At 27.2% G+C, this 143361-nt stretch overlaps 20 protein-coding genes across 66 annotated transcripts in view; 6 read left to right on the top strand and 14 right to left on the bottom strand.

Moving 5' to 3' along the window:
* Positions 1-433, bottom strand: part of LOC127068382 (ATP synthase subunit C lysine N-methyltransferase) — a 1437-nt gene extending 1004 nt beyond the window's left edge. The window contains exons 1-2 of the mRNA XM_051004483.1: positions 169-433; positions 1-86 (exon numbers count right to left, since the gene is read on the bottom strand). The exon at positions 1-86 is cut by the window's left edge and continues 87 nt beyond it. Coding sequence (XP_050860440.1) covers positions 1-86; positions 169-253 — 171 coding nt within the window. The 5' untranslated portion in view covers positions 254-433. The remainder of the gene's footprint in view (positions 87-168) is intronic.
* On the top strand, positions 429-1323 carry LOC127068387 (splicing factor 3B subunit 5). 3 transcript variants are annotated; one of them, XM_051004490.1, is made up of 3 exons: positions 429-505; positions 700-984; positions 1176-1323. In XM_051004490.1, the coding sequence occupies exon 2, from the start codon at positions 725-727 to the stop codon at positions 980-982; it is 258 nt and encodes an 85-aa protein (XP_050860447.1). In that variant the 5' UTR covers positions 429-505; positions 700-724; the 3' UTR covers positions 983-984; positions 1176-1323. The 3 variants fall into 3 exon arrangements, with proteins under 3 accessions (XP_050860447.1, XP_050860446.1, XP_050860448.1); XM_051004491.1 differs by lacking the exon at positions 429-505 and adding an exon at positions 549-566; XM_051004489.1 differs by lacking the exon at positions 429-505 and having other exon boundaries at positions 512-984.
* Positions 1251-2915, top strand: LOC127068376 (cytoplasmic tRNA 2-thiolation protein 1). The gene is made up of 6 exons (XM_051004476.1): positions 1251-1399; positions 1481-1712; positions 1803-1921; positions 2024-2212; positions 2289-2493; positions 2588-2915. The coding sequence occupies exons 1-6, from the start codon at positions 1352-1354 to the stop codon at positions 2827-2829; spliced, it is 1035 nt and encodes a 344-aa protein (XP_050860433.1). The 5' UTR covers positions 1251-1351; the 3' UTR covers positions 2830-2915.
* Positions 2916-3030: 115 nt separating this feature from the next.
* Positions 3031-4897, bottom strand: LOC127068378 (calaxin). The gene is made up of 4 exons (XM_051004478.1): positions 4588-4897; positions 4142-4259; positions 3776-4029; positions 3031-3258 (listed from the first exon to the last, which is right to left on the bottom strand). The coding sequence occupies exons 1-4, from the start codon at positions 4875-4877 to the stop codon at positions 3036-3038; spliced, it is 885 nt and encodes a 294-aa protein (XP_050860435.1). The 5' UTR covers positions 4878-4897; the 3' UTR covers positions 3031-3035.
* A 2973-nt stretch (positions 4898-7870) lies between these two features.
* Positions 7871-11176, bottom strand: LOC127068384 (uncharacterized). The gene is made up of 6 exons (XM_051004485.1): positions 10994-11176; positions 9676-10751; positions 9547-9580; positions 8748-8893; positions 8221-8462; positions 7871-8149 (listed from the first exon to the last, which is right to left on the bottom strand). The coding sequence occupies exons 2-6, from the start codon at positions 9715-9717 to the stop codon at positions 8083-8085; spliced, it is 531 nt and encodes a 176-aa protein (XP_050860442.1). The 5' UTR covers positions 9718-10751; positions 10994-11176; the 3' UTR covers positions 7871-8082.
* Positions 11177-16892: 5716 nt separating this feature from the next.
* On the bottom strand, positions 16893-17729 carry LOC127068388 (protein suex-1-like). The gene is made up of 2 exons (XM_051004492.1): positions 17538-17729; positions 16893-17285 (listed from the first exon to the last, which is right to left on the bottom strand). Exons 1-2 carry the CDS (start codon positions 17620-17622, stop codon positions 17122-17124), a joined length of 249 nt encoding a protein of 82 aa, XP_050860449.1. The 5' UTR covers positions 17623-17729; the 3' UTR covers positions 16893-17121.
* A 5151-nt stretch (positions 17730-22880) lies between these two features.
* On the bottom strand, positions 22881-23745 carry LOC127068386 (zinc transporter SLC39A7-like). The gene is made up of 2 exons (XM_051004488.1): positions 23574-23745; positions 22881-23393 (listed from the first exon to the last, which is right to left on the bottom strand). The coding sequence occupies exons 1-2, from the start codon at positions 23656-23658 to the stop codon at positions 23203-23205; spliced, it is 276 nt and encodes a 91-aa protein (XP_050860445.1). The 5' UTR covers positions 23659-23745; the 3' UTR covers positions 22881-23202.
* Positions 23746-25298: 1553 nt separating this feature from the next.
* LOC127068377 (uncharacterized) lies at positions 25299-27773 on the bottom strand. Its single transcript, XM_051004477.1, has 4 exons — positions 27510-27773; positions 26653-27050; positions 26076-26479; positions 25299-25894 (listed from the first exon to the last, which is right to left on the bottom strand). Exons 1-4 carry the CDS (start codon positions 27598-27600, stop codon positions 25861-25863), a joined length of 927 nt encoding a protein of 308 aa, XP_050860434.1. The 5' UTR covers positions 27601-27773; the 3' UTR covers positions 25299-25860.
* A 10140-nt stretch (positions 27774-37913) lies between these two features.
* On the bottom strand, positions 37914-39885 carry LOC127068298 (uncharacterized). Its single transcript, XM_051004258.1, has 4 exons — positions 39679-39885; positions 39068-39222; positions 38490-38721; positions 37914-38088 (listed from the first exon to the last, which is right to left on the bottom strand). Exons 2-4 carry the CDS (start codon positions 39147-39149, stop codon positions 38037-38039), a joined length of 366 nt encoding a protein of 121 aa, XP_050860215.1. The 5' UTR covers positions 39150-39222; positions 39679-39885; the 3' UTR covers positions 37914-38036.
* A 6708-nt stretch (positions 39886-46593) lies between these two features.
* Positions 46594-52889, bottom strand: LOC127068645 (uncharacterized PE-PGRS family protein PE_PGRS10-like). Of its 19 annotated transcripts, none has more exons than XM_051005041.1 (7): positions 52670-52889; positions 52006-52323; positions 50933-51859; positions 49174-50367; positions 49054-49113; positions 48547-48993; positions 46594-48190 (listed from the first exon to the last, which is right to left on the bottom strand). In XM_051005041.1, exons 1-7 carry the CDS (start codon positions 52737-52739, stop codon positions 47964-47966), a joined length of 3243 nt encoding a protein of 1080 aa, XP_050860998.1. In that variant the 5' UTR covers positions 52740-52889; the 3' UTR covers positions 46594-47963. The 19 variants fall into 19 exon arrangements, with proteins under 19 accessions (XP_050860998.1, XP_050861001.1, XP_050860999.1 ...); XM_051005044.1 differs by having other exon boundaries at positions 48547-48933; XM_051005042.1 differs by having other exon boundaries at positions 49054-49143; positions 49204-50367.
* Positions 52890-63156: 10267 nt separating this feature from the next.
* On the bottom strand, positions 63157-76471 carry LOC127068631 (glutaminase kidney isoform, mitochondrial). Of its 8 annotated transcripts, none has more exons than XM_051004989.1 (12): positions 76168-76471; positions 73581-73681; positions 69906-69941; positions 69085-69184; positions 68825-68967; positions 67788-68161; positions 67290-67570; positions 66788-66964; positions 66547-66707; positions 65834-65974; positions 65615-65755; positions 63157-65481 (listed from the first exon to the last, which is right to left on the bottom strand). In XM_051004989.1, the coding sequence occupies exons 1-12, from the start codon at positions 76225-76227 to the stop codon at positions 65307-65309; spliced, it is 1890 nt and encodes a 629-aa protein (XP_050860946.1). In that variant the 5' UTR covers positions 76228-76471; the 3' UTR covers positions 63157-65306. The 8 variants fall into 8 exon arrangements, with proteins under 8 accessions (XP_050860946.1, XP_050860948.1, XP_050860949.1 ...); XM_051004991.1 differs by having other exon boundaries at positions 73581-73675; XM_051004992.1 differs by having other exon boundaries at positions 65834-65959; positions 76168-76469.
* Positions 76472-76611: 140 nt separating this feature from the next.
* Positions 76612-90544, top strand: LOC127068635 (uncharacterized). 5 transcript variants are annotated; one of them, XM_051005004.1, is made up of 5 exons: positions 76612-76807; positions 78527-78566; positions 88072-88317; positions 89119-89252; positions 90122-90544. In XM_051005004.1, exons 3-5 carry the CDS (start codon positions 88080-88082, stop codon positions 90425-90427), a joined length of 678 nt encoding a protein of 225 aa, XP_050860961.1. In that variant the 5' UTR covers positions 76612-76807; positions 78527-78566; positions 88072-88079; the 3' UTR covers positions 90428-90544. The 5 variants fall into 5 exon arrangements, with proteins under 5 accessions (XP_050860961.1, XP_050860959.1, XP_050860963.1 ...); XM_051005002.1 differs by having other exon boundaries at positions 76612-76878; XM_051005006.1 differs by lacking the exon at positions 78527-78566 and having other exon boundaries at positions 76612-76878.
* On the bottom strand, positions 77231-86858 carry LOC127068632 (sodium/potassium-transporting ATPase subunit beta-1-interacting protein). Of its 4 annotated transcripts, none has more exons than XM_051005001.1 (7): positions 86530-86857; positions 85301-85438; positions 85110-85190; positions 84851-85042; positions 84673-84733; positions 84291-84324; positions 80668-80692 (listed from the first exon to the last, which is right to left on the bottom strand). In XM_051005001.1, the coding sequence occupies exons 1-7, from the start codon at positions 86581-86583 to the stop codon at positions 80683-80685; spliced, it is 570 nt and encodes a 189-aa protein (XP_050860958.1). In that variant the 5' UTR covers positions 86584-86857; the 3' UTR covers positions 80668-80682. The 4 variants fall into 4 exon arrangements, with proteins under 4 accessions (XP_050860955.1, XP_050860958.1, XP_050860957.1 ...); XM_051005000.1 differs by lacking the exon at positions 84291-84324 and adding an exon at positions 83736-83793; XM_051004998.1 differs by lacking the exon at positions 84291-84324 and having other exon boundaries at positions 77231-80692; positions 86530-86672.
* A 300-nt stretch (positions 90545-90844) lies between the features above and the next one.
* On the bottom strand, positions 90845-99751 carry LOC127068297 (retinol dehydrogenase 10-B-like). Of its 2 annotated transcripts, XM_051004255.1 has the most exons (8): positions 99497-99751; positions 99013-99073; positions 93815-94011; positions 93099-93461; positions 92050-92164; positions 91708-91792; positions 91513-91623; positions 90846-91287 (listed from the first exon to the last, which is right to left on the bottom strand). In XM_051004255.1, the coding sequence occupies exons 2-8, from the start codon at positions 99020-99022 to the stop codon at positions 91236-91238; spliced, it is 933 nt and encodes a 310-aa protein (XP_050860212.1). In that variant the 5' UTR covers positions 99023-99073; positions 99497-99751; the 3' UTR covers positions 90846-91235. The 2 variants fall into 2 exon arrangements, with proteins under 2 accessions (XP_050860214.1, XP_050860212.1); XM_051004257.1 differs by lacking the exon at positions 99013-99073 and having other exon boundaries at positions 90845-91287.
* A 3236-nt stretch (positions 99752-102987) lies between these two features.
* Positions 102988-105288, bottom strand: LOC127068542 (short-chain dehydrogenase/reductase family 16C member 6-like). Its single transcript, XM_051004826.1, has 6 exons — positions 105230-105288; positions 104520-104910; positions 103980-104109; positions 103764-103881; positions 103170-103295; positions 102988-103084 (listed from the first exon to the last, which is right to left on the bottom strand). The coding sequence occupies exons 2-6, from the start codon at positions 104655-104657 to the stop codon at positions 102988-102990; spliced, it is 609 nt and encodes a 202-aa protein (XP_050860783.1). The 5' UTR covers positions 104658-104910; positions 105230-105288.
* Positions 105289-113175: 7887 nt separating this feature from the next.
* Positions 113176-116152, top strand: LOC127068303 (phospholipid-transporting ATPase ABCA3-like). Of its 2 annotated transcripts, XM_051004262.1 has the most exons (4): positions 113176-113239; positions 113333-113549; positions 113649-113910; positions 116065-116152. In XM_051004262.1, exons 1-3 carry the CDS (start codon positions 113208-113210, stop codon positions 113907-113909), a joined length of 510 nt encoding a protein of 169 aa, XP_050860219.1. In that variant the 5' UTR covers positions 113176-113207; the 3' UTR covers position 113910; positions 116065-116152. The 2 variants fall into 2 exon arrangements, with proteins under 2 accessions (XP_050860219.1, XP_050860221.1); XM_051004264.1 differs by lacking the exon at positions 116065-116152 and having other exon boundaries at positions 113649-113914.
* LOC127068302 (calponin homology domain-containing protein DDB_G0272472-like) lies at positions 113888-116854 on the bottom strand. The gene is made up of 4 exons (XM_051004261.1): positions 116621-116854; positions 115999-116456; positions 115532-115876; positions 113888-115282 (listed from the first exon to the last, which is right to left on the bottom strand). Exons 1-4 carry the CDS (start codon positions 116718-116720, stop codon positions 114053-114055), a joined length of 2133 nt encoding a protein of 710 aa, XP_050860218.1. The 5' UTR covers positions 116721-116854; the 3' UTR covers positions 113888-114052.
* A 411-nt stretch (positions 116855-117265) lies between these two features.
* Positions 117266-121841, top strand: LOC127068637 (kinesin-like protein costa). Its single transcript, XM_051005019.1, has 2 exons — positions 117266-117633; positions 117797-121841. The coding sequence occupies exon 2, from the start codon at positions 118043-118045 to the stop codon at positions 120587-120589; it is 2547 nt and encodes an 848-aa protein (XP_050860976.1). The 5' UTR covers positions 117266-117633; positions 117797-118042; the 3' UTR covers positions 120590-121841.
* An 889-nt stretch (positions 121842-122730) lies between these two features.
* On the bottom strand, positions 122731-137947 carry LOC127068636 (protein ECT2). 11 transcript variants are annotated; one of them, XR_007783066.1, is made up of 18 exons: positions 137010-137941; positions 135174-135384; positions 134890-135025; positions 134599-134808; positions 134360-134506; positions 132874-134121; positions 132197-132331; positions 131889-132138; positions 131378-131505; positions 130903-131299; positions 130362-130802; positions 130120-130274; positions 129902-129987; positions 129221-129313; positions 128111-128285; positions 126311-126429; positions 125248-125332; positions 122731-125104 (listed from the first exon to the last, which is right to left on the bottom strand). XR_007783066.1 is itself a non-coding variant. In XM_051005011.1 (17 exons), the coding sequence occupies exons 1-17, from the start codon at positions 137074-137076 to the stop codon at positions 125062-125064; spliced, it is 3987 nt and encodes a 1328-aa protein (XP_050860968.1). In that variant the 5' UTR covers positions 137077-137943; the 3' UTR covers positions 122731-125061. The 11 variants fall into 11 exon arrangements, 10 of the variants coding, with proteins under 10 accessions (XP_050860968.1, XP_050860967.1, XP_050860965.1 ...); XM_051005011.1 differs by lacking the exon at positions 125248-125332 and having other exon boundaries at positions 129275-129313; positions 137010-137943; XM_051005010.1 differs by having other exon boundaries at positions 122731-125332.
* Positions 137948-139083: 1136 nt separating this feature from the next.
* Positions 139084-142752, top strand: LOC127068296 (TBC1 domain family member 13). Its single transcript, XM_051004254.1, has 11 exons — positions 139084-139251; positions 139438-139724; positions 139827-139900; positions 140011-140136; positions 140214-140367; positions 140431-140587; positions 140812-141010; positions 141077-141278; positions 141546-141668; positions 141753-141810; positions 141990-142752. The coding sequence occupies exons 2-11, from the start codon at positions 139705-139707 to the stop codon at positions 142065-142067; spliced, it is 1191 nt and encodes a 396-aa protein (XP_050860211.1). The 5' UTR covers positions 139084-139251; positions 139438-139704; the 3' UTR covers positions 142068-142752.
* The last annotated feature ends 609 nt before the right edge of the window (positions 142753-143361 follow it).

Here is a 143361-nt window from a genome sequence, read left to right as displayed (position 1 = left end):
GGCTGGTACATAGGGTAAACAGATCTTACGAAATGCTGGACTAACGAAAGGTATACATACTATGCTAATAGCTGCTGCCAATCCTCCTAATGACAAAGCATTATTAAAAAGGCTGTTATCAAAGTGAAATAAGAAAGATGTATGTAAAATTAAACGTTAATTATATACCTGTTACTGCTATAAGACTAATTCCAAGTTTTGTTAACTTTGGTTTATTATCAATATTATTTGATGTTTCGGTAAAGTACTCCATTTAATATGAAATTATGTATAATATATACATATATAATAATTAATTAAAATATATTAATTATCATCTCATGTTAGTAAATAACATTACTTATTATTCTATGATTATATTATAGAGGTTATGTTTTTAACGAAGCATGCTACTTGCATGTGCCCTTGTTTCATACAGTCTATTCAAGACTGTTTTACCATATTATCTTAACGCGCCTGCGCAGTCGTATATCATAATTAGGTTAGAAAATTTGGTTGATCTAATGTTAGTATTTTTATAAGGATAATATTGAATTTACAATGTATAATAAGTTGGCAATATTGAAGTGAGAAATAATAGTAGTATATTTTTATATATACCTGGAATATAATTAAATAAATAAAATATAGAAACAACTAATTTTAAAGTTGTCTCAGGCAAAAATATAATTTATAGAATTTTGCTATAATCTTTTTAAGGAAATAGAGAAGTAAAATAGGAAGTATGGGTGAACGTTATAATATACATAGTCAGTTAGAACACTTACAATCTAAATATATTGGAACTGGACACGCTGATACAACAAAATTTGAGTGGCTTGTGAATCAACATCGGGATTCTTGTAGTTCGTATATGGGACATTACGATTTACTAAATTTCTTTGCAATCGCTGAAAACGAAACCAAGGCACGTGTGCGGTTTAATCTTATGGAAAAGATGCTACAACCTTGTGGTCCTCCTCCAGAGAAACCAGAGGATTAAGCGTAAGAAATAATTACTTTAATGTCTATGAGTAGAGAGGTTATTAAAAATAAATTCAATCTATGGAGTATCATTCTTAAATATTATTGACAAATTAATTGCATGTATTAAAGAAAATCCATGTTTCATATGTTTATGTTATTTCGATAATGAATTATACAATTCTTATTTCATTTATTCTTTTTTGTTTTAGGGTTTTGAAAATAAACTTATATTTAAGATTTATATAATACATTCTTAAGAAATGATACATATGTTAGACATTTAAGTTTCTAGATAAGTACTATTAGTTAAATATATATTGCTTATACATTTGATTATTTATAAAACCAATTTTATATATCAAGAAGTTAAATAACGCTGTTCAAAATGCCTGTTCAATGTACTAGAAATTGTGGTAAAGATGCTATTCTTAAAGTAAGTATATACTTTTCATCGTATATATTCTAAATATTATTATAAAATATTTACTAATTATTTTGGAATTTAATTTATCAGAGACCTAAAACTGGTGATGCATTGTGTAAAGAATGTTTTATCTATGCCTTTGAAACTGAAATACATTACACCATTGTAAAAGGAAAATTATTTAAACCTGGCAATAAAGTTGCTATAGGAGCATCAGGTGGAAAAGATTCAACGGTATTAGCATATGTGTTGAAAACTTTGAATGAACGTTATGATTATGGGCTTGACTTGTTTCTTTTATCCATTGATGAAGGAATTACTGGTAAATTAATGAAATATTATAAAACAAAGCAAGTAAGAATGATTTTTATTTATTTATTTATTTTTTTTTATTGATTTAATATATTTATAGGATACCGAGATGATAGTTTGGAAACAGTGGAAAAAAATAGAGATGATTATGGTATACCATTAAAAATATTATCGTACAAAGATATATATGGATGGACAATGGATGCTATAGTAGAACAAGTAAGGCATACGTTTATCATTTGTAATACATAAAGCATCATATATGAAGATATATTAATGTATCAATAAAATAAATATTTATTTGTTTAAAATCAATTGTAGATTGGCAGAAAAAATAATTGTACTTTCTGTGGCGTATTTCGAAGACAGGCATTAGATAGAGGAGGTGCTTTATTAGGTGTAGATTGTATTGCAACAGGTCACAATGCGGATGATATAGCTGAGACAGTTCTAATGAATATTTTACGTGGTGACATTGCTCGATTGCAAAGATGTACGGCTATAATAACGGTTAGATAATTTCAAATTTTTATAAACAAAATTAATACAAAATGCAGAATGATTTGAAATATCTTCCTTTTTATAGTCAGGAGCAGATGCTATTGTTAGATGCAAACCATTGAAATATGCTTATGAAAAAGAGATTGTTATGTATGCACATTTTCAAAAATTAATTTACTTTTCTACCGAATGCATATATGCTCCTAATGCTTATCGAGGATATGCTCGAACATTTCTAAAAGATTTGGAGAAAGTGAGACCATCGTCTATCATAGATATCATTCATTCTGGTATGTATATCTTGAAAATAATAATTTTATCGTAACAGTTAATATTTATTTTTTTAATATCTATAATATATAGATTATTAAATTCTAATCTTAGGTGAAAGAATGCAAGTAAAAAGCAATGTAAAAAATCCAGAACGAAGGCATTGTAATACTTGTGGATTTGTTTCGAGTCAGGAAATATGTAAAGCCTGTGTATTATTGGAAGGTTTGAATAGGGGACTTCCAAAATTGGGGATTGGTAAATCTAATAAAGTTAAACATATATTGAATACAAATATCAATGAAAATGCAAAAAGTAAAGTTGTCTCTTCAATCATAACTGTGACAGATTTTTAACATTAAAATTCGCATATATATTTTCGCATATATGTTTCTAATATATAAGAAAATCTTTCATTTGTAATAAAATGTAAGCTTTTAATTGTTTTCGTTACATGAACTTCTCCTTCCCCATTATGTTTTTTCATATTATATAATATTCAGAATGAAATTCTTTACCTTTTTGCAATATTTCAAATCTTGATGGAATTAAAATCAGTGATTCAATGTTGTAATGATTTGATAAAGGCTGTACAATTTTCTTCCGTGGGTAAACATTGTCCGAAAGCTTCGAGTAGCAATGGTTCTTTTATAATAGCTTTTTCATAATCTTCAAATGATATTTTCCCATCGTGATTGACATCGAGTTTTTTCAAAGCCAATTCTGATAAATCTCGTATACTCTCGTCCGGGTCTTCTTCTCCTGGTTGCTTTATTAAACAATTTCTTAAAAATGTAAGAATATCAATTAAAAAATTGAAAACATTAATAAAAATACGATACTTCATATAATTTCCATGCAGGAAAAAATATTAAAATGTATAGTCACATCTATCGATATTTTTGATTTTTATTATCAAAGAACTAGGAAAATTGTAGATGTATAATGTAAAAAATTCGTTTATTGATGAATTTAAGATTTTTACTAATTAGATTTAATTATTTATTCCCTATAATTATTTATATGAAAATATAAATATTGCGTCTAGAGAGAGGCAGTACTCTATACTCGATAGATAATATTATTGTATTGATATATGTATTGTTTGTCACCAAGGACTCGAAATTGATTTATCGGCAAAGTACGATGTATTGCCTATCATCAGGAGTTCGCAATCAATATTATCGATATAATAATATGTATTATTTATCTCGACAAGCAATTTATTATTTATAATATTACATCTAAAATTTTTATAGTTATTTGAAGATAATAAAAACTTTTTATTTGAAATAGACATACTTAAATAATTGAAAGATCTCATCTTTCGTAATAAAACCGTCATTGTTTAAATCGTAAACACGAAAGCAGAAATCGGTTTTATCCTGTAGATTGCCACGGAGGAAAACATCGAGACCCATGATCCACGATTCTAATCTAATAGCACCTTCATTTTCGCGATCCCAACAACAAAACAATCGTTCCACTAACGTATCCTCGGTTATAACTTTGAAAGTATTGTGAAGGAGATCGCGAAAAATAGATCTATCGATACCCTAAAGTAAAAATTTTTATTATTGATTATCGAATTATATTATAATAAATTATTCATAAAAAAGAAAAGAAAGAAAAAATTACATTTTCTTTAGATCATATTAATCGAATTACCTCGACATTGTGTATTGGCCTTGGCCTTCTGTAAATACCCATCGATGGATTCACTTGTTGCTGGACAGCTTGCGTTGTTAATTTTTTATAAAGTTTGCAGAGTCCATCTAATTCTATTCTGTAACACACACAGACGAGATTTGAAACATATTTTTTGTTTTCTTTCTCTTGTTTTTTTTTAATTTCTAAGTACTCAAAGTATACAAGAATCATTGAAAGTAAATGATTTTAGAAATGTTATTAGAAATGTAATATTTTTTTATTATATTATCTCTCTATTTCTATTATATTATCATATCTATTTCTAATTACGAATAATCATACTCTATGGCGAATCAAACGATCTATGTAGGAAATTGTTAAGATAGTAATGATAAAATAATAAAAAAGAAAAAAAAGAAGGAAAAAAATAAGAAAACAGAAAATTAATAATAATTTTGTTAGACCTGCTAAATTTAGTCTTCTTTTTGAGAGACTCGATAATCTTGACAATGTAAGCAGAATTCCTGGCGTTTCCGCTTTCCGGCATTTTTTTTTTACGCGGACGTCGTGGCTCTTGTTTCGTTGGCTTAACCGAGGGCGGTCTTTTTACGTTTACAGAAGCCTTCCAAGCACTCGTGAGGAACAAGGAAACGCTTTTCATGAGAGTCGTTGTAACACGCACGGCGTCTACCCCTCCGTTACGTTCGACGTCGGCGCCGACGCTGAGTTTCGATGTTTGTTCGTTTTCGTGCATCCTTGGGTTAATGCCTTTCGGTTTCTCGATCGACATATTTTCTTTTTTCAAAACAAGTTACATATATATAATATATGATACAATAATCTGTTGAAGTATTATTTTGATTATTTTTTTTTCCTTCGATATTAAATTATCATCATCATCGTTTAAATCAGCATTTTTTAAATTATTTCACAAATCCTAAATTTTTAACGAAACATCGTGGTTATTTTATAGGGTAGATTGATATTAATAATAAATAAATTATGCAGGTAAATGTAAAAGTTAAGAAAAACAATAAACGTTTATTCTCATGCTTTAATTATGTAAAACAAAATACATGAAAATAATAAAATATTATTAAATTTCATAATTTGTATTTTTATTTAAGAACATAATTTCGGCAAAAGCTAATCTAAATTATTAAAATGTATTAATAATTATTTTAATATAGAAAATGTATGTTCATAGATGTCCGAGCAAATATCCCGCGAATGATCGAAGTTACAAAAAAATTATGTATTTGATGATGATGAGAGAAATTTGCATGGCTCTGAGCCATCTACTATGTAAATTATTTTTTTTTCGATTTATAAAGATCAACGCAGTTCTTTGTAAATAGATATCTATAATTTATTTTTTTGCATATTTAGAAAAGTACTGGTCATTTACATCTACAGTTATGATTATTATATCTGATAAAAAATTGCTATTATGCGTCGTTTATGAAATAATTAACATTTTAAGTATTAAAGTAGTTTTTTTCATATCACAATAATAAAGTAGGTTTTTCATATCACAAATTGAAAAACAATCGTCGGATTACATAATATTTTAAAGTCGATTATCTCTTTAAGAGGGTCATTGAACTTCGATTCGTTCAAATACATGACTGTTTGATTAGTAAATAATTTATATTTATAGCATATAGTATGAATCGCAATACAGTAACAGAATCTGTTAGTCTTTAATCTCATAAATGATATTTTAACGATCTAGTAACACCTTTTTAGATATGATTTTAATTAATGTGATTTAAAATGATTATTACTATGTAAGATATGTAAAAAAATTTATAGATATTCACTAAAAAAAAAGCACTTTGTAGTTTGTTTAGAGCCATGGAAATTTCTCTTATTAAATTTTCTTTGTAATTTCAACAGGTTGTTAGATATTAGGACAACTATGAACGGAGACATACACACATATTATTTATTAATTTATATTATTAAGTAATTTATTAAGATATTAATAATATTCTATGAAATATATATTTTGTAAGAGTACCAGTTTCATATCTATAGAAGTTCTACACATAATAATAATTATTTTTATTTTTATTAGTATATAAATTTTAATATTTTTTAATTTCTATCCTATAAAACAAATTATTTTTAAAACATTTCACGACGCATGTATTCGTAAAACCCGATAGAAAATTTTCAGATTGATATCCAATCGATTGATCAATAAAACATAAAAGAAAATCGTATCAGACCACAGATATTCGATCTATAATAAATTTTTGAATTATTCAAACAATTAACTTTTTTTTTTTGCATCATTTACGTAAGACGTGTTCACTGAAAACTCAATTTTCATAAAAACTTGTACACTTTATTTAATGCTGAATAATTGAAGATAATATACATCTTTAATCGAGAATGCATGTTAGAAACTCATTATAAGAAATAGAATATTGAAACTTCAATTTCCAAACCATATAACAATCATGGCTACACACGCATTGTACAACTTAAAAAGTTTTGCGAAGTAAATGGTGTATCATTGTGGCAATGTTTGCATGATTTTCTTTCACATAATGATATCGTACCAGGTACAAGATAGATAGTTTTAATACTATATATAATGCGCGCGCGCATATTACACAATGTACGCGATATATATATGATTATATTATACATATATGATATATTATATATATAATTTATGATATATATAATATAATATAATTTATATATATATAATTTACATATAAATATATATAAAATTTATAATATTTATATATATATATTTATAATATATTTATGTTCATATATATTTATGATATGTTTGTATTCATTTAATTTTGTTCTTACATTTTGTAATATTTTAAATGAACCCTTTTGTGCATTAAATTTCGAAACACTATGTGGACCATCTTATGCATTAAATTTTATAATACTTTATATAATCCATCTTATGAATTAAATTTTCTAACACCTTTATGTGGCATTTAATAGATCATAAAAATCTGCATTTTATTTTACTTTGGAGGATTAGAATCTAAGAGCTAAAGTTGGAAATGAGAAATTCGAAGTAAGGAAAGAATTAGAACTTTCGGAATTGCGAAGGTCGATTAAATCGAGCCGAGATAATCATCGGTATATCTATTTCAGAGTTCTAATTTAACTTTCCAAACTTTTCACTTGTAATGGCTGATAGGTACTATGCGAAAAGTATTAAAACTTTAAACGATTTCAAATGTATCTATCTTGTTGTGAAATGAAAATTGTATAAAATAAAGTACACGTTATTTAAAATCATGACAAATATAAAAATCTTATATTTAATATTTAATAAATAAATTATAAAGACATATACGAATTCGCACGACGAATTCTTTAGAGAAAAGAAAAGGAATAGAAAAATTCGAACCGGTTGATCTAACAAGATCAGTTTTAACAAAAATTATAATACATTTGTTTGATACTTTTTGATAATTTTAATTTTATTAAATGAAAAATTTATTTATTTAATCATTATGATAAAAGAACTTACCGATTAAATGGAAGAAATCACTTGAAAGTGGACTCTAACAAAAATCACACGTCGTTGTTAGCAGCAACTATTTGTTTTATCGATCAAACGTGTTAAATAACGCCATTGAAAGTATTCTAGTATTCTTGTTAGTCTGTTACTAACGATAGTTCAAAGACCTTTTTTATCATCGATCATCTTGAGTCACTATAGCGTAAAGAGATTATATTTTTCAAAAAAATCAATTCAAATTCATTTGGAATAATATTTTTATTTGTTGTTTTATAATGATTTTTGTTTGTGTGTTTTATATAGTTAATTGCATTTTAAATGTTATAAAATGTAAAATTTAATCAATAGATATATGGTTAATATTATAAGATGATAGATCAATATATTGACAATATAAAAATGAGTTCAAATTTTTTTTTTTTAAATTTCGTATTAATATCTAAATATTCAGTCAATTTTTAGGAAGATAAAATGTATCGGATGATTCCGGTGATAATTTGACCATCGAATGATGATTCCTAAAATAATATATAAATTCAAAATAAGAAAATTTCTTGAAAATATTAATTTCATTTTAAATTCAACTAACCTGCACCATTCGTTCAAATATTTTCGAAATTGGCCAAGAGCGTTTTGTATCAACAGCAACATTTCATCGATTTGTTCGGCACAGGTTTTGATCATTTTAGCCCCTTCCTCGATATATAATTTATCGTTATTCCAAGTTTCTTTGTTGTCTTTTTGTTCCGTCAAAGTGGAATCAGAATTTTCACTTCTTTTCAAATATTTCTCAGATAATTGCCAGAAAGATTGATTTGAAGATCGCAACCACTATAATCGAAGAAAACAAAATATTATCAAATTTATTAATAATATTATATATACTCCAATATTTTATATTAACAACTATATAACATAAGATTTATTATAATGTAATATTAATTACATTAGTTAGTTGTTCTCAACTTATCTATTTTCTTTTTTTTTTCTTTTCTCTTCTAAGTCCTTATTTCTTTCGATTCGTTTTTTGATTAGTTCTTACACGATCTGAGTAAATTTTAACATCTCTGATTATTAAATTTTGACGAATGTGTATGAATTAAATTAGTTTCTTACCGTTGGATATATGAACGGTGAAGGTAACCAGAATACATTCGTCGTCGATTCGGCTTCATTCTTCCTATCGAATTGTTCCATTTTATCTGTTATTTCATCGTCAAACGATCGCTCGATTCTTTTCGGTTTGGCACTATCATTTTTAGCTGTTTTAACGATATATTTTTCTTTATCTTTAATGAATTAAATTGTATTTTTTGAAAAGCATCAAAGCCATTTCTATTTTTCTTTTTTAGGCATATGACATTATTTAAAAAAAATCAATTCGTTACAGCATAGGTGGGCAACTTTTTTTCCGTCCAAGGCTCTACGGTCTCCATCATCAATCAATTCGTTCCTCCACTACTTAACTAGCCAACACTCCATGTTTAAAATCGTGAAAGTTTTCTCTTTACACCTCACCTCGGTACATAGGGATAAATGAAATATAGATATTACATCTGTGGTTGTAAAGAAAAAACGACACATGTCACATGTTTTCACTTTCGAGATACGTATTCCCGTTAAAATTTTCTGATTCACCAATTCTTCTTATGCCCAACGTTTTCTTGTTTTTTTTTTTTTTTTCAGTGTATAGATATATATGATCAAATAAAATCGGTTATCCATAAAAAAAAAAAAAAGAATAACAGAACTCACGAGGCACGACGGTGTTAAATAGTAAGAATCGTTTTCTTTCACTTCACTGGAGAAGATATGTAGAAGCACGAGTTACCAGTTGCCCACCTAAGCGGTACAATTTAAATTCTCTATTTTTTTATGAATATTTAGATATAAAATTCTATAATTATGAACTTACGCATTTCATCGAGTATTATCGACCGACATTGTATCTGATAAGAGAACAATTAAATATGGAGTTATTCATAGTGAAATTATATTTGTAAGGATAAAAAATAATATAAGATTAACTTGATGAAAAACTTACGCCTGTTAGGATAGCAAAAAATAATATCAACTGATATTTCATGTTTTCCTTTCTTGCGTATTTGTTACTTTCTGTCTTTTTTTTTTTCTTGAAAGTTACATGCGACGAGGTAGAAGACTTTTGCGTTAATATTGCGATTTCCTATGGGGGAAGCTCTTTTATTCCACATTCCACGTAATATGTGTATGAAATAAGATCATACGGTGTCGCGTGTTTGTAGCAACATTAGTGACAATCGGAAATTGGAGAAATACAGAACAAAGACTGTTACTGATATCGTTTCATATTGGTCGAAGTTTTTTTTTTTCCATTGTCTTATGAGCATTAATAATTTTCTAACAAGAGTGACGTACTAATCGAAGAATTAATCAAAATGTATATTTTCATAGAGGAAAAATTAGAGCGATTTTAAGATCGCTTATAAATTTTAGATATGTATATTTTGTTATATAACCGATATATTGCATTACCTTTTCGTAATAATTATTGATTATTAGAATGTATCAGTGTAATCGATATTTCTTATAATTATGCAATTATGGTGCATATAAATATCTTATATATTTCACGTAAATGAAATAAACTGTATATTTCGTGTATGTCAGAGATATTACATTTTATTTTACTCATGATTATATAACAAGTTATTATTACAAACTAGCAAATAACAAACAATATCGCTTGTGTCATTTAGTGTAACATGGATTATAACAAATGAGTTGTAACTTTTTTTTTCTACAAATGAGTTATAACAATATTGATAAATATCTTGTTGTTTTATCTCAAAATAATATTTTGTATAACAAACTATAGTTATTATAATATCGGACGAGTTATTCTATATATTTTTGAAAAATCTGTCATCGCATTTTTTGTATAAACTGCATCTTTTTATATAAATGATCAGTTTATTTACCCACGCCCACCGCTATGTCCATTGCCATATCCACCACCACCACCATATTTATTGTCATATCCACCACCATTACCACCATATTTATTGCCATATCCACTATCACCTTTACGTCCATTTCCATAACGATCAGCAGCTCTATTCAATCTGTCTAATATGGGACCTGAAACAATTCAAACAACATTACTATAAATTATGTTATAATGCATGAGGAATAATCTTTAAAAGAAGGTTATCTAAATTCGTTGATTTTTATTTTATAATTATAATAAAAATAAAATATGTTATGAAAATATCTAAAAATATGAATAAAAAAGTTTAGAATAATATTTCTTTTTTTTTTTTCTTTTACGCAAACTTTTCTTCCAAACGAAGTTCGAAGCCAAGTCTAAATTAAGGATTTACCTCCGGTTAATTCTGGCTGGATCGAAGGATAAGCGAAAGTTGTTACTACGCAGAAAAGCAACAGAAATGTGAAGATCTTCCACATTTTTACGTTCTCTTTTTTCACAAGTTTTAAGAACAAGGGAAATTATTAATCGGCTGCTTGTTATGTTCTTTAAAAGCGACAAGTGCGAAATGATGTAGGAGATCAACTTCTCTGTCCTTATATATATCCTGTTAGAGGTCAATTTGATAAGGCAGTCCTCAAACGTCATAGAATGTTTCTAGTGAACAAAAAAAAACTACTTTTTTTATTTACATATATATCAACATCGTTTGGTATTATTTACATATACACCAACCGAGTATCAATCGATCGGATATGGTAAACATCAATAAATTTATTCTACTTCTTAGTTAATTATTCTTTCCTTGTTCCTCTTTCTATATTTCATCTATTATTTTCATTTCACGATTTTTCTTATTAATCAGATATTATTTATACTATAAGTAAATGATCTAAACAAATATCTTTTTTATTGTTAGATTAGTTTAGCTAAATCGAATAGTTTCATGGAATAAAAATCAGAGATTATCTACCAGCTTGTAAATTTATTATTTAAATTTCGTTTGTAATATATAAACAAGAATAATATTGAAGAACATACGATTGAATGCATTGTTTGTACAAAACAGATAAAAATGTATGTATCGGGAATATATCTAATGTAAAGAAATATTTTTCATTGGGTATCACTATGATATTTTATGTCTTTAGATCAGTGGAGATTTGTGAAAGAAAATTTTTCACAAAATTGACTTTGATCTTAGCTTCCAGCAGACTCCGAACGAAACACATGCTTCTTTTTATTTGTCCATCTTTTCTCATGCACAGACTCTTGCACGCAAAGTAATCTATACGTTAAATAAATAATCTAATAATAATTCGCTTTTTACTCTGGATTTGCCTTTGAAATGTAAATATATTGTAAATAATATCAATATAAGAAATAATGGAGCTTTATGATTTTTTCCCAAGATAACTATTGAGTTGAAACACAGAGTTCCATTGTTAAATTTGAACCTCATGATGGATTGAATATGTGGTTAATAAAAATTTTATCAATTCTGTGATTTTCTTTCCACAGATTTCTATCGATCCAAAGATACAGGATGATTTATTCAAGGTGTACATCCTATACATTGTAGTTCACATAAAGTGTTATAAGCTGTTTTATCGCTATTGTATCTATGTCCGTTTATAAATTTTTTTCTTCATAATAATAAATTGACAGAACCATTTAAATTTTAAACTACAATTTTAGATTTTCAAAATGGCATCGATTTTATTATTAATATTTTAATATTAAAGTTATAATTTAGTGGCGATTATCCCTAATATATAAAAACTAATTTGAATATAATAATAACCACGATATTCAGAAAATTTCTCTACTGAGATCTAAAAGTTGTTAGCAAAATTTCGATTATTTTAATATAATAACTTTTAGGACATTGCTAATATATATGTTTATTAAATAAAATAAAAATGCGTAACGATGTTAATGAAAAATAGAAGAAACATGATAAATCAGATACGAGAAAAAAGTGATCAATAATAAAATGTTTTGTTGATAAGAAAAATAAATAATTAATGTTTCGTATCAAAAAAATTTATCTTTTATTTATATTATATTATATTTATATTATTTATATTATATCATTTATATTAGGATGAAACATATTAAAAAAATATGTATATCATAAAACGTATTTAGGATTTATTACATGTCTAATAAGGGAAAACGATAGTAATAAACTTCAATATTATACTGCATTTTCACGGATCAGAAAATCACGAACGTGAATTACGCTCTCGTGGACTACGATTGTTGTAAACGTGCTATCATGAAGATTGCCTGTGACGTCAATGAGTACCTGACTCAGTTGTAACAAGATCAAATCGATTTGATTTTCATTCATGGTGAAAAAAAATGTAAAACAGGTTTTCCTCGTAGGGTGTGTTAAGATTGAATGATAATGATGTTTTTTGTCTTTAATTATTTGAATTAAAAATTCCATGTAAATAATTCATACTTGCAATCAAAAATACCTAAGCATGAAAAATATTAAAATGTGCGAAATAGTGATTGATATTTCAAGTTTACGTCTCGTGGGATATTAAGAAAAATTTAGTTTTATTCTTATTCTACTTTTAAGATATACAAGTATAAAATAAGATATATAAGTATTAAAATTCGATGGTTGGGATTAACAATTACAGATGATTATTACGTTACATGCGAATGAATATCACATTTTATACCGAATTTAAAAAATGCAATTTATTGTGAGTCTGAGTAATCAGGAGAACAAATTTCCTTAAGTTCTGTTATTCAAGTTCGGTGGATGTTGTAATGGTCGATATGTTTTGAACGTGACATTGTATTATTTTATTGTATTGTATCTTTTTAGAAAAGTGAAAACTTTACAATTTAATTATTTTGAACAATTTTCATTATTTTTTTCCTTGACAAGAATGTAAAATAATTATAGATATCATGCAAGATATTTTCCTTTCAAGTTTGAAAGATGATAGCAATGTGATACTATGAAATTATGTTCAAATGTGTACCGTCATTTTTTACATAAACATTACAATTAAGTCTTCAGGATAACGATCTTTTTTGTGTTCGGTTGATCGATCTTCTTGATTTATGACTTTTTCCTCCGAGAAAGACTTACGTCGTTTTTTACTAAAACAGAAAAACAACAATCATTATTACAACGTTCAATTATTATACTTCTTTCAATAGTTATCAGTTTTAAAAAGAGTATTTCAGAATTTTTAACTATTGTTACTATGTCTTATTAATGTATAATTATCTGAAAAATTATTTTTCTTAATTTATAAACATTATTATTATTATTATTATTAATTATCATTAATTAAGGATGCTCATCTATTTGGTAATCTGCTATATATCGTCGCTACTGAACTGGCAACACCATCTTTACTGGTGGAGTAATCGTTAGCAATGATGATTACCGCTCCAGGTGGGGATCCAGAGGATCCAACATGAGTGGATGTACTAGGGAAAAAATTGTTTAGGTGTGAGTAACCTTGACGACGACGATTACCTTTGAAAGATACGAAAGACAGAACAGGATTTTCTTCTTCACCGTCTACATCGTCCACTTCTTTGTCATCTTCTACCTGAATTGGGATCTTCTTCTTTTGCCAAGATTGCTTTTACTCGAATATTCGTCATTGCTTTAATAAATGGTACTATTGGTTCTTCAGTTGGTATAGGTATCTAGATTTCTAATTTTGAAATGTTCCTCTTTCATGGTTCCATCGTTTCATGTTAATTATTAAGACAACTATTGTGCTCGATTAGGAGAAGTATATTGAAAATTGAAATTTAGTTAATTTCAATTAATTAATTATGAAAATTTGAGGGGATTTTTTAATTGAATCTATGAAATAAGGAATTACAAATTTGTTTGTACCTGTTCATTAGCTTAATGAACATGTTCCTTTTGATTATGGCGTTGATACTCTGGTACATAACCATTCTTGATCTTCGTCATCTACCTGAGAATTTCACTCATAGTCTTCTTCCTCTTCACCATCAACCTTAAGTGGGAAATTTCTTTTTTACCAAGACTAACTTTTGATCGACTATTCACTGTTGCTTCGGTAGATGGTGCTATTGGTTCTTGAGATGATACAAGTGTCTCGATTTCTGATTTTCAAACGTTTACTTCCTGTTTCATGCATTCTTTAGATATTAATTAAGATGAGTACTTTGCTCGATTAGGGAAAGTATGTTGAAAATCAAAATTTAATCAATTTCAATGAATTAATTAATTATGAAAATTTGTGGGAACTTTTTAAATAATGTTATTAAACGAAGAATTAAAAATTTGTTCCTACGTTTTCATTAGCTTCATGAACATGTTCTTTTTGATTATGACGTTGATCTTGTGGTACATATCGATCCTCGTTTTATACCAGTATCTCTTGATTATTTTCAGGCAAAGCTTCCTTAGATTCTTGAGTGGTTTGTGCCTCGACAATGGACACTTTCTGTTCCTCGATAGATTCAGGATCATTTCTAAAATTAGGTCATTGCAAATCATCGAAGAAAGCTTCGCCATTTATAGCATTTCCTTGGTCATCCATATTGGAACAATGTACTGATCTGTAATATTCGGTGAAAATCATGGTTCTTTAGAGATAGGGTTCAATCGATATCCATCTCTCTTTTATAAATAATACTGGATTCATAGGCATTCGTTTGTTGATGCATAAATAAAATTTGTTTTTTTTTCTAGTTTTACCTTCATTGTAATGTAAATCAATCAAAGACTTTAAATATATGTAAAATCAAATTTTTACACATTTATCATTTAACTGGTTATTATAATTATTGACACATTTAATATATATCAGCCGTAAGTCTAAATTGTTATTTTCATTTATATTTTTTTAATTTTTAAACTTTCCTTTATTCCTTTGCTTTTCATCTTTTCTATGCATATTATTTAAAATGAAATCATTTCGAAAAAATCACTTCTTTATATCAAAGATGAATAACTTCTAGCTCCTGATCACACAATCCCTTTCTATTGTATTTATCATCGTTCCCTCACTACTTAATTAGCCAATATTCCATGTTTTACGCTTCACTATGGTACAGGATAGGGATAGATAGAATATAGATATTATATATATGATTGTACAGAAAGAAGAGCACAGATTACGTTTTTACTTTTGAGATACATATTGTCGTTTAAATGTTCAGATTCATCAATTCTTTTTATTTGTTTTATTCTTGTTTTCTTTTCATTGTATAAATATATATGAACATATAAAATCGATTATCCACAAAAAAAATGTAATTCCCGAGGTACGACGGTGTTAAATAGTGAGGATCGTTTTTTTTCACTTCGCTGGAGAAGATAAGTAAGAATACGAGTTATCAGTTGCCTACATACGCGGTACAATTTATATTCTGCATTCCTTTGTGAATATTTAGGAATAAAATTGTGTAGTTATGAATTTAAGCATTTCATCGAGTATTATCGACCGACATTGTATTTGATAAGAGAACAATTAAATATTGAATTATTCATAGTGAAATTATATTCGTAAGGATAAAAAGTAGTATAAGATTAATTTGATGAAAAACTTACGCTTGTTAGGATAGTAAAAAATAATATCAACTGATATTTCATGATTTCTTTTCTTGCGTATTTGTAACTTTCTGTCCTTTTTTTTTTCTTGAATGTTACATATGACGAAGTAGAAGACTTTTGCGTTAATATTGCGATTTCCCATAAGGGAAGCTTCTCTATTCTACATACACATGTAATGTACATGTGAAATAAGATTATATCTTGTTTCATGTTTTTAGCAACATTAATAATAATCAAAAATTTGAAGAATATAGAACAAATGCTGTTACTAATATCGTTTCATATTGTAAGACATTTTTCTTTGTTTTTAATTATTCTATAAGCGTTAACAATTTTTTAATACGAGTGACGTATAAATTGAAAAATTAATTAAAATACATACAAGATAGATTGAAATTCATAGAAGATAGATTAAAATAATTTTAAGATCAGTTATATGTTTTAATATGTATGTTTTATTGTATAATTCATATTTCCCACGCTATTTTTATTATAGTTATTAATCATTAAAACGTGTCACTACTATTGATATTTCTTATAATCTATTGATATTCTTATAAATATTTCTTATAAAATATTTTATATTTATATGAATATTTCACTTATACATAAATGAAATAAATTGTACATTTCGTATATGTCAAAGATATTACATTTTATTTTATTTATAATTATGAACAATAACACATATAGTTATTATTATAAACTAGTAGTTTTTTCAAATTTAAACGATATTAGCAGTTTAGTGTAAAATGAATTATAAAAATTCAGTTGTAATTTTTTTCTATAAATCAATTGTAACAGCGTTGTTAAATATCTTGTTGTTTTATTTAAAAATAATTTTCTATGCAACCAAATTTATATATTTGACAGGTTGCTCTACATATTTTAAACATATTTATAGTTGCAATTTTGTGTATGTTATATACGTTAACATTCGCAGCTTATTTACCATAACCACCATGATGTCCACCATAATGTCCACTTTGATTTCCGTTATAATGACCATGATGATAACCACCATTATATCCGTCTTCACTTTCTCGATGGTGTCCATGTCCATAAGTTTGAGGATCAGCAGTTCTGTCTGATCTTACTAAAATGACGTCTGGAACAATTTAAATAACGACAACCTACATTATTCTATCATGAAAAATAATATTTCAATTCTATCATGAATAATAATATTTCAAATATTAAAAGTATATTCAAATTTTTAGATTCATACATCAAGGTAATAATGAAAATAAAACTAAAAATATGTTATATATAATATAGGTTTTAAATGATATGTTTTTTTTACACAAAATTATTTTCTAAAGAAAGTTTTTAATTAAGATTACACTTCAAAAAGATCTACCTTCATTTGGTTTCGTCACGACCGCAGAGTAAGTCAAAGTTGTTGCTACGCAGAGAATCAAAGTAAATGCGAAAATCTTCAACATTTTTACGATCTATTGTTCCACAGATTTTAATAATAGGAAAACTTATTAATCGAATATTTATTTTGTTTCAACGTCTTCCTTAGAAACATCAAGTGCGAAATGATGTAGAAAATCATTTTCTTCAGCCTTATATATACTTTGTCAGAGGTCAGTTTGACGAGACAGTCGTAAAACGTCTCGAGATGCAGCAAGTTGACAAAAAGAGAATTGCTTTTTTATTAACATACCTACCAAGCGAGTATCTATTGATTCGTTGAATCTTCCGAGTCTCACTAACATCAAGGAATATGTTCCAATCATATTAATTATTCTCTTTCTTCTTCATTTTCCTTTTGTTTTTCTTTTTTAATTTATTGTTTTCACTTTGGAATTTTCCTGCACGATGAAATGTTATTTGTATCTTATTAATATCTTATTAAATAATCAAGAAATGTCATTTTATTAGATTGATTTAGTTAAATTCAATAATTCGATCCAATAGAAATCAGAGTAGATCGATCAATTTATAAATTTATTATTCAACTTTTATTTATAATATTTACGTAAGAAAAATATTCAAAAATGTATGATTGAACGTGATGCTTGTAGAAAATAGACAAAAATATGTATATTCGGAATATATTTGGTATAAAGAAACATTTTCCCTTGGTTATTACTGAGGTATCCTACATACTTAGGTTCATGGAAATCTGTTAAAGACTTTTTATAAAATTGACTTTGACTTAAAAGGGAAATCCAGCAGGTCGTGGATGAAACCAACATCTCGTTCCTTTCGCTCTCTTCTCTAATACACAAGTTTTGTATAATGGAACTAACGCGTTAGATAAACAGTCTAATAATAACTAACTCCTCATTCTGTATTAGTCTTTGAAATGTAAACATATTGTAAATAATGTCGATGCAAAAGATAATAGAATTTTATGTTTTTTTTCAAGGCAACTATCAAGTTGAGATTCAAGGTTCTATTGACATGTGATTTGATATGTGGGGTTGAATATCATGCGAACATAAAAAAATTTGATCAATTTAGCCATTAATTTTGTTTATAGATTTCTGACGTACTTAGTGATTTCTCCAAGGTATATATACTGTTTATAATGGTTTATATAAAGTATTATAAGATGTTTCCTCTTTACTATATCAATGTCCTTTAATAATCTTTTTTTATTCAGAGCAATAAATTGACTGAACCATATTTAAATTTGAAACTCTAATTTCAGAATTTCAAAATGGCATTGATAATGTTATTATTATTTTAACATAAAAATATAATTTAATAATGATTATCTCTGTAATCTGAACATAATGATAATCACGATTATCAGAAAATTTCTCTCCTAGGATTTCTCCAGAAGCTGTTTTCTAAATTTCAGATATATATTTTGATACATAACTTTGGAACATTTTGTAATCATCGTGTTAATATCTATATTTATTGAACAGAATGAAATTACGTAACATTACTAATGAACAATGGAAAAATAATTATAAATCTTGTACAATATGACGTTTTGCTGATAAAAAAAAATAGATAATTTATGCTTCGAAGCATTAAAAACACGTCGTATGTCATAGGATGCACTTAGAACTGAATCATATGTAATGTACTTATATATTTTTACTTATTCGATGAAATATTTTTCCTTATTTTATTTCTAAGATATACATACATTAAAATTCATTTGCCTAGATTAACAATTACGAACGATTATTATGTTAGTACGATTGAATATCACGTTTTTTGCCGAATTCTAAATGCAACTTATCGTGATTTTGGGTAGTTAGCAGAACGAATCATTTAGTTAAGTTTTACTATCCAATTTCCGTAGCTGTTGCAATGTCGGTATGTTTGAAAGTAACATTGTATTTTTTTGTTATATTGTATAAACATTTTTTTAGAAAAGTAAAAGCTTTATAATTTGATCATTTGGAATAGTTAACACTATTTTTTTCTTAACAAAGCATGTAACAAAAAATATATTTTTTATAGATATCACGTACGATATTTTCCTTTCAAGTTTAAAAAACCAATAGCAATGAAATATTATGGAATTATGTTCAAACGTATGCCATCATTTTTGTTCATAAACATAATTAAGTCTTCAGGATAACGATCTTTTTTGTGTTCGATTGATTGATCTCTTTAAAAAATTTATGACTTATTCCTCCGCAGGTAATCTACGTCGTTTTTTATTGAAACAGAAAAGCAACAATCGTTCAATTATTACATTTCTTTCAATCGTTATTAGTTTTAAAAAAAGCACCTTTCTTGTAATTTTTAATTATTATTATTACGTTTCACTAATGTATAATAATAATAATAATAATAATAATAATAATAATAATAATAATAATTATTATTATTATTATTATTATTGTTATTATTAATTTTTATTAAGATATTCATCCATTTTGTGATCTGTCATATGTCATCGTTACTAAAGTAGCAATATTACCATTACCAATGGTATAACTATTAGCAATGATAGTTATCAATACAGGATCTAGAGGATCCAGTACAAGAAGAGCTGAAGACCATTGACAAAAAATGGCTCAGGTGTAGGAAACATTTATGACGATGATTATGCTTGAAAGGTACGAAAGATACAACAGGATCCTTGATTTTCGTCATCTATGTTATACTCTTTCTCTTCACCATCAACCATAACTGGGAAATTTCTTTTTTACCAAGACTAGCTTTTGATCGATTATTAATTGTTGCTTCGGTAGATGGTACTATTGGTTCTTGAGATGATACAAGTGTTTCGATTACTGATTTGTAAACGTTTACTTTCTGTTTCATGCATTCTTTAGATATTAATTATTAAGATGAGTACTTTGCTCGATTAGGGAAAGTATGTTGAAAATCAAAATTTAATCAATTTCAATGAATTAATTAATTATGAAAATTTGTGGGAACTTTTTAAATAATATTATTAAACGAAGAATTAAAAATTTGTTCCTACGTTTTCATTAGCTTCATGAACATGTTCTTTTTGATTATGACGTTGATCTTGTGGTACATATCGATCCTCGTTTTATACCAGTATCTCTTGATCATTTTCAGGCAAAGCTTCCTTAGATTCTTGAGTGGTTTGTGCCTCGACAATGGACACTTTCTGTTCCTCGATAGGTTCAGGATCATTTCTAAAATTGGGTCATTCCAAGTCATTGAAGAAAGCTTCACCATTTACAGCATTTTCTTGACCATCCATATTGGAACAATGTACTGATCTGTAATATTCGGTGAAAATCATGGTTCTTTAGAGATAGGATTCAATCGACATCCATTTCTCTTTTATAATTAATACTGGATTCTCATAGGCGTCCGTTTGCCGATGCATAAATAAAATTTGTCTTTTTTTATCATTTTATCATTTTATAATGTAAATTGATCAAGGACTAGATAAATACAAAACGCAATTTTTATAGATTCATCATTTAATTCATTATTATTACTTACATATATCAACTCTAAGTCTAAATTATTAATATCTCTACTGTATTGTAGTACAGACAAATTAAACATAAGATAAATGGTTTTCTAAACATTTAACTTAAATTATGTTCATAATTATTTCTAAATTTACAAGGAAAAAACTATTTTGAAACTTGTTTTGAAATTGTTTTTTACAATGTCGGGAGTAATGAAAATATTGTAAAAATAATCGATTTAAATATAATATCCTATATATATTAATAATATCTGAACTAGTTTTTAAATTTTCTCGTATGTGTACTTTAAGTCAGTTTTTTATCATATGATATATGAACGGTGAAGGTAACCAGAATACATTCGTCGTCGATTCGTCTTCATTCTTTCTATCGAATTGTTCCATTTTATCTGTTATTTCATCGTCAAACGATCGCTCGATTCTTTTCGGTTTGGCGCTGTCATTTTTAGCTGTTTTAACGATATATTTTTTTTTATCTTTAATGAATTAAATTGTATTTTTTGAAAAGCATCAAAGCCATTTCTATTTTTCTTTTTTAGGCATATGACATTATTTAAAAAAAATCAATTCGTTACAGCATAGGTGGGCAACTTTTTTTCCGTCCAAGGCTCTACGGTCCCCATCATCAATCAATTCGTTCCTCCACTACTTAACTAGCCAACACTCCATGTTTAAAATCGTGAAAGTTTTCTCTTTACACCTCACCTCGGTACATAGGGATAAATGAAATATAGATATTACATCTGTGGTTGTAAAGAAAAAACGACACATGTCACATGTTTTCACTTTCGAGATACGTATTCTTGTTTAAATTTTCTGATTCACCAATTCTTCTTATTCCCAACGTTTTCTTGTTTTTTTTTTTTCAGTGTATAGATATATATGATCAAATAAAATCGGTTATCCATAAAAAAAAAAAAAAAAGAATAAGAGAACTCACGAGGCACGACGGTGTTAAATAGTAAGAATCGTTTTCTTTCACTTCACTGGAGAAGATATGTAGAAGCACGAGTTACCAGTTGCCCACCTAAGCGGTACAGTTTAAATTCTCTATTCCTTTATAGATATTTAGAAATAAAATTGGGTAATTATAAACTCACGCGTTACTATCAAGCGATATTGTATCTGAAAAAGAATAATCAAATATGGAATTATTAACTGAGAAATAAAATCTTAAGTATAAAAATAAGATACCTTGATGAAAAACTTCCGTTGTTAGGAGTGCAAAAATTAATATCAACTGATATTTCATACTATTATTTTTTGCGTATTTCTCACTTTCTCTCTTTTTTTGAAAATTACGTGCAATCTGATAGAAAACTTTTGCGTTAATACTGCGATTTCCTGCGAGGATCGTTTTCTTCCACACATCACTTAATGTATGTATAAAATAAGAATATACTTCGTTTTATATTTCCAGCAACATAAATAATCAAAAAGATAATCAAAAATTGGAGGAACACGAAATAAATGTTGTTACTGATATCGTTTCATAATGTAAGACATTTTTTTTTGTTTTTAATTATTTTCTAAGCATTAACAATTTTGTTACAAAAGTGACGTATAAGTCAAAGAATTAATTAAAATGCATATTTTCATAAACAATAGATTAAAATGATTTTAAGATCATATATATATTTTTAATATGTACGTTTTAATCTGTAATTCATATTTTATATTAAATTTTCATTATAATTATTAATTATTAAAACGTGTCACTATGATCGGTATTTCTAATTATCATGTAAATATAATGCATATATATATTTTATATATTTCACATAAATGAAATAAACCACATATTTCGTATATGCCACAAATATTATATTTTATTTTACTTATAATTATGAACAATATCAAGTATAGTTATTATTATAAATCAGCGATTATTTCAAATCCATACAATATTAGTTGCAGTTTAGTGTAAGATGAATTATTAAAATTGAATTGTAATTTTTTTTTTCTGTAAATTTATTGTAACAGTATTGTTAAATATCTTATTGTTTTACTTGAAAAGAATATTCTATGGAACAAAATTTATATATTCGACAAATTATTCCACATATTTTTAAAATATTTGTAGTTGCATTTTTGTGCATGAGTTATGTACTAAACGTTTACTAGCCTATTTACCATAACCACTACGATATCCACTATAATGTCCACTTTCATGTCCATGATGATGTCCATGATAATGATCATGATAATGACCATGATGATAATCACCATGAGGTCTGCTGTCATGATGGTGTCCATGTCCATGTTCATACGTAGAGTGAAAATCAGCAGCTCTATTCAATCTTATTAACATGACATCTGAAACAATTCATTAACATCAACATAAATTATTTTATGGTTAACAATAGTATTGTAAAGAATATATAGTAGAATTACTAATATATTATTAATAAAAATGTTAAAAATGATAATTTTTTTTTTACACAAAATTATTTTCTAAACAAAATCTTAAGATAAGTCTATACTTAGAAAGAATACCTTCATTTGGTTTTGTTAAGACCGTAGGATAAGTCAATGTTGTTGCTACGCAAAGAATCAAAATTGATCCGAAGATCTTCAACATTTTTATGATCTATTTTTCCACAAGTTCTAATAAAAGAAAAATTATTAATCGAATGTTTATATCGGTCCAACGTGTTCTTTGGGAAAGTCAAATGCGAAATGATATACGAAATCATCTTTTTCAGCCTTATATATATTCAGTTAGAGGTCAGTTTAACGAGATAGTCATATAATGCCACGGGATCCGTTAAGTTGACAAAAGGAGAACTGCTTTTTTATTGACGTACCTACCAAACGAGTATCTATCAATTCTTTGAATCTTTCAGTTCTCATTAGCATCAACGAATATATTCTAATTGTATTAATTATTCTCTTTCTTCTTTGTTTTCTTTTTGTTTTTTCTTTTTTTTTTTAATTTATTGTCTTCACTTTGAGATTTTCTCGCTCGATGAAATGACACTTGTCTTAATAAATAATCCAGAAATGTCATTTTGTTAGATTGGTTGAGTTAAATTGAATAGTTCGATCGAATAAAAATCAGAATAGATCGATCAATTTATAAATTTATTGTTCAAATTTGATGTGTAATATTTACATAAGAAAAATATTCGGGATTATATGATTGAACGTGACGCTTGTACAAAATAGACAAAAATGTATCAGAAATGAATTTGGTGTAAAAGAATGTTTTCCCTTGACTATCATTGGCATATCCTGATAAGTCAGTGGATATCTTTTAAAGAAGATTTTTCGCAAAATTGACCTTGACCTTGAAGGGGAATCCAGCAGGCAGCGGATGAAACACATGCCTCCTTTCTTTTCCTCCTCCTCCTCTTTTCTTTCGCTCCCTTCTCTAACATACAGGTCTCGCACAATCGTACTAACACGTTAGGTAAACAGTCTAATAATAACTGACTCCTCATTCTGTATTTGCCTTTGAAATGTAAACATATTGTAAATAATGTGAATATAAGAGATAATGGAATTTTATGATCTTTTTTGAAGACAACTATTAAGCTAAAACGCAAGGTTCCATTGATATGTTCCGACCATAAAAAGATTTGGTTAATTCTACGGCTAGTTTTTTTTTTTCATAGATCTTCATCGATCCAAAGATGTACAGGGTGATTCATCCAAGATGTATATTTTATATGATTCATATAAAGTGTTATAAAGTATTTTCTTGCCACTGTATTTATCTTCTATGTATCTATGTTCATAAAATTTGTTTAATCATAACAATAAATTGATTAAATTATCTAAATTTTAAATTACAGTTTCAGACTTTCCAAATAGCATCGATTTTTTAATTAACTTTTTATTCTTAAAATTTCACATAGCGTCTAACATATAAAAAGTAATCTAAACATAATAATAATCATTATCATCAGAAAATTTCTTTACTAGGGTCCAAAATCTGTTGGCAAAATTTCAAATATATAGTTTAATATAATAATTTGTAGAACATATTATATTGGAATGAAATAAGATAATATTATTAATATACAATGTAAGATTAATTTTGTACGAGGAAGTCATTTCTATTTCCGCATTCTATTAGCCGTATTTATAAATAATAAATAATTTATGTTTTGGCGCATTTAAAAAACGTGGTATGTCAAAAGTTCTACTTGAAAAAAATTAACCTTATAATAAAGGAAAACAAAATAAAGCTGTTCTGTGAAAGAAAAAAGAACGAAATTCGGTTTAACAAGATTTATTCGACGAAATATTTTTCCTTATTCTATTTCTAAGATATACACGCATTAAAATTCGTTTGCTTAGATTAACAATTACAGACGATTATTACGTTACATGCGAGCGAATATCACGTGTTTTGCCGAATTCCAAATGCAACTTGTCGTGGCTGGGTAGTCAGCAGAATGAATCATTTCGTTAAATTCTGCTACCTAGGTTCGGTGGATGCTGCAATGGTCGGTACGTTTTGAACGTAATATTGTATTTTCTTATTGTATTGTATGGACAATATTTTTTTTTTTTAAGCAAAGTGAAAATTTCACAATTTGATTATTTGGAACAGTTGTCATTATTTTTTTTTCTCTTGACAAAGCATGTAACAGAAAATATAAATATCATGTACGATATTTTTCTTTTAAGTTTAGAAAACCAATAGCAATAAGATACTGTGGAATTACGTTCAAAAGTATGTCGTCATTTTTCTTTCCTAAACATTACAATTAAGTCTCGAGGATAACGATCTTTTTTGTGCTGGGTTGATCGATCTTCTTGAAACATTTACGACTTATTCTTCCGCGGGTGATGTACGTCGTTTTTTACTGAAAACAGAAGAACAATAATTATTCGATTATTATATTTATTTCAATTGCTATTAGTCTTAAAAAGAGTATTTCATAATTTTTAGCTATTGTTACTAAGTCTTACTAATATATAATTATCACAAAAATTATTTTTTTTAATTTATATTATTATTAATTTTTATTATCTTAGAATGCTCACCCATTTGGTGATCCGCCATATGCCGTCGCTACAGAACTAGCAACACCACCTTTACCGGTAGAGTAACTATTAGCAATGGCGGTTACCGCTCCAGGTGGAGATCCAGAGGATCCAGCACGAGTGGATGCACCAGGGAAACTAAAGACCATTGGGAAAAAATTGTTCAGGTGTGGGTAACCTTGATGACGACGATTACCCTTGAAAGGTACGAATGGTACAACAGGATCCTCGTCTTCGTCATCTACGTCGTCCTCTTCATCGTCATCTTCCACTTGAACTGGGACTTTCTTTTTTTTGCCAAGACTAGCCTTTGGTCGATTATTCACCGTTGCTTCGGTAGAAGGTGCTATTGGTTCTTCTGCTGGTACAGGTGTTTCGATTTCTGGTTTCGAAACGTTTATTTCCTGTACCATGTATTCGTTTTATGTTAATTATTAAAATAACTACTTTGGTCGATTAGTGGAAATATGTTGAAAATCAAAATTTAATTAATTTCAATCGATTAATTAATTATGAATTTTTGAAGGGGATATTTTAATGAAACTTATTAAAAGAAGAATTTCAACTTTATTTCTACCTGTTCGTTAGCTTGAAGACCATGTTCCTCTTGATCATGACGTTGATCCTCTGGTATATATCGATCCTCGTTTTGTACCGGTATCTCTTGATCATGTTCAGGCAAAGCTTCCTCAGGTTCTGGAGCGGCTTGTGCCTCGGCACTGGATACTTCTGGTTCCTCGATAGGTTCAGGACCATTTTTAAAGTTTGGTGATTGCAAGCCACCAAAGAAAGCTTCTCCACTGACGGCATTTCCTTGGGCAAAGACACCACTTGCTTGGCCACCATTATTGGAACGACGTACTGGCCTATAATATCCGGTGAACATCATGGCTCTTTGGGGATAAGTTTGAATCGGCGTCCTTTTCTCTCTTACAAATAATACTGGGTTCCCATAAGCGTCCATCATAAGTGAAACTGAAAGGGTAAACCTCTATCTGAATCATGTCATTTCATTTGAAACTATATTACGTTTGAAATGAACCGTTCGTGATCAGTTATATGTAGGAAGCACGTACGATTTGAATCAAGCTATGCATACGGATTACTATATTTGCGTGCGTGTGTGAATGTGTGTGTGGCCCATATTTGAATGCTTGTTAATATTATCATTGGCAACCCAATCCGTTAGCTCTTATTGAGTAGTACATGCTTTTTTTTTAATTATATATGGACAGTTACTAATCCCAATAAAGCAATGGATGAGTCTGGAAGACTTGAATGAGATTTTAAACATCTTAATCTTTAATGATCAAGCGATAGAAGATCTAAACGAGCTTTTCGAAATTATTTCTAATGCCAGATTAGAAAAGAATTAATTACAATGTCTATAAATCATAGATTTAGATGATCAAAATCGAAGATATCTAGACTTACCAGGTTCAGCAGGTATAGCTCGAGATTCCACCAGAACCACCATTATCGATACGAACAAGATGCAAGAAAGTATCGTCGAGGAGGTAGTCATCTTGGACGATGAATTCCAAATTCTTGATTAGAATATGAGGTATAAGTAGATAACGTATTATGAGGCAACACTCTCTGTTTCTTCACTCGTTATCGAAGCACTAGCACCTACTCTAGTTGGTGTACCTGGTGCAGGAACCTTTAGCACGATGATGGCATTGTTAGCCGTTGCCGTACGCTTTTATACCATGCCTGTGGAATCGTTGTCCATGTGTGACGAACGGGACGGTCATATGGGATGGGTTGTCTACGTAGATACGGGGATGGTATCTTCTCTTAAGACTCCCCACCCCAGCCCTCTTCACCACCATTTTACTTACCATCCGTCGTTATTCGTCAGATGCTCCTGGTGTCCAGCCAACGCAGAGAGGAGAATCGCCGTAACGCACATCGTTCCTCGACGGTAATACGTGATCGTCCTTCGAGATGAGACGGCAGCTTAATCTGATGCATTAATTGGGATCCCCACCGATCGCAATCTGGTTTCGGGAGATCGTGCACCGATCGCGAATGACTGCCCTGTTCGATAGAGGAGTCCCGTTTTCTCATCTGCCAAAACTGATTTACCCCTTCCTGTCAAGTGTGATCTTTTTCTTTTTCTTTCTCTTTTTCTATTTATTGTTCTGCAAGCTTTATTTTTCTTTTTTTCTTTTTTTTTTGTAAAGTTACGGACATTCGTAAACGTATAAGTGAAATTTGGCCATTTATTTTTATGTTTATTTTTTTAATGGTTTTACCATCACTGTAATATAGATCGATATAAGACTGTAGATATGTGGAAAATGTAACTTTTTGAGCTCGTTATTACCGATATGTGTGACACATTAGTTTGTAGTCTAAATTATTAATATGGTTTCTTTAACAATTCCATGATACTATGAAATAATATCATATTGATATAATATTTTTTTTTTTTTTTTTTTTTATCATCAACATCTAACGACTGAAAACACTACTATGTAAGAAAAAGACTGTGACTATAAGGATTAAACTTCTTTCGATTTATTAAAAAATATTTATATTTATAAAGTGAAATTAAACACAAGATAAATGGTAAATCGAATCTTTTCCTTGAATATTTAACTTAGATCATTTTTATAATTATTTCTAACTATATGCAGAGAAGAAAGAAAATGTTTCTTGAAATGCTGAATGAACGATTGAATTATATTTTTATTTATCAATAATGAAAACAACGAATATATTGTAAAGATGATCGAGTTAAACACGACACCCAATGTATACATTAATAACTTCTGAATCGATTAAAAAAGAAAAGAAAGAAAAGAAAGAAACAACCATATTTTCTTTCTTTTCTTATCTTTTTTTCTTTCTCCTTTTTAGATTCTCAAAAGAAGAAACATGGTGAAGCTTTCTAATGAATTCAATCGAGGAACGGATCGAATGTGAATGGTTTATACTTCTTTTCACTTTTCCTTCAATCCCTTCGCGAGGGTGCGAGATGTTGACTCATGGATCGAGTCAAGATAAAAGGATCTAAAGACGGGCGACGAATAGAGGAGAACGAAAGGTTCATACATTTTCAATTGTTCTATAAATATACAGAATCCGAGAAACGAACCAATCCTATACCTTTCTTCTCCCTTCTGTTTTTTTTTTCTTTTTCGTTGACGTATTCGCAGTTTCACGAGAAATTACGTCTTCGGAATTTTTATCTTTATTAATACTTCTCCCTTTTCTAAAAGAAAAGAAAAATATTTCAAAAATGCTTCAAAAATACTTCAATACCTTTTTTCTTTGAAAAAGATCGTGAAATTTATATGTTTTGTATTAGGTGTATATGATCGTAGATGAGAAAAATAAATTTAAAATTTTGATATAATCAAGTATGGTTAATTTCTGACTTTGAGATATGTTTTTTTATAAATTTTCAAAAATGATATTGCAAAAATATGATGAATTAAAAATAAATAGTTTACTTCTTTCTGTTTTAATATTTATTTATTTTTGTGAAAACAAAGAAAAGAAAAAAGAAAACAAAGAAAGAAAAACTATTTCCACATTTTTTTTTACATCTACATTTATATATCTTGTATTAAATCAATAGAATCGTAGATGAGAAAAAAAAATTTAGAATTTTGATATAATCAATTATAGTTAATTTCTTGATGACTTTGAGATATGATTTTTTTTTAATTTTCATACAGAAATGTTTATTTTGTAATATTGTAAATATACGAGGAATTAAAAGTACATTTATTCGTTTTGTTGTAATATTCTTCTATTTTTATGTAATTTTAAAAGAAAAAAAAATTGTAAAAAAATACTTCAACATTTCTTTTTGAAATATAAATTTATATATTTTGAATCAGATCTATACAATCGTAGATGAAAAAAATAAATTGAGAGTTTTGCTATAATTAAGTATAATTAATTTGTTGGTAACTTTGAGGTATAATTCCTTTTTTTTAATTTTTATAGGAAAATATTTATTTGTTAATATTGCAAAAATATGACAAATTAAAAATAAATACATTAATTCATTCTATTCTAATAATCGTCTATTTTTATATAATTCTAAAAGAAAAGAAGAGAAAATACTTCAGTATCTGTTTTTTAAAATCCAAATTTATATGTCTTTGTATTAGGTCTATAAAATCGTAAATGAGAAAATAGATTTAGAATTTCGATATAATCAAATATAATTGATTTGTTGGTGATTTCAAGATACGATTTTTATTTTTAATTTTCATACGAAAGTATTTGTTTCGTAATATTACAAAAACATGACAAATTAAAAATACGTATAATTTATATATTCTATTATGATACTTGTTTATTCTTATGTAATTCTAATAATATCTAGAGCATAATATTGTTAATGTTAAAAAAAGGAATAAAAAACAATTATCGTTAATATAAAAAATATTTTTTAAAAAATCAAAAAATGCTTAATCCTTATAGTCACAGTCTTTTTCATACATAATAGTGTTTTCAGTTGTTAGATGTTGATGTTAAAAAAAAAAAAAGAAAAACAAAACAAAAAACAATTATTATCTATATGAGAAATACATTTCAATGAATTAAAAAAAAATTTATCCTTCCGATCATAGTTTTCTCATTACATTGTAATCCTTTTTTTTGTTTTTATTGAAAACATGAACATTTAGATATTATTTATCCGTAGGAAAGAAAGGAAGAAAAGAAAGGAAAAGAAGAAAAACAGGAAAAACAAAATGGAGAGAGATGACGTAGGGTTAGAAAGGGATGAGCAATCGTAGTTTCTCCTCGATAAAGTCGTAGCTGAAGAAGGGAAGAACGGAGAAGAAGGGACACTGACACGTCAAGGCGGATCTGCCTGGGTCCGTTTAGGATTCAGGACACGATGTCCACGGCCACCGCCATTGGACTCTTACGGACTTTTGATCGTCCTCAAGAATTATCGTCGCCTCTGACCAGTCATACTCCAGACGTTTGAGCGAGTATGACTGACATAATATTAATATTAAGAGGTCTCGGATCTCCGTAGGAAGTTACGTCAAACAAACGTCATTATTCCTACCCTGTAAGTGACGATAGTTTCTGATAAAGGAATCAGGCCGATTTGGTTCTTCAATTTTTTCCATTAAAATATAATATATAATATATAATATATAATATATAATATATAATATATAATATAATATGTCATATAATAATATATATAATATTACATATAAATAAATATATATATATATGTATATGTAAATATATACACTTATACACAGTGCAAACCGTAAAACTCGACGTAATCTATATTAATCGCTGATGATTTCATAATTGTTATACAAATGATCTTAAATAAATTTATTAAACTTTAATTCTTCTTATAAATTAATTTTACAAAAAAGGAAGAAAATATATATATAATACATATTATATTATATTATTATATATTATATATATATATATATTATATATATATATATATATATATATATATATATATATATATATACACAATGCAAATTGTGGAACTTAATACAAGCTATAAGTATTGCTGATGATTATAACTCGTTATGCAAACGATCATAAATAAATTTATTAAACTCTAATCCTTTTTATAAATTAATTTTACAAAATAAGAAGAAAGAACACTGTATTAATTTTTTTGTTTTATTTATTTTTATTTTTATTTTAATTTTTATTTTTTTCTGGGATCGATATTTTTTTTACAATAAGATTTTCACAAGAATTTTAAATAAAATTATTTTACTTTTTTTTTCTTTCTAATTTTTTTTTTGTTATTAATACTATAGTAGCAATATGTCTGAGTAGAATGATAAATAATTTGTATAATTCTTTTTTTAAATTCTACATAGGTCTTGCTCGATTTGTTGTACATTTCTGTAAAACTCGCTCCGATTTATGTACGGAGGTCATCGTACTCAGCGAATTTTGGGTTGCGTTGTATAGGAAGATCTTTTTTTTCAAGTTTCAAGACCGACCACGCGCACCCATCATGATCGGAATATTAATTGATGAGTAGAACAGTAGACCGAAGTGAGCTCGATCTCATTTGTATCAACAAAGAACGTAAAAGGAAGGTAGAAAACTGTGTCAAATTCGTTTTGGCTTATATATCAAATTATATCATAAATATATTTTTTTTAATTTTTAACGTTTCGGTAATTTTATATTTTTCATACAAAACACTTTTAGTTTAATATTTTGTTAACATTAAAAAAAAGGAAAAACACTTCTTTGTTTTTTCTCTGTCTCGTTTGATACGAAATTTTTTTTTCATTTTTTTTTTTTTATTTTTAATTCTAAAGATCTATTTTATTCTTCATCTTACAGATTGTAGATTCACAGTAAATCGATAATTATATCGCTAAGAAAGAATGTAAGACGAACCGGAAACAAGGCTTCTCGATGGACTCTTAAATTCGATCAACGATCGATTCGTATCGCTGATCTTATTTGCAATCGCTCGTAAACAACGTCTGTTAGCTCGACCAGGCAGCTTCGATGCTGCTCTTATGTTAATCGTTGATGCAACTTCCATAATAATGAAATCTCCTATCGATCTATTCTGAAATCTTTCTTTTCCTCGATTTCATTCGCTATTCCGAGATTTGAATTTTATATTTTTTATACTAGACTTTATTATTATTATTACGATTTATTATAAATTAATAAGATTTATTAGAAAGTTGATCAATGAACAGAGTTTGAGATACTTTTGTTCTTATTCTAAAAATGATTAGAAAGGGAATATAGATAAATGAATTAATATATAATTTATACGTTATATTAATTATTATTAATATAATGTATTAATATATAAAGTAATTATTATTGCTGCAATGTAATAATTAAATATGAATTATATATTAATACATAAATAATATATTTAATATAACACATAATTAACCTAACATATATTGTTATATATTAATATATAAATTATTATATTAATATATAATATAGTTAGTGAAAATTTTGTTAATAAAGAATAAAAAGTCGTTAGAAAACCTATTCTATGAAATAAATATTGTTATTTTTTGATTAATTATTAAGTCCAATTGAGAGCATGCCCATTTTCGAGTTAATATGTCGGACTAAAAAATAAAAGATGGAGAAGTGCAGATCTACGATATGAATATGCAATCCATCGGGATCGATATCCTGCGTTGACGAAGAAAGTAAGCCGCAATGGCAGGAAGTATCAAAATATTAAAATCAATCTTTTTTTGATCGGATAACGGTTATTATTATTAGAATAATGACGTCTCAGTGCGTATAAGTTCCGCTAAGAATTGTATTTGTTGGTTATTAAATATCTTAACAACTGATTCATTCATATTAGAAAAATGATAATATATAATTTCGCAATTTCAATTTTATTATTACATTTATAAATATTAGGAGTCATATTGATTATATATATGTGTGTGTGTGTGTATATATGTAGGTAAAAGGGATGATTTCTAATATTAATAAAACTTTGTAATACTTATCAGTAATGATTTTAATTTTCGATAGAAATCTATTTTAAACAAAGCAGGCTAGTAAAAAAAAGGAGAGTTGGAGAGTGAAACAATCTCTTTAATATTTGATCGACAATTTCAATCGTTGTTTTAATTTTTCATCGTACATATTCATATAAAATTTTTCAAAGAGAAATGAAAAAATTTTATTAATAAAAATTCGTCTTCTTTGTTTCGTATGGTGTCGACGAAATTTTGGGACGAAAAAGTTTCGATTGTGTAGAAAAGGCATAAATTAAGGATTTCTTAGGAATCGTCGAATATTTTCGGCAGCATGTTCTTTTTTTATTTGTCTTTTTTTTCTTGTCTTTTTTCTTTTTTCTGTCTTTCCTTTCTTTTCTTTTTTTTTCGTGAATATACATTGGTATCCGTCAATGGAATCTCATTTTCTTTTTCTCCCTACCGTATATAAGCTCTGAATTAAGATTAGCCAAAGTCGAATTACGCGACTCGTGCAACGTGCTCGCTCGACTCGTTCGTCGACTCGCCTGAGAAATTCCAAAGCTATGTGCCGATTAATATGCGTATCTCATAGTTACCTACGTTAGATGCTACACGAATATTTTCGGATAATTTTGATATGATAAAAATCGACTTATATATACATATATATATATACGTGTAAAATCAAGTTCTATTAAAAAAAAAAAGAAAAAGAAAATTGAAATCGAACTTAATTTCTTAAAATCAACAATAATTGATTATATCGATTCGTTAGAGATAGACGACATTTCTTTGAATAAAATTATGGACTATTATTTGGAAATTATTTGTAAATAAATTACCAAAAAGTAAATTAAAAGAAAAAGAAATTGAATTTAAAATATAATAACACAATGAAATTAAATGATATAATAACACAAATATATATAGATCGTATCGATAATAGAAACTGTCCATCGAGGAATAATAAAAAGAAAAACATTATAAACTTATAATAATTTATTATAACTAAAATAAATAATACAATAAAACAAATACATATATATATATATATGTATATATATGTATATATATATCGTGTAGATAATAGAAAGTGCATGTTTGCACATAATAAAAAGAGAAAAGAAATATAAACACAATAACTTATTATAACAAAATTAAATAATATAATAAAACAAATATAAATGGATCATATCGATAATAGAAACTATATGTTTGCAAATAATAAAAATAAAAAAAAATATAAACACAATAATTTATTATAATAAAATAAAATAATATAATAAAACAAATATATATATATATATATATATATATATATATATATATATATATATATGGATCATATCGATAATAGAAACTGTAAGACTACGTCGATGAACGAATCTACATGTTCGTGCCTCCGTGTAAGATAGAAAAAAAAATAGAAAAAAGAAATTAGAAGAAGAAGAAAGAAGAAAGAAAGAAAAAAAGAAAAGAGGAAAATGAATGAAAGTGATCGTTAAACAAAATGAGTAGCGGGCACGTGAGAGCGTGGAACGCTTTCGAAGGAACGTATCCTGCTGATCAGCAGTCAGGAGATCGAGTTGGGGTCCTCCGCATGGGATTTAGCGTCCAGGTTTTCCAGGGAAGACATAAAATAGTCGCAGGTGTATCGTCGGCCGACATAAACGCTCGCGCGCGGCTGCTTGCACATACAAGGACTACGAATCCTGAATCGATAAAGAAATCGATGCAAAGGAGGCTTCTTAACTCTATGGAATATACCTCTGACAATCAGCCACCTGCGAACCTTTTTATTCCTCTTCTACTTCTACTTCTTCCCTTTTTATTATTATTTTTATTTTGAAAGGAACGAACTCTCAGAAGGCTCCCACCGTGAAAATCGATCGCGAAACGATTTTATATTCGATACGACGAATCTACGTTTCCGGAGTTTAACGAGCTATTGCTCGATCCTTTCTTTGTTAATTCTGACGTCAATCGTACGAAGTTATATGTCACGTACAAAATTATATGCCATTTTTAAATAATGGATATCCAGTTATTGTTACGTAATATATTCAAATTTTAATAAATAAATAAATAAATATATTCTGGATTATATAAAAACTTGTGAAATAAATTGATCAAAATGTGATGCGTTTTATTATTATTTCATACTAATATTATTTACGATGAATAAACAAAACTTTTATTAAAAATAAAATATGCGACGTTACAATCATTAAATGAAAGAAAAAATATTTTTTATTAATAAAAAAAGGTTTTCTTTTTATTTTTTCTTTCTTTTTTTTTAATCCAGAAGACAGGATACAGATGGCCTTTCTTGTATGAGAATTCAATGCTTAGAATGTCAAATCATAATTATAACTTCATCATAAAATATTATATAACGTTAACTATGCGAATAATGAACGAAATACAAAAACTAGCATCCTTCGCTAACTGTCTCGTAGTCGACGTGATAAAATATTTATCGATTTGTTTAGTCGAACTTTGTTCGTAAATCAAAATTCAACGATTTTCTTCCGAGTAATCAATGTTAATCTTATACATTCTTGTGCGTCCTTCCTATCTGACATAATTAATGGACTTATTTACGAGATCATAGAGAAATATATTCTCTATAATATAAGAACAACGTAATTCTTACAAATAAAATTTTAACGCGGACATTTCCTAATCTTTATATCTTCAAATATTTCATTTGTTATCAATTTATATATATATATATTTTTGTTGATCCAATCCAAATGTTAGAACCCGATGGTCCTTCTTATATTAAGATTCAACGTTTGGGATGTCAAATTAAAAGTATGACAAACTCCGATGTCAGGAAAGACCGCGAGTCTAGCCACGCATTCACCATAAAATATATGACGCTAGCTGCGAATAATGCACGGAATACGAAACTACCTCCCTTCGCGAACTATCTCGTATTCCACGTGGTAGCACATTTGTTTACCGAAGCCGAACTTTGACGTAAATCAAAATTCAACGGTCTTCTTTCGAGTAACCAACGTTAATCTTTTACATTCTTGCGCGTCCTTCCCGTCCGTCGTAATTAATGGACTTATTTACGAGATCGCTTGGACCATTGCAAAATAGATTTTTTATCGTAATAACAACATAAAAATAAAAGAACATAATTTTTAAAAATAAGATTTTAACCCTGATTCTTCTTACCTAATCATTATATCTTCAAATATATCTATATATTTTTCGTTTAATTCATACATATATATTTTTTTTATTTCGATTCGATTTATAATGCTTAAATGAATAAGAAAAAAGAGTACAAAAATAAATGAATCAAAGAAAACGGTTTTAATACACTATATGGATGTACAAAATTTCGCTCAGAAACATTTCTTTTTGAATTATTAAAAAAACAAAAAAAAAGTAATAAAAATATTCAAGACCGTCAAGTTAAATTGAACGTTCTTCTTATTTGACTTCATTATCGGATTTTATAGGGATAAAAAAAAAAGAAAGAAAGTCGTTTAACGTGGGTCTCACTCACATTTTGGAGGTGCGTGTCACGTGCTCGCGTAGTATCTCGTGCTACAAACGGTAGGGGGTGCATAACTCGTTGCTTGGTACATCGCGGCATGACGATCGTGATGGCGGCTATCTTTTGAGACCGGCTTGCCATATTTCAGCCAAACGATTTTTTCAGCTCACAGCCGAACGCGGAATGCCTGCCAATTAGAATTGCGCGGCAAACGTATTGTTCGTTCGTGACGTGATGCTTATTAGGCTGCATCCAATGCACAAGATTCGTTTTGTTTTGTTCTTTTTTCGTGTTTTTTTCTTTATTTTTTTAATTTTCTTTTTTTATTTATTTTTTTTTATTTCTATGAACAACTTCTTATCCTCTTCTCTTATATTTTTAATTTTAATTTTAATTTTAATTTTAATTTAATCTACATGCTCGACTTTTAATTTATTTTTCTTATATGAATTAAAAACTAACAAAAATTAACAAAAAAAGGATCAATTATTACATTATATACGTGATATCTATTATCAGTATGATTCATATAATTTATTACAAACGAAAATTTTCCGAAAATTTGACTGAGATTTTATGGAAATAAAAAAGAAAGAAAGAAAAACGAAAAATATGTAAGAATTTATTTTATACGTATTAAATAAATAATTACTAATATTAATATTGATATCCTAATATTCCTAATATTAGAGTATCAATATTTAATATTAATAGATAAAACAATTATAATAAATATGTATAGTTTAGGATTAGAAATTCAATTTTGTATATGGAAATAAGATACTTAAAGATAGAGAAAGGATAATCAATCGGGAAATTTATTAATTAGGATACTAATATTGAACATATGCACGCTGGAAATGTTATGACACAGAAGAATTTTTATTAAACTTTTGATACATGAGCCGGGTCCGAAAGATAGTCGAAACGTGTGATCACAGATGAGGGTGGGGATTTGTGCGGTTGTCCTCGTTGTTTAATTTTTTATCGTTTTTGAGACTTCAGCAAGTATCCCGCGACTCCCAGATCCAAATATCTAAAATATTTGTTACTAATAGTATTAAAAAAAGAGAATAAAGAAAAATTCACATAGAATTTAATCCTTCTATGAATTAATTTATACATTTTTATACATCATTATTATCATTATTATTTTCTTTTTATAAGCTTCAATTGTAACAGTTCATAATTTATGTATAATCCTCGTATCGTTATTATTATTATTATTATTATTATTATTATTATTATTATTATTATTACTACTACTACTTATATATAATAATCATTGTTTAAATTTTTTAATAATATAATGATGTAACGTTTAATTCGTATGTTATTGCAAACTATTGTCGTGAGTTTTGAAATGAATTAATACATTTTATACCATTTTTTTCTAATGATTTTAAAAATTGTTTAATTAACATTATCAACTCTCACCTTGTTTGAAGTGTAACAGATTCACGCTTTGCTCTAGCCACTGGTGTAATACGACTCCCGTCGCTTGACACGAGCCTGGATGCAACTGGAGTTGATTTTTCAGGCGAACCGGTAGTACCCGATGGTACGTTCGAAAGTAATCTTTTGCCTTGGCGATTTTCCTTAGATTTTCTTCGTACACTTAAATCGGACGATACGACAATTTCGTCAAATGTTGTTCCATAAATTGATGCTGTTCGAAAGATTAGAAAATTTATTACTTAATTCGATATTAATTAAATGATAAGTGAATAAATTAAATCGATGCTATATATATATTAAAAAATATACATACATAGATAGATAGATAGATAAAATATATATACTAATATATATTTTATTAATCATATAAAATATTAAAAATTTCGTTTCACATATATTACAATAATTAATTTAGAAAATGAAGTGTACATCTGTAACACTTTATATAGATTATCTTATATATATATAAAGTTTTTATTTTTTCTAAAGTATTACCGTCATCTAATCGTCTAACATACTAACGCCATATCGAACAAAGAACTGCACATGCAACTTACATTTTGGAGGGGGTACCTGTCCTTGAGCGTTGATCATTACACATGCCAATACGATTACCAAAAGAGCCAAAAGTTTCCTCATATTTCAAAATGTAATTTTGAACGTGTTCCAAAAATTTCGAATTTTCTTTTTCTTTTTTTTCTTCCTTTTAGACCTTCGGAAACAAATAAACAAACAAACACAAAAATTTCACAATTGTTATCATATTACATTTAATTTACGAATCAGCACAGCGCGATATCCCATATAATACGTCAAAATAATATTATCATTCACTGCTCGGTTCGACGTTTTATGAAAAGAAAAAAACAAGAAATAAAAAAAAGAAAGAAAAAAAGTAGAAAAAAAAAGAAAAATGTTCGACGATAAATTATCGTAGCTTGTTATGAACTTTGACCTCAGTAAAATAAAAACAGAAGAAATTCGTTCAACGTCACTCTCGAACGGAGATAATGCGAACATTTAAATGTTAAACAGTAGAATAATAATAAAAATAAGAATAACAAGATGAAGATGAAAATGAAGATGAAGAAGAAGAAGAAAAAGAAGAAGTAGAAGAAGAAGAAGGAGGAGAAGTGGTAAAAGAAGGAAGAAATTGTCGTCTACTCACCGAGGATAACCAGAAGATACTTTCCGAGTCGACAACCGCACGAGAAATGCGGGCACAATGGCGCGGGAACCTTCAAGAGAACACCGTGTGCATTCGCTATAGTGAGTGGAAAACAGGAACACAGCGTGGTCCATGTACGGGAGGAGGCGCTTTAAAAGCGTCGGAGACTGTAGTTTCTTGTACTGGACAGACCACTTTCTATTTCATTTTTTTTCTTCGCATCTCTGTTTCTCTCTGTTCCCTCTCTCTCTCTCTCTTTCTCTTACTTCTCACTCTTTCTCTCTCTGTCTCTTTCTCTTTTAACTATCTTTCTCTTTTTTCTTATCTATCTCTCTTTTTCTAGTTATCTCTTTCTCTCTCTCTCTCTCTCTCTCTCGTTCTCTTTCTTATTTTCTATCTCTTTTCTACATATGATTCACTACGTCTGCCTTCTTTCTATCTCGCTCTTCTTCTTGACTGGTTTACCGGCTGGTAAAATCGCGTGCCCAACAGGGCCGTCTAAAGCGTGGTTAACGAACTACGAAGTGAAACCATCTATTCATCTTTTTCTTCCTTTGACTCTGGTTCGTCTTTATTATCTTTTATTTTCTACCAGCAGCTGGAAGAAGTGATCATTGTTTTTAAATTTTTTATTAAGCGAATTCTATGATTTTGATAATGATAATAATATTTCGAATATCTTTTGTTGATTTGTTATATTTCATTCTAGGATAAACGAATTCTGGAATAGATTCGTTATAACACGTGTTAGATAATTGTTTAAAAATTTGTGTTACGCGTTCGATAAATTTTCTTCTGAATGAAGACTGTATAGTATACAAGTGATGATCCTCACTGATGGTCTACTTAAAGTATTACAAATTAATTTCTACTCGAACTTTTTCTTTATTGTATATAAAATACAGACGACTGCAAATAAATTTTATGAGGCTTCTGTTGAAAAAGAAGAAAGAAAACAAATCTGTTGCTTCGAAGAAAGAAAATAAATTCGTTCTACTTAAAACATGAAATATATCTGTACTTATCCTTCATTAAAAATTCATTCCTATCATATTATTTTATTATTTCAAATTAATCAAAAATATTTACATTGACATTGACTGAGTTCTGTTATAATATATAATTTCAAAGACGGGTATAAATATATTTATAATTTATAATTTAATAGCGATTAAAAAGTCAATTGAATTACTTTTGTTAAATACTATTTTGAATTGGTTATCGCGAATCTTTCAGTCGATTTAATTGAACGAATAAGAGAAGGGTATCAGAAAACGAAGGCTGCGGCACTGAGAAGATCGCGTGTGCAGATCGTCCGGTCATTGCACGGAGCTTTTCGAATCTCCATTTTACGTCTTTGCTTTTTAGAAGTCCTCCTTCTTTTGGCTTCCCTTTGTGCTGTTAAACCCCAACCCTCTTTATCTTCTTCTTCTCTCCTTCTTTCTTCTCTTCTCTCGAAGATTCTACTACTATTCTCTGTCTCTCTTTCTCTTTCTCTTTCTCTCTCTTTTTCTCTCCTTCTCTTTCTCTCACAGCATCGAACCTGGCGTTGTTTCGTTGGTTTTATTTTGAAGAACATCTGGTGACTGGTTTCGGTACAAAGGAAACTTGCTTCTCAGGAAATCTCAAGAGAAGAGGGTGGTTTCTCTCTTGTCTTAACTATGCACTTTATTTACTTATACATAGTGACGTAGAATGTTTGTAAACAACCAAGATCGCCAACGCCATTAATCCCAATAATAACGATAATCATGATGACCTTGACGAGATTGATAAGAAAAAATATGATATATAATTTACACACACACGCACACACACATATATATATATCTTCTCATAATTTTCTCCGAAAAATCTATGAAGAAACGAACATGATATGTTAAATATAATATTTTAAACATTATTTTGGTATATCATTTTTTAGAACAAAATTAAAAAATACATTTTAAATAAAGATTCCAATCCAAAATTTTGATTTTGAAAAATCCCATTGTACTTTAATTTTTAATATGATTTTTTCTAATTGCTAACTTCTCTAATTTTTTTAATCTCGAAAAGAAACAAAAACAAATAAGGAGAAAAAGGAAGTAAAAAATTAGAAATAAACGAAAGCTAAGCACGATTCGTTCGAAGAAAGTCTTGCTTTTCAGGAAATTGCAATAGAGGGTGGTTTCTCTCTTACCTTAACCATGCACTTTATTTACTTATAAATAGTGACAAATTATTTGTAAACAACCAAGATCACCAACGAAATTAGTCACAGTAATAATGATGATTATGATGACCTTGTTGATAAAAAAAGAATTTAATAAAAAGAAATATTATCATATACTCTATATATATATCCATCCTCTCACAATTTTTTCCAAAAAATCTATAAAAAAACGAACATGATATGTTAAATATAATATTTTAAACATTATCTTGGTATAACATTTTTTGGAACAAAATTGAAAAATACATTTTAAATAAAGATTCCAATCCAAAATTTTAATTTCGAAAAATCCCATTATACTTTAATTTTTAATGTGATTTTTTCTAATCGCTAACCCCTCCTCTAAATTTTTTAATCTCTAAAAGAAACAAAAACAAATAAGGAGAAAAAGGAAATAAAAAATTAAAAATAAACGAAAGCTAAGCACGATTCGTTCGAAGAAAGTCCTGCTTTTCAGGAAATTGCAATAGAGGGTGGTTTCTCTCTTGTCTTAACCATGGACTTTATTTACTTATAAATAGTGATAAATTATTTGTAAACAACCAAGATCACCAACGAGATTAGTCGCAGTAATAATGATGATTATAATGACTTTGGTAAGTTTGATAAAAAAAATATATATTATCATATAATCTACATATATATCCATCTTCTCACAATTTTTTCCAGAAGATCTATAAAGAAACGAAAATGATATTAAATATAACATTTTAAACATTACCTTAATACATTTTTTAGAACTAGAAGAATACATTACAATAGAAAAATACATTTTAAATAAAGATTTCAATCCGAAATTCTGTTTTTAAAAGATCTTGTATCTCAATTTTTTCTAATAATAATTATATAATAATAATATATATCTAATAATAATTTCTATAATAATTATTTACAAGTTGCTAACTTTTCCTCTAACTTTTTTAATTTCGAAAAAAAAAGAAACAAAAAGAAAAAAAAGAAAACAAGAAAAAAAAAGAAATAAAAAATGAAAAATAAACGGAAGTTAAGCAACGATTCGTTCGAAGAAACTCTGTGTTGTATTAAAGACCGACATCTTTAAATGTCCTCCAGAGCGTTGTTTAAAAAGCATGTTGGAAAGAGTAGTTTGTAGTAGTATGGGCACGAAAGAGAGAACGTGTAGGTGCGATTTTAAAACGAAAAACCGGTGGTGGTGCATCCTTGCATAACTGGCTTGAATCGCGCGATCGAGTGCGAGTACCGTGACCGAACATACGGTCTGGATCTCTTTAAAACGAGTTAATCCGTATATGCGTCTGGCCGTCTGCTGATGTTGCTGCTGCCGCTGTCGCTGCCACTGCTGCTGCTGCTGCTTCTACTCTTGTTAGACCGCCTGAGAACCAAGAAGATTCATTTTCCCTTTGTCCATTCTTTTTCACACGTACCCAAAAGGATTTCGCCTCAATGGTACAATGCCAACGTGCATTTACGACTCTCTCTCTTTCTTTCTCTGTCTGCTGTTTTTCTTTCTCTTTCTCTCTCTCTTTTTCTTTCTCTGTCTGTCTGTCTTTCTCTCTTTTTCTGTCTGTCTGTCTCTCTCTCTCTCTCTCTCTCTCTCTCTCTCTCTCTCTCTATCTCTTTTCTCCTTCTCTTTCTCCCTCTTTTTTTTCTTTCTTCTTTTCTTTCACATCTCCTTGTTTCTTCCTGCATATAAATAAACAACGAGAGAACGACATGTATATCTGTATTTCTATGTCCTCGAACTCGACCAACTGGAGGACCAACAAAAAGATATATATTATTGGTAGTATAACAAGAGAGAAGACTTTTTTCAGAATATTTTATGAATTAGAATATTGTCTTAGTGATAAATAAAATTATTGTTTGATTTACATATCGGACAAAATAATTATTGGTACGAGAGAATTAAGATCGTTATCATACATCATTTCTATGATTTTAATTTTTTGCATCTAGGACTCTTTCTTTTTTCAATTCTTTTTTTTTATCTTCTCTTGCTTTTTTTTGGCATATAAAGAAATTATGGAACAACGATACGTATTTTTATATTTCTATGTCTTTTCGAACTCATTAACCAATTTGGGAGTAACAACAAAAAATAATTGTTAGTATACGAAGAGAGAAGATTTTTTTTCTGCATATATTTATGAATTAATATATTGTCTTAATGATAAATAAAATTGTTGAATCAGACATTAGAAAATCAGTAATCAAATAATTGTTGATATAAAAGAATTAGGATTGTTATCATTAAATATGGTTACAATCTCTTGCACATACGATGTTTTCTTTTTTTCTTTATTTCTTTCACCTCTCCTGGTCTCTTTGTATATATAAATAAATAATAAGAGAACGACAGATTTATATCTATATTTTTATGTCCTTGAACTTTTATACCCTTTTTATACCCAACTAAAGAATTAACAAAAAGATATATATATATGTATAATATATATTGTATATATATGTATGTATACATTATACATAAAATGTATATATATATATATATATATATATATATATATATATATATATATAATTGGTATACGGACAGAGAAGAATTTTTTAACGATTTTCTAGAATTAGCATATTGTTTCACACATAAATGAAATTGTTGATTAATTCGGAACGATATATTTTATGCCTGCTTGTTTATGTATTCGAATTAAAGAATCAAGAAAAAGATACATAGGTGTATATATGTATATGAATGCTTTTTTAAGAGTTTTTTTTAGAATTAGGAAACTATTTTACAGATAAATGAAATTGATGATTGATTCGAAATGACACGGACTTAAATCTATATTTGTATGTCCTTGAAATCGATCAATTAAAGGTTCAACAAAAAGATATATATCATTGGTATGCATAGAAAAAATGCTTTTCATAGCGTTTTTTTTAGAAGACTGTTTTACAGATAAATGAAATTGTTGATTGATTGGAAAGGACACGGATTTATTTCTATATTTTCTTTTTAGTCCTTGAACTCGACCAACTAGAGGATCAACAAAAAGATGTATATATATATATATATATATATATGTATATAAATATATATATATGTATATAAATATATAAATATATATATATATATATATATATATATATATATTATTGGTATAAGAAAGAATCTTTTTTTACCATCTTTTTTAGAATTAGAATACTGTCTTATATATAAATAAAACTATTAACTGATTAAAGAATCAGACAAATAATTATCGGTATGAAAGTATTACTTCTTTCATTACATTGTGTATGTGTATGTCTATGTATATACATATACATATATATATCTATATACATATACATATATATATAACTCTCTCTCTCTCTCTCTCTCTTTTTCTTTTTCTCTCCCTTTCTATTTCTTCATCATTTTCTTTCTTTCATTCACCTCTTCTATTCTCTGCCTGTATATAAGTAAGTAATAAAAAAACGATACGTATATCTATATGTCTATATTATTTAACTCGATCAATTAGAAAATCAACAAAAATATTATTAGCATACAAAAAGAATGCTTTTTTAAACAAACATTTTGAATTAGGATATCATCGAGAGATAAACGAAATTCTTCATTGATACGTCAAACAGATAATGATTGGAATAAAAGAATTGAAATTGTTTTCGTCTCATCATTTTTATGATTACAATATTGTATTAGATAATTAGACAAACACGTTGTTTAATTTGTTAAATAAATAAGATCACGATCATTAATTTGAAAAGCAGACAAATAATTAGTAGTATGAAAGAATTACGATTGTTTTCGTTATCTCATTTTTATGATTACAATCTTTTGCACTTATGACTCTTTTTCTCTCATTCTCTCTCTCTCTCTCTCTCTCTCTCTTTCTCTCTCTCTCTTTCTCTATTTCTTTTCCTTTGTTTCTTTCATATCTCCTGGTCTCTCTGTACATAAAAATAAACAATATGATAACAGTACGTATGTATATCTGTATTTTTATGTTCTCAAGGATCAAGAAAAAGATGTATATTATTGTTATATGTAGAAAAAATACTTTCTTTCAACATACTTTTTGAATCAGAATATAGTCTGAGAAATAAATGAAGTTATCCATTGATACGAAAATCAAACAAGTAATTATTAGCATAAAAGAAATAAGATAGTTTTCAACCCATCATTTTTATGATTACAGTTTTGTATTAGGTAAATACGTTGATTAATTTAACTAAATTTTATTTAAATCAAGATATCTAATGTCTCGTTAGAGTATTATTAAGAATTGTAAAGAAAACGTAGATCAAGATAGATAAATCATTTTAATGTGTAATTAGAATTTGATTGTTACGTTATTTTAAAGATCGTACGAATGATAAATTAAATAAATTATATATAATACAATTTTGACAAAAGACGAATATAAATCGTTAAATCATGATAATTTATATGAAAACAAATTTCTATGATTACTTAATTATTTTATAATTATAATAATATTTTTATATATCTATATATCTATGTAAATATATAAATGTTTACTAATATCGAAGAAATTGAAAATTTTTAATAGAGTTATTTAAACAAATTCAATAACTCACAAGTTTTCATAATATTATATATCAAATATATAACGTATACGTGTGTAAATTTTTTACAAGATGCAACACTATTCCTAATCTAATCTTTTTCTAATCCTTATTGTTTTAGAAATAAAGAATAGAAAAGATCGATGTTAAAAAAGTAAAAACACGAAGAATGATTTTTTTTTAACGACAATCCGAGTGTATCGAATGTATCGTAAATTTTATTTCAAATTTTTAGTGCTTACAAATAAGACGCGCAGTAAAATATTATGTAAGAGAGACGAGAATGTGAGAATGTTTACATCGAGCGTATATGAGATAAGAAGTTGATAATAGAGGAGAATTTCAAGGAAAATCCGAAACGAATAATGTTCGATGTTAAAATAATTCTCGGTAATTATCTATGAATTACAAAAAAAAACCGGAAGAAAAATCGCACGGAAATCCATAGGACAAATTGAACATTGATTACAGTTGTCTTATCTTCTCTTAATAAATATATATATATATATTTATGTATTTTTCTCTTTCTAATCTCATAATATTCATATTTGAAAAAAAATCACAATTAAATTTTTAATATCTTACATTTAAAATCATGTAGATGCGTAAGTAAGTGCGTCTATGTGTTTCATAAAAGATTCATCACAAATGAATATAAAAATACTGAATTTTTCTTTTTTCTAGTTTCTTTTTCTAAACACTTCATTCTAAATACTTTTACGTGAATCCCATGATTTTCAGGAATCTCATAAAACGTAAAAAATAATTTTCCTCGTATCAATGTATCGTGGTCATTTTTAAATCGAAATAATTTATCTAAGCGAGGATATATATATATATATATATATATATATATATATATATATATATACGTGTATAATCTAACATTAGATATTAAAGATTAACAATATCGACAAATAGCTCGAGGGAGACACAGAAATGAACAATACAATTATAGTTCACAATAACATGCCTGGTTACACGTATTACAAACTGCTATACCGGTTTTGTACAAAGTTTAATTCTAACGTGAACGAATGATTCGTATTATTTTCGATTCGACATTATTAGCAATTAGTCACGTGTTCTATCGGAAATTAAGCAGATATTGTATAATCCGAGTATTATATCATATTACTTGATTCCTACATCCATTAAAAAATATTCTACCTATCAAACAACACGACCTCTCTTTTTGCAATATCTTCGAATAAAAAATAAAAACAAATTATACAAAAAAAAGTTTTACTCGACGTATATCTTATATATTGTTTACAATTGGAAACAGTGTGGCATAAGTTGACATAAAAAAAAAAGAAAAAATACAGAAAAATTGAATGAAGATATTTACAAAAGACAATTATATTGCAATGGCAAGAAGTATGCTCAGAATTATAGAAATTGAAAGAATAATAAAAACAAAAACAAAGAAAAAGAGAAGCTAAATCGTGCAATTAATATTATTGGTCACTTTGCGAAGATGAAACATATAGGAATCGCTTTATCGAATGCCTGATAAATCCTTGTTTTAATATTGAGTTCAATCCGTGAATACGAGCATGTCACTAGTATCAGCAGTAGCAGATGCATGACTCGATGCCGATGATTTCGATCCGAATCCTGTAGCACTACTGGATGCCTCAGCATTGGCTTTGGCATTAGCCGATCCACCAGCATTCGAAAATGCACTTGATTTTGCATTGGAAGTTGCATGGGACGATCCACCGGCACTAGCAGAAGAGTTAGCGTCGGAATAAGCGCTTGATCCTGTAGAAGGGAACAGATGAATCATTTAATTACGATCAGACCCGATGATACAGCTTCGACGAAAGCAGCTGACGATGATTTGGTCAGGTCGTCTGATGCTGAATGACGGTCGATTCTCGTAAGCTCGGTCGCTGAACGAATGAAATGAAGCTATTGTTAGTCGGTTACTGTTAAGGCGAATTAAATAGAGAAGGAGAATAGAGAAGAGAGAGCAAGAGGGGGAGAGAGAGAGAGAGAGAAAGCTACAATTTTGTTCAAAAATGTTAAAGAAATGTATAGTCTAGAGTAATTTCAACTTTCAACCGAGAATTTATCTGTTATTGTTTAGTAGAGTTTAAAGAAGAATCATAAAGTACCTGATCCTCCACCGTATCCAGAACCAGATCCCTTATTTCCATAACCTCCTAGTATGCCTGATCCATCACCATATCCTGATCCTCTTGAACCACCTGAACTTCCAGCATTGGCACTAGCATCAGCATTGGCAGCAGCGTTTGATCCAGAAGAACCGTATCCTCCACCTAAACTTCCTGAACCTCCATGACTTCCACCGTAGCCGCCTGAACCACCTTGTCCACCATATCCTCCAAAGCCTGATCCAGATCCCTTTATGTTTCCATTTCCATAACCACCAGATCCACCGGAAGCGCCAGCGTTTGCATTGGCATTAGCACTGGCACTCGATCCGGCAGAACCACCACCGAATCCTGAGCCTCCAGATCCAGAATTTCCACCAAGGGCACCTCCGCCAGTATTTCCACCGAATCCTGATCCTCCAGATCCAGAACTTCCACCAAAGGCACCTCCGCCAGTACTTCCACCGAATCCTGATCCTCCAGTTGCAGAACTTCCACCAAGGGCACCTCCGCCAGTACTTCCACCGAATCCTGATCCTCCAGATCCAGAACTTCCACCAAAGGCACCTCCGCCAGTACTTCCACCGAATCCTAATCCTCCAGATCCAGAACTTCCTCCTAATGCACCTCCGCCAGTATTTCCACCGAATCCTGAACTTCCAGATCCAGAACTCCCACCAAAGGCACCTCCGCCAGTACTTCCACCGAATCCTAATCCTCCAGACCCAGAACTTCCTCCTAATGCACCTCCGCCAGTGTTTCCACCGAATCCTGAACTTCCAGATCCAGAACTACCTGATGAACCACCGCCATATCCTCCACCATATCCACCATGTCCACCGTAACCACCTGATAACGATCCAGATCCAGAACTTCCAGCATTAGCTGATGCATCGGCATTTGCATTGGATCCTGCCAAGCCACTACTGCTTCCATAACCACCCAAGTTTCCTGAACCAGATCCTCCAAGATTTAAAATAGGATTTCCTTTAAGTGGTACGTTACCCTGTCCACCATAACCATTTGATCCAGATCCAGAACTTCCAGCATTAGCCGATGAAATAGCATTTGCATTAGATCCTGCAGAGCCACTACCACTTCCATAGCCACCTAAGTTTCCTGATCCTCCGGTACTTGGATATTTAGGCTGGCCACCATAATTAGGTCCGTTTAAAATGATCGGGACACCTTTAACAGGCTGATTTTGTGCACCACCATAACTTCCAGCATTAGCATTCGCTGAACTTCCTGCGTTGCTTCCATCGTAATATCCAGAATCTATTTCTTTTGGTAGAGTCGTTGGTATGCCTTTAGGTTTGTTTTGATCAATTATTATTATAGAAGGACCATTGTTACATCCTGAACCACCACAATTTGGTTTCGTTGGAAGTTGGGTAGGTATTCCTTGAGCATGGCCTTGATAAGGTCTACCAATATTGCCGGATCCACCAAGATTACTAGACCCACCAGTTAAAAAGGGATTTTGTGCTCCAATTTGTCCTTGACCATGTCCCTGAGCATTAGCATTAGCATTAGCATTTGCATTTGCATTTGCTCCAGCACTTCCAGATCCACCAAGGAAAGGATTGTTTGCTCCGATATTACCAAGATATTCATTTCCACCATTATATCCAAGTGATCCTGACTGACCAACCGCATTAGCATTAGCATTTGCATTCGCATTAGCTGCGGCATTGGCATTACTAGTTGATCCACCATTTAGGAAAGGATTTCCTCTTCCATGACCTGTTCCAGGACCATAATTTCCATTATATTGCCCGGAACTGCCTGAATTTGAACCGTAATTGCCCTGATATCCACCTGAAAAAAATAACAAATGGTTAATATTTTTTATGTTAAACATACATTCACATCTTTACAAAGAACAATAATCAGACATAATTAAGCATGAACGAACAAAAGTGCGATACATAAACCTAGTAAGTAAATCAGATACTCAGTACACAAATGATAAATAAAATGGAAGGGTATTTTGTCGTATTTCTGTAAAAATTTAATGATTATATCAGTTTAGTTATAATGGTTACAAGGCCACAATTTTCAAGCGGAAGTATTCTGCATTTTAGTAGTGTATGCAGATAACAATAGGATATGTCCATTTCAGGATGAATTAAATACATGAGATATCTCACAGATTATCAGATCTCCTTATGGAAGATTAGCGAGAAAGAAATAGCAATACAGATAAACTCTTCTTGCAGTTGTATCGAGTTTTCTTCATGGAAGATTGTGAGTAACATAACAATAATAAGAGAATTATGTTTGAAGTTCATCCCAATTAACATTTTAGCTCTTTTTGGTTACATATATATACATAGGTATATCAATGAAGAAGAACAAGACATCTTTCGATAACGAAGTTCACCTTGAGCTTGTGTCGGAGTGCTGTCATCCTCGATAACGAAGATTTCAATAGGTTGTTGCTTTGGTCTATGTGGATGATGGTAATGAGGTCGACGTTGATGATAGACACCCGGTCTATTTATTGGTTGTTGTTGCGGACCTTCGACGATAACAACTGGTAGTGTTGCCGAATTATGTAACTCAGGAACACTATGAATAATTGGCCTTGGTTGTTGAGGTATTGGGTTTGGTGAGGGTCTAGTCATTATTACAGGTCTTTGTTGTAGGACAGGCTGTGGTCGTTGAATATTTTGCGGAACGTTTATAGGAATTGATTCGATTATTGGTGCTCTATATCCATGATCAATCCTACCAGCATTAGCATTAGCATTTGCATTTGCACTGGCAGTGGAGTAAGCATTTGAATTTTGTATAGGTTGCCGAATTATCGGATTTGGCGGAGATTGAGTTATTATTATAGGTCTCTGTTGTAGGGTAGGTTGTGGTCGTTGAATAGTTTGTGGGATGTTTATAGGAATTGATTCGGGCACGTTATATCCATGCTCGGTCCTACCAGAATTAGCATTAGCATTTGCATTTGCATTGGCACTAGAATGTGCATTTGAATGTCCAGAAGTACTACCACTATTTCCTTGGTACTGAGGATAAGATGGGCCATAATCAGCGACATAAGTTGGTCCCAAAGATGGACTTGGTTTTGATGGAATGAAAGTACCTCCATTGCTACCACTATATGCACCAGCATTTGCATTAGCATTGGACTGAGCATTTCCAGAATTAAGTGAGGAACCATCGTAACCGCCATATTGTCCATTCGAAGGAAAGATATTGTTCGAATAAGGTTCATTTGGTCTTAAATTATAGTTGCCAGTAATACCATTGTTATTTAAAGATCCACCGTTGTAAAGACTCGAAGAATCATCGTAGCCTAGTTTGGATAGAACAATTACGGATAACGAAAATATTTTCTAACTGATCTTTCGATCATCTTTGTTTTAACCAAAAAACGCAGACAAAATTTTTGACGATTACATATACTATAAAATGTTCAAAATTTTCTGATGTTCTTTTTACCTTGTGCACCACCATTGGCTGAAGCTCCAGCATTGGCGTTGGCGTTGGCGTTGGCGTTGGCATTGGCACCATTATAACCATAACCTTGAGCATTAGCATTTGCCTTGGCAGATGCAGAACCACCCCCATGGGCTGTTGCTGATGCCGAGGATGATGCCAAATTGGTGGAGAGACCCAATGGTCCAAGATTCAAATTGGTACCTAATGATTGAGCATTGCTACTGGCAGTAGCCTGACTCTTATCTCCTTTATTAAATAATCCAAGTGGATCCAAAAGACCTCCACTTGATAAACCTGATGTCAGATCACGAAGTAAACCTAACCGAAATAGAAAGAGAAATATATATATATTTTATGTAAATACTATTACGCTATACGCTATACGCTAACATAAAGGAATATATAATGTAATAATACATGAAAATTGATTTCAAATAAATTTTCTTTTTTTTCTTTTCTCTTGTTTCTTTTGATAGACAAATCAAGTATGAAACGAATAAATAAATGGCAAGTGTTAAAAAAAGTGTTATTTCTAAAATTCCATAAAAGTCACGTTTATATCACATCGTGGTAATAAAAAATTTGCGAAAATTTGTATTGAAAGGTGATAGTCAAATGTAAAAATTAATTTTTTGTAATATCATCGTTAAAATTTACAACTCACCAGGTTTAGCAAAGGAATCTTGAATGAAAAGTAGTACCAACACTGGCACGAAACACACGAACAATCTCATGGTGTTCTCACTTCGTGATTCGGTTGGTTATCACTCGCGATATTTCTTTTGTTTCGTTTTATTTATTTTTTTTTCTTTTGATTTGTTTTTTCTTCTATATGAACGAGAGTATCTCTGTGGTCAGAGAGTCAAGAACGACTGAAGCTCTTGCACGAGACAACATCTTATATACGACAGACAAGTGGATTTTACGTCTGGCAATAATTGCCAATCGATCTCAATCGTGACTCGTTTTTCTTTCCGATATTTTTCGATGAATCGATACGATAAGTTGTAACGTCGTTATTACCGAAAATTTTTAAATAAAGAATAACTTCGATACTCGTGTAATTCTAAATATTTTGATAAATTAATCAAAATAAAAAAGGAATTAGAGATAATCTATTCGATAGATTGGACAAAACTTTCGCTGGTAGAAACTCGCACGTAGACTCGACACTGTCAAGGTCCACTCACTTCAACGAAGCGTTTTACATTTTACGATCTTGGGGTATCCCTTTTCGTCGATGATTGGAAGAAATATTATCTCTGATTTTGATAAGCGGCATTTCCATATCATATCTTTTCTAAGTATAATTTTTTTGGGGGGGAATTTTTTTTTATTGAAAAATTCGATAATAATTTAATCAAAAGCAATGATAAATTATTATTCGAGAAAAACGGACGGTTCTCTTTATTGTGACGATGTTTAAAAAAGTTCCTCTGGGAGAATGTAAATGCGTATATGCATGTGTGTGTGTGCGTGTGTGTGTGTGTGTGTGTGAGAGAGAGAGAGAGAGAAACGAAACGAACAAAAAGTGAAAAAAAATATCAAACAAACAAAAACATTTATTTTATATTGTTTTTCCATTTTTTTCTTAATTTTTTTTTTTTTAATTAAATATGAGAAAATAAAAAGAAAAAGAAAATCAAATTTATTTTACGTTTCATTATTTATTGTTTCGTTTAAATAAAAAAATGTGAAAAATAACGTCAGTTTTTATTTTATATCGGTAATTCTATTATTAACAAGTTAGTTAAATAATAAAGGAAATTTCCAAAATTATAAGCTGAAATTCGCACTTCGTTTGTAATTCAAATGAGTATATCCAATGTATGAAAAAAAATAAATAAATGTTGTAACTAATTATGCAAACATTCGTTCAAGATTAATGCCGTTATATTTTAATCGGTGACGATTCGGGACATAGTAATTATAATATACAATTAAATGAAGTAACGTTTTAATAATATCATACATGTTTGAAGATGATACTTTGCATTAATAAAGTCACGGTAGAATACTAATTTCTAGTATTTAATTTTTGTATTTAATATAATTATTAAATTTAATGTAATAATGCTAATTTCTGTATTTAATTTTTCTTTCTTTTTTTTATTACACTGGATTTAACATTACATGGATTAAAAAATCACGATTCTTGTTTTTATTGTATTACAAATTTTATATATATTTTTTTGTAATTAATTTCACCATTATTTAATCATTTTAAAGATAATTATTATCTAAAAATAATTAAAAACAATTATTGATAAATTCAATTACGAATATTATAAATTCACATCTAATTTATAATGTTAATAACTTATTTTTATTTCCTACATTAATTTATAACATTAGATAACATTGGATAGATACGATAATTATCAAAATTAATAAGAAAAAGAAGAACTAATCATAATTAAATGGAAACAAGCTCAACGTGTGATATAACATGTAATTAATCGAACAATTAATTAATTAATTAATTATATAATTAATTTCTCAATTAATAAATCAACTGTATAAATTCGAACGATTAGTCTTAAAATTGTCTAACTTGCTTGGAGAAGTATAAGATGTAATATTTTATCGACGCATAAATCGGATAGTGATTAAAATCTCAATTCATCTTGGAGAAGCGAACCTGTTTTTTTCGCGTGACAATTGCATCGAAGAATATGTTGGATTGGTGCATCTTTTCATTCTCAAACATTCAAACGAATATCCGGCTACCGCGAATATACCGACATACGTCTTACACTACGTATATACATACGTCCTTCGAATTTTAAATGACAGACAGGCATATAACGTCACATAAAGGATAATGGGTTGTGGGAGATTCATTATTTACGAATGAATCGATGTTGAAAAGAAGTCATCTTTCGATATATATGTGTATGTGTGTATTTTATTTCTTTTTGTATCAATTTTATTTTAATATTATTTTATACATTTTTCAAAAGATCTAGGATAAAGATAAGAAAATAATAAAAAATTTTTCTATAAAATGTTTTACTTTCTTCTTAAAAAATAAAAAATAAAAAATTTTCTTTGTTTTCTGTCTTCTTCTTTCTTTTTTTCTTCATCTCTCTCTCTCTCTCTCTCTCTCTCTCTCTCTCTCTCTCTCTCTCTCTCTCTCTCTCTCTCTCTCATACAAACCCACACATATATCTCTTTCTGATATATAACGTATTCAACAGTTCATCGATTTTATTTAAAATGTTTACAACAATTATCTTGATTAGTTACGTTAAAAAATAACAGAAAATAAAAGAGGAAACAAAAAATTAATAAAACGTTGGGTATAATTTTTCAAAAGGAAAAAGAAAACCACAAATTATTACATAAAAAGACGATAAGTGTACCTGTCGACTTATTAATTCGAAACAAGAATGTCTTCTTTGTCAGATCATAAGAGATGACTAAAGAGAGAAAATTAATCGAGACTCGAGTAGGCGCTCCACTGTTCTTATTGTTATTATTGTTATTGTTTTTCTTCTTCCTCTTCTCCTTCTTCTTCTTCTTCTTCTTATTAATATTATTATTATTATTATTGAATATCGGGAAAACCGTGAAACGAATGTAGAAAATTAATATAACTGATTGAGATTTCAACATTCAAATGTATATATATATATATATATATATATATATATATATATACATATACATATGTGAGTACATACGTCATTAACAAGAAAACAAAAATAATAAGTCGTAGTCCTCGATAGTCACTTTCTTTTATCTTTTATATGCAAATAGAAGTGTGGTCCAATCAGATAAAATAGATGCGTCTGTCTTACTGGAAGGTCGGTTATATTACGACATCTTGATGATGTCGACAAACAAGCTTTATTTTTCTCTTTTTACTTTTTATTTTATATATTTCTTTTATTATTTTATAGTTTTGTCTAAAAAAAGAAATATATACTCATATACACACACATCGTATATGTATACGAATATGTAAATGTTTGTGCATATATATGTGCATGTCTGTGTATATGTGTGTATGTATGATGTATGTATATATATACATATTGTTTATGTATTAATACATATACATAATTTTCCAATCTATTATGAATTAATACTATTACAATTTATTTTTATTTTATTTCATTAATATACATTTTTTATATTATCTTTTATTTAGTTTAATTCTATCATTTATATTTCTCTCTTTCTCTCTCTCTCTCTCTCTCTCTCTCTCTCTCTCTCTTTCTCTCTTTCACTGTCTCTCTCTTACAGATAGAAATATTAAAGTTCGAAATATATATTTCTCAGTAATATAGTTTAATAGGAAACTTATATATGATTTATACTTATATTTGTTAATAGGATAGTTGTAATGAATAATTACAGTTAGAATACAAAAAAAAAAATTGAAAAAAGAGAAGAAAAATAAACGAAAAAATTATTTTATGGTAAGTTTCGTAGAAATAATATCACGAAATCCTTTCGTTGAGATAATTAACATTAAAAACAGAAACTAGTAATAACGTCATCGTTATGAATTATTATTTGAAAAAAATAAGAATAAATATAATCTAAAAATGGCGATCTTTTAAAAAAAATTTTGTCAAAATCTTTAAGAATCGACTAATAACGATTTTGCGATCGGCATAATAGACACAGTAATATCTCAAGTTCTCGATTCTTGCTTACGAAACCTAAATCGTTCCGGTTCTTCAAGGTCAGGTTCAATGACTGCCCTCAGTATCGAGCTTCTCTAGCACGAATGAACGTTGAACGAGCTCTTCCATGAAAACGAATACTAGGTAGATTAAAAAAAGATTTATATATTAAATTAACTGTAAATATTGTAGCTATTACAAGAAATCGATTTTCCTAGGAAAATATATAGAAAATAATATAAATAATGAAGAAATAATAAAATAATAAAGAAAAATATATAGAAAATAAAAAAGAATGTTATATTAGAATTATGTTAAAGTAATTAATAAGTAAAATAAATAAAAATAAGTAAATAAATATATATACATATATATATCGCATTTATCAAATATATTTCAATATTCATTAAAAAAATTACACAAATATAAATTATAGTATATATATTTTGTGTGTGTATATATATACATATATATATATTGTGTGTGTGTGTGTGTCTATATATATATATATATATATATATATATATATATATATAAATAGAAAGAGAGAGAGAATATGTAGAAGCACATAAAATGTATATATTATAGAACCGGATATATAAATGAAACAAAAGAAATACTAAACGGATGATTAATAAAATAAGAATGATAAAAACAAAGAAACAAAGAGGACATAATCTCGCAACTCTTGATCTATGTATCGATATACATTGATGGAAGATGTTAAAGAACTATTTTCAAAATATGTACCTACAAAGCTAGATGTTAGACGTTAAGTTAATAACAAACTAAAAAAGGTTTCTTCCCACTACTCTGATCACTAGTCTCAACGACTTTCTAACCGTAACGTTCCAACATAATATAAGATCTCCGGTGAGCAACATAATTATTCAGGAATCGTCAATGAAATCGGAAATCCCAATGAGAAAATAAAATTCAATAAAAATCAACGTTTTTACCTTTTATAATTGCGATATGATCATACATCATTTATTTCGTTGTTTTTTTCTTTAGATTTATGTTTTTTCTTTTTTTTCTAAAATCGCCATTTTATCATTTATTTTCTTCGACTTTATTTAAACATTTTCTCAATATTTCATGGATAAATACGTATGCATGTAGGCATCTTTTAAAAATATTTTAATGATCGTTGAATTTTGTTTATATCTTTCTGCATCTAATTCATTCCACTGACCAATTTTCATTGGTGAATAATATGTTGACCAGAGAAAATATCAAATTAAAAAACGAGACATTGAAAACATGTATTTATACCAAACGCAAATTTAACATGAATTATATATTATTACGGTTTTATGAATTTTTGTAACGCAAATTTGATTTTTATTAAAAAAAATTTCATTCTTGTGAAAAGCATTAAAATGAAATCTTTTTGAAGTAATTAATATGGTCGTTTAAAATATATATATATATTTAAATATTATAAAACTTTTTCACGAAATAAATAAACGCAACCTGCTTTTTTTTTATTCTGAAATAATTTTCAATTTATCCTTTATTATTTTCTAAAAAAAAAATGTCTTCGTAAATATTATACAGGGACGTGATTAATTCGTAGATTTAATCCAAAAAATCATTGATTACTAACATTGCGTATGTGCGTATGTGTACTGCGAAATCATTGAATAGTTTTATTCGTAGACATGTGAATCTTATTTAGAATCTATTATCAGTGAAAATTATTTAGAAGATATATTGCAAAATCATCGAATCATTTTATTTGTAAATTAACTATAAGTCACATCGAATCGATTTATTCATAGACACGTGAATCTTCCACAAACTACTCCATAGACATATTTCAAAATCATTGAATCGTTTTATTCGTAGATACACTATAAATCACATCGAAACGATTTATTCATAGACACATGCATCTTCTACGAACTATTCTCTAGAGACATATTTCAAAATCATTGAGTGATTTTATTCATAAATACATTATAAATTACATCGAATCATTCTATTCATAGACATGTGCATCATTTACGAACTATTCTGTACAGATATTTCAAAATCATTGAATCATTTTATTCGTAGATATATTATAAATCATTAAATTGTTTTATTCACAGATAAGTGCATCTTTCACGAGCTACATTATATTTCAAAATTATTAAGTTATTTCTTTCGTAAACACAGTATAAATCATATAACGATATATTTAAAATTTATAACGCATTATTCGAATTATTATTCGTTATAAACGCATTAGTCAATAAATCATTGACTAATTACTTTATAGATAAAACCCAATATTATAATTTTAATTAAAAATGATGCGATATATAAAAGTAATATTTTAAATTAAAAATAATACGAAAGAATAATTTTTAATTATGATTTATCCAATTAATAGATAACTCGTATTAATATTTAACGTTACGTTAAATGATAAAAAATAATTAGATGAGTTTGAAGATACGGAGATAAATAATAGAATAACTCGTTAACTCGACAATAAGATCATGATTGATATCGTTACGAAATCGAAACGGAGCTGAGACATACCATAACGAGAAAGTCACGAAGGACCTTCGACTCTTTTCGTCCTCGTCATCATGAGTCATTCTCATTCTCGCATCGAGCAAGAGTCCATGCACGTAGAAATTCGGTGTTGCCGAGGAAAACCCAACGGCTATATGTTACGTTATCGAAGGATCGATGGAAACGGAGATGCGGTCATTTCTACGATCATACACGTTCGTTCCGTCTCGTAGGAGCCACGAAGTGTGACTCCTCGCTTAAACACTCCTACACATCAATACACACACCCTCGCACATGTATGCGCTCATATGTTTCTTAACGTTACAATTATCGAAGAATTTCAAAAATCATTGCTCGAAAGAATTCTTGTTTCTTTATTTTTTGGTTTTACGATTACTGATGTCATAATTATGAAAGAAAAAAGAAAAGAACAAGTAGACAACGAGACGATGAATTGTACTTTTTCAAATAATAAATAAAACACTTGATGTGTTATAATTAAAAATAAAAAAAGAAAAAATGTTATTACTGCTTACTTATAAAGTGTTATTCTGATCGCTTCTACAAAAAAAAGGTTACGAGTAATTATACCAACGCATGACTCTTTATATAGCTATTTCGATTATGTAATACGTTTAAAAAAAAGAAGAAAAAAAAAAGAGAGAGAAATGAAAAAAAGAACAAGAAAAAGAAAATTTATTGACGGCAGAAATTCTTTTATAATGGCCGACACGTTTTCTATTTGCTTTTCGTAAACTCGCGTAATTTTATTTTATTTTTTTTTTCTTTTTTTCTTTTCTTCTCTTCTCTTTGGAATATACGCGCGTCAGACGCAAATACACATACGAATATACAAAGATGATATGTAAGAGAGAAAGGAGAGAGAAGGGAGAGAGAAAAAGGGAATGTCGGCAAAATTATCCTCTCTAAATCCTCCAGTTCTTCTCGTCAAACTATATAGTATGCTGACATCATCTTACTGGAAATTCTGAATTCATAGAGAAAAAAACATAGTTGTCTGTTTGATGATATTTAAATATGGGAAATTCACGTATGAATTCATCCAATCAATTAGAATCCGACAGATCGATTTATATATGTATATTCATTGTTTTAACGTTTCTTATATGTGTATTATATTTGTCTTAACAACATTTTTTTTTTTATATAAACTTTATGAAATTTCTGTAACTTCTGTATTTAATATTGGTATATTATATTAAGAACAGTTAGAATTCGATAATTCAATTTATAAATACACATACACACACTAGTTATCTTAACGTTTTTCAATTAAGTTATATTTGGCTTAATTTTTAAGAAATAATAATCACATAAAATCATTAGAGCAAATATTTCTAATATTTTCCTGTTTCTTTTTTAGGAATATTATTTATCCTATAAAAACAGAATTTAACTATTTTGTAAAGCTTTTTAATCAAGGAGCAATGTATAATAATTTTTTTTTATAGAGATTTTATGATGTAACTTCTATAATTAATATTCGTGTTTTTCGATCGATCAAAATTCAATAGGTGAATTTATATATATATTAATTGTTAAAATTTTTCGATTAATTTATATTCTGTATAATTTTTAAGGAATAATAATCACATAAAATCATTAGAGCAAATATTCCTAATATTTTTCTATTTTTTTTTTCGGAGAACATTATTTATCCTATTAAAAGAGAATGTAACTGCTTTTGTTTTAATCGGTTATTATAATAATTTTTTTTTATATAAATCTTATGATATAACTTATAATTAATATTCATATTTTCTGATCGATTAGAATTCAATAGGTTGATTTACACATACATATGTATAAATAAAGCGACAACTAGATTATACACACACACACATAATATGCTTTATATATATTAAATATTTTTATATCTTAAAACATATATATAATTATTATGTAATTTATATATATTGATTATCTTAACATTTTTTTTATTAATTTATATTTTTTGTGATTTGTAAGAATTAATAATCACATAGAATCATTTGAAGAAATATTTTTAATATTTTTCTATCTACTTCTTCTAAGAACATTATTTATCCTTTGAAAACAAAATTTATTTATTTTCTGTATATTTGTAATCAAAGTGTCGCGTATAACAGCTTTTTTCATATAAACCTTATGACGTAACTTCTGTAATTAGTATTCGTGTTTTTCAAACGATTAGAATTCGATAGACAATTTATATATTAATATATATTAATTATTTTAATGTTTTTCTATCAACTTTTATTTTGTTCCATTTTTAAGAAAAAACAATCACATAAAATCATTAGAGAAATATTTCTAATATTTTCCGATTTTTTTGTCGGAAATATTAATTATCTTGTAAAAAGAGAAATTACTTACTTTTTTTTTATAAATTTTTAATCAAAGGACGATGTATAAAATTTTTTTTAAAATAAATCTTATGACGCAAGTTTTTTAATTAATAGCCGCATACAACCGGTCTGCCGTTTAAAAATTATACACACTTCCTCTCGTATCTGCGAAGAAAAATATTATTCTCTCGTATTTCATCAAATGTAATAATCATTTTATAAAATGATCATTGGAGAATGCAATGAACTTCGGATACGACGAGATAACGCGATAAACATGTAGGATCAAGGTTGGGACGATTTTTTTTTAAACTTTATCTTTAATCTTCGTTGACGAGTTAAGAAACATTTACTATTAACGTTTATAAGCATCAAATCATTTTCAATAATATGTTCGAAAGAATAATGTCAATGATGTTAAACTTTATTTTATGTTTTAATTGTTATTCCAATCTCTGAAAATCTCTGAAAAAATAAAATTATATAATAAAATTTATTTGAAAAATCTTATTGAGTAGTACAAAAAAACAAAAAAAAAGAAAATAAAAAAAAGATCAAATCGTTATTGATTAGAACGATTTTGATAAAAGTGTTTGCAAAAGATATTTTGTTCAATAAGTGAATAAAATACATCTATAAAATACTAATAATTCTATGTTGTTAATTGGTTTTATTTATATAAAAAAATTTTTTCCATCCAATTTGATTACATATAAATATTAATTTTTAAAAATTTGTAACGCGTTAACTACTGGCATGAAAATCCAAAGTAACATCCTAACTTCTCGTCAAAATATAAAATTATAAAAATTGCACGGTCGTATAAAATGATCTAGTTAATGACCACCGGTACATTTCTTTTTTTATTTTAATATTTTTTCAATAAGTCTGTCTAAATTTTAGACAAAAAATGTTCAAAATTTTGAATTTGTGAAAAACAAGAAAATCAAATCATTTAGAAAAAAAAGTATCAATTTTCAAAGTGGTCTGATCTTTTTGTTTTTCACGAATTTAAAAGTTTGAGTCGTTGACATCTAACTATAACATTATTTTTCAAGATAGTACTGGAATTTAAATAATTTCGTAACAGGAAGTTAGGATGCTGCTTATAGAGCTCGAATTTTTATACAGAGCTTGACTACATGTAATTAAATTAAACGAAACCAATTTTGTTATATAAATAAAAAACATTAAGTAGTAACGTGAAATTATTAGTTTTTCAATTTATTTTACTATTTTCAAAACCTTCTGAACTCTACTTATCTAGTTTAAAGAAAAATTCCCTAAAAATATGTTAATAATTTCATGCCAAGAACACATTACGTAAACCTTGTATTTTCATATAAAGACTGATGAAATGTAATCAAATTAAACAGAAAGAAATGTTTTTCGCTAAATAAAAAACCAAGGAATAACGAGGAATTATTAGTTTTTATTTTATTTTACTATATCTCTGAAAAAAAAATTTCTGAAAATACTAATACAAATACCAAAAAATACTGAATTAAATAAAGAACAAAAATAAAGATCACTCATTACGTAAATTCCTTAAAATACTTGTAACTTTATTGTTATATAAAAAAAAAATTGTAAGATATTTAAAGAACAATTTAAAAAAAAAAATATCATTCGATCTGATTTAACAGGACAAGAAAGATAAGATCTCGTAGATAATATTTATTTCGTAAACTCGGCAAATACATGGGTAGATCTATGATCGAATAATGATCGAAAATAGGATCGATCGTATCAATCATCCCTTTTTTTTCTTTTTTGTTTTTTTTTTGTTTGCATCAATACAATGAAACTTCTCTAAGAAGCATAATATAGCAGCGGAATGATCGATTCTTTCGAATCACTAAAATTATAAAGAAAGTTGCATTTATAAAGCAAGATATTGAGTATTAAAATATCAGAAGAGAACTTAACTTCAAGTTTGCTAATACTGAAATTAATGTCCATATAATATACATACATACATACATACATACATACATACATATATATATATATATATATATATATATATATATATATATATATTATCACAAAGTATGAAAATAATTCATATTAGATAAACGACTGTATCCTAAGAAATTATGATACCGTTAGATCAAAGAATAATAATTCTTTCCGCTTTTTCTTTTTCTTAATCAAATAAAGTAATCTTTTTCTTTTTTTTTGTAATATTTATTACCAAAGATATTTCAATTGTATTTATAAATAATTTATATATTTTATTAAATTATTATTTTTGATTGCTTTATAAAAAAAACAAAGAAGTATTCTTTAATCGTCATGTCACTATTAAATATTATTAAATCTAACGGTGAATGAATCGATAGACACGTATAATTATGTAAATATCAATATACAAATAATATTTATCTTAAAAATATCAATAAGAACACGAAAAAAAGGATATACGAAGAGTCGAAGCTGCGATAGCTACGATAAGGATCATTTTTAATATTATCTCAAAAACACTAATCTCCAGCACGTAAAATATCTAACATCAGAAATGTAGATCATCAAAAAACTTTCGATCATATGCTCGTATAATTCATGTAAGTACCTGCTTACAAGTATTACAATTATTGTCATTTTTGTTGTCCTTCAACAAAGTATCTATTTGTTTATACACATATACAATCCGATGAAAGGTAATATTCGCAGTTAGAATGAGAGAGAGATATTTCAAATATTTATACATATTTAGCATAACTATAATAATATTAATAATAATAATAATAATAATAAATCTACTCTGTACTAGATGTATTCGTGCAATCACGAAAAAATTGACATCACACCTGTCCTATCTCTCTTCTTCGATCTCTTACATCTTAATTAATTTATAGAAGCGTAGAAAAGGTCGCTTCCGAGCAATCAAATTTATAAAGTAACGAATAAATTAAAAAACAAAAAGAGAAAATAAACAAATACTGACAGTACAAATAATAATAAATCAAAGAAATTCATAGAAGTTGATTTAATAATAAAATAAAGGAGATTCGTATCATTATAGAAATAACGATAATAGAGGTAGACGAGAAAGTACTGCTTAATTGGAAAAAAACTTATAAATTTCTATCAAATTCTAATCACAGATTTAAATCGAATAATTTGAAAGTAGTCAAGTCTTTAGAATTCGATTAAATTGAATAAAAACTTGGAAAAAAAATAAATACTAATATTGACTTATAGATTCATTAATCTATTTGAATTATGCCTGGAAATAGGCAATTCTTCATACTAGGTCGATAATGTAGATAACATGGTAATATATCCTCTACATTTTGAATTATTGTATTTATCGACAGAATAAGCTTCTCTATTACATATTTATATCCATATACATATATTGTATTACTTTTTTATTCATCATCTTGAACATGAAAAAAAGAATTGAATTCCTAATTCGAAAGCAATAATATTATCGACAAAGTATAGTATATTGCCTATCCTTAGGCGTTTTTTTTTCTTTGGCTTTTATAATAATTAATTCGAAAGAAAATCAATAAATAAAAATAATTGATTAATTATCATCCAGAACTGAACAATGAACTAATCGATGATATTGCATCGAGTATGTCCATTACTCTTTAAAAATGATTAATTATGATATATCGCTTGAAATAATAATTTATGCAAATAAAAATATTTTAGAATTGTGAGATACGAACAAAGATCATTAACGTTAGTTGTGATTACTATCGATATGTAATTAACATTTCTCGTTTATTCTGACTCGTTTGATTTTTATGACCTCGGTATCCTTGAATTTTTTAATTAATGAGATCCTTTTTATGGTAATGGCGATTGGCCGACCTTTTCAGAAGATTTTTCTTCATTCACCTCGTTCTCTTTATTTTCCTCATATTCGCGTTCGGTTTTGTGCGCCACAGCATAATTGTTTAAATACTCTACAACCTGCGCGTGACCGAAATTTTTCGCTTCGTCTATTGGTCGTTTGCCCCACCTAAATAGAAGTGTTTTTATCAACATAAATTTTGTATTATCGATAAAAAAAAACATTATAGCAAAATAATACAAATTTTCTCTAAATCCTGTATTTGTTATTAATATTTAACCCAAGTAATTAAAACTCTTACCTATCTTTAGGATCGTGAGGTACGCTACATTGTTCGATCAGGAATTCAACGCAATCCAAATGACCTTCGCTAGCAGCCAAATGCAAAGCTGTCCTTCCATCATAGTCGGACAATGTCATGTCCATACCACTCAACCGATGCCTAACATTATTTAATAAAAATACAATCGATATAATAATAATAACGAGAATGAGATAGTTAAAACTTGTGAAGTGATACCTTCTCATTGCAGGAACATCGCCACTGGCAGCACTGAAGAGAAGATTGACTATGGACAGGCCCTTCGTTTCGTACTTGTGTCTTCTTGGATCTTTCTTGTTGGTCGCGTGCTTCAGATTATCGTACCTATGATCATAGTAGCTACTTCACTAATCGAGCGAGGACGAGGAGTGCGTAGAACGAATCTCAACGGAAGGTTGTTGAGTTTTCATTCGGTCAGTCGTGTTGCCGATCGTGTGCCGAAGTCGTTCATTCATCGTTTTTGTTTGTCATTTCGTTTGGTATTATTTTGGTTTTGCATTTTGGCGGGTGTACGCATGCGGGTTAGTGTACGGCAGGGTCGTGAAACAGAGAGGAAGACCAAGAAAAAAAAACAAAAAAGGTACGTGTTATTATTAGCTGTGATTACTGTACCAATATCTTTAATAACATTATTATATGAGCCCGTTCTTTTTTGTTTTCTTCTTTCTTTTTAATTTTCACTTGAAATGTACGTAGGTCTATGAAAAAGAACAAAAATGTGTCGATAGGATTATTAGTAATGTGGTTATGAACTTTATGTTGCATCCAACTATTTTAACAAATTTATTTACGAATGATAAGTAGAAAAAAAAGTCGATCAAAAAGTTTGTTAAGAAACGAATGAAATGACAAATATTGATATTAATAAATGTTGTAGTTATTAAATGATTAAATCTAATGATCGTACGTACCTATGGAAATTAAACTCGGTTACGAGTTCTTCGCAGAATTGTACGCCTCGGCAAGAATTACCAAGAAGATCTAAAGGTGGCGACCACGTACAGATACCCATCACATTTGGTATAACTACAAGAAGACTTCCTGATACTCCAGATTTTGCTGGTATTCCAACCTACATATAATATAATAATAATAAGAAAGTAATTATAATGAAGATGAAAAGGCAATAATAATAATAAAATAGCATGTAACCTTGAATGCAAATTGACCACTGTAATCATACATTCCACAACTATGCATCAGACTAAGTACATCTCGAACGCTATCTGGTTTAAGGACCTTCTCTTCGGTAATAGGACATATACCACCATTCGCCAATGTCGCCGCCATTACCGCCATAGTTTCGCAATTTGCTTCCATTGAACAGCACTACAACAACGAGGAAAAATGGTTTTATTTTTAAACGTTAACCGCAAACGGATGTATACGATAATAAGTATAACGTTCTTAATACTATACTTTATAATATAGTATGTTATACATAATATAGAACATCGATTTTCAAATATAATTAACAAACAGAAGAAAAATATATTGGCAAATTTGAATGAAAAAAAAAGAAATCTTCTTGTAAAAAATATTTAACAAAAAAAATCGACGTCTCATTCTACTAATAAATTTTTTGGTTTTAATGATTATAATAATTCTACTACATTAATATTATATATATATATATATATATTATGATATATACTTGAAAGTAAAAGTCCATGATTTCACGGAGATTCGTTTTATCTGGATAACACTTATTTTCTCTCATGTAAAAGCCAAGAGCATAATTTCTATCAGCGGCTTCACGTTCCGACAAGAAAACTGCATTGTTGAAACCAAAATTTTCATCTCCTGCCAATCTCTTGAAATAATTCATAGTAAAATCGAACTTCTCAGCCAATGTCATTTCGGGTTTTATGAGAGCCTTCAAGAGCGAACAAACCAATATGGCGCCGGCATTGATCATCGGATTATGCGGTTTTTCTGTATCAACAAATGAACTTTTTTCTTTTAAATGCTTGTCCTTGTTTAATATTCAACATTCATTTGATTATTATTTGTATTATTAATCGATAGAATGTCGTACGATTTGCGATATAATTAAATTATCAAAAAGTTTTTTGTATTTCGAATATAACTTGACATACAAATAAGATAGATGTTGTACGTTATAAAATAAAAATTTTACTCGAATCCTTACTATTGTAATCCAAAACGAGCTCGTTGAAATTCCTTCCCGATGGTTCTTGGCCCACATACTGATGAACAACTTCTTGTCCTAGCCTATCCAAAGCTATCGCGTATGTCAATGGTTTACTGCAACTTTGTAACGTGAATGGAATTGACGTATCCCCAATACTGAATCTTTGACCATCTATCGTACAAACTGAGACTCCCCAATAATCCGGACTCATTCTTGCTAACTGTGGAATGTATGAAGCAACCTTGCCCTCTGTATTCGATTTACATTTCCAATAAAAGTCTTCTATGTGTTTTGTGAAACCTTGCCAATCTGGAATAATGAACTGATGCCTGAACGCTCGTGATATTAACACTATGTTCGGATTTACGATTCTGAAATAACAAACAAAATAATAATAGATAATTATTAAGAAAAATAGAAAATATATAGATGCTCTGTTTGGAGCTTCATTCATGAATTCATATCAAGATAATGTTTCTAAATGATTTTTGAAAGATTTTTTTTAAAGCATCGATCATTGTTTGTTTGAAACAAAATTATTAAATAACGAAGTTGATCATTTAAACGAATGTTTTTCTGTATATAATATAATCACTGATTTATTATTACTTATCCTGTAGATAATATTATCATTGAGTTATTGATTAAATTAAATTATAATTATTATTTAAATATTAGTTTAAAAAGTTATTTGCCTGAAAAAACTATAAGCATTAAAAGCAATTAGTCTAAGAATAAAAGATATTTAACTTTATCTAAGAATTTTTGGCAAAGCCTGTGTTATAAATCATTTTATTAATTTATGATAAGTATTTTGTAAAATAAATGATCAGAATAAATAATTAAATATTATGATTACGTCAAAATTGAATCAGGGTTACGTCAGAATGGCATCGCTTGTATCACGTATTAATGCTTTATTATGAATACTGACGATTTACTTAAAATACTGGCGAAATGTTTAAAAATACTGATTCAATAAATGAAAGTCATTAATTATTGATCGACCCAAATATTTTGACAGATTAGTTTACCTTCTAAATTGTTCCCTGTCTAATCTCTGAGTCTCGTATGACACGCCTTCGTGTCCTCCACATTTCGAATGTTCTTTCTTCAAATTGTCCGAAAATTCTTGAAGTCGGGGATCATTTTTTCTTAAACCGGTTGTCCTCAAAGCCTAGAAATTAACAAATGAATTATAATTTAATCTATTAATTTTAATCTATTTCTTGTTTTTACACTTATGGAATAATGGAATTCCTTAATCTAACATTTTTTAATTTGTTAAACTTACAGCGAGAAACTTGCCAACCGAGAGAAGACCAGTTTCTTCATTTTTGAACATATCAAAGAGAACATCTTCAGCATTCGATGCATGATCCTGATCTTTCGTGCTGTAAAAATATTTTTAATATTTTTATTTAATCGATTAGATCAAATTGTTATTGTTACGAATGAAACAAATATAACTACACAAAAAAGATAAATATTATCTTTTCTATAATATTAATCTTCTTTTTATAAAACAAGACATTATACGATACAAAATTAAAATTAAATACTATAACCTAAAGTGAACTATTAAAATCTGATAAATAATTTTAACATGCAAATATTAAATATTGTCAATCAATCATTTACTTTCCGTAATAAATTTAAATATCAATTCTTCAAACATGATATATATATAGAGTGGTCGCTAAATATACCACTTGATATTTAATTAATATCGAAAATACTCGTGTCTAATCATAACTCGCAATTCAATACAAAAACAAATAAGATATATTAAAGCACACAAAACGCATACATAAGTGCTTCACAAAAAAAAAATATTATAATCAATACTATTAAGTAATATTTATAATTATATTTATAAAAAAAAAGATTTTATATAAACATCAATTTTTCATTTTTTTCTTTTTTTTTTACTAGCCAATACAAACAATAAAAAAATATCCTATGTTATAAGAAAAAAAATAAATAAAAGGAAAAAAGAAATAGAAGCACTTTTTTTTATCAGAAAACAAAATTAGTATTCAAAAAAAAAAAAAAAGAAAAGAAAAGAAATGTGAAAGTGGCGAAAACGACATGCATTGTACTCATGGTACTCACTACATGTAATGACTGTCATGAATAAAGCTGTATTCGCTGAAAAGAGAGAAGAAACGAACAAAACAAATTTGATTAGTATATAGGCGGAATATTCAAATGAATTAGTTTTACCTAAGAAATCGTGCTAACACCATCGTCGATTTTTCATTTTTTTTCTCTAACCATATTGAACAAGCAATCTTTGATCTTATCGAATAATCCATGTATGAATCGATATATTTTATCTTCGAATTTCAATCATTTATGTCGATATACGGCATAATTAAATTTTTCGTAGTTTTTGTTTATAAAATAACGAAAAAAAGATAAAAGAAACTAATTCTAATTTTTCTAATATTTGTTTCTAATCAGAATTAATACAATATTAACAAAATAAGTCTGAGTATATTTTATAATAAAGTGAAATAAATCATAATAAATATAATCAATTTGTCTAATATTTCTTTCTCATCTTTATATATTAATGAAATTAATATAAGTTCTTATCATATAAATGAAAGAAAAAAATCAACGATTAATTTAATTGATTTTTCTCTCAATCATAATGAAAACTGAAGTGGGATTATTACATTGTCATAAAATTATTAAAAAAATCAATTGTTATAATATAATAATCTTTCTAATCTAATTTAATCTAATCGATCACGATTAATAAAATACAAATAATAAAATTAATACAAGATTCGTCATTAATAATAAAAACGTGATATTAATTTACACTAAAACGATATTATTCATTTTAGTATAATTTTATTATTATTATTGTTGTTGTTTATATTATTTATTAATATATCTAAATTATTATTCAAAAAGACACGCACAGAACAGATTCCGTACGATCGATACCGACACTGATTGAAAAACGAACTTTTTGATATTCGGAAATATTTTAAAATACAGGAAAAAAAAAAGTAGCAATTTTAAGCAATGTTAATCGACATTAACTCTGGAAAGCAACTGGAGTTTCTGTCAAAGCGACGTTCGAGCTATCGAGTTTATATCCGGTGAGAGATACGAATTTGAAAAACATACATAGAGAATTATAAATGTCAATTTTGGATTCGATGTACCACCCGTAGATCTAGCGTTAAATAAATTTAGCGATTAGCGTGATTAGAACTAGAATTGTCGTGTGACGTACATGTCCGTGAACATCTGTCTGGTCAGTTAACATCAAATTCTCGGAACATTCGAACTAATTCGAATCGACAATATTTCATTTTTATAAATCGTTTTTATTTATTTATTTATTGTTTTTTGAAATCTCTCGTTTTGTTTATTTTTCTTTCTTTCTTTATTTATTTTATTTGCATAAACATCACACACGTATTTCTTATGTAATCGCGCAAATTATGAAAAATTCTAATTTTCATTCTAATTTTCGATGTAAATACTATTTTTCATTTATTACGTCTTTTTGTTTTTCTAGAAACATTTCTCGTGTTTATATTTTTTTTCTTTTTTTTTTCTCCTTCTTCATTTCTTATTTATTTATTTTATTTACTCGAATGTCATACGTGTGTTTCTTATGCAATCGTGCCATTATGAAAAGTTCTAATTCTCATTCTAATTTCCAATGAAAATATTATTTTTCATTGATTAAATTTTTTGTTTTTCGAAAAAAATCTCACGTATTTATTTTTTTTCTTTTTCTCTCTTTGTTCATTTATTTATTTTATTTGCACAAACATCACATGCGTTTCTTATGCAATCGCATAATTATGAAAAGTTCTAATTTTCGATGGAAATACTATTTTGTATTTATTACGTTTTTTAATTTTTCTAAATTAAAAAAAATCTCGTATTTATTTTCTTTCTTTATTGTTCTCTTTTTTTATTTTTTATTTATTTATTTATTTTATCTGGACAAACATCATACGCATATATCTTCTGTAATTGCGTTATTATGAAAATTTCTAATTTTCGTTCTAATTTTCGATAGAAATACTATTTTTCATTTATGATATTTAAAATATTTCAGGAATCTTAAATTTTTTTTAATGTTTTTAGAAAATAAACAATTGTTAATATTACATATTAAAGAAATTTAACAATAATAATTTGAACAAATTATCCGATAGATTTCAAAATTTGGTAAATGACATATCATCTTAAATATCAAATATTGATCATAAATCTCTAACAAAATGGTCGACTCGATTCGAACGAAATTTTAATAATTAATTAATAAACACTTGTCAAAATATTTTCTGTACAATATCAAACTGATAATAAATGATAAGAATCATTCTTCTTACCCATAAATCGAATATTTTCTTGCAAAATTTATTTCGTTGAACGCAATCAAATCGTCGATATAATAACCGCCATGTTCATAATCATCCATGTTTTTTGTTTTGTTATATAGTATTTTTTATTTATCAGACTAAAATCAAACTAAAATCAAAGAACGTTCGTTCCAATATACTCACTTCACTTCAATATAGTGACTATTTTGAAATAGTCCTGATAGAAACTTCTTATAGGATTTATTTTAATGAAAAGTTATGACGTTCGAGGTTCATAGTTGTAATCGATAAATTGTTCTATATTGATTCGGATCAATAACAGATTGGTTAGAACTAATCGATCAATCGATTATTTTTATTCTTCGATCGATAGAGATAATATTATGTAAATGTAATTAAATAATATTATGATAATCTGTCTTTTTTTTTTCTTTTTATATTGTGATATCTTTAGAAGTTTTCAATGAAATAATAATTAATTATTTAAATAAATATTCTATTATACAAGTTGATCATAAATTAATGTCTAGTTGAATATCTACTTTGTTAAAAACAATAGAAAAAAATGTACATATTTAAAAATGTTTCATCATCTCTTATGTAAAATATTTTAATAATATGAATTAAAACACCAGACTTCCAGTTAAACCGGAAGTTTAATAATTTTTAATTCTTTCTTATGAAACACCCTGTATTGTTTTATTAATATTATTATTATTAGATATTTTAATCGATTATTTTTTTAATTCGAAAAAAATTATTAGACAAGTATAAACCTAAAGTTACTAATTAACGAGATATTAACATGTGGAGTATATTATATAATCTTATTGAAATTAAAATTTATAAAAACTAGAAGGAAAAATTATAAATGCTATTAATTAATTAACATCTGAAATGTTACAAAATTTACGAAAAAGTATGAATATAGGACGTCGATCGTGTGTACAAGAAAATAGTGAACATTTTAACTAAACTATTATTTTGTTGTTGTTATTATAAATTAAATTTTAAAGCTTTTCTTTTTAAATAATAGTGTTAGTAAAGTAGTAACTAAACTTATTGAAGATTGTATTTTATGCTTTTCATTTTTTCATGGGTTCTTAAGGTTATTTACATTCTGAACTATATATTATTGGTCATTAATTATACACACGTTAATATCTCGTTAATTATTAACTTTAGGCTTACACTCAATTAATAATTTGTTTAAAGATAACTGATTTAAATATCTAATTAATTAAAACAATGCACGGTTTCATTAAAAAAAATCTAATCTTTATAATTATATTGTATTATATTTATAATTATATATATATAATTTTATATATATATTTTTTTCTATTGCTCCTAAAAAACAAGATATTAAATTGATCCTTAATTTATAATCAAACAGTATATTAAATATTGGTATAATTTTTTTTACCGTGTCTGAACTCGTTCTAATTCTAAGGCACTTCCAAAAGTAACATCCATGTATTTCAACGATCTCAACTTCTTCGATGTAGGTACAGGTTGCAGCTGTTTCTAAAATAAAAACACAAATCAATTTTTCAAATTTAAAGAAATAACAAATAAATTGCTAGAAAAATTTTAATTAATAAACGCGCTGTTAAAAATACAGATCTAAAGAAGATAAAATAAATACAATGCACGTGCGTGTGTGTTTAAAAACTACAAAATATCTTTAAAATAAAATATATGTCATATATGTGTTATACTTTTCTTCAATTTTTCAGATTATAAAAGAAAAAATTTCCATTTCAAGATGGGCCACCCTATAAGTATATCAATTTGTCTCCACCCTTAAGTAGTTCATACAGAATAAATTTGTGGACATAGTATCGAGTTAAATTTCAAGCTAACTTATCGAGTATAATACGAAAATATTTACAATTTCTCGAGCATAATAATAAGATCCTATTTAAGCTTTAAATCGTTGTCGTTAATCGTTTTAAAATCGTAATTGAGAAAAATTGGCAAATCCAAATAAATGAACAATTCCATTTGTATTACGATCATTCACGAAATGTCATACGGAAATCAATTATTTCTATTAATTTTTAATATGATATATGATAAAAAGAAAAAATATTCTTAAAAAATAAAGGAAAAGAAAAAGTCTTAAAGACATAAATAAAATGGAAAAAATTTGATCGAATCGTCATAAAATATTTTTTCCAAAAAGTTTTTTTCAAAAAAGTAGTTACTTCTCTTACACCATGCAACTTCGTATTGATCCTTTAATGAATCGACCCCCTCCCCTTTCTAATACTCTAAACAGAAACCTGCCACGTGTCCTACAAATCGGATAACGAGTGAATGCACGCGAGCACGTGATTCTTTTTCTTATACGTGCATGTGTGCTACACTTATGTATTTAGAAAAGTACTTAAGAATATCAATTTTAAAGAAAAATATGAATTGTACAAATTCAAAAGAAAATAATGTTCAATCCAATGAAATTTTAGCATTTCATTTTTCTCTTAATACGAGCATAAAAATAATTTGCACATATATAAGTATATATGCATATATTGTACAATTGTATTTATACAGGATGATAATCCTATGAAATGTTACAAATTATTCTCATAAAAAATTCTTTTTTCGTATATCAATCAATATAGTAATACTGATTATTTAATAAAAAAAAAAAAAATTCTAATCCTCCATTTCATTAATTTTATTATATACAATTAATCATCTATAATTAATAATAATTAAAATTAATCATTTAAACGGTTTGATCAAATTAAAAGATTATAGAAAAAATTTAGAAATTCATTAAACGAGTTATGGATCTTTTCATAGCCGTTAACTATATTCATATTAACTATTTATTCAAACGTCGTTCGCGAGAAGTTGCAAAGATATTTTTGTCACTCAAAAGAGGCCATTGCCGTTGCCCACGTGCATATTCGTAACGTAACAAAACCTAGTAATAAGTGAAATTTTTTTATTTAAATAAATAAATCATATTATCTAAAATAATTACACATATTGTTATTATCATGTCAAATAAATATATCATTTAGTATAATAGTATATTAATATATCTTGAAAATAAAATATCGACATTTGTCAATTAATAACATATAGACAATAATTAATTATTAAGAGATTAATTATTAAATTAATTACAAATCGTATGGTCCACATAAAATATTACAACTTCGTAGATGTTACGAAACACTTAAGGGTGTTCCACATAAAATGTCACGAATTATTCTCATTGAAATTTATACGTACATAAATAAATAAATAAATAAATAAATATATATATCAATAAATTATATGTTCATTACTACAATTAATTTTCATTTTATTTTTAATTCATATCCATAATAATTTTGGCTAATACACTTCGTACACATCCTGTATATATTTCTTTTAATGCTATAGACTTTTCATTGAGAACACTTTCATAATTACTAACATTATTATCACATCAGAGACAAACACTTAAGATACGATTTGTACACTGTAAAATAATATAAAAAGGAATTAATGGAATAATAATATAACTAAAATAATAAATAAACTATAAATAATAAAAATATAACGACAGTAACGATGATTTATAAAAGAACATCCCTGTGCATCAATTAAAAATGAAACGATTTCCATAATATATCTACAATGGAAAGATAGAAACTTTTCACAAAAAGTAGGTCAGATGGAAATCTGCAGAAAATTTAAAGATCGAAAAAAAGAAAATTATTCGATATACCCTACATTCACAAATCGAATTTTTCGATAAAATGTGAACTGTTCGTATTTTATCGGAATGATAATAAATTTGTATAACGCAATCGACAAAATTCGAACGAAAATTGATTATTTCGAAAAATAAAAGAAATACTTGGTAATGATAAAGATTTAAATGGGAAAACAGAGAACAAAAGAAAAATGCTCACTTTAGAATATGTAATTGAAACAAAAATAATATCTGAAAGATTTAAAAAAAGGACAAAAAAAGAAAAGGGTTAAAACAATGATCGTATGTTCACCTGGCTGCTTGTATGAAGTCTCTTAAAGCCGGTACAGCCGGCTTTCAGGATTTTGAGCATCCTATTAGTGATTAGATGACTTAACGATCCACTGAATTCTAATCTAGATATCCTAACCTCGTTATACTCTTTTTAACGTAAAACACTGTCGCGTTAAATAATCTTCTTTTATATTATCTCTCGTTTCTCTCTTCTTACTTTTTCTTTTCTTTTTTTTTTTGATTCAATTTAATGGATGCACGGCCTTAAAGGCGCCGCACAAAGAGACGAACGACGTCCCTTAACGTTCGTTCGGTCGAATGAAACTGTCGTAATAAGGAGTGAAGAGGGGAGAGGGATTCAGTGGTTCGAAGGGACGCGGCGACGTAGACTTTTGTGACATGCGCAATGATTTATTCTAGTCTCCCATCCCCACTCCTTCTCATCCCCTTCGTGAACGATCGTTCCAATTCGTTTCTCGCGAAGTATCCCGGTCGCGACGCTAAAAATTATTCGATCGATCGAAGTTTATTACGCTTTCCTTTCGAGAGTCGAGTTTCTCTGAAGCGATGATTTATTCCGTAGATTACGTATATACTTACATACACATATGTAGATACATATGTATATTAAGGCATAAAAGACGGAATTAGAGAGCATAGTATGTATGAAAGTGATTTGAAGTGGAATTATAGAGACAAGTTGTGTTCTTTCCTACGACCGAATATAAGCGTAATTGAAAGATCTTTTTTTCTTCAACGATCAATTTGTTTTCTACGATCAATTTGTAGTTTCTTTTTCGTTTTCGTTAGGCTTCTTTTCAGATTCGATTAATTCGTTTCATATTTTTTTTGTTTTTTTTGTTTTTTTAAAATTTGTCGAAATAATAATTGAAAAATAATCATAATTAAATTATTCTTATATATTTTTATTAAAATTTGATTTTTTATAATGTATTATTAATTTTTTCTCGTAACTCGAAATTGTTTTTTCTTTTTTTTCCTTTCTTCTTTGGTAAATTTGTTTAAGGTTAGAATTGTCGAGCCCGCGAAAATGATATTATTTAAATATTACAAATTAGTGATTCCATAGTTGAACACTTATCGTTTATTGTCTTTCGATTATTATTACTATGTAATAATAATGATACATTATACATTAAGAGAGCGAGGATTTGATAAATTTCATTGCTATTTATTGACGAACAATAAAGATCTTCGTAAAAATGCGAGTTATAAAAACACCTTCGATTTCTTAACCTTGATTGATTCTTTTTTTTTATACGATACAAGTTAAAAAAGACATTATATCTACTTGAGACGGCATTTTTCAGTTAAAAATAACGCTTAGGATTATCGGTAAGGTACTTATAATTGTTTTTTCGAGAAAAAAAAATAATACTTTTTAATCAATTTTTTTTCTCTCTTATCATCCCTAACTGTATCAACAATTATGAAAATGACCTGAATTAAAAGTCGTAAATAAAAAGAAAAAAATGTGATTTGTTGGCGTTACATTGATATCTATGTTAATAATGTTAGTGAAATAATTAACAAACAAAAATAATAAAAATAAAATATGATGGGTCAGTTTCATAATCATTGGGGTCAACTATATAAACACGTAGGGGAACGTATATGTACGTATGTATATATATGGACGCGTATCGACATATAACTACGTAATACATATACCTTATCAACAATAGACATTTTCTAAAATTATGAGATTTCCATACTTCGTCTTATTGCAGATCATTTATAATAATTGAGCGTAATTAGAGCTGTCGAGATTATTTTGATTGTTCTTTTTTTTTTAAGTGAGATTATAATTTCATAACATTCCATCAAATTTTGTTTCTTATTATTATTTTAATTTAACCTATTTATTTGCCCTGAGTACATAAATTATGTTTAATTTTTGCAATATTTCTTTTCTCTAATTAAAATTTTTTTTTAATTTTTTCCCTTTCTTTTTTTTAACTTCGTTTATATCAGTAGTACTTAATTAAATATTTTGATTTTTTAATTATTAGGCAGCTCTAATCAAAACAATATCAAAGTACACTTAATTATATTCTTAAATGATTTAAAAATCAAAAATGATGAATCAATAAATGTAACTTTAGGAACAAAATATTCCTATTTTTCTAGGAAATTGTTTACCTCCAAGAAAAAAAGAAAAAAAAAGAAAAAAAGATTTGAATAATTAAATTTTGAAACAAAAATTAAATGTAGATATCTTAAATAATCATATAACTTACATATATATATATATATATATATATATATATATATATATATATATATCGATATTTAATACTTTGGTGTTTATATCTCTACGTTCTCTACTACAACTTGCTACATGTATTGTATTACAGTTGCATAACGACATTACCAGGTGCATAATTATTAACGACGGTATGTGTATATGTATATTATAAATGTATATAAATGTGTGTCTATGTCTGTATTTTCATATAAAACAAACAAATTATTTTCAATATTTTTGATTGACATTTGTAAAAATATTCAGTCAATAACTGAATTACTTTTTTTTATTGCACGCTACTCGTGATACTTTTTCTTTTGTTTATTATTATCATTATTATTATTTTTATAATTATTATTATCATCATCATTATTATTATTATTATTATATCTATATAGATATCGCCTAATTTTAATAATTAAATCTGTCGATTGGAAGACTATATTTATAATTAAAACGTGCATGTTCACGTTTTTAGATATGTATATGTGAATTTTTGTTCTTTTTTCTTCCTCTTATTTATTTTCTTTTCTTTTAAAAATCTCAATAAAAAATATTGCATATTGACAAAAAATAATCAAACAATTATCTTTTTTGATTAATTTTGTAAGAGATTATTTCCTCTTCTTTTTTTTTTTTATTTACAGATGACTTAAGAGGTGCAATGTTTTAATTTGATGCATAGTATATATAATAAAAATTGTTAAGTTTCATTCACAATGAATAAGATCATAGCCATTCTCAAGGAGAATAAAAATGATAATGAGAGCATTTAGAGAAATATTTTTTAAATTACAATAATGGCGGTGTCGTTAAATTCGCTGATAAAAATAATATATATAGATAGTATATTATACTAATATGCATGTATCCCTAGCAGCGTAAAATTTTCAATGTTTCTAAAACCTGAGATTCAAGGCATGACGTCGGTAAATATGTATATATTTATACTGAGTGAATCTATAAAAACAGGATTGTGCCAATATTTTTTATTATTTATTATAAAAAATATTGAGATTACCTATTTTACATAGTTTACTCTGTATAATGTATAAATTGTTAATGTTTTTAAAGTTAGGGTTGCAATTTGTGAATGTCAAAAAATAAAAAATTGTTCTTTAAATAAAAATTTGGAAATTTTTTCTTTTGTTTCCGAGATAGATAAAAGTATAAAGTTCATACATTTAAATAAGTATTTTTGTATAAAACAATACAAATCTAATATAAGCTAATTCATAATATTTTGAAATTCACAAATTATTATCCTAACTTCTCCAAAACATAAATTGCTAAAAAGAAACAAGAGCCTGATTTAACAGTAACGCACAATGAAGAGTTTGCTTAAAAGTCTTAAATAAAATCTGTACAAAGTCTATTCCTCTTGTGTCAGTCCGTATCAAAGTAAAGCTTTAAAAATCATCAAAATGATAAAAAACTAGCCTTCTCATTTTCGATGAAGAACAAAAAAATTAATGCTAGGCTACTATTAGGACATTATTAGAATATTATATCACTGTATCCTGATACGCTGGTGGTCCACTAAGAACAAATTGTCTTTGACTCTGTCTAACAATATCGGTTCTGCTAGGTACCTGAGGTGTAGCTCTCACACCATGATAATTGCTATAACTTGATCTAGCACTAGCAGGCCGATTGCTATACAAATCTTCAAGATCCTCACCATTCAAGCTTTGAGTACTAGTCTGTTGAAAAGTTGGATTACTCTGACCTTGCCATTGCATGGTATTCAAATCATTTTCTTGCCAATTGTCAGTGAGATTTCTCGTTGAGCTATTTCCATCCCAGATGGGCAGATTCTGATTGGAATAATTACTTGTATTTGAATAATTGTTACTATCTTGTCCAGTCCAAAGCGTTGGCGAAGAGACAGCCATATTCACAGCTTCTGGCTGCCAATTGGAATTTCTATCTCTGTCCCAACTTACTGAAATCCTATCATAATTCAATGTTCCTTGAGACAAAGAGTTTACATTTTGATTGGTTAAATTACTTGGTGCTGTATTAGCATAAAGACTCTCCTGATGATCCATTATTCGATTAACTGGATTCTTTCGACGTGATTGTCTGACCGAACTTCTTCGACTGGATCGACGTGTACCATCTCGTGATATCACAGAACGTCTCTTGACTCTTCGAGGTGTCATTGGCTTAGGTGATACACTGTCATCGTGTACAGGAGGCTCTGGTTGAGAATATTCAATGCTATACAATGGCCGAGGCTGCTTTTTCTTCTTCTTCTTCTTCTTAATTTGTACTGTTAGAAAAAACAAAAACACAAAGGAAATAACATAGAGTAACTTAGAGATAGATAGAAAAAGAAACACGTATCTGAGTCTCTTGACTATATTAATTAATTATTGACAAAATTAATTTTGTTATAAACAAATATAAAGTTCTATCGTGATAATATCCTTGCAAATTAATTGATATTAAAAACATTTTTAAATTACAATATTTCTTTCTTGGCAACTAATATTCATATGTGTTAGTAATTATAAAAATGATCTAGAAAAACTGAAGTTTCTAATTAATTTTATTATATTATATTATATTAAAAAACAACCTAGGCTACTTTCATAATCGCTAGCTCATATGTATTGTAAAATACATTCCAATACATCTATTGTTAATTGATTAAGAATTATTCATATCACATTTTTTAACAATAATTTTCCCTTGCAAAAATAAAAATATACTACTTGTAATAATATATCCAAGATTATTACTGAAAAATAATTAACCAAAAAGCTACATAGCCACACAAAATTCTATAAGATTTCCCATAAACCAACCAATCAACCGTAGAGAGAAGGAAGATGTTAGAAAAAGGAAAAAGAAGAAAAATGAAGGGGTTAATAAATAAAAAAGCAAGCAATAGTAACATTGCACATTTATTGTCACTAATAAACTGCATCAAAAGAATCAATGCAATACAGTTGTCAAAATAATAATACAAAACTAATTCCTACATTCTTAAAAGATTATGCATTATTTATTTTTCTTTTTTGTAAAATAAAGTGACAAGAAATCTTGTACTTTTCTACGCAAGACGATAAAGATTAATCCAATTCAATATATATATATGTATATATATATATATATATATATATATATATATATATATATATAGATCTGAAAACATTACATATATAGTAATGATTATAGTCCAATTTTCATAAACTTTTCTATTCATTATTTATTATAATAAATTCTAATTAACTTTTTCACTTCGTTCATCATATTTGATCATATTTGATCATCATATTTAATCTTCATTTATCAAAGGAATGAATTCGTTGATGCTAATGTATAAGTAAAAAGAAAATAAAAAAGGAAAAAACAAAAAATAAAAAATAATAATAATAAAAAATAAAAGAAAAATATCATGCAGAACCGAGTCAAAAATAGATGTTCATCATTCAAATTTCACATGTTATAATTCATAAAATTTTTGTTCAATAAGATATATTGAGTTTGTTTTTATATGCATTGTCATCTCGAATTAAGAAATTTTATAGGAATATATAGATATTAATTATTTTCGAAACGTTCGAAGATGAAATCACGATGAGACCAACTACCATGCACTACTAAACATACTTAAATATTTATAGTTTTCCATAGCACCACATAGTAACCAAACGTTCAATGCTATAAGTAATAAGCTAATAAAATGCAGTCCAAAATATAATAAAAAAAAATAACATATTGCTTGATAAAAGTGATGTTTCAGAAGCCTATATCTTACTAATTGTAGGTATAATAGTAAAAAAAAAAAATTCATTATTATTATTATAATATAGTAATAATGATAAAAAAGTACAACGGGACGACTTCATCATTATTTTGCACATACTGCAGAAAAAAATTCGTTAGAAAGACAAATTAAAGAAAACTCTCATCCTAAATTCTAATAATGTCAACTATTTTTCTGCACATGTGCAAAGTCATACAAAAATTGTGCTCCAATTATTAGTTTAACGTTTGAAATCTGATTTTTTTTGTACCAGCGCATACTTCATACAGCCATATAATGGCTAATCATCTATCTATCACAGTGTACGTATCATAAATTTATCGATGAGAAATAATAATAAAGTAAATATCAAATACATATTTAAAAAGCCCTGAACAACTGTGAAGTTAGTACGTATGTATGTGTATAAATTAAACGCAGCTAACGATTAATTTAATTAAAGTTAAAATCAACAATTAACACAACTTATATTCATAGATATTAGATCAGTCCATCTTTACGTAAAACATGAAAAATATTAACTATAAATCATTACGGTGAAGCTATAAACTACAAAACGAGATAATTCCAGGGAAATGGAAGTTGTTACGAAAGGAAGTGGCACTTCAACTAGCTACACTAATCGTTTCGTGTATTTGGCAAGTATAGGAATTTTATGTTACATTTTCATATCCCAAAAGAGTGGCAGTATAGAGCAAAGCAAAACTTTAAATCAAATCAACTATCTCTTGCAAAAGATATTTCTTATAAAATCTTTCTAAAATTTCATTTATAATTGAAGATTTCTTTTCTTTCTCTTTTTTATATTTTCATACTTTTACGTATCTTTCTCTCTCTCTCTATATATATATATGTGTGTGTGTATGTGTGTATAAAAGAAGATAAGTTCCTTTTTTTAATAATCATTCTTCAAACAATATATTCTAATTTTTTTTTACTCTAAAAATTACTTGCACATAACGATAGAGGTCTACTTTCTCTTTTAGACTTATTTGGTCTGTCATGATTATTCATACTTTGATGACGATCAATGGCCAATTTTGGATCAGAGTAAAATGATCTTAAAGGCTGTTCACGGATATGATCTGTAAAAATTCTAGGTTTGCTAGGTGTCCTGGTTGGTTTTCCATGATTTGATTGAGTTTTACACTTAGCAGTTGTAACAGAAACATACTTTGAAGAATGTGGATAATATAATTTATTCTTTTGATATTTTAATCTTGCCGCACTATCCAAAGAATCATATTCATCATACGGTGAAATAGGTCTTTGAAGATGATCTAAAGGATTCGAATAATCAGTCGAATATTCCACGTTTTTCATATCGTTATTGGATAGATTACTTCTATTACTTATGATAGTATCATTTCTGTTACTATTTTTACTATTACTGGAACTATTAAATGATTTATCATTTCTTTTTGGAAAAGTTGTATCTCGATAACCAGATTGGTGTGAGCTAGTTGTGCCTGCAGGATAATCTTGATTGGAATTTTTATATGGATGAGAAGGTGGTGGAAGTGCCGAATAACTAACATACATAGGATGCAACTGTGTGTGGCCTGCCAACCCAAAGTCATCACCGCCAACAAAGTCAACTGAAATATATCATTTAGAATCGATAATGTTAGAGTAAATTTGCTTAATAGATTCGGACGAAATTTTTACCTTTAAAACTTAAAAAATATAATTGATACAACTGTGATGAAATGGTAAAAGTTTCGAAATTTTTATTTATTCAATCTTTTCAAAATTAAAATAAGTCTGTCCCACTAATATACTTTTATTAAATAATAGTGACTATCCAATATTTTCAATAATAAGACAACAAAAACTCTTTTCCATGCTGAAATTACTGATAAAATTTCTTTGAATATGGCAATTTAATACATCAAATAAATATTACAATTTTATAAGCTGCAGAAAGTTATTTCTTACTACTTTTATACATTCCAACTAAAACGTATATATTGAAAATCAAAGAGATATATAATAATACTACGTTTTAAATCTTGTATTTTACAACATAGTCAATCGTGCCGAAACGAGCAAATGAATAAATGCGTGCAAATTGTGTATGAGGCAAAGCACTTACCAGAATGGGGGATCAAATCCACCAATGAAATCAACTGTAATTAATAACCCTTTTTTCAAGCAATAATAAATGATCTGATAAGCTTAAATTATTAACAACTAGCAGAAATAGTTTACTGCAGCTTTTAATATGATTTATATCTCATAAGAATGAGTATACAGATTTCAATTTTACCATTATTTAACAATTCGAATGTTATACCTGAATCCTATTAAACTGTATTAGAAATTTCAATGCACGATAATATTATCATAAAAATATATTCCTGCGCATTACCTACTCTTCCTCTTTATTCTTATGTAGTATGAAGTATAAAAAAAATAGTTTATAAACTAGTAAATAAATATAAACATAAATTCTTTTTACATAAATTAATACTTACAGCTATCATCTTCTTCTAAAAAGACTTTACTTAGACAGATCCCTCCTATAATTGCCATTAACTGAAACATTCAAATTTAAATTACTAGAAAAGAAAATGATATCATTTGTAATACATCACATTCTATAAATAGTATCAAAGACACATGTAAACAAAGCTATATATAATATATACATACCCCTAAAAGACATTGTGTAGATGCATGTAGGATTTCTACTACTTCATAATCCAGTACACAATCCGTCACATTACTAGGACGTGCTGGCCTGAATAATTCTGGTTCAGTAACATCATATACAGCTTTACAACCGGGCCCATTTACATGCCACCAGGAGAAACTACCGGTACCAAGATTTAAAATATCACTATTCTGAAAAAACAAATATTTATTATAATCAAGATCTATGAATCCAATTATCCAACTTTAACTTACTTACTTTATCCAGTACTCCTACACTGAGATAAAAGCATATCATAAATATGTTCCATCCTAACCAAAGTGTGTTCCATATACAATACTAAAATAAAAAGAAAGAATAAGCATTCATTGTAGCAAAATTATCTGCCCTATTAATTTGTGATAGCATTCTTTTAAATAACATTACTGAATAATTATCAGTTTACGCACCGATATGATATATTTAGGTCTGTATTGAAAGCCTCCAAAAAATCCGAGGATAACAAAAATTATATTGAAAAAATTGACCAGTATCGGGGCCCACATAAACCCCAGAAAGTCGAAAACTTGACGCTCTACGGTGGTAATCTGTAAATAAACAAAAGATTTAGAATCAAATATATATAGCATCAAAGCAGTAGTGATAACAAATTAAAGTATTTTATAATATGCAGACAATTGCTTAGATTCTACTCATTTCCTTATAGTGTATTCTTAATCTGTGCCAATTGTCTTGTGTTCCAAATACTTTGTTGATTGGTCATTCTCATACAAGTTAGAACTTGTAACACTTATATATACGTGTTAAGTTAAAGAAATAAAACTTTAAAGACGTTTAAAGAATATTTTATTTCTTTTTTTTTTGTTCTAAAGATTACATATCAATTCTAAGTATTAATAAATGTATATACATATCAACTTCTTCTAAAATTTTAGAATGATATTATAAAAAATACGATATTAAATTATTGCAATATCAATATTAAATTATTGCAATAAAAAAAAAATCATTAAAGTGATCCATCATCAAGAACGCCGATGCTGCAAGTGAAAGCTTCATCTAAAAAAAAAAGAAAGAGTAGCCTAGTTCCATCTATATATATACAATAATAATACTTTCGCGTGTGCAAAGTAACTTATCACAATAGAACAACGTAGAAAGATAAACCAAGAGACTGAGGTCGATAAAATGATAAAACGAGTCTAATCTACAAAGTCGGTAGTACCAACTCCATCGTAGCGTCGATTACTAGAAAAGAAAAATGAATACTATTCTCAAATAAGACGAAATAAGAAAAAAGAAAAAAGAAAAAAAAGAAAAGGAGAAAGAGCACGATTTGTGCATGATGAAGATAGCGACCGATCATTTCGATGAAAGAAAGATGAGATAAAAATGAGGATATCTATATTTTTAAGATTCGTAATCCATAAAAAAAACGCATGACTCAGATTAGAAAAACGTGTTGCATGTATCCTTTCTCATAAATGTGTGTGATGTATGTGCGTGCGTGTACATGTATATGTGTACGTACGTTACGTGCATATGTACGTAAATCGTAAAGTACGTAAGTATATATACGTATGTACGTGTGTACGTGATGATCGAGAGAGACTGCAACGCACCTGAGATGTCCGTTGTGCATTTCCGTTCATATAACTAACAATAAATATATACTTACAAGTTGCAGAATGCATATCGTCAATAGAAAGTGTCTCCTGCTGCAAATTCCCATGTCATTTGACCGAACGATCGTTGTGCTTTTTCTTCTTCTTTTCTTTTCCTTTTTCTTTTCTTTTTCCTCTTTTTTCTTTTTTCCGTAAAACTTGGTCACAATTTTGGGAATTCACTCGACAAACGGCAATGATCTTGTTACACCACACGTAGACCGCATATCGTACCACAATATTAATGCTTCGTTGTACACAGTGGTGGCACGTTTCGATACGACGCCATGTTAACTTCCGAAGTGATACACTCCTTCCTCCTTTCTTTCTCGCGAACGACTGGCTGCCTCGGCGCGCAATGACACGCATCGCTTCATCCCGTCGTCCGGGCAACCAACTTTATTATTCTCGCGTGCGACCAACCAATCAACGAGCACCGAACGAATTCCTTCCTGCGTAGTAATTTACTGCGCAACTCGATTCGCATGACGTATTAATATTATGCTTGAAGCAAGGATTCAAATGTTACGATCAAATTTTAATAAAACGATCTTTTTTAACAACAAGCATGTGATCAGAACTAAATAAAATGTTTATTACGTTTATAAATATATGTTACAAAATATCTTAAATTTATGAAAAGGAGATAATTAAAAATAGAAAAAAAAAGATAAAACATAAGTACCGCGAATTGAATTAGAATTCAAATCTCCTTCTCCCTTGTGAATATTTTATATTAACCTACTTTTCTCTACTAACTTTTAAAAAACAATAACACACACGCATATTGTATAATATAATAATTTTGTTCAATTTGCCATAGGAATGACGATCGAGGTCGAATAGATATATTTCTGATTTCAAAGTGCTAATGTCAATTCATTATCTTTCTCTACATATATACATATGAACGATAAATGGCATTTCGTGAATAATTACGTTCTATGAGATGTGGCTCTTAAAAGGGACACGCGAACGGATTATTAATCGTAAAATCTCGTTTTCAGCTTACGAGATATATTTACGAGATCATTATTAATTTTAAAGAATAAAAGTGTCTTCAAAAGGAAAAACTGAAAACTGGACGCTAACAGCGTTCAAACAGTAACCTTATTGAGAAAATTTTATCTACCGTGTTTATGGTGTTTCTTTCTGTGCTCTTATATATTCGAAAAAGGTAATCGGATTGTTATACAGATACAATATATATATATATATATATATATGTGTGTGTGTGTGTGTGTGTGTGTGTGTGTTATGAATGTAACCAAAAATTTAATGAATTTAATTTTTACACATTTGCTTATTTAGGTCGTTTTTATAATTATTAATATATTTCGTGAGACTCGTGATGTCTGTATCAATGGTTCTCAACTTTTTGTGTCTTTTTTTTTTGGAATTATTATTCCTTTCTATTTATGTCATATATCACAACACGTGAGAACCGCTGATATACGTAATTTACACGCTTTTACAAATCTTCTCTTTTATCTTGCATACGTAGTGATCATTATAATCGAAAGTAAAACTCGACTCCTTGCTCTTAATGTCTATAGAGGAGTGCATGCACCAGTTGCCCACGAAGAATGAGAACGGATGCGTTTCTTGCTACTATATTAAACATTATTTGGATAGAGGAGATTCGAACGTTTATCAAAACCCGCCAAAAATTAATTTAGAAAATTCTTATACTTTGTGGAAAGCTGAGAGAAGTTCCGAGACGAAGCTCGCAAGGCGTTCCAACGGTTACACCCAAACTTCTAGAAAACGTAAAGGAAAACGTGCAAATTTTAATAAAGGAGGTAAAATATTATAAGAAATATTTTAATAATTTTTTATTTTAATAAATAATTTAATATTTTAATAAATATAAAAATAAAAAATATTTATAATTATAATTATACATATATATTTATAATTTTGTAATTTCATGTATATATGTATATATTTATAATTATAAAATTAAAAAATATAAAATATAAAAAATATAAAAACAAAAAACACTTTAATTTTATAATATATATATTCATAATACATATATTTATAAAATTAACGAAAATATATAATAAATATAAAAAATATAAAAATATAAAAGATTTTAATTTTATAATTGTATACATATATACACATATAATTATAAAATAAAAATTTTGTTATAAGATTTTACCTCCTTTATTAAAATTACTACATATATATGATCTACATCAATCAACCATGTTTACATTTTAGTGGCGTTTTTACAGTGACATAAAAGATGATCGATATAACACATTACAACCTATTTTCTTTATCACTATCAGCGATATAAATAAATTATTATAATTATTTTATTTAATAGAGAGTAAATCTCATTCGCATGTAATTTAGGAACATTTATATAAATGTTTTTTTTTTTTATGGAGGAAAGTACTTTTCTTTTTCACAAAAAAAGATCATTTATTTAAAAATATTTCTAAGATATATATCTTTTTAATTTTTTTTTAATTTTAGATTATTAGATAAAATATCAATGTAAAATATTAGTAAAAATATCGTGTGTAAAACATTAGTAAAAAATATGAATTACAATATAATTAAAAAACAAAAAAATGAATTCATTACAGGTACGGCTCGTTTAAAGTGCAGAGAGGGCACGTTTCGCGTGCATAAAATTTATGGAGATGGAAACTGCATGTTCCGTGCGCTCAGCTATATTCTTTGGCAAAATGAAGATGAACATCAATATTTGCGTAACATGGTTAGCTAGTACAAATATAATTGCTTCTTTATATACAGGATGTCCCAGAATAAGTAGAACATATATTCAAGGGTGGTTTTAGTACCAAGTATTAATAATAAAAAAAAAAAAGTTCATATAAACATATGTCATATTTGATTTTATTTTCGGTTTATAACGAATTATTAGTATCGCAACAGTTCTTTCATTGAATGGACGTAATGTCAGTACATTTTAACCAAAGTTCTAGATAATTTCTAAACAATCGATTTCCAAACAAATGGATAGGTCGTGGATCGGTCCTGTTGCCTTGGCCTACTCGCTCACCGGACTTACAATTAAATCTAATCGATTTTTTTTAACTTGCGGGGTTATTTGAAATCCATTATGTACAGAACGGCCATTAACGATGTTGAAACTCTTCAGTGTGCAAGAATTGAACATTGGTAAGACGTCGGCAGGCCTGTATTCAAATGCGAAGAAATCATTTCGAATCATTTTCTATGAAGATAAATAGATAGAGCTTTTTGAAAGTCGAATTCGCTATAAACTCGAAAACAAAGTTAAATAGTACATAGAAGTTTATACGAACTGTTTATTTTTTATTGTTTTGATGTGCTACATTCCATTCCTAAAATATTTCCTACTTATATATGACATAAGCGATATAAATAATTTTTTTAAGAAAAATAAGAATATAAGATTATAAATGCGTATGAATTATTTTATTAAATATAAAGAAAGTTTCTTATTTGTTGTTTAAATAATATCATGAAAAAAGAAAATTAATTATTGCATTTCTAAAGAAAAAAAAAATGAAGAAGAAAGAAAAGAAATTTTTGAACGAATAAAAAAAATGTTAGATATTAATAAAATGAATTATAATATAGGTTGCTAAATATATAAAGAATAATTGGCACGAGTATGGTCCTTTCGTAATGGCCGAGTGGAATATATCACATCCTGAAGAATATTATGAGCACATGAGAATGGTTGGGACGTTTGCAAGCGAACTTGAATGCACGGTAGCAACAAAGCTTCATCATATGAATCTCTCCATCTATCGTGAGATTGAAGGCAAGGATGAATTGGAACGTGTTTTCCACAGTCATGTTGACTATTATTACGAGACTGCCAGATTGCTCTTCACCGGACTTTCGGAAAGCGGTCATTATGATGTTTTACTCAACGATTAACTATATATTTTCTTTTTAGAGAATTCTATTTTTTTATTATTACATATATATATGTATGTGTGTGTATATGTGTGCGTGTGTGAAAAAGGGGAAATAAAATATTTTCGATATTCAGCCTTTTATTTTATATATATATATATATATATATATATATATATATATATATATATATATAACACATACACATACATACATACATATATAAATCATATCGTATATACAAATAATTCGTTAATACAATACTTTTCTATAATCATCTTTTTATAAACTTTTGTCTTGTAAAGAAAAAAAAATATTAATTTTTGTAATAATAAAATAAAATAATAAAACATTTTCTACAAATGAAAATTATGAAAATATTTTATCATTTATAAATGATGCGGTTTTAGAGAAGAAAAATTTACGTTCGTATAGAATATTCTATATTTAAGTTATAAAATATAAATTACATTAATTGATAACGAAAATCGTTATTGTACATTAACAGTCATTATCCATAAATAACTTATAAATAAAATACTTTGTAAATTGAAATATTTTAAAGTCCAATAATCATTTGTTCAACGTTTAACAATTAATCGAAAATTTATTATAAATATTAAAAAAAGGAAAATTATGTAAACATAAAAAGTTTCATTATCGACGAACGGTAATTGTCGATTAAACTACTTTACATAAATTAATACGAAATAAATTTAAAAATGCATTCACATCGTTATACTTCCTTCTAGTCCTCATACATTTATGTCAAATATTCATTTATGATTTTAAAAATTACTCTTACTAACGTAGTTACATTCTAACCTCTTTAAGTTCTATACCATCGTGTAATCGTCGTTATAACATTGTAAATTACGCAGCTGAAATAAAAATATTTTTGTTTTTTTATATAAAAAATAAACAAACATTATTTTTAGATACTAAAAACATTCTTCGTCTTTTTTTTTTCTTTTTAACATACACATTCTATGACATAATATGAAATAGATGACGAAAGAAAATTTTGTTGAAAACGTGGCATGCATATAAATAAATAATAAATCGTATATAAATGTAATAATAAAAATTGTAATACTTTGTCTAACCTTATTTGATACAATAAAGGTGAACACCAACCAATATTTAAACTCGATTGATCTCTTCTGACAGCTTCGACAATGTCTTTTGCAACTTGCTGCTCGCCCTGCCTTATCGACCTATAAATGATTCATTAGAAAATCAAGAAAGTAATCATTTTTTTCATATAATTTTTTATAGTAATAAATAAAATCATTTTCTACCTGCTTTCTGTCGTAGGTGCAATAGCAAGAAATGTGAAATTATTGACGCAATTACTTAATTCTCGACCCAAACACTCCATTAGATCTATTATCATATAAATCATATGAAGAATCGTGTAATTTAAAATAATTATATAGGTTAGATAAAACAGAGTTATTCATTTTTATTATCTCTTTTTTTTTTGGTTTATCTAATATCTTATAATATAAATGAACATATAATAATTTATAAATAAACAATACATTTATATTAAAATCTATTAAATTGTAATATTTATAATATATATTTTAAAAGCTAATTGCATATTAAATTCATAGTTAAATGAAGAAAGCAATACGTACTAGCTATAGCAGTTCTGGAACCTACATAAGCATCTTCGTTCGATACGACAGGTGTTACTCCAACTATATGAACTCGTTCTCGATCCAACATTGAAGGTAAAAATGCTAATATAGTCTATAGGAACAAACAACAGACATCGATTTTTTATCAAATGTAAGAAAAAGATCTTTTTATTTTCATTGTAAATTCTTTTGCACTATTGATCATTTCGAAAATGGTCTAGTATAATATAATCGATTCTATATTATCGTTCTATTTAACATTATTATTAATCATTAACATTTATTTCAGTTTCATCTACTGAATATTATAGTTTATCAATAATGTTGTTTATTATTTTATCGACATTATTATTTATCATCTGTCGATAAAAAATATTTAACTTGAGTGATAAAATTATTTTTTTCATTATCAATAGATGATATTCGTAAAGTAATGTTTTGACAGTGTATATGATTTTAAAATACTTATTGACAAATAACATTTTACGACATAAAATGAACTTTGATCTGTTACGAATGATGCTAAAGTACATTAAATAATTCTCATGTGGAAAAACAACACTCATTTATATTCAACGGCAGTTGTTACTAAGATTTCCGTGTAAGAAACCTTGATGTATGTATATTACAAAATATAGATAAAAAATCCATTTACAAAAAAAAGTTACAGCTTTTAGAATGATTTTAAGATTATGTTTTAATCATAAAAAAAAGAAATATTTATATTTATATTTATTTATATTTAAAAGCAACGTTTCATTGATAAAATACTACATATTAAAAGTTTTACGAAGAAAACATTCTTTTGTCATCTCGATCAATTTTAGAAACATTCATAACACTTATTATAAAGTTGAAACAAATTAGAAATTTTACAAGTAATTACCTGAATATATTACAAAATGATATTAAAGAAATCTAACATTGATTCTAACAAAAAGAATCACAGTTGCAATAACATAATTTTTTTTCAAATCATAAATGTATTTTATGTCGTGCAAAAAATCATAAAAAAAATAAAATATAAATTTGGAAATTATGCTTACCCAATAATGACTCATTAAGGTTGTACTAGCAGTGTCAAAAATATCCTGACCCGCTGCACCAACGCATGTTACTAAAATATCGATGCCACCAATCTCGTTTTTAACCTTCTTCGCTATATCATGGATACCATTATGGTTCAACAAGTTGCATTGATAAGCTGTAATCTTTGGATTTTTCCTTAATTCGTCCTGTTTTTCTTGGCTTGTTTCAATGTCTTCTTTTAAATCTGTATAACGAGATTGGAGATCTGATGCTATTTGTTGTACTGAATCATTAACTTCGTCAACGCAGACCACTGAACATCCTCTCTTTGCAAATTCATCGACTAAAGAAGTACCTAATGTTGACGCTGCTCCAACAATCTAAAAGTTGATTAAACAATTCAATAAATAAATGAATTGAGAATTATTTGATACTAAATTCTTTATATTAAATATTTATTTGAATTTGATCGTTTAAAAAACAGAGTATTATTTCGTTAGTGTAATTGGTTGATTTGATTTTTTTTTATTTCTTTACTTTTTCTTTTTACAATAATTTATTGCAATGTTATTTACTTATTATTTTTGAATGTCGTTTATCGAGAAACTGGTTAGATTTTTATATTGTTTATATTGAATTATACTTCGGTCGAAGTAAATAAATAAAAGAAGAAAAAATGATTGCAATGAACAATTAAATTATAATTATTATTATGAATTTATTATTAATTTACCAGAACGACATTTCCATTGAGATCTCTTGGTGGCTTTGGTAATAAAGACTTAATTAAACCTAGAATACTTATGAAGCATGAAATTGCAATTGCAATTAGGAACTCAATACTGAGATAAAGAAATAACTTTGCTGAAGGAGGTCCCATATTCGTCTTATCTATTAATATTTCTTCGTTTTCTGGCATCTTTACCCAATCTGAAAAAATTCTTTTCGATTAATTTCTATTCATTTCTCTTTTCACGCTTTTTATACAATATTTTCGTATTAATCTGATTTATATATATATACATATTTTTTATAATATTATTAAATTAATTGTAACTATTACAAAGAAATTGATAAATTTTTTTTTAATATTTTCATTATTCAAATTTTTCTTTTGTTTTCTTTTTCTGCAATTCATAAAGATACAAAAGTACCTATATGTTATAAAAAATTATAAAAGACAAATAAATAAATAATTAAATATAAAAATAAATTTAAAAAATATATTGTATAAATTTCTTTATACGGGGTAAACGACGAGACACGTGATCAACTTACAATTAAATTATTTTATTGTTATTGGATTGATCGAATATTTTTTTCTCTGATAAAACACGAAATATAACATGATTTAAGAAAAGTTTTAAGATGATTGATATAGTAAATGGTCGATTCTTTTTTTCGAAGGTTTTCAAGGTTACTATCAATCTTTTTTAAATAAATCTATAATTTCTTTTTTATCTATCTTTCAATGGATGCTAAAAGAAATTTTGCATTATAACAAATATTGCTTTTTTTCCCCATCAACCAAAAAAACATTGATAAAATGAATAAAATTACTTTTTATTTTAATTAAACAATAATGTTCAGAATAGCGTCCATCAGCTACAATACACTTGCGTAAAGAACAAATAAATGATCGATTAATTCTTTCTATGGCATATTCACTGATAGCTAAACATGTATTTATAAATATCTCTCGCATACCTTCCAACTGTATTGAAGTTTTCGATATTATATGATGTGTTTCACAACGTATAGAAAGAAATGTTTACAAACGGTAACAGTGAAAGATCAAATCAATGACGACTAATATTAATCTATCAACAATTCTACGAAAGTCTACGAAAGCATAACACATGCGATATTGCTTCTTAATATACGATCATATAAAATTCTTTCAACTATATATAAAATATTTGTTTCAATGTTTCATTGGTTCGGATGGAAAAAGAAAAAGAAAAAGAAAAGAAAGAAAAAAATAAAGAGAGAAGATATTTATTATTATACTTAAGATGCATTCATCTTAATATCGGTTAAAAGACAGATATTGAAAAAAAAAAAAAATCTATCTACAAGATATTGAAGGATGATTTTGAAAATTGCTTAAAAAAGAAAATTTATTATAATTGTCTTAATATTCTCTAAGAACTCTGGTGTAATAATTAAAAAAATACGAACAAAAAAATAATCTTCGCGATTATTCAATTAACTTGTTTGCGGACTATCAAGATTTTCGAAATTCAAATTAGAAATTGTGATTAATATAGTTACAGATTCATCGAACTTTTTCTAATCTCTTATCATTTATTTATCTTTCATTTTTTCATTTTATTTAATAAAACGATTAAATGACTGACATGAGATAGCATGTATAAATTCTATCGATTTCTCAATCTTTCTCAATCTTTACACGTGATATAAACTTTCCTAGAGACGCACGTGTACGATCAGACATCTTAATTTAATTTTATTACGTCGAAATGTGTATTTTAATTAGAATATAATTAATTAATGAATATTATATTAGTTAGTTGTTATAACGTAACAATTGAATAATTTAAGCTAATCATGTTTCTTATTTCACCCGGTATATTGATATATAATTTTTATTGTCGTTAGTAAATAATGAATTTATATTGATAAAATAAATTAAAAAAAGAGAGAGAAAAAAATAAGAGATATTTTTTCTTTTATTTTTCTTTTTTCCTCTTTTTTTTGTTTTTTCTTGTTTTTTTAATTAAATTTCGAACTGAATTTAATTTTTCTTTCTCTTTTTTTTATCTTTTGAAGGAATTATATATTTATATATTATTAAAATATTTTTGTCAAGAAAAATGTTGAACTGTATTCGGTCAACGAATTCGGTGATCCATAACTATAATTAATTTTGTGAAAGGATAAGAGAAACTGGCTTCGAAGAAAGGTGCATACGTACATTAGATGACTATGAGTTTATGTTTTAGAAATCGCAAGTTGATATGTAAAAATAATAGAAAAAGAAAGAGAGAAAGAGAAAGAGAGAAAGAAATAACAAAAAGCGTCAGACGTATACAAGTTTCTATAACGATATTGAACTCTTACGTTAATGAATTCGAGATTCCAACGCGATATAATCGCTAGACGTTCTGCATTAGAAATTAGTTCTATTTTTTTCTTATTGTTGCCTAATGAAATTCGTTGAACTTTTTATTTCGTTCTTTTATGTCCCTTTTTTCCCATAATCGATAATATTCAAATTATTTCATATACAGAGTCTTCATAATATTATTATTAATAATTATTCTTTTAGTATCAATTAATTTGCAATGTTTACGATGTATTTTTATGGGATATATTAAAGTTTAAGATTTTACTATTAAAAGAAAAAGAAAATTAATATAATAAAAATCCTATTGAAAATGTCAACAAGTTATTTTAATTTTACTAGATTTTTTATAAATTTTATAAATTGATTCAAAGTATTGAAAGTTTATTCTCATCTATTTTCTTTTTCTAATATGAAATACTATTTTATTACAAAATATTTTATATATATATAAAATATTTTAATATAATAATAAACATATTTAATATAATAAATGATAGTAATAAAAATAATAAAATCGAAAAAATATCTGGAGATGTTGGTTTTCATTTCAATAATTATATAATCTTACTACAAATATGAATGTTGTGCCTAATTCCAATTACATAGTCCATTGAACAAGAATTCATTTTAATCACTGTCACGAGGTAAGTATGAGTCATTTATTTCTATAGTTCTCGATTTTTTAATTTCCTTATTTTCTTTTTCTTTTCTTTTTTTTTTATAAGAATAAAACTGCGACATTTATCACGAGATACCTTGTACCCAACCTCGCTCTCTTTCTTGTAATTATACTATTGGCACAATTAAAATATATATTATACTTCCGGCAACATAGTTTATTTGTAATTCACGGTATTATTTATATAAAATACGTGTTTAAATAATGCAATCCATTTTTATTAATTCGATCATTAAGTGAAAAAAATTTCGATGAGATTATTTACTTTGTACAATTAACAATGTATAAGTGAAAAATTTGGATATTTTGCAATCAATTTTCCACAAAAGAAAAAATCTGTACGACTTTAATTAATTTAAACACATTTTTAAATAAATATTTTTTAAACTCGAGTTTGAAAACTAAATTACAAAATAGAAATTGAAGAAATGTTAATGGAATAATTGTGATACGAAATTTCATAATTAAATGCTAAATTAACTTTTTAGTTTTTTTTAGTTTTTTTATTGCTGTAATAAAAATCTATCCACAACAATTTTATTACATAACGATCTCAGAATTTCACATGTTTCGATTTATTATATATTTTATGGCTTTTCTCGTGTTTTATATTCCTTGTAAACCTTGAGATATTAAAACACATATCTTGAAATAAGATTTTTTCAAATTTATAATTAAATTTCTAATTTCTAATGAATTTCCGATGATATTCTCATACTGAAATGTAATCATTTATCATACAAATATATCAACCGATTAATATAGATGTTTCGATATTTGTAATAAGAGATTTTACATAAAACAGATTTATTCAATGAAATATAGCAAATCAAAAATAAATTAATTCCAATAAAATTAAAGGAAAACATAAAATGATTTAAGTATACAGAAATGGTGAAAGTCTTTGGTAACAAATAAAACTAGTAACAAATATCTAAGTTCTCGTGTAAACTTATATAATATAATTTATCAAACTAAAAGTGATTAACATAAATAAATATTTAAACATATTATTAAATTTGTAAATTAATTTTTTCTTCGAATCCTAATAAATTGATCAATTATAAACGTTTCGATTAAAAACTCTACTTATTCCTGGACACGATATAAAAATAATTATTATTTTTTCGAATAATTATTTGCGAATTAAAAATTTTTTTTTAGTTTTAATAATAATTTTTTTTCAGCATCAACAGAATTTCTGTTTTGAAAATTATCAAAAAAATTATTTTAATCAATAATAATTTTTAAAATATATTATTTTTTTTTATTATTATATATCAATATAAATTGCATTCCATTTAAAAAAAAATTAAATAAAATAAATATTTTGTTGCTAAAAAAAGATAATACAATGTTATGGTACATTAACAATTGATAGAAAAGGGGAAGTAACTTTGAGATCTATCATTTAAGATGACTATGTAATTTCTAATCTTCATATTAGTAGTAACAAGTAAAAACTTTCTATACATTTGTTACGTTATAATTCAACAATAATTAGATAACATTTATTTTATATATAAATCATTTTTAATGGAAATATAACCAGATGTCACTTGATCGATGATTTATATATATAAAAAACTTGATTCGAAGTCATTACTTTTTATACATAATTATCATCTGTGACTTATTTAAAATTCTTATATAAATATCAATGATTATCGGATATAATTTATCTTTATATTTTGCATCTACATATATTTTCTTTTTTCTTAATTTATTTATTTCTTTTAATAATCTCGAAATATTTAAAGAAATATTTACCAAATTAACCGATGTTAATTAATATAATTAAATATTTTCTTTTAACATATTTTTTAAAATTTCTTTCTAAGTTTCTTTTAATATTATGTAACATATGTATTTCTAGTATTTCTTTTTCCTTTTTTTATTAACATGATAAAAACAATAAACTGGAATGGATATTATACTACTACTGAATAGGAAGTGTTAGATAAACGAGTGTTATGAAATTATGGCCTCGATTTGTAATGAAAATCAACGCAAATATACATCTAACGTAATCTATAATTTATTTAGAAAGAAATTAAGCATGAAAACTAAAAAATGATTTGAAAGATAATACCTATGGAATTTCGTTTCAACAAAAACTAAATTATTTATTTTCATCGATAGAAAATTAGAAATTGCATACCTATTCTCATTCTTTTATAATGAAAAGTAATGTTTTCTTCTAATATGGAACAATTGAATTACTGAAAAAAAGAAAATTAAAAATTATTGTTAATTAATTTATTAGATATTAAACAGATGAATTTTTTAATCGATGATACTTTTTTCAAGAACGAAGGGATTAATAATTTCACAAGTAAAAATATTGTAATAATTTGTTTCGAAACTATCAATTTAATTTCACAAATTTGTCATTTTTCTCACTAATTTATAATAATATAAATTGAAAATAAATATTTCATTCATTATTGCTTGTATATTACTGATATATATTATTCGTCCAATTATAGAATAAAATCTAAACAAAGACAATTCGAATTATTTAAAAAAGAACAAAAATTATGATAAAACATAATTAAGAACATAATTATGATTAAGTAAAAAAATAATAAATATTAATCATTTTTTTTAACAGTCGATAGTTTGAATGTTACAACAATATTTACCATCAAAAAAATAGATGCACCCAATTTAACAGACACTGTAAACTCACGAATGCAAATAAAAAAATATATAAATGTGAATTCAATAAAGTAAATGTCACAAAAACTTTTAACACGCACTACACGTTATAATAATTTAGTTTCACTAGTTAGAACGTAATCTATAATTATTAATAATGGGAAACGAAAATTATTCTGGATCAGTCGATCGTTTCCGTCAGGTTGCTTTGCTTGCTTGAACTTGACTGAACAGTCATTTCGCGTTCAGTGTACTTACCAACGAAAGCAAACCTAACCCGAGTCAAGGACATTCGTAACGTATTCGTTATGCCTCTTTGTTTCTCATCATTATAGAGTCATACTAAATGCAAAAGAAACTTTTTATTCTCTTAAACGTCTCATTTTTTCTGTATTTTTTCTTCTTATATTTCTTTCCTCATTTATATTAATTTATTTACTTTGTTATTTATTTCTTCGACGTCACACTTTTCCAAGAAGTTAAATAATTTTTAAAGAAATTGAATCAGATGTTCTAATACAAATTTCATATATCTGAAATTAATTAATTAAAATTAAAAGTGATAAAATTTAGGTTATCCATTTTTTATATAAAAATTTGTTTAATTATACAATAAATGTTTATCTTAAATATATAATATGTGTTTGTGAATTGATGATTATTATAATAATTTAATGTAAATCATATATAAATTTCATCTATTCATATTTTTGATTTTGATATAAATACGATTTTTATAATATTACTGAAACATTGATTAAAAATTATATTATAATGCTATAATTATACACTAATTATACGATATCATAATAATAGGATATTTTATTTTACTTACATAATATTTTTATTCTTTTTTTAATTTTATTTTAATTTATTAATTTTTTAATTTTTTATTTTAATAATTTTATTTTTTTATTTCTACAAAATTTTCACCACTAACTTTTGTTAATTAATAAAATAAACCTACCTTAACTTCCCTCTACAATAAGCGAAAAATTTCTATTTTTAATCCTAAATAACTATTACCAAACACCTATGGGTATGTCTACATTATCTATAGTCGGTAAGTATTTTTATCGACAATCCTTTATTTGACAAAAGTATTTTTAAATGATTTACTTCTTCTTACGATTTTCACTCACGAGAGCTGCCGTTGTCGAAAGGTTCACAAATGTTTGCTACAAAATTCATGAGAAAGCTTTCTCAGATACTTACAATATGTACACAATTGTGCAACGCAAATGAATACAAAACTCCATTTACATAATCTTTAATGGAAACATAATAGAAAAAAAAAAGAAAAAAAACAAAGAATAAGGAATATACAATTTCAAATTCGTTTACATTTCACATTTTTATATAAGACATTACATAATATTTATTGTGTCGAATGATATCGTATCTTGGAAAAGTATCGGTAATTTTGAATTTGAGAATTAAATCAAATAATTGTAGTTGCAAATATCAACGTTATTGCTCGATAGGAAATATTGAAAGTTACTTCGAGAAATACATATTTTTAGAGACGAAGGACAAATATTCGCATTCGGATGAGCCATTCTAAAGATACATGACTATACAAAATTATCGATTTGATCATTCCCATAATTTTGAAACGATTTTGAAATATAGCATTTTAAATTTCTCGATTCATTTATAGACGGAATATCTATATATAAAAGTTATATCTACACATTCATACACATATTATATTATTAAAATTTACAGATTGAAGTTTTAAAATTCGATTCCTTCATTATTTTTAACTTACTTATTGTTAATAACTTTTATTATTATAATTTCGTGATCAAAAATAATAAAAATCAACGTGCAATTTGCATCAAAACATTTGATAAATTTATAATTATTAGTCAATAGATAAGAACATCGTACACAATTTTTTGCCGTTTTTAACGCAAAACGAATAAATGATCCTTTCCTGGAAGTTATTGTTCAGTATAATCACCGTTTTTACGATACGAAAGACGTAGAATAAAATAAAAAAAAGTTCCAATTGATTTAAATTAGACAGATCAAAGAACACGTTATAAATCATTATGCATAATATTTTATTATTCTATGACATGTATATTTTTCAACGATAAATTAATAACATTAGATTTTATTTACAGACATCGGTTATTCTTTTAAATAAGAACATTTTATGTTTACATATATACGATTAAAATATTATTAGAAATTAATCCATAAATATTTTATATAGTGGATGAGAACATTTATGAATTCAAATAATATACAAAATATACAAAGACGAAAGGATTATTTTGTATAGTTAAACTAATTTTATTACTAATGTGTAGTTTAACCAAATTTATAGATCTTAAAATATTATAAGGCACTATAATATTAATCTTACTATAAATCCAAGTGAAACACGTATTAATCATATTGATATTTTGACAAATCTGGCGTCAACTAATTATAATATTTGTATACGATTTGAGCTCCTTATTTTTTCTTTTCTTTCGCTTGCTCGAACAAATAAATATTGACTGATTTGAGTCACGATCAATACTGTATTTATCGATAAAACAACTGAATCGAACTTACTTTTTTGAATTTTTGAAAAAGCTTTATTTTCTTCGAAAAAAATTGTGTTAAAAAATGATATTTTTTTCGAGAATAGTTTATTAGTAAATATAAAGCTTTGTTAAAAATTCGAAATTCGATTTCAATTCGGTATCGAATACAAAACGAGTTGTTAAATGTCTCCTTATAAAAGAGGAACGCCCACCATGAAATGTACACCAATCGATTGGCGACATGCCTGAGTGGTAGATGGACACATTAGACATTGCTCGACGACACATATAAACTAATTGCTTGGCAAACATTTTTCTCTGATTCAATCGAGATTGGCTTGTCGATTGCAATACAAAACATTCTTTAAATGTCCCCGTATAGAAACTTATTTATAGGTCGTATTATTTAACAATATCGCATATCCGGCTTCAGAAAAATTAAATCCAAGACTCTCGGAACCAAATACAGAGCCAAATTTCGAGAGGTAATGTTACAAGTTAAAAACAAACATATAATATTTTATACAATTAAATATTAAATCAGAGAACAATATACGCTAAACTATTAGATTTAACCTATATCGCCGAATGATATCTAATATGTTCATATATCAACAGATAACTATAAAAAATATTTTCTCTGATGTAGCAATATTTCGAATATCATTCAAAAGTAAGAACGTTTACGTGGTCCATCCTTTATATTAAAATATAATAATATATCGTTAAAAAATGTTTACTGTATTCATTAAAATGATTAATTAGTTAATTGATCCTACATTTTCTTTTTTTTTATTTGCTTAATTTCTATTCATATATTTAATAATTTGTAAAGTTAAAAATTGTGCTTTTATCGAGAATAATAATAAAAAAAAAAGAATAATAGTATTTCGATTACGCAATTAGCTCCGTTCGGGGATAATCAAGAGAAATTAATTTTCGACGTGGTTCAAAGTTCCTTCAATTCGCTTTTGATCGACGTCTGCGAGGAAATCCAGAATCAATCTCATTGCTGACTCAGGAATGATCCTAAAATAAAATAAAAAGAAAGAAAAAGAAAAATGAATAAAGAAAAATATTGACTATAGGTACGCGAAGTTGCCGACAGAAAGACCTGTTTATGGAATTCAGGGAAAGAAGACATCGTGGTATGGAATATTCCGTGTAATTTTTTCTAATTGCTTTAATAATTTCACGAGCTGCGTATTCCGATGAAACGACTCCAAAAATGTAAGAAAATCTGTAAATAATAAATCATGGATTCATTTCCAATGAATCGATTTTAAAAAATAATTTTACTTTATTTATATTCGATTCATTTGCAAAGATGAAATATTTGTATTTTAGTAATTAAATTTTTGGATTATTATTAAAAATAGAACAAAAATAAAACCGTCAATTTTTCACTTATTAGACGAATTTAATATTCAAAGTGAACGGAGAAAGTACCACGCCTATAAATGCTGTAACGTGACTATTTACGTGCACGAAATTATTTCATAAGAACATTACAGACCTATTTATTAGAAACATATATCGTTGATATTTATGAATGTCCATAAAACTGAACCATATAAACGATATACGTAAATAAGAAATTGAATATAAATAAGAAATTTATATAATAAAGAAATTGAATTATTTCTCAAAGTGATTATTATATAGAAAATTTCATATATATATATACATATGTGTGTTTTAATATAACCTATATTTAGGATCCTTTGCTAATCCTGTGTCAACGTAAAATGGATAAATAGTTGTAAAATGTATGTCAAGTTTTCTAGGATTCATTCTCACTTCTTCATGCAGAGCTTCCATTAAACCTTTTATTATAAAAAGAAATAAAAAAGTTTTTAGATTCATATGTGTATATGATTTTATTTTCAAGATTGTTTTCAAGTTTGACTAACTATGTATTCACCTCTAACTGCGAATTTTGAAGCACAGTAAGGGACTTTCTGCGAAACTCCGTATATTCCACACATACTGCTTATAGCTACGATGTGACCTCTACCTCGTTGTAACATTGATGGAAGTATTGTTTCAATCGTCTTCGCAAAATCAAAATATTGTTTAAATAATAAATGTAAAGTCGAAATAACATTTTATAAGTCCTCATTAATCGATATAATATTGTTTGGCACAAGATCATTATTAATTTGTAACTTATATTTTCATTTATTAATTTCTTGCAATTATCCATAAAACTTTAAAAAGGTTTACCCCTGGAGATAGGCAATATTATATAAGCAACAAATACAATAAGTTCTAACAATGGATAATATAAACAATTTTTTATCGATACATGATTCAACATTATTGACAATGTAATGTTCTAAAATAAATTATCTTACTAATACTTCGATTAAATTCATAACTTTTTGTAATTTCGAAAGTATCATACTTACAAAAAATGTAATAAACTTGTATTCATTTTTTTGTCTTTTCTATAAAATCTTACCCAAAAATGCGATAAAACGTTGACATTAAACGTTCGTTCAATATCATCCGAATTATGGTTGAGAAGTGAACGATGATATAATATGGCAGTATTGTTAATCAGAATGGTAATTTCCGGTATTCCAACTTTCCTCATCATTCTTATCGTTTCACGTACTTCTAATCTCTTCGAAACGTCAACAACGAAACCATAAACCTAAACAATTTCTTTGTATTCGATATCGTGTTTCAAGAACTTTTGAAAATATTATAACCTCTCCACCATTTTTTGATACAGCAGACATCGTCGATCGATTGGCATTTATATCTACGTCCCAACAAATTACTATGCAACCCATTAAACCTAATTGAATTGCTAACTCTCGACCAATACCACGGCCAGCACCAGTAATCTTAAAAAATAAAGAAAAAAATTAATTAAGACATAACAAATTAAAATAGGTTATTTATAAAAATATACAATTTACGAATATACTGATCCGCTAATTTTTTTACTATAACCAGAGATAATAATTAAAAAAATATCAAAATGCTTAATTTTATGACGAAATATATATATATATATATATACACATATAATATGTATGTATGTATATATGTATAGTGTGTGTGTGTGTGTGTGTGTGTGTGTGTGTGTGTGTGTGTGTGTGTGTGTACATATGGAGAAAAAGAGAGAGAGAGAGAGAAAGAATAAAGAAATGTATTTCTTACTAAAACTGTTTCTCCAATTAAACTCTTCATAGTGGTAGGTATAACGACCTTGAACGATGCAACAATCATTGCCAGAGTTATTTTCATCGACAAAACGATCAAGTCTAAGATAACTCGTGGAAAAGTGAGGGATTGAAAAATATTCTTAATCTTCCATTCTCTATATTGAAAAAAAATTCATTAATATAAAAACATACTGATAATGTTTCTAAAAAAGAATTTCTTTCAAAGCTTACCGATTATTCATGTCACGTGGGATTGAATCGATATTTGTTTTTAATAAAACCTTGAGTTTCCTTTTCTCTTATTTAACGTATCAGTTTTTAATTCTATGTATGTTAGGTTGATAATATCAAAACAACTGATAACGACGTCGAACGTTTTTTCATTACAATCGTCTTTTATTTCTTTTATACGAGATATATTATGATTAATGTCAACATAGAATAAACATATTATCTATCGAGTTTTCAAATCGTATGTTTTTTCGTTATGATCAATAATCGTTGGATCACAAGATTAAAATCGCCTAAACTAAATAAGTTTTTTAAAAAATGGAGAATTCTCTTTTGGAAAAATATACTTATAAGAAGGGAGAGTATAATCATCACCATTTTGGAAATTGTAATACCTATTATTTTTTGTTTACAAATTCGATTGATGTTCCAGCCATTAGCTCTTCATATAAAGGTTCGATATATCTCATAACTTCTTTTCTTATAATTAACTGTATTCTTATTTATTATATTTTTTAAGGACTTAGATATGTACACGAAAAAGGACATAATTAATCAATTACCACATGACGTAGAATATTGGTATGCACCAAAAAATGATTTTACCGACGATTTGATGTCACGTGCTTCACGCGTACTCAATATAAAAAGTATATTTTTTATATAGAACAATAATTATAATAATAAATATGAATATTTTATTATTTCAAAAATGATTCGTAAAGCTATTAGACTTTACATTTTTTTTTTTTTTATAAAGTACAACCAGCTGACAGTGAAAAGAGTCTTATTTTGTTGCATTATTCAAAAAATACATCTACCGAAGCGTTATGGGCAATCTTTGAAATAAACAAAGATGGACGACCGAACACTTTAAATTACAAAATTCGTTCCTCAAAGATCGCCAAGAGTGAACTAATTATGATCCACGACGAAGAACCGTCTTATAAAGGTGAAATTGTAATTTGTTTAAATAAAATTTCATTGATTAAATAATTCTATGATATTGCCCCCTGTCAATCGTTAAGAAAAATCTATTTTAATCTATCCTAACATAGATCCTTATATCTGGAGTGGCTTCATGGCATTTCAAATGGCAATTGAAAATTCTTTTATCGATATGTGGAAAAATTCAAAAATTTCTACTATAGGAGAAAATGTATGCTTTTTTATAATATTTCAGATTTATTAGGTTCATAACAATTGTTAATTACTTGATAGATTTTAACAAAGTTTCATCTTAGCCTTTTATTTTGTAGTTGACAATAACTCGTTATCCTTTTTATACAATTGATTTTCTTATAATGCGAAGTGTCATCTACCCGAATATTAATATTATTTATTATATAACTGTGATAGCTTTTCTTCTTTTACCGATGACAACCCTGCAGAAAATTATTTATGAAAAAGATATTGGTTTCAGAGTAAGTCTCAAGAATTTTTTAATGATTATCATCAAAAAGATTACTTTCTTTTATTTTTTAGGGTCTTATGAGATTAACAAATATGTCATTTACTATTATGTATCTCGGTTGGTTAAATTATTTGATGATCTGTTGTCTGCCAGTCGCAATAGCATGTACCATATTACTCTATCCAATATTCATCAACGCTTATTTAATAACAATCTTTCTTTTTATTACCACGTATATTATTCTCTCAACATTAATTGTTTTTGCTATTGGAACTTTCTTCCGATCTTGTAAGTCATATTTATATCATCATTTGAAAGAGAATTTATCAATCAACGAGAATCAAATATTTTAACAGCAGTCAAAGCGATATTGATGTCATTGTCAATTTGGTTATTCCTATCTCATTTTACTCTTGTTCTTGATCAATACCTGGTAAGAGCTTCGCTGGCCTGGCGTATTTTATCATTGATTTTACCACATAGTGGTTTACTTTATGGAATTGTGATCTTCGCATCTGGAGCAGAAATAGGTAATGATATAATAATAGAAAGAGTATTTAATTATAAATGAAATTATAATACGTATTAAAGCTTCAAGAAATTGCTAATTTTATTTGTTCTTCTATATCAGATGAATATTTATTAAATTCATTAAAAGAATTTGCAATTATCTATGAAACCCAGTCGTACCTTGATTTGTCAGCCCAAATATCGGCAAAGAAGATCTCTGAGACAACAAACAATGAATTTGAAATTATTTATATAAAAGAGAAAATATCTATTAATACAATCTTAATAGTTTGGATTTTTCATATTATTTTCTGGTTATCTCTTACAGTATATTTAGATAACATTAATCCTGATCAATATTGGAGTGCTAAACCATGGTACTTTTTATGTAAGGTAGAGCAAATTACATGTATTATCTGAAACTTCGTGACATTATTTGTTTACTCATTATTATTTTAATATTTAACTTTGTAACATTAGAAAAATTCATCATCAAGAAATATATATTACAAGTATAAATTACGAGGTTCCACAAATTGGTCAGCTGTGGAAAGAATGCCATCCTTCGTAAAAGTACTTATAAAGAATACAATATAAAAAGAATATAATATAAAAATATTTCTAAAAACTTCTTGTCATTACTAATGTTTTCTTGTATTAAAATAGTCATCAATCTTAGTACGATGTGCCACTAAAAAATTCAGTACATTTATCAATCGTTTTACAATTCTAAATGAAATTACCATTGACTTTTATCAAAATGAATTCAGTATAATACTTGGAAACAATGGTTCTGGAAAGAGCACTTTATTAAAACTTATAACAGGTAATAGTTTTTAAATATTTAGCTAATAAATATTTAGCAAAAATTTTGATTCTACAGAGTATATATTCTAATACATATAGGAATATATAGTCTTACGGATGGTGGTATTTATGTGAAAGGAAAAGATTTCAATAAGGATATAAATATTACAAATTTTTTTGGTTACTGTCCTCAAGAGAATATTTTAGTCAATTATATGACAACTATAGAGCATCTCTACATGTTTGGAATGGTAAATATATCTTGTATATATTTGTATTAATCACATTTTCTTTCTAAGAATTAATATTTTGATTAATTCTGAATAGATGAAAGGAATGACATATAAAGATGCTTATGCCAATGCGTTGGAATTATTACATAAGCTTAGATTAGAATCTGAGAAGAATAAAAAATTAAAATATTTATCTAATGGCATGCAAAGACGTATTTGTCTGGGAATGGCCTTAATTGGAGAGTCTCAAGTATCCAGAAAAAAGAAATGAATGATTATTTTCTAAAATATTAATTACATTAATTGATATCAGTGTTTTAATATTATTTAAGATACTAATATTGGATGAGCCAGCTCATGGAGTTGATTCAGAAGACAGAAAACTAATTTTGGATTTGTTATCGGTAAGCAAATCCTATATACAGATTAACTTTCACTTATATTATGTGATAGTGATAACTGTAGGACATCAAAAGAACGAAAACGATAATAATGGCTACTAATTCTATGGAAGCAACAGATATTTTAGCTGATAGGATAGCAATTATTACAAATGGAATTATCGAGTGTTATGGTTCAAAAATGTACTTAAATCGACGATATGGTATATAGACTATTTTATTTATTATCTTTCCGAAAATATTTTTTCAAATTGATATCATCAAAAGAAATTTTATCGAATGATCGTATTTTTATAGGAATTGGATACATTTTAAGTTTAGTGCTACATGAAAATTATAATCTACATCTTCTACATACGGAAATACAAGAATTTTCTTCCGAAGAAATCATTTTGCGAAGTGTAACGGGTTTGGTAATTAAATTTGATATACCAAGAAACAGTAGGTTTACGAAATTATTAGAATATCTTGAAAATAACAAGCAAAGATTGGGCATAGTTTCTCTTACTCTCACTGCTGCTAGTATCGAGGGTCAGTTTCTAAGGTGTGTTGAAATATATTTAAAAAAAAGAAAAAATATAACGAAGAAAAAACATAGATTACACACTTTAAACATATCATTTGTAGAGTAAGTCTTGCAAGTCAGTTCAAAAAACGTGGTGTAGAATATCCTAGTAAAAAATATGAACTCATTATTCAACAAAGAAGACGAAACATTTTACGAAATGGTAAAATATTTGTAGGAATTTATATAATATTTATACGATGAGATCACGTTTTAATTTTTAGCCAAATCTTGGGATCGACTTTCAGGAACGGTACTATGGTATCAACAAATTTTTGCTATGTTTTATAAGAAATTTTTACACGTTATATCATCTTGGAAATTGTATCTATTTTCTGTAAGTTTTACATGTCTTTATTATCTTAATATGATTAAAAGGTTTTAATTTTTATTATTTATATATAGATAAGTTTGGCTATAATCACGTTAATAGTAGCTACGATGGTCAATGAGCTTACTGATAACACGATTTTCGATACAACGTAATTAATTTATTAAATAATCAAAATGATAAAACAAACAGTATTTCTATAAATTAATCTTTTGTTGGATGAGTAGGGTAAAAACGATGAATTTGGAGGACTATGACAATAATAGTTTTAAGATATTATTCTATGCAGCCAACAATACACTCGCTAACGACTTTCTTGTTATTCTTTACAAAACTACTCTTTCCTATAAAAAAAAAGGAACATATCACCTGTTGAAAACCATCCCAGCATCAAAGATCATGACTGATCCGAATCTTCACTCTATAGAAGTTAGTACTGAATTACAATTATTTTCTATCATTTAAATATTAATATCATGATGTAAAAAAAAAGTATCATTATTTAAAAGTTTAGAGATCGTTGTTTGATGTCCGTTGATATACTACCCGATGGATCTATCGATCTTATGTATTCCTCAACTTTCGTACATAGTGGACCTGTTGCGTTAAATTTATTAAACAATGCGATACTACGTCATTATTGTGGTTCTAATCAATGCAATATTGAATTAAAGAGTCATCCTTTGATCCACCCAACGAAAGTAAGCAACGAGATTTAATTGTACTTTTTCAAAAAATAACAGTTAAATTGTTTATAAAAAAAATATATTAAGTTTAATGTTCAGAGATAAGTAATAGTTTATAATAATATCAGAAATAATATCTTCCACAAACATTTGATTTAACAATGATTAAACAATGATTTAAAAAAGATTGTTTTAACTCCTGATAATAGGCTACATAGTAATAAATTTTATTTAGTGGCAGCATCAATTCATACATTCTCAAAACATAAGAAACTGGCAGAACGCTGCAGTTATCGGAACTCTATTCCTTCTTTTACCTACGATCGACTTAGGAATAAAAGAATTAAATTCGTTATCAAAAATGTTGCAAATCAATACAATAGGCGTATCGACTTTGATGTATTGGATACCTATCTATGTCATAGATCTTTTGATATATACAATCACAATATTAATTTTTGCAGCATTCTTTCTTGTTATATATACCAAAGAAATTTTTCTAGTCACTGACATTGGTAATATAATTTATTTTATATTATATTTTATTAATATAATTTCTTTAATTTTCGCTTAAACATTTCAATTTAATAACATATTTCAGTTCGAGTACTTTATATTTTTCTTCTCTACGGTGCCTGCGCGATTCCGCTCAACTATTGTGTACAATTATTAACAAAAAAACAACAAAATGTTTATTCAGTTATAATATTAATAAACATTTTTGTGTGTAAGTGATCACTATTATTTATATTATTCAAAATAATTTATATTACATTTTTTAATAATTCATTAATTTTTATTATAGTATTATTAATAAATGGATCTGTTATATGTCCCATAATCTTTCATACATTAGATCATTATGGACGATATTTATTCGAATTATTGTTGCATATTATTCCATCTTACAATCTATCATGTGCTCTGAGTAATTATCTTATATTGAGTTTATACAACAAAAAGTGTGAAATTAAAAATACTTGCGACACTGAAATTGGTATCGAAGATCCATGTTGTCGTATGTAATGAAATATTATAATTATTTTTACAAAGTCCAATCAAAATATGGTAATGTTTATTGGATGTTTTTAGAAAATTGTGGTGAAGAAATATGTTTTAAACCATTAAATACCATATTAAGTAGACAATCTGGTCAAGATTTTTTTCATTCAGTATTCGATGATTTATTGACCATGTTATCGATAACAATCGCTTTACATTTGATATTACAAATTTTTGAAAAAAAGAATCGTTTAAAGTGGTACAGATCTACCCCATCATACGAAAACGATAATAATAGAATAGACTTAACTGTAATTAATGAAAAGAAACAAGTAGAAGAACACATGAAATGTAACTATGTTTTTAATTGTTAACATAATATGATATTGATTTAAAAATATATATACATAAGCGTTTGTGTGTGTGTGTGTATTTATATAATACTTTCAGTTTACAAAGAAAATAAATGTCTTCCTAAACATGTTGTGTTAACAATTGAAAATTTGACGACAAAACAAGACAAAACTAAATTTATTCAAAATGTCAATTTTAATGTAAGTATTAGAAAAGATTTAAATAATTTAAACTGATAAAAAAGCATAAAAATATTCTTTTAGGTATATCAACGAGATTGTTTTGGTATTTTGGGACTCAATGGTTCTAGAAAGTCAACAATTTTTGAAATGTTAGTTGGACAAACAAGAATATCTGCTGGTAAAGCGGTTATATATCAATATGAATTTTCAAAAAATTCAGAAATGGTGAGAATAGATCTAAATTCTAATCTCAAATCGAATATTGATATACGAAAAAAATTGTTTATTTTTTGCCTATACTTATACATTAACGATATTTATCCTATTGTTGAGATTTTAATGATATAAAAAAATCATTTTCAAGTTCATAGGTATGATAGGATATTGTCCGCAAATCAGTGGTTTAAATGATTTCATGACAGGAAGACAACATTTGATATTATATGCAGCTCTTCGTGGTATACCTCCTGAAAACCTAATCGATGAAGTCAATAAATGGATAGATTTATTAGGTAATACAATTTCTAGTCAATTTTTTAATATACATATACTAAATTATAATTTTTTATATATATATGTATATTATTTAATTTTATATTTATTATAGTATGTATAATTTATTTCATTAACAAAGTAATATATCGGTAATACGTATTGACAGGAGTTATCGAAAGATTTTTTTTACTGACGAATATTAATCGCAATGTTATCAACGATATAGGATATGTTGTCTACCACCAAGCGCAAAGTTTTAAATATTATAAAAAATAACAAATTATAAAATTTACTTAGATTTTGAAAGCGTAAAACGTGCTATATGATATTTACAAGGGGATTTAAATACTCTTATAGTATAAATACGGAAATACATTTTTATTATACGAATAATTATTTCCCTTGCTGTATATATATATATATATATATATATATATATATATATATATATATCAGCGTTTTTTCAATATTGTATGTTTTTCTCATGTTTTTTGTATGTCTTTAATTTCATACAAATGTATGATATTCACGCACAAACACACAAACAAATTAAAATTATCATCGAAACGAAATTAATTTACAGATCTTTTGGAATTTGAAAATGTGAAAGTTAATATTTGTTCCTTGGGTCTACAAAGAAAAATTTCTGTTCTTCAGAGTTTAATTGGTGATTTGCCATTGATACTGCTGGATGAACCGTCCTTGGGAGTTGACGTAATTGGTAAAGAAGCTATATGTGACATATTATATCAGGTACGAGAGATGGGAAGATCAATGTTAATCATCACGCACAGGTATTTAAATTTTTACTTATTATTCAACAAGAAAAAATCAATAGTAAAATAAAGTAAACGTAAATAAATAAATAAATAAATAAATACATTTAGTATACAAGAAGCTGAAGCAATGTGCATTCGTGTTGGAATTTTAGTGAAAGGACGATTTGTAACAATTGATTCCTGCGAAAATTTGAAAAGAAAACATGGTAATAATTTCATTCTAAGCATTAGTGTAATGCCCGCATTTCAGGATCAACATATAATAACAATTAACAATATTTTGAACGAGGCATTTCCTGGAATTAAATTAAAAGATTTTCATATGGTAAATAATTAAAAATTTATTTGTTTTATAAAATATACTATTATCGACAGTCTTTAAATTCTCAAATTGAAAATTCTTCTTTTTTTTATTATTTTTTAGGGAATTATCCAGTATGAGTTAGATAGTGATATTTCACACAGTAATGTATTCGACGTATTAGAACAATTAAGACGAAGGCACCCATGGTTAACAGATTTTACCGTAAATCAATCGTCAATGGATCAAGTTTTTCTCGATTTAGCTACAAAGAATAATTCAATTACTCAAAATCAAGTAATACGGAGAAGAAAATTCTTTGATTTTTTGAAGCGTTTTAGACGAAGAAGCAATCCTAGAGCTCCAATTTTAATAAACTCATGAGGTATTTAAAACATATACGTACATACATAAATATATATCTATATTGAAGACAATTATGTTAATAAAAATAAACATCATAAATTAATTCGATTTCATTAAATAATCGCATAAAAAAAAGATCAAATGGTCACGCAATAATTTTCTTATTCTTTTGTCCTATTCGTTTTTTTAACACTTTTTCGTTTATTTTTTTTCATACGAATATTATGTGTTTTCCCATCTTTCTTCTTTAATAGCTTATGTGCTAGTTCAATGTCTTCCAACAATTCTTTTGTTTGGACTTCATTAAATTCTTTATCTTCGTTATCAATATGATCGGTATTCGAGGAAGAATTATTATCATCTTCTTTCGAAACATTTGTCAAATTTTCCTTCGTTGGTGGTTTCATATTCGTTGGCAAGGATACGATCTCACTAATCTCTGAATAATGTGTAATATTCAATTTTCTTTGTACGTCGTTTGAAATTGGTGTGCTACTTAACATTTTATTAAGATTAGTTTCCGTTGTTACTTTCGGCGATTTTCTATATTCGGTCGGCTCAATCGATTCTGTTATTGACCTCATAGAAAGATTTATTTTCTTATCAGATTTGTTTACATTGTACGAAGCTTTTTTGTCCTTAACATCGGTCGTTTTACTTTTATTAATGTTTTCAATACTATCTTTAGACGAATTTTCATCCGAACATGTTATCGACGAAGATCTGCTTGAATCTTTTTCATCAAGATTTTTCTTGTACTCTGGCGTATCTGCGACAGTTTTCTCAGATCGTTTATTAAAAAGTTTTATCAATTTGCTCTTTCCGACTGAAATATTTTTTCCCGCTTTGTCGTTCTTTTCAGTAATATTTAAATTGCTATTTAATTCTTTCGCAAGTAATTTCGCTTGTTTCGAAGTCGATTGACGTTTTGGTCTGCTTTCAATTTTTTCGTCATCCTCGATACACTTGGCAGATCTTTTAGACGTACTTTTTCTATCAACAAATTTCTTTTCCGCATTGTCCAAAAGGTTGAGTTTAGCAAAGTCTAAAATCGTTTCTACTTTTTTTTCATTTTCATCCGGCTTTTGTGTCGTTTTCATCGCAACTATCTTTTTATTCTTTTCCTTCGTATTTTTGTTTCTTTTCTTTTTCACAATGTTTTTGAGCGTCATAATTGGATTTAAGTTTTCTTCAATATTTTCATTTTTTTTATCATTCGATTTCGATTGTTCTTCATACTCCTCCGAATTCGTTAAATGTTTGTCAACACTATTTTCGTTTTCCAAATCAGTTAGATCGTTTTCGAAATCGCTTTCCAAATTTATTTTCTGTTTCTCCTTGTGATTATCTCTTTCCGTTTTTCTCGATGTAGTCCCTTCATCTTGTTGAGACTATATACCCAATAGTTATAAAAAAAAAGTAAATAAATAATAACAATAATAACAATATTAATAATAATTTAAATAATACACGATTTTGGTTTTAATTTCAACTAAGTAAATAACTAAACGTGTGTGTGTGTGTGTGTGTGTTTAATTCTGTTTTAACGTAATAAAAATATTCTCAAAAATCTATAATATAAAATAAAATAAACAAATAAATCTATATATATGTGTGTATATGTATGTGTGTGTATATACCGTCGATAGCATATTTTCGTTATCAGGACCCTTAAATATTTTCATCCAATAAAAATGGCGATTATTGTTAATCATTTTGTCAAGTGCATCTCTTAAATTGAACTTTTTTAATGGTTTAAAATATTTATTAAACTTCTGAATAATTTCTTTCGATAAAGGCTGATCCTCTCGTTGCTCAGTGCTTATTATATATGGAAACGTTTCGTTAAATTTATAAGCCATAAATAGAGTAACATTATATTTTTCATTAAGATCAATCGATTGTAATTCTGACATGTGCAAATGAATTCGGGTGTATCCAAGATTAGTGTCTACGGAACAGTTTATTACATCTCCGAGAAATTTCTAAACACAAAGATATATATGTTACATTCGTATATTAAAGCACCTTAAATGAGAACTATTGATTGTTACTTTCATAATTATCGACTAAATAAATTGAAAAAAAGGTTTCGATTATACATAACCTTTAAATCATAATATTGTTTTCGACGATAAATATAACAATCGATGTAATGTTTGCAACATTTTAGAAATGGTTTCAAATTCTTCGGATTATCCAATGGATATTTTGAAAGAATATCATTCAAATCGATCGACAAAGGCATTACCCATTTTCCTAACTTATACTGATCATCAATTTGTAAAATTTCTATGGAAAATAAAGAATTATTCGTCACTTTATCTCCTGCTGAGAATTCTGTTACAATTGCCATATCAGATTTGACACAATGAATTCCAGCAAATCTGTATAACTCATTTTTCAGATTAATGCTCGTATTTTGATTTTTAATTGAAATTGACGATGGACTCAAAACATGTCTGCAACAATCTAATTGTTTATTCAATCTGGTTATTGCCGATGATTGTTCCATTATTTCTTTTTCTAATTGTTCCTTTAATGCTTTAGCTTCAAGGATATCATCTGTTAAAGGATGTTATTTTTATTTTTTTTTAAATATATTTCTCACTTTTCTATAGTTTTATTATTATTATTACTACTACTACTATTACTATTATTATACGAGATTATTCTTTTTCGAATTTTCTTTTTTTTAAATTTAAATGAAAAAATTATTACTGTTTTACCTTCAGTAGTTAGTTCAGGTAAAGGTCTTCGAAGCTCCTCCAAAGATTGATCATTAATATTTTCTATGTCAGATTTATCGTCTGCTTCGTTATCCGACATTATTGTTTGAGATAATAAATTTATTATTAATTTTCGAGATTTTCACGTGAACGTGATTGGAATGAATTGAAATCACATAAATAGAATGCACTTTGTATAATATTTACAGGTTATTTTTTTATTATAAAATTGTAAAATCAATAAACCTATATCTCTTCATAGACATCTTCTAATATACTATTTCGATTAATATTATGATCCATTTCCTTATTATATATATATATATATATATATATATATATATATATATATTGTATGTATATATGCTTTGACCTTTTGAAATCCAAAATACAAAACATAGTAATATTCGAAACGAAAGAGAATTTAATAATAGAAGTAAACTTTTAAGAAATTTTATCAATTCTAATTCAAAATTTATATATTATAAAGTAAAAAATTAACAAACGAGTTATTATTCGTTTAATTCGATAAACGTATATATATATATATATATATTAGTTTATTAAACAAATAGGAATTTATCGCTGGCGATAAGTTAGTTCTTTTTCTACTTTATCCTGCGACATTTTTTATCTTTCGGATACTTCAGTTTCGAATGCATTTAACATCGAAAAGGGATAATAAAAATTAAATTTTTAAAAAGAATAATTATTTTTGAAAAATAATATTATTTTTCAAATATCTAATCAAACGACTAATCAACAAGAAAAATCTATCAAGATGGCAGCAACTTACGTGAAATGACAGCTAGCACCTGCCACTGCTGTGCGTTATAAAATTTACTATTATCGATAAGTAGCTGTAACTACGTTAAAATATTTTACAAAATATAAATTAATGTAACCATTCTGTATAAATTTTAATTTATGGAACGTATATAAGAATAATAAATTTATTCGTGCCTATCATATATTCAAACTTTGGATTAAGTTAATAGGTTAGAAATTTACAGGTAAGTTAACTTACACTTATTTTTTTTAATTGTGCTAATATTTTTGACAAAAATGGTAATAATCATTCTGCGAGTACCTTTTTGTTTTTTATTATTTAACATAATAGAAAAGTATGATAACTCTCTCTTATAAATTTTCTTTCTTTCTTTGTTTATATCACAGAATGCTGGGAAAGTTGAATACAAATTAAATGTATTTTTATGCATATGTGAATTCTTTTGGAGCAAGGAAAAAATATGTAACCGTTCGAAAAAAGTTACTTATTAAATTCAATCGTTAACATTTTAATATAAGTACTTCAATAAGTAATACAACATTAAGACAAATTATTATTTCTTATATTATCGTACATTGCAACTACACATGTGATCATTTTATTCGATTGAAATATTTGTAAAATTTGTCAAAATGATGCATTACGGACCTTGGATTCATCAACAAGCTATCTTAGATAACCATCAGTATTATGCTCCATATATTACTGTGATGCCACAATTTCAACATCGTAATCAAGAACAACAAGATTTAGATGAAGAAGAAAGTGAACAAACTGGAGATGAAACACATGATACAATGACTTCTGCTACATCAGGAGAACGCAGTTCCAGTGCCGATCTTTTCAGGTTACAATTTGCAGCAATGCAATGGTCTAAGTTAGTTTCTAATGCAGAAGGATTATTCAATAAACTTATGACAAGTAATATCTTACCACATACAGAACAAGATCAAATTGAGCAATGGCTTTGTATGAAACAGGAATATGAAGAATGTATTACTAATGATGATGCAGCTAGTTTGCATGGTTTTCCTGAAAATACAAGAAAATCTTTAGAAAGAATTGAAGAAGTAACAGAAACAGATGAGAAAACAGACGAATCTATAAATAGAGCAGAAATGAAAAATAATTCGAATAGTTCATCAGTCACTGATAGTGATATATCAGAGCCTGAAGAAGATGATGAGGATGAGGATGATCATAGCGATGTAAGCTCAGAAAGTCCAGACTTTTTAGAGAAGCTCGATGAATGTATGAATAAATTAAAAATGGATACAGATACAATTGTTGAGTCCAAGAAAGATGTATTTAGAGAAACGAACATAGAAATCATTCCAACTATGATAAAATCCATAAATACGAATAATAATTACGTTTCTTTGGCGAAACCGATTCCTGCTAGAAATCCAAATTCCAGGCGAAATTCTATGCTTCCAGGTTCCGAGATGTGTAATGAAGTATTAGCTTTTAATGATAATTTTAAACCATATCAAAATCATATGCTTAATAAAAAAGCCACTCAATTTACTGATACTAATATCTTTGACAATTACGAATCTGTAACACTTGGTAATGAAAATCTTACTGTTCAAAACGATAACTCTCCAGATTTATTAATAGATGCTCTTAAAACTACAGATGTGCCCGAACCAATCAAAGAATTAAAATCATTAACATTAAATAACGAAGCTAAGCAAACGCAGGTCAGAAAAATTCAGTCAGATTTAGATGGAGCTCATAAACGTATCGAAGAATTGCAAACGACTATAAAGATCAAAGAACGCTTTATTGCAGATATGATAAAAAATTCTGATGCTAGAGCAAGTGCAAAATATAGGTTTCAAAGAAAGTGGAGTAAACTAGAGGAAGAATATTACAATACTAGATCTCAATTAGCACAAGCAGAAAATGCATCAATATATAAAGATTCAGAAGAAAAGTCAGCCCATAAAAAGGAAATTGAGTTATATAAAAATATGGCGATACATTATGAAAAAAGATTAATGGACATTGAAATGATAAAACAAATTGCTGGCGATTCTGCTAAGAAAGTTTTGGAGCTTGAAAGTTCATTGAATACATCTAAAAAACAAATGGAAAAATTGAAAAAGCAATTGAAAAAGGAGGAGGAACGAAAAAGAGCGTTAGAAGAAGAATTGGCAGAAGATCAGAAAAAGATTCGTGAATTGGAAGAGAAATATAATCTAACGGCGTCCAAATTAAAAGAAATGCAATCAGAGAGTGAAGATGAAAAAAATAATACTAAATTAAAAGCTGATTGTTCTGAGAAGAAGAAAAATTTACAAGACGTAAGTGCTAGAATATCTCATCTTGATCATGTTTTAAAAGAAAAGTCAATGGATTTAGAGAGAACAGCAGATACAGATGAGAAGGAAGCACTTCGTCATGAAATTCGAAATTTAAGACGTACGAGAGATTGTCTAGTTGATGAGAAATGTGATCTGGATGAAAAATTTCAAAAAGAAAAAACTTTAAGTACAGTCGAAGAACGACAATTGCTAGAATGTGGAGAAACAATCGAAGCGATCGATGCCATGATAGAGCATAAAAATGAAATGATCTGTGGACGAAAAGGTTTCGATGAAAATCAATCTCAGCGTGAAAAGGGGGAACGTATGTTGATGGAACGATTGGCAAAACTTTCCGATGGTGAAATGAGAACGTTGTTTTATAAATATTTTCTTAAGGTGATTGATTTGAAAGAAAGTTCAAAAAATTTGGAAGTCCAAAATGCTGAACTTGAAACTCATGTAGAAGCTCAGGAATGGCGTATACAAACTTTAACTAATGCTTTAAAACAGACAAAATTAGAAGCCGAAAGGAGAATTGTATTGATGCAAAGAGAACACGAAGAAAAATTACATTTAATGTTTAGGCATATCGCGGAGGAAACAAGTAGCTCAGGACATGAAAGATTAGATAAGGATTCTGAATTAGCCAAATATAAAAGAGAGAATCGAACTTTAAGAAAACGATTGGCAGATGTTGAAGCTTTGCTCAAAGGTCCAACAGTACCACGTACGGCAAGTCCAGCAAGAATTCCACAGCAGGGATTGAAACAAATTGCTGCTGCTGGTCGTCCTATAACCAAAGTAACTAGACAACGTAATAAACTAATAATACAAAAAACTACTGACTGTGACAAGAGAAAACAGTGAGTCTTAATTAGTTATTTATGTTTTTTTTATTTACATAAAAAAGAACTTATTTCTTTTTTGTTATATATTTAACATGAAATTTTTTCTATGAAAATTAATAAGAATTGAGATGAAAAATTAACCCTTTACACTAATATTTGTTTTCTTATAATTAGTCATTGATCATCTCATTTATAAGTAGTAATAAAACTAATTTCGACAATGTATTAATATAAAAGAAAAAACCAAATGTATGCATAGTAAAGACAAAAATGTGCAAAGGATTAATTTTATTATTTAAATGCCATAACATATATTAGATAAAATTAGCCTTTACTTTGTGAGCCATATATAATATTGTGAATTGAAATATTAAAAAAAAAAAAACATATACACATAATCTTATGTAATCTTCACAGATTAGATGTTTTCTTAGCTAAGTATAACTTTCTAAAATATATTGTTCCATCATATTAATACTTTTTATTAAAATACATAATATAGGTTCACGATTATTCATTATCAATATTAAAGACAATTTTATTTTATAAAATTATCTAAAAGATAAAAATTATAAAACTCTGCAGCATTACGATTATTTAATTAGACAAAGATAGTTTGAAGATTGTAAAATTTGTTTTCGTTAATGTAAAAATAGAGTACTTATATTAAGTTCAATCTGTTAAAAGACATTGTCATAATTACATGTATAATATAAATTAACAATTCAATTATTATTACATAAAGTTTAGTAGAAATGATGATACAAATTTATTATATATAAATATTATATGTAAAAAGTATATGTTGAATACATGTTACGACTTATTGTATGTTTATAATATGCAAATAGAACATATATCGTATAGATACACCTATGGAAATTTTAATCCATAATTTGTAGAGCACAATATGTATAATTCTGTAAACTATAATAACTTTTGAATCTCATTTATTATAGTATTTATATGAATTTCACATAATTGAAGTATTATTTTGTTTATATATATGTATATTTAAGATTATCGTTAAGTGTAGAACATATTTTCTGTACCATTGAAAAATACTTTTTATTCCAGAATGACATAATAAGCACAAAAGTGAATAATATATAGATTGTGCAGATATAAGAAAAAAAAAACGAAACATATGTTATAAATAAAAAAACATAATGTCACTTACTATACTAATGTATTTTATCAAATTCTAACCTATTTCAGTTGTTATAATTTATTGTAATTTTTGTAAATAAAAATTCATGTTATATCATAAATCTAATAGAATAATTCTTTATAAAAGAAAATTCCTTTTACTTATAAATAAATAATATTTATCTCGTTATTCTTTATTTATTAATATGATGTAATTAATTTTATAAATATAATTATTCGATTTACTTAAAGATCGATATGATAGATTATAGGGTTCGAAATCGATACTTTATGAGGATTGAAAAAAATGTTTTTATGTAATATTATTTTGTTTTTCGTTTCTTTTTTTTTTATATATAATAAAGATTAAATTTATACATATATAGAGATATAATATTTAACCGGTAATGACTACGTAAAATTTACTTAATAGTTTTACAATACGTTTGTATGTAAAAAATACTTTCTATACTATTGCATTTACACATATTGCTCTTTTTATTAATATTTACAATATAAGAAGAACAAAAGTGTGTAAATATCGTTACTGCAACTCTGAAATGGCATTGAATGATGAAAATGTAAATAATAAATTGAATTGGATCTATTGTTATTTTATACATAGTCTCTATATAGAAAATTGCAAATCAAAGATATTAATTGACTGATCGAATTCACTGTTAATCGATAATATTAAATTGATTTCTACAGTGTACCATTTCTGAGTTAATTCAATAATAATTTTTTTTTATTACTATTAAAATACAAGTACTAATATAATATTTTACTTCTTTTTATAACATGAACAAGTCACTTTCATCAAAAATTTTCAAAAATTGTAATCATGCAAAATTCTATTGTATGATTTATGTAATAGCAATTTCAAGTATTATATCCTCTTCAAATTAAATACATATACACATACATAAATACATGCGTAGAGTGTGTGTGTGTATATATATATATATATACGTATGTATCTACATAGCTCTACAGAAAAAAACCTTAAAATTCTTTAAATAGTTTATTGTATTCAAAATTTTATTAATAACATTACATTTAATAAGGTGTATTAAAAAATAATGAATATCACATTTTATTTCCTCCAAGTGACTTGTTCACTTGCATAACTTGTTAAATGGCATAAAAATTTCCTGAAACACTAATTACAAAAATTAATATTTTCTTGGTAAGTATTCTTATATATATAATTTTTTCTGATATGATATTTGAAGAGTTAAAATAAAAATATTTAAAATTGATGGAAATGTATAGAATATTATCAAATAATGACTACACACAGAATAATATTTTATATTAATAGAATATTAATTTTGATAAGAATTAAATGAATATTTCTAATAGTTTTATAAATTCCATTACACTTTGTGTACTGATATTTTGAGCATACAACAAAAATCATTACAAGACTTTACTGGCAAGATCTTGCAAGGATAAACAAATAATCATTACAATATACTTAAAATTAAATTAAATGTTTAATATTAAACTAGTAGAAGATAATAATAATTAAACTGGCTTCAAATAACAAGATAATGTACAACGAACAAATTAAGATAGACAGCTGCAGTATTCTGCATTGAAAAAAAAAAAATAGTTAAACACTGTGCTATCTTTAATAATAAACTTATATAATATACTGTAATAACATAAAATAGTGCAATTATACCCTCTGATATTCTTATCATACATAGCTATAAAAACTTTTGAAAGGGACCCTTTAATACACGACATACATCATACACACACGTACACACATATATGTATACGTATTTTATATATATATATATGTGTCTGTATATATATGTATGTTTGTATATATACATACATATATATGATTTTTAATTTATATAATTTTGGACATCTATATTTAACGATATGTACGAATTGATTTAGTAAAAAGATGCAGAAAAAATTATATATATATGAATGTATATATGTATGTATAGATAAACAATGTACAAAAATTCAAGGTTATATAAAATTGACTTGTTCTTCAAAAACATATTGATTTATGAGGCCAACCATTAATATTTTTTTTTTAATCAAATTCAATAATTTTTATTGAAATTGTTAAATAATATTAATCTCCAGGAAAGTAAATAAAAATTTCAACATTTATTTTCTGCATCTTTATCTAAATTTTATAAAGAAGGAAAGTAAGTGAACTTTTATTACTTTTATGGGATTCAACATTTATATGATATTTGTTTTTATCAAATCAAAATGTATATGTTTATATATATGCATATATAAACCACATAGTATATATATATATAATCATATGCACAATATATATATATACATACACATACACTATATTCTATATACTATATATATATAGACACTATATATATATATGTATATGTATATGTATGTACATATATATATACATATATATATACACATACATACATACATATCATATACATATACGTATACGTATATATATTATACTTCTAATAAAAAATACAAGAATTATTGTAATGATATGTTTCGTAGCAGTAATTGTATATCCAAAATATTACAATATAGAAAATGTTGACTCTTATTCGTCATTTAATCCATTGCTATGTAAATATGCAATGAGTATAATATATACTCTGTCTTCTGTGGTCCAATGTAGATAATTTTATGTATGTTGTTTATTATTTTAACATATATATGATAGACATATTTTTTATAAATTATACACAAAAATAGTATGATAATTATATGCCAATATTAAAATATATGCATATATAAAATGTAAATCTATTTAAATATAAATATTTAACATTTGCATATACATAGATGTAACTTAAATATATATAAAATTTTGAATTTTTTTATTAGACTAATATAAGCAAACATATTTTGAAGCTGAAATTAGTCAAAATTACATTGTGTTCCGATTGATTTTAATTATGTCTAAAAAATTGATATTATTTACAATAAATTTATCTGAATAATTACCTTTTTGTAATGTTTGCAACATTAACAGAATCATAAATATTAAGGGATGAAGAAATATCATTGCAAATGATCAACTTTAGTCATACTATGTTGTATCATAAGATTATATATAAATTATTTAAAAAATTAAGCATAATAAGCAATTATCAGATTTTACTCTTATGTGGTGCATATAATAAAGTAATATATGGCAAAAAAATGAAAGATTAAATTTAGTAATAATCATAATGTAAAGTATCATTTGCATAAATAATTTTATTTTTCAATATTTCTAAAAGTAGTCAACGAGTAGTTTCCATTGTAGACTTCACTGACATTGAGAGAAATAAGAGCAAGATGCAATATGTGATATAGATGATCTGCTTCTCAAATATCAGACTTGTCTTGTACAACCACTTCTGAACAATTTCTGGTAAATAAAAAAGTAAATATGAAGCAACTTTCATAAACAGATAAACGAATCAATATCGTTTACATAAATTTTATGTTATAGTAATAAATGTTATAGTAAGAAAAAACTAAAGAAAACTATAAGACAATAAATGTTTCTACCTTAAATACTTTTCCATGCCTTCATTAAATTTCAGTAATTTCAGTTTACTGTAGTATAGATAAATTTGTTTAATTGATTCTTTAGCTGTTATGATGTTATAAAAAATACATTAAGAATAGTGAACTATATAGAAAAAATTTAATAAATACTTTATTAAACAGTTAAAGCTGTATTATTTTACAAAATATGCTTAGAGAACATTCAATATTAAATGAAACATATAACAAATACACTGAACGGTATGTGTTACGAATCAGTAGAAGACAGATATTTATAGACAAGTCTTGTGAAACAAGTTTCAAATACATTTTTTTGTATAATAATGTCCATAACAAACTTGCTCGCTAAATTAGTTTTACAAATGTAACTAGTAGATTAGTAACATGAAAAATGCCATAAATAAGGCACTTCGGTACCGAAATCGACATAGTAAATGTGACGTAATTAGGCACATTTTTATACTTTATAAGTGTCACATATTTTTATCTTCAATGAATTTACAAAACGGTAGCATTGTAAGTAATTATATTAATTAAATTCATAACAACATAAGTGATGACATTTTTGGGTCCCTTCCATCAATCGCAGACTATGTGTGGGCCAAATTCTTAAAATTACACTACAAAGATTTTCTAAAAATATGCGTCATTTTAAAATAAATAATTTTTCTAAACTCATAATAAAAAATATTATAAGTTTTTGTAGAGACTGGGATTTCAAACCACAATGTAGTGTAAAATGATATACTTTTTCAGAACTAGGTCACACATCCTCCAATTATCAAACCACATTTGCAATTACCTTATTTCATTATATATCTATTATGTATATATATATATATGTGTGTGTGTGTATATATATATATATATATATATATATATATGTAATATTTAGGTGCGATAAAATAGATTTGCAAATGTTGTCTGTAAGCACGGTGGCAAAGATATTAAAAGAGAAAAGAAAACAACATTCAAGCAATTAGACCACAGAAAAGCGGATCGAATACATCGAGCAATGGTAGCAGAAAAGAGAATGCATGAATCCTTGTACATTGATTACAACCTTCGAAGTGAAGCCATACTGAGGGAGCTGCATTTGGCCTTTCGAGTCGGTTGAACCGACATGGGTGCCACTAGAACATCGTCTCTAGTGGGCGAGTCTGAACCACCATTACCCAGTTCCTGGAAAGATATACGAAGAAGTTTTTCTTTATCGCATTATGTTAAGTCTGGAAAAACCTTTAAAAGCAAATTAAGATATGTTTCTTAGGCAAACATGCATTGAACATACTTAAAAAGTTTACTATTTAAAAAAAAAAAAAAATGAAGTTTTATAGACTGAGGGAAATATATAAAAAAAAAATTCACACAATTCTATACACCATACTTTCACAATACAAGCTTGATCTTATCATGATTAAAATTAAATATTACTAATAACATTGATAATTAATGTTTATAATAATAAATCGAGTATACATATTGATTCTAAATAAAATTAATATAAGGAAGTAATACTTATATATACAATAATATCTTAAACATCAATATATAGTCTTAATAATCATAATAATCATAAAAATAATCATTTCTAACACAACAATTAAACTTCTATATTGATATATATCTGGGATTCGCAAAGAAAATATGTCTGCGCTGATAACTTTCATTAGTGAACGTATATTTAACAAAAATAGAAAAAAAAATAATCAAGAAAAACAAATATAGATCAATTACATATGTAAAAAAAAAAATAGATCAATTATATGAAACCTTTTTTTTTTAAGGCAACCTTAACAAAAACAAAAAAAAACAAATAAAGAAAAACAATAAAGAGAGAAAAAAATTAAACTGTTTAACATTTGGTTGAGTAATAAGAAAAAGAAAAATTTGCCATAAGTCGTATTTTACAAGGAGAAGATATGCTTGTAGAAATTATATCAATAAACAAAAAATTTATATCGTTTAAAAGATATGTCTAACTATTTATAACAAATGAATAATGGAAGCAATAGCCATCATCTTATCAATTTAAATTGTGACGCGAAGCGTTTTGATCCAGTCGAAACACCCCGAGACATCACATTCCTAAAAACAACATGTTTGTTTTTCAAAGAAAGCATTTAAAAGATTTTTCCCCTCTCTACTCCCTTTCACGAGAGAAGATATTCAATTATGTAAATAGTGAATCATTTAATGAGATTATAAATTTGAATTTATTTAATATATTATACTTACATGATATATATGATAAAATTCATCCCTTGGTTTTGTACAAGCATGAACATATAAACTTTCAGTAATATTAAATGATAATTTCAATAAAGATGGTACATGGATAATTAATGAACTCCAATTTATATTCGATCAAACAAAAAACGTAGGAATAAAAGCATAAAAAGAGCATTACATTAAATTATTAATTAAAATTTAAAGAAAATGAAGCTATTAGAAACGTCTGTTGTAATCATTTTAAGTAGTATATGTACACCGTACTGAAAAACTTATTTTCTTTCTTTTTTTTTTTTTCTTTTTTTTTAATAAAAAATTAATCTATGTATATATATGAGAGTAATATTATATCATCATAACACACAGATAAATATATATACAACGTTATAATTAATGAAAAATTTTAGAAGTTATCATGCAATGAATTCTAATTTTCATTCGTTAAGGAAAATTATATTTAAGTATGTATGAAATGCATGCTTAAAAAAAAAAAAATGGAAAGAAAAAAGAAAAGCATAAGAAGAATAAAAATCTCCTGTCGTGAAATGAAGATGAGCAAGAGAAATACAAGAGAGAAAGAATAATTAAAAAAAATATATATGTATATACAATAAAAAACATATCAACTAACGTTAATATTGTTGCAACTAGCAAGTCTCATCTGGGCAAGTTGCTGACTCGCTGGAGTGAGACTATTTGTTGACCCAAAAGGTGACATCATTGTAGACATAGCCCTCTTTAGTTTACTAGGAGTCTTGTTAAAACTAAACGCTCTACCGACTTTCCTCCTTGTACGAGATGCAAACCTGAGAAAAAATATGCTGTGTAAATGTGCTAAATGTATAGAAACGTATATATAAGTTATGCAACACTGAAACTTTTCTTCCTCTATGCAATAATTATTTTAAAAAATACTTATAATATTGTAATATATGAAAATCTAATGTTTATTAAATATCTTATGCAATTGCTCAAGAGATAAGAATAATAAAAGATTGCAAATAATATTATATTATTTCTAATATTGTTTAATAGTAAATATTAAGAGGAAGCAAAGTTTCTAACAAACAAGGAGATAATGGCGGTAAAATACAAACTGAAAGGAACCCCAAAAATATGAAATATACCAGTTCAAGTGTAACTACATCGAGTGCAGTTACTGGACTACGATCTATGTAATATTGAAATTTTTCATGCAAAGCCAAACAGTGATTCATTTACCAATATAATACTTCAATGTATATAATCCATGCCAAATGATATAATATAATACAACAGTACAAAATTAATTCGTAAATGTGAAAAATATGTTTACTAACACAATAAATAAAAAATTTTCAAATGCAAAAAATGAAAATAGAGAAAATAGATTCCTCTATATAATAAAAAGGGTTAGTCTTCAACATTTTTATGTACAAATATATAAAAAATTTAATGATTGGAAGAAAAAATTAAAACACAAGACATATAATAAATATAAAATAATAATTTACAAGTAAAACATGTATAAAAGTACTAAAATTTTGTCAATACTGCAGACGTTTATGCTTGAACTGGTTGAATTGAACTGGTTGATCTATGAGAATTAAAATTCTTTTTCTTTTTTTTTTCTTTATTTCTTTCTTTCTTTTTTTTTTTGTATTTTTGACTTCAAAGCATGAGAATGATGGACTCTAAAAAGCAAGGGTTTAAGGACCAAAAGCAAGTAAAAAAATGTAATCAGCCTGGTGCGAAAACTGACGGTAGTGGGACATGTAACGTAGTTTCACACATGCTATTGAGTAGGAACACATACGGGTCCATATACTCCAGGTAAAAATTATGAAATAGGCTCCTGCAACCAAACCAGTCGTCGCCCCATTATTTTTTTTTTCATTAACATGCAATACAGGAAAAGTTGAACTACTCTTTTTATATTTCAAACAATTCTTCATCATGAATATATTTTAACTTTATTCTTACTTCTTTAAAAAATATGATCATTGAGAAAAATGCATGTTAAACAGATCTTTCTTAACGAGTTAATTGATTTCAACATTTCCTTTAAAATTGTATAAAATTTTGTAATAGTATTCATCCCGCCTTATTTATCATATATATAAAATCTACATAAATATTTGATAGTAAAACTAGATTAAACTATCATCTATGAAACTGTAAGCACATGATAGTGTAAGGAAATAGTGTAATTTTGTTCCAAGGATTTTTTTCATAAAATCATAAATATCAAAAATATTTAGTTGTTTTAATTTAAATGCTTTATCCTGTACATATACATTATAAATATAATACTCATTGATTAAATAATGGCACGAATTGAAAACTGTGCTAACAGTTGTAAGAGGAAACTATCATCTTGATTACACACAAGATGAAGAACCATAAAACTACAATATATTTTTAAAGAAATACATGTACTTACTTAAATGCTTTACTTAATGTTCCTAACGCTACATCACTAGTATCAATTTCCAGCTGATGTGAATCAAGACTTATCAGGAACGTATCCTAAAAAAGAAGAGATTCTTATTGTTATGTATTATATTATTAATAATTCTAAGTAATATTACTGTATGTGCAAAATATTCATTAACAATGAACTCCTGCAGAAACATTTTATTAAAATATATAAAAACATACCGCATCAGCCTTGCAAACTGTATTAGCCATTTGTCTGCATAAAGTACGTAAATAGTTTGTTTTGTTTACATCTTCATCAATAATTGTAAATGAAAATAATTTTTCCTTTAATTCCTGGTTACTTCTTACCATAAGTGCAAATACTTTCTGACATTCTGTCAGAGATCAATAATATTAAGTTACATATTTACTACTATTACTATAGTAAATATATATACTGTTGAAAATAATTTTATACCTACCTTCAGTTTCTCGAATATCCACAACCTTTCTAATAGTACTAAGAGATAACATTTTTATATGTTTATATGGCTTTCCTTGGCTTAATTTTGCAGAATGTAATCCATTTGCAGTATTGGGACTCTTTAACGAGTTGAAAGCTTTTGATCTTTTTTTACAAATTTCTAGAATATCCGTAAAAAGAAATAGAACCAAATGATCGCCACGACCACTTAGACCTTCACTGAGTTCCATTACGTCGCATTTTCCAATAAAAGATCTATGCGAGGATACTAAATGTGGTGGGCAATTGTCAATTTCATTAAAGATATCAAACATTGCCAATTGGCCTTCTGTTTTTCGTTTATCCTCGTTGATATAAGTCATAACTTCTTTAATACTGCTAATTGATAACTCCAACGCGCTATAATCCGGATTACTTTTACTTGTGTGCTTAAGGATATCTATGAAATTTATTTTTAAAAAACATATGAATCACTTGGTATATATTATAATCAATACATTACATACACATTCTATTATATTTTTATTTGTTTTGCTCACCATTTAATAATAAACTAATACTGGGTAACCTCTGTACTGGCTTTATTAAGAGCTCTTTCAAACTTTGCCTGCCACATTCAGGTTTAGTCTGGCAGATCTTCAAAAAAGCATGAAAACGTGGCTTGTTTTGATCACATTGGTCTAGCATTTCCTTTGTATTTTCGAAGAAATTGACGTACGGAGGATATGCCTTGACTAGGTCAGGTGCAAACTTCAGAAATATATTACCTATACTAACATCTTCTGTCCAATAAGTAGCGCTATAACGTAACTCTTCTAACATTTTCTTATGTACTTCATAAATTGGTGGAAAATTACCAAAAATAATTTTTACTTCTGTACTATTCACTAATTCACCACTACTTTCTATAAGATCCTCCAATGGTGACTTAAATAGCTATATAAAGAAAACTTTTTATATAAATATGTAATATGATTCATTGTCATAATTAAATGTTATAGATTATTTGCTCACCGTCATAATTGTACTCAAAATACCAACGTAATTAGATTCTGTCTGCACTAGTTCAAGAAAAACTTGGTGACGTGGGGATCGATTTTTCCTAGTACTCTCTGCATTAACAGCTTCTACCTCTGGAATATCTGTCAGTTATTAATAAAGTAATTCATTGAAGTCTTCCCCTCTCACATGGTTCATGTCGTAATGAAATTAAAAAGTATTGTTACATATAACACGTTACAATGTTATTTATTTTATTCCAATTTCCAAGTTTTGATAATATTAGTAATGTAGACAAATATTGTGACATGAAAATATGAAAAGTCATTAATTTGATTATATAAGTTAAATGAACCATAAGTAAAGGGAAGAAACAACTTGTTTAATTATCAAATTATAATGCATGCGAATATATAGTTAAATTTGAAATTTAAATTTCATAATAATTTAAAAATAAGAAATATTAGTAAATTATTAATTATTTAATTAGAATATGATTAACTCAATAAAATTATAAATTACTCACCATCGAGTAATTGTTTATCAGGACTCGCTGTGCAATCAAGAAAACTACCACTCACACTTAGATGCCCAGCATCACTGACGCTAGATCGTCTTTTGTGCACAGCTGGCGAGTCTGTTCCATTTTGAACCAAACTAGATAGAGTTTCGGCAAGACGTTTACGTTTTCGTCTTGTAGATGCTGTACTTGGTGTAGCTGTCTGCTGACTATCTCGTCTAACTGATGCAGTTGGTGATAGTACTGATTCTAGATACTAAATGTAAAATAAACTATTAAAAACAAAAGCTGTATACTGATCCAGTTTTACTTACATTCTCAAATAAATAGTCTTTTTCGTCAGCTGCTCCTTCATCCTGAACAGATGTCCAAAACCATTCTGCTTTTACAACGTGTGCTTTTACAGACGCTAAGTCAGGCAGTGTATTTACATTTGATTCATCCACAACCTATAACAAATTATAATAATTAATATTTTCATTTATATGTTAACATATATCTAATCTAAGATATATAACATATAATTCTTATATATGAATTTATATTATTGTTAATTTACATGCTTTAGACATACACAGACAAAACAAATTACTCATTAGTGTTATAATATATATATAATTTTGTATTTTTAAATATCAGACATTTCACTTAGAAGACTAATAATTGTATAATATTCCATATGGAAGATACATATTATATAAATAATATATATATATATATATATATATATATATATATATATATATATAATAGATTATAGATAAGTTGTTTATAATAAGACAGAGATATGTATTAGAAACTACCTATATCTTCTACATAAAAAAACTATTATATTTACTTAATATTATGTGATATTAACTAGAGAGTTTAAATGTTTATATATGAATACTCGATTAACATAAACTTACAACGGTTAACCATTTCACCCATGACTTCTACAATCTACACAAGTTAAATGACTTGTAATACTCTGTAATAAAAACAAAAGTACCACAAGTAATGATTCGTCCTCCTGTTTCTTCGTTTTTGCATCTTTCAGTACAGAAGACTTGAAAGGACAGTTTGAAAGTTTTCCTTGTTGTTCAAAGTCACTTGTTGGTATATGTTTAGACTGTGATAGTTTTGCTATTTTTGTGGGAATAATAGGAGAGCTAGGTAATGGTGTATACTTCTGTCTAGGTTGACTCTGTTCTATAGTTGAATTATTTAACACATATTTTTTTAACATTGGAGAAAAGTTTAAATCACGAAATTTCGAAAATATTGTTGGACTTTTTTTTGGCGAATAAAAACATTTTTTATTTTTTTTCTTAGGAATAGGTGAATCATATAAAAGAGAATCACTAAGATCAGAATCATGTTGCCTAAAAAGATTAGGATAAGAACAAATTTTTCTAAAATGTGATCTATTTGAAGATGCCCCTTTATAAATTGTATTGCAAGACTTAGATTTTGTCCAGTTTCTGTATCGTCTTTTTTTTACCTTTTTATTTAAAATTGTAGAATGATCAAATTGAGCTGATTGATAAGGTTCTACTTCTTCGATAACTTCAGGTACACATACAAGTAACTTTGTTTTATTCTTGTTTAATGTAGAAGATCTGAAGCATACTGATTTGTTCTCCAAATTTTTAAAATTTTCTTTTATCACATTTTGGTTTGTAGACAATTCTGTTTTAGAAATGACATCCTGCATATTGGGATCGCATGCTACTTTATATATTACTGGCAAACTAAAAGAACGTATCTTTTGAAAGGTATGTGAACTTGTAGTTATCTCCAGTCCATCTTTACTAGACACAGACATATCAATACCTGAATCAGTTTGCATTGATGAAAAAGACTCAGAAGAGATAGTGTCAGATTGAGAAGATAAAGTTTGAGTATCAGAAAAATTATCATCCATATAAATATCTGAATCTTGATTAATATTTTCTGAAATATAGTTTTCTTTCATATTAAAATATTTATGTGTAGAAGAAAGATTAGATGAAGGTACCCATTTGTTATAATGTTTACTTTCAGATTGAATAATATTCTTGTTATTTAGTATGTAATATGCAGAGTCAATTGGCATGATGTTAGGGATAGCATTAATATATGGATTATAAAAAATAAAGGAAAATGGACTAAATTCTGTTGGATATGAAGAAGTGACATTAGATGAATTTGTTTTATATAGTAATCCATTATTTTCAGTGTTGGATTTCTTGTTTTGCTGACTGCCTAATTCTGTTACCTATAGGATATAGTGTATTTTTTATGTAATAATATTGTAAGTCATTCATTAGTATAGTTTATTTAATAAATTGATTATATATATGATTTCTGATATATTTAATGAAACATATGATTTTAAATGATTGGCTTTTGTTATTGCACTCTTATTTAGCATAGCTTTTGTTTAATTAATTCCTATCTTTCTAAGTATATTAGAAACTTATAAAATAATCATAAAATTTATTCCATAAACTTACTACGTGAGTACAATTAGGGTCGTCAATTTCTGTTGGCTCGCCACCTTGTTGTTGTAACACTTCACACATATGCTTCTTTTCTTCTTCAGGAAAACCAAAGAAACACACTCTTGCACCAAAAAATGGCTTTAGTTTATGAGCTGTTATCTATATATAAATGATAAATGATGATTATTCTATGCCATGTAATAGAAACATTATATGCATTTATAATTAATTTAATGTGAAATGAAGTTTACCAATTCTTCATTATTTCCATAACTGGAAACATCGTCTCTAGTACTCCAGAGAGTAGTCACCCAACTCATTGACATAATAGGTACTCTAAATATAACAGCATATCTATACTTATCACCACCACAACAATTAGCAATAAGATGCGTCACTTTTGTACCCATTTCTTTCCGAATACTACCACCCATATTATGTATCATGTTGATGAGTCTTGTCTATAGGTTGGAATATAAATATTATATATACAATGTAAATATACGTTAAGATATATATACACACACATACACAAAACTCACCAACTCATCCTTTTTTCTAAATCCTGTGAAAACAACAACCGAGCCGACCATGGCTTGTGTATACATTGGTCTTTTAATACTAGGTAATGAGTCCTTCTTTTCTGCCAACTGCAAAAGTGCTGTTGGTCCCAATATCCTAAAAATATATTTTTTTAAAATAGTTTGTTTACTTTAAATATATTTCAAGAAGAAAATATGTATATTATTTTTGAATGATTGCAGAAATTGATAATGATTATACAACTGTATAAGAAAGGTTAAGTATATGATAAATACTTATATACCTATGGGCACTTTTATGAAGAGCATCATATTCAGGTCCCTCAAATTCTTTGAGTATAAAATAAGTGCAATATGCAGTATCTTCTATATATTCCACGCCTGTTTCCGATTTCAATACTGGAACACTAAATTGTTGTGCAGCAGCGCCCAGAGCAGGATCATCACCAGCAGTACCGACTAAACATATTCTCTTCTTACGTGGTATCACTAAAGCTATAGAAAGCAAAATAAATATTTATATATGTTATTTTTCAATTTGAAAAGAAAAGAGAAAAAAAAATCTACATTGAATAGAAATATATATAAGCACTTTGGAATTTAAAAGTTCAAAGGTTTAGATTTTGAAATGCCACACAATTTTTATAGAACAATTTATTAAATATAACAAACATATCACATTAGTTTCTAATTAACATTATCATGGAAAGCAATTTTTTTTTCAGATCAGATTCTTAAAAACAACAAGATGTTAGCTTAATTCTAACCTATATTCAATTATTGGAAAAAAAAGATAAAGAACTCGGTATAAAGAAATTTAGAACTAAAATATTTGTTTTGTAATATCACACCTATTATAATAGTATAATCATAAACTCATGAATGACTTTAAGTTTTTTCTATTATAGAAAATCTATTATCCTTTGCTTAATCTCTTCATACAATAGATCAGATCATTAAATAACTTTATGATTCATTCAAGGATTACAATGTGGGTACATCTTGTAACCATTAGCATGCTAGAAGTAGGTATAAAGGCAAGGTAATAAAACTATATTACCCTCTGTACCTGTTCAAAAATTGAGTATACAAAAGCAAATTTGTACATTTTAACAAAATATTATACAAACAAACAAACAAAGAAAATTTCTAATAAATCAAAATATTTATTAATAAATATATATTTTAATTAATTCTTTTTATTAATATTAATATAAAAAATAATAATAAAAAAAAAGATGCACAATAAAAAAATAGATAAATTTAAATATTCCCCTGATATTTAACTGAATTAGAAAAAGAAATTATAAGAAATATAGTAACAAAATCAACAGCAGCAAGAATAACAACAATAACAACAACAACAACAACAACAACAACAACAACAATAATAATAATAAATTATATTTTTCTTTTTTCTTTCCTATTCTCCGAACGTAAGTTAAAAACGTGTAAATGATAATCTGTGATAGTTTATAAATAAGATAGGAACGAAGATAAGTAATATTGTTGGAGGGACGAGTAAATACATACATCGACCCATTCGATAGGAGAAACATATAAGGATATATTCATCAGTAAGAAAATCGTTCGACTCTGACGTAATTTTGGAGAATAAGTCAAGGCCGAGACAGGGAGAAGCGAAATCGTGAAATATTTGATCGGTTGGTCGCTCGCTAATTTTCTAAACATAAGTCACCTAACGTTCAGGTCTCTAGGAAAAAGTATCTATGCTCATATCTTTCACGGAAGAAAGGAGATGACAGATACAAGACGCGAGAGAGAGAGAGAGAGAGAGAGAGAGAGAGAGAGAGAGAGAGCGAAAGAGAAAGATAGAGAGAAAGAAAGAGAAAGAGAGAGTGAGAGAGAGAAAGAAAGACAGAGAGAGAGAGAGAAAGAGAGAGAGAGAGAGATACAGGCGAACACACTTAAGTACGAAGAAAATAGAGATACGGAGGATCAAGTGAGTGAGTGAGGTAGGGTTAGTTCATACAGGTGCTTGCATATTTGCAAAATGAAAATGGACTCACGCGTTCATCATTAAAATGATAGAAACGAAGGTTATTTTGGTAGAAAACATTCCTTTGAAAATACATGCTTTGAAAATCGTTGAAACTTACTCTCACTTCTAACGGCCTCCTCACTATTTATATCACTGATACTGCTGTGAACGCTTTGCTCTTCCATTTTGGCCGTTCGTTAACGCATCGGTTCGTTCGTGGGTTCCTCTTTGTACATAAGAGAAGAGAGATTTACCTGTGTGATGAGAATTTAAAAAAAAAAAAAGAAACACTCTTGGGCGCAAAACTCCAAGCGACACTTTCTTCTCTCTATATTCTCTACCTCTTTCTCTGTCGCACGCAACACGAATTATTTAAAATCCATTGTGATTACGGCACGAGTGCCGTCCGCACTGCTTTTCCACCGATTTCAACCTCAAAGTCATGGAATCGCGCACTCGATCCTATTTACCAGCAGCGCTCAGACGATTTATCTCCGTCTTTCTCTTTCTTTCTCTTTATATATCTATATCTCTATTTCTCTCTCTTTCTCTCTCTCTCTCTCTCTCTTTCTTTTTCACACACATATAGACTTAAGCACACTCTTTCTTTCTTTATCTCACTCTTACTTATACGTTCCTTATCTTTCCGTTTGTCGTTTAACGTTCACTATACTTTTCGCTCTATGTGCTAAAGTTCGATCTTTCTTCTCTCTACTTCTCTCACTCACTCTCTTTCTCTCTCTCTCTCTCTCTCTCTCTCTTTCTTTCTCACATTGTCACACACGCGTAGCAATTGATAAAAGCACAATTCACTTTCAACCAATCAGATCGTATCTCTCACAGACGCGATATAAATATGAAAGAACAAAACGTTGATCCGATTTGATATTTGATTCGATGATTATATTCGATTGAAAATACGTTTTATATATATATATATATTTTCTATCTCTCTCTTTCTCCCTCTAACGACGTATCATCTCGTGTTTATAGAAGGTGTTAGAGAGATCACGTGAGTTTTTCATTTTTCATTTCGTTAAGTGAACGATTGAAAATAAGAACGAAGGACAATGGTTGGTACTGCGTGCCTCGCATCGAACGTTACCCGCCTTTCTTCTGGTCAAAGATCTGAAGTGAAGTTGGCCACGTGTCAAATCCGATGGATGCCAGCATGTTTTTTGTTTTGAAGGTTTTTTTAACCTCTTCTTTTTTTTCCTTTTTTTTTTTATTATTTAATCCCGTTCATTTTATCATATATATACGAATGTAATGTTTATTGCGTTATTATTATATTTATTATTATCTTTCTAACTGTTGTCAACAAAATTGGATTTGAATGATTTTATGGGTTTACTGTAGTACCAGCTGTATGATTACTTGAGTGGCGTTAGTGTCTACGCAAATTTAATTATGGTAAAATATAATGTTACTAAACGATTTTTCTTCTCTTTTTTTTATATAAGTGTAATGGAGCGCGTAACTATTATTGTGATGTTTTTAAATTTTACGTACGAGTTAATATTTCTTGAAAAATTTGGTTCTTATTTATTGAATTTCATTTTTGAAATTCGTGCGATATGTTCATTCAACTAATGGCGGGCTCGACTAAGGAATGAATACGAAATCGTTTTAAAATTTCCCTTCTATTATCTAGATGGCGTTATCCGTATAATTTTATTTATTATTGAATATTTATGATGTTATTGACTGTTCTTTGATGTAGGTATAGTAAAATGTATAATTATTATTGAATGAAATGTGTAATTATTATCGTGATACTTATTAATTTTATGCATAAATAAATATTTCTTGAAAAATATGATTTCGATAAACTTCATTTTTGAAATTGACGCCAAATGTTTCGCCCAATAGCGGACTCGTTGAGTTCGAAAGAACGAGTATGAAATCTTCCAAACAAATTTTTTCTTTTTTCCTTTTGTTAACAACTTTTTACTGATTTTTGATATTCTATAGTTTTAGAAATGTTTATTTCTTATTTTTAGTATAGTAATAAAAAAAAGTTCAAATGTCTTGTTTACTTTTTATAGGAAAACTATTATTTTTAAAATTTTGCAATGATAAATTTTATATGGCCATTGCAATAAAAAATTCTTTTTCTTTAAAAAGACAATTTTTATTAGATATATATCTATATGTCATAATAAATATCTACATACATGTCACAGTAAATATTATTGTTATTATAAAAATAATTTGTAATATCAAAAGAGATAAGAACTATATATTTTTTAATATAAATAAATATTTATTAATTTTATTCAATAAATTTCTTCAATAAACAATATTTCCCAAATAGGGAAAGAAAAAGAGAGAAAGAGAGAAAAAGGTTATGTTATTATGTACGTATATCCAATTTTTTTAAATATGATTATTTATACATTAACCAAATCACATATATATCATTAGAATGTGATAACAACAAGTGATACATATGTAATATAAACATAATAGATTCGATTTGATTTGCATGTGAGAAGACAAGTTATATATCATTGTCTTTGTCTAACTCACGTATTTATCCATAGGTAAGAAGAAGATACTAAATCGAGTTTAACATATGTATTCTGAATTGGATACTATGTCGAAGGACTATGGAAGATAAAGAAGCTCGTTTAATCCGGTGTAAAACAATAATAGTTAAGTACGTGGTTGTTATTAATTTGGTGATTTGTTAGCAATAATGCGAAAAAAACTATCACAATACGCCCACACGTCTGTTGAATGCCGATAACACGTTTACGACAGATCTTCATATTGAAACCGCATGTACATAATTAGTACACGTTTACAATATGAGTATTCTTCGAAAGAAGTAAGTTATTTTTTTATTGTATACAAATTTTTATGGTGTATGTATATTATTTTTGAACATTTTTGATAACACTAATCTATACTGACAATTTTCGTATTTTAGGTTAAACGACTTCGATGATGTTCTTATTGCGGACGAGATTGATTTGACAAGTTTACGTCGAATATGTTTTCATGGTTTGTTATATATGTTTAACCTACTTCTAAAATTATCTTGTACAGAGTTTTTGTTCGTGTTCTCTTATTTTTTATCTTTGTCAATTTTAATATTATTTGATTATTTGTAGGAATACCAGATGAAGGCGGCTTGAGACCGTTATGTTGGAAACTTCTGCTGAATTATTTACCTCCAAACAGAGTTAGCTGGTCTGAAACACTAACGCGCAAGAGAGAACTTTATAAAACATTTATTGGTTGAGTAACATAATTTACAATAAGTACGTTAAAGAATAGAAATAAAGAATTGATTTATATAGGATATTAATTACAGAGGATCTTATCGTAACTCCAGGAGAAACTAATGTCGATGGTGAAAGAGTGGATGTAACATTACATGATCATCCTTTAAATTTGAATCCAGATAGCAAGTGGCAAACATATTTTAAAGATAATGAAGTTTTGTTGCAAATAGATAAAGACGTTAGGTGAGATATTTAATTAAAATATTCTCTTTTATGTTTATCTATTTAATATATATTTATTTACAGGAGATTATGTCCAGATATATCGTTCTTCCAACAAGGAACCGATTATCCTTGTCAAGAAATAGTCAATGACAGCGGACAAAAGCGTTTACATCATAGAGTACAGCATACAGTTCTTAGAAGTGCCAATGTGGAAAGAAAAGGTCTTGGAGTGACTAAAGTATGTATAAAACGATTATAATATTACTAACGATATAATATTATGTAAAATATAGTATTAATAAAAATATAATATTAATAACAAATATATTATGTAAGAATGTTTGAAAATTAATAGTTGTTATATATCTGTGCTACTTTGGAAAGCAGCAGGTATCGTACAAATAATGCTTGATATATTGCTTCATAAATTATACAATGTATCACATGTAATATTATTTTTAGATAGCGGTATCCGTTAGAAAAGCTGCAGAAGACTATGCACCATTAGCTGAAGGTGGAGAGGCTCATTGGGAAGTTTTGGAGAGAATATTGTTCCTATATGCAAAACTAAATCCAGGACAAGGATACGTACAGGGTATGAACGAGATTGTTGGTCCTATTTATCATACATTCGCTTGTGATCCAGATCAAAAATGGCGAGGTAAGTGTGCAATTTTATTAAATTACTTTTTATTACATTTATTATTCTATATATTTTATTTTACAGAACATGCTGAGGCTGATACATTTTTCTGCTTCACTAACTTGATGGGAGAAATACGTGACTTTTTCATTAAATCCTTAGACGAAGCAGAATTTGGTATCAATTCGATGATGAGTAAATTGACTTCGCAAGTTAAGGCCAATGATCCTGAGATTTGGATACGACTGCATCAACAAGAGTTATGTCCTCAGTATTACAGCTTTAGGTATTTTGTTTTATAAATAAAATGATTATTTTGAGTATTGTTACATTTTGATAATGATAACTATTGTTGGTTGTATAGTTTTCTATTTTACTAACATTTTTTGTTGATATTTTATTGAGCTTTTCGCTGGATATCTTTATCGACACTTTTGTAAATGTATTTGTCGATAATTTATCAACATTTTTGTTGATAATTTATCAATATTTTCGTTGATATTTTATCGACATTTTCGTCAATACTTTATCGACGTAAACTTATCTTTTTTAGATGGCTCACTCTTCTTCTTTCACAAGAATTTCCATTACCTGATGTCATGAGAATCTGGGATTCCCTTTTTGCCGATGAGAGTAGATTCAGTTTTTTAATACATATATGCTGTGCAATGATTTTGTATGTATATAAAATTATATTAAAATTTTTATCATACAAATATTTATGAAAATATTTTTCTTATTGATGAAATTCATGTTATAGATTATTGCGGGACCAACTTTTGGCTGGTGATTTTGCAACGAATGTAAAACTCTTGCAAGTAAGATATACTATTTAATAGAATAATAACAATAACAATAACAATAACAAAATAATAATAATAATAATAATAATAGAAAGAAAATTAAAAATATACATTTTCATATAATAAACATTATTTATAATATAAAATTTAAGAAACACAATCATGTTTTAACTTTTTATTGTTCGACTTTTTAGAATTTTCCATCGATGGACATTCAAATTGTACTTTCCAAAGCAGCTGCATTAGCTGGCAAGACCCTAAATTCTCCTTAACAAATTATCATCTTAATGCCCTCGTGAATTCGTGATTAGATTCAGGTAAAACAACGAGAGGTGCATTTTTCTATCAAATTGTTTCTTCCTATTCAAAATATTATTGTTAATTATATTGTTATATGTCGACTATTATATGCATATATATACATACACACATATGTATACATATACATATACATATACATATACATATAGATATACGTATACAGTAATACGGAAATTATGATCGTTTGAAGAGATCAAATCGAGAAACTCGTTAAACGAGATACATAATATACATATATAGCGTTTATGTATGTATATAACATTTCATTCTATTCGATGGGAAAGAGATCATGATAATTATAAGAAGTCAAACATTTACGTTTAGGGCATTTTGCGATTAATCGCAACGTTTCTGTCCATGGAAATCATTTAATAACGAGATAAGAGTAGTGATACGGCAACAAACGTTGTTTTATAATAATCTAAAAACAAACGTTACACGAAATACACGTTATCAACGGTCTGATCTTGTATACATTTTTCTAACGATTAGACTGCAGTAGAAGATATTGCCATGTGCGCGTGCAATAAGTACGTAATGCGTTTCATTGGAATATTATATTTTGTACGTCTTATTTTTCTAATGATCTGCGGTCATTCGTCCTACGTTTATAAAATAAACAATGTTATATTTGCATTATCGCATTTTTGTCTCAGTTCTCATTAAGTTACCTGTGAAAACTCATCTTCACTTATCAGCTGATTAAGGTAATATTTATAAAAATGTAAAAAAGAAAAAAGTTGATCATCCTTTTTTTTACTTTCACATAGATAACGATTCAAATATATTCTAAGTATAATTTTTAACTCTGGTCATACTTTTATGCATCACTAACACCGTTCGAACACCGTCTTAACTTTTATAATCACTAGCATTATACTGAATTCGTTCGTTCGGTCGACTTTCATAATAACTGACCATCATTTCAAGAATTTAGTCAACTTTTATAATCACTGGCATAATCGACAAATTTCGAGGAAAATACTTTTTGAGAGGAATACGTTAAGTCATATTTAAAAAAAAAAAAAAAACGAAAAAAAGAAAAAAGTAAAGAAAAAGAAATTCAGTCCAAGTTAATAACATTGAAGTGCGTCATCGGGGTATGTATGTCCTGTTATACATATACCAACTGCTACTCGTACGCAGGGAACGAAATACGTGTCTCGCATCAGTCGCAGTGGTCGTTGACAGGAGTATAGGTCGATCGTTATTGGATTAATAAACTCTCTCGGTGGAATTCGCGAG

Source organism: Vespula vulgaris, chromosome 13 (genome assembly GCF_905475345.1).
Source record: "Vespula vulgaris chromosome 13, iyVesVulg1.1, whole genome shotgun sequence".
Taxonomy (NCBI): Eukaryota; Metazoa; Arthropoda; class Insecta; order Hymenoptera; family Vespidae; genus Vespula; species Vespula vulgaris.
This window is presented reverse-complemented; position numbering and strand designations above follow the sequence as displayed.

Bases quoted from the DNA above. Each gene is read 5' to 3' on its own strand.
- LOC127068631 (XM_051004989.1), bottom strand. From the start codon at position 76,227: ATGCTCAAAATCCTGAAAGCCGGCTGTACCGGCTTTAAGAGACTTCAT. The intron at 73,682-76,167 runs GTGAACATACGA...TTTTTATTTTAG, and splicing joins GACTTCATACAAGCAGCCAG to AAACAGCTGCAACCTGTACC. The intron at 65,756-65,833 runs GTATCACTTCAC...AAATAATGTTAG, and splicing joins GATGTTCCTGCAATGAGAAG to GCATCGGTTGAGTGGTATGG.
- LOC127068632 (XM_051004998.1), bottom strand. From the start codon at position 86,583: ATGGGAATTTGCAGCAGGAGACACTTTCTATTGACGATATGCATTCTG. The intron at 85,191-85,300 runs GTGCGTAAACTG...TTTTTATTTTAG, and splicing joins GACCTAAATATATCATATCG to TATTGTATATGGAACACACT. The intron at 85,043-85,109 runs GTAAGTAAGTTA...TTGTTTTTTCAG, and splicing joins GTGTAGGAGTACTGGATAAA to AATAGTGATATTTTAAATCT.
- LOC127068542 (XM_051004826.1), bottom strand. From the start codon at position 104,657: ATGATGAGGAAAGTTGGAATACCGGAAATTACCATTCTGATTAACAAT. The intron at 103,296-103,763 runs GTTATATTAAAA...TATTATTTACAG, and splicing joins GCAAAGGATCCTAAATATAG to ATTTTCTTACATTTTTGGAG. The intron at 103,085-103,169 runs GTCTTTCTGTCG...ATTTTATTTTAG, and splicing joins TCCCTGAATTCCATAAACAG to GATCATTCCTGAGTCAGCAA.
- LOC127068636 (XM_051005008.1), bottom strand. From the start codon at position 137,076: ATGGAAGAGCAAAGCGTTCACAGCAGTATCAGTGATATAAATAGTGAG. The intron at 132,139-132,196 runs GTAAGTAAAACT...TTTTACATTTAG, and splicing joins AAGACTATTTATTTGAGAAT to TATCTAGAATCAGTACTATC. The intron at 126,430-128,110 runs GTTAGTTGATAT...ATATCTTTCCAG, and splicing joins CTAGTTGCAACAATATTAAC to GAACTGGGTAATGGTGGTTC.
- LOC127068637 (XM_051005019.1), top strand. From the start codon at position 118,043: ATGATGCATTACGGACCTTGGATTCATCAACAAGCTATCTTAGATAAC.
- LOC127068387 (XM_051004490.1), top strand. From the start codon at position 725: ATGGGTGAACGTTATAATATACATAGTCAGTTAGAACACTTACAATCT.
- LOC127068386 (XM_051004488.1), bottom strand. From the start codon at position 23,658: ATGTTGAAGATCTTCGGATCAATTTTGATTCTTTGCGTAGCAACAACA. The intron at 23,394-23,573 runs GTATTCTTTCTA...GAATTGTTTCAG, and splicing joins CTTAACAAAACCAAATGAAG to ATGTCATGTTAATAAGATTG.
- LOC127068296 (XM_051004254.1), top strand. From the start codon at position 139,705: ATGAGTATTCTTCGAAAGAA. The intron at 141,011-141,076 runs GTAAGTGTGCAA...TTTATTTTACAG, and splicing joins TCCAGATCAAAAATGGCGAG to AACATGCTGAGGCTGATACA. The intron at 141,669-141,752 runs GTATGTATATAA...TTCATGTTATAG, and splicing joins ATATGCTGTGCAATGATTTT to ATTATTGCGGGACCAACTTT.
- LOC127068302 (XM_051004261.1), bottom strand. From the start codon at position 116,720: ATGTCGGATAACGAAGCAGACGATAAATCTGACATAGAAAATATTAAT. The intron at 116,457-116,620 runs GTAAAACAGTAA...ATCCTTTAACAG, and splicing joins ACCTGAACTAACTACTGAAG to ATGATATCCTTGAAGCTAAA. The intron at 115,283-115,531 runs GTATATACACAC...TTGGGTATATAG, and splicing joins ACGAAAATATGCTATCGACG to TCTCAACAAGATGAAGGGAC.
- LOC127068384 (XM_051004485.1), bottom strand. From the start codon at position 9,717: ATGAAATATCAGTTGATATTATTTTTTGCTATCCTAACAGGC. The intron at 8,894-9,546 runs GTAAGTTCATAA...TCGTTAAAACAG, and splicing joins GATAATACTCGATGAAATGC to CTAAAAATGATAGTGCCAAA. The intron at 8,463-8,747 runs GTAAGAAACTAA...CTTCGATTATAG, and splicing joins CACCGTTCATATATCCAACG to TGGTTGCGATCTTCAAATCA.
- LOC127068388 (XM_051004492.1), bottom strand. From the start codon at position 17,622: ATGTTGAAGATTTTCGCATTTACTTTGATTCTCTGCGTAGCAACAACT. The intron at 17,286-17,537 runs GTAGATCTTTTT...AAATTGTTCCAG, and splicing joins CGTGACGAAACCAAATGAAG to ACGTCATTTTAGTAAGATCA.
- LOC127068297 (XM_051004255.1), bottom strand. The intron at 92,165-93,098 runs GTAAGCATAATT...TTGTTCCTATAG, and splicing joins CCTTAATGAGTCATTATTGG to ACTATATTAGCATTTTTACC. The intron at 91,288-91,512 runs GTTAGACAAAGT...TTTTTATTTCAG, and splicing joins CCTTTATTGTATCAAATAAG to CTGCGTAATTTACAATGTTA.
- LOC127068377 (XM_051004477.1), bottom strand. From the start codon at position 27,600: ATGACTACCTCCTCGACGATACTTTCTTGCATCTTGTTCGTATCGATA. The intron at 27,051-27,509 runs GTAAGTCTAGAT...TTACCCTTTCAG, and splicing joins AGCTATACCTGCTGAACCTG to TTTCACTTATGATGGACGCT. The intron at 26,480-26,652 runs GTAGAAATAAAG...TACATGGTACAG, and splicing joins GTCTTCAAGCTAACGAACAG to GAAATAAACGTTTCGAAACC.
- LOC127068298 (XM_051004258.1), bottom strand. From the start codon at position 39,149: ATGAGGAAACTTTTGGCTCTTTTGGTAATCGTATTGGCATGTGTAATG. The intron at 38,722-39,067 runs GTAAGTTGCATG...TCTTTCGAACAG, and splicing joins ACAGGTACCCCCTCCAAAAT to CATCAATTTATGGAACAACA. The intron at 38,089-38,489 runs GTGAGAGTTGAT...CAAATATTTTAG, and splicing joins TCTGTTACACTTCAAACAAG to ATATTTGGATCTGGGAGTCG.
- LOC127068635 (XM_051005002.1), top strand. From the start codon at position 76,810: ATGTATGAAAGTGATTTGAAGTGGAATTATAGAGACAAGTTGTGTTCT. The intron at 76,879-78,526 runs GTAATTGAAAGA...ATTGTATTACAG, and splicing joins TCCTACGACCGAATATAAGC to TTGCATAACGACATTACCAG. The intron at 89,253-90,121 runs GTTAGCTAGTAC...ATTATAATATAG, and splicing joins ATCAATATTTGCGTAACATG to GTTGCTAAATATATAAAGAA.
- LOC127068378 (XM_051004478.1), bottom strand. From the start codon at position 4,877: ATGCACGAAAACGAACAAACATCGAAACTCAGCGTCGGCGCCGACGTC. The intron at 4,030-4,141 runs GTAATTCGATTA...TTTTTACTTTAG, and splicing joins GGCCAATACACAATGTCGAG to GGTATCGATAGATCTATTTT. The intron at 3,259-3,775 runs GTATGTCTATTT...TACATTTTTAAG, and splicing joins GAGATCTTTCAATTATTTAA to AAATTGTTTAATAAAGCAAC.
- LOC127068303 (XM_051004262.1), top strand. From the start codon at position 113,208: ATGGGAAGATCAATGTTAATCATCACGCACAG. The intron at 113,240-113,332 runs GTATTTAAATTT...AAATACATTTAG, and splicing joins ATGTTAATCATCACGCACAG to TATACAAGAAGCTGAAGCAA. The intron at 113,550-113,648 runs GTAAATAATTAA...ATTATTTTTTAG, and splicing joins AATTAAAAGATTTTCATATG to GGAATTATCCAGTATGAGTT.
- LOC127068376 (XM_051004476.1), top strand. From the start codon at position 1,352: ATGCCTGTTCAATGTACTAGAAATTGTGGTAAAGATGCTATTCTTAAA. The intron at 1,400-1,480 runs GTAAGTATATAC...TTAATTTATCAG, and splicing joins GTAAAGATGCTATTCTTAAA to AGACCTAAAACTGGTGATGC. The intron at 1,922-2,023 runs GTAAGGCATACG...AATCAATTGTAG, and splicing joins TGGATGCTATAGTAGAACAA to ATTGGCAGAAAAAATAATTG.
- LOC127068645 (XM_051005031.1), bottom strand. From the start codon at position 52,739: ATGAGATTGTTCGTGTGTTTCGTGCCAGTGTTGGTACTACTTTTCATT. The intron at 50,368-50,932 runs GTGAACTTCGTT...TATTTTTTTCAG, and splicing joins CACTCCGACACAAGCTCAAG to GTGGATATCAGGGCAATTAC. The intron at 48,191-48,546 runs GTACTTTATGAT...TCCCTTCTACAG, and splicing joins TGGATACGGTGGAGGATCAG to GATCAAGCGCTTATTCCGAC.